Source organism: Uloborus diversus, chromosome 1, assembly GCF_026930045.1.
Source record: "Uloborus diversus isolate 005 chromosome 1, Udiv.v.3.1, whole genome shotgun sequence".
Classification (NCBI taxonomy): Eukaryota; Metazoa; Arthropoda; class Arachnida; order Araneae; family Uloboridae; genus Uloborus; species Uloborus diversus.
Genome location: NC_072731.1, coordinates 266116456 through 266260634, shown reverse-complemented (window position 1 = coordinate 266260634; position 144179 = coordinate 266116456). Strand labels below are relative to the sequence as shown.

The 144179-nt window shown below is 33.1% G+C and overlaps 2 protein-coding genes across 2 annotated transcripts in view; one reads left to right on the top strand and one right to left on the bottom strand.

The window, feature by feature from the left end:
- LOC129234266 (tubulin alpha-1C chain-like) overlaps positions 1 to 2536 on the bottom strand; it is a 24389-nt gene extending 21853 nt beyond the window's left edge. The window contains exon 1 of the mRNA XM_054868261.1: positions 2381 to 2536. Coding sequence (XP_054724236.1) covers positions 2381 to 2383 — 3 coding nt within the window. The 5' untranslated portion in view covers positions 2384 to 2536. The remainder of the gene's footprint in view (positions 1 to 2380) is intronic.
- Positions 2537 to 45654: 43118 nt separating this feature from the next.
- Positions 45655 to 138861, top strand: LOC129227458 (rab GTPase-activating protein 1-like). The gene is made up of 24 exons (XM_054862023.1): positions 45655 to 45900; positions 57320 to 57470; positions 59704 to 59905; positions 62653 to 62842; positions 67042 to 67209; positions 70475 to 70593; positions 70706 to 70772; positions 74805 to 74910; positions 75065 to 75231; positions 79909 to 80074; positions 86495 to 86739; positions 90111 to 90224; positions 91374 to 91448; positions 93147 to 93272; positions 93432 to 93575; positions 95526 to 95567; positions 95842 to 95970; positions 97184 to 97270; positions 98507 to 98617; positions 105632 to 105736; positions 109170 to 109253; positions 110509 to 110580; positions 120467 to 120664; positions 138456 to 138861. The coding sequence occupies exons 2-24, from the start codon at positions 57437 to 57439 to the stop codon at positions 138591 to 138593; spliced, it is 2889 nt and encodes a 962-aa protein (XP_054717998.1). The 5' UTR covers positions 45655 to 45900; positions 57320 to 57436; the 3' UTR covers positions 138594 to 138861.
- Positions 138862 to 144179: the final 5318 nt, after the last annotated feature.

The window sequence follows — 144179 nt, the reverse complement described above, 5'->3', positions numbered from 1 at the left end:
TCTTTCTTTGCTCTCTCATCTCCTCCGCTCTCAAACAGTTGCTAAAAACAAACTGTATTACTCTGTTTCTTTTCTTTATCTTTACTAATAATAAAGCTGAAAGTCTCTCTGTCAGGATCTCTGTGACGTGCATAGCGCCTAGACCGTTCGGCAGATTTTTATGAAATTCGTTACAAAATTAGTTTGTAGCATGGGGGTGTGAACCTCGAAGCGATGTTTCGGAAATTCAATTTTGTTCTTTTTTTTACCCCAATTTTAAGAAAATTTTACCGAGCAAATTATCACAACGTGGACGAATAAATTACGAAATTATCATAACGTGGAACCGTAACATGGACAAGCAAATGAATACAGCAAATTGGCGAGAAATTCATCATCCATTGTTTGTAAAAATACAGGGGAACCAAATGACCTTTTAATTTTCTACTACGGCCAAATCCGTGCGGGTACCACTAGTAACCAATAAGCCATTCTCCGTCTTTCATACAAAAAATACGCTAATTAAACCGTATTTACAGCCCATGCTGATTAGCATTTAATTTCTCCAAACCCACTGGGGTTTCCCACTCACTAATATAATGCCACTGATTGCGTGCAGATGGAAAGAATTGTGCTCCTTTGGAAGAAAGAAAATAAACGTTCATTCTTTTTGATTATATATGGCCAAGGACGCATTGCATCCGCCGGCACCTGACCACTCTTTGTCAAGAAACCATCAGAATCTTTTACTATCCAACAGATGATTTTTTTTTTATTCATTTCTACATATTTGTCACCAATCATCAAGATTCTTCTCTTTTTATCACTTCTTCTTTTCATCGTTACGATAGCGTCAAGTGTTTTAATCACTTGAGTATAGCTAAAATCGATTTTAGATTCATCAAGATTCATAATTTTTTTTTTAAATAATCATAGTTAAAATTTTTGTTGTGAACATAATATCATAATAATAGGAGGAAAAAGCAGTCATTCAGAAAACTTAGACTTTTAATTTATCAAAATTTCTGGGGTGCCGAACAAAGAGGGGGGGGGGAATGGTCAAAATATTTGTTGTAAACGTAATATCATAACAATAGGAGAAAAAAACAGTCAATCAGAAAACTTATACTTTTAATTTCTCAAAATTTCAGGGGTGCCGAACGAAGAGGGGAGGGGGGTGGATGTCATGAGGCTGGCTGCGCTATTGAAATTTTTACGGGGAGTGTTTTAGGAAGTGTTTTTTTCGTTTGGGGGTGCTCTTGGAGTTTCTTCGAGGTATTTGCGGGTTTCGCCATTGCTCTTGAGGGGAGGGGGGGATAGACTCCCTTGTATATTTAGCTGCCCCTCTCATATATTATTTGTATTATTGCATCTATTGGTTCAAAACTGAAGAAAACCTTCTTGACCATTGTAGAGTTATTCAAATTTATGAAATAATTGATATGAAAACCGTTTAAAGTCAATGATTGTTCTTGTTCGACGTGATCCTATGACGAAACGCCAATTTGAGCCACAGGAGAAATGTGATGTAAAATAAATTAGTTTAATAAACGTAGTGTAATAAATAAAACTTCTAAATGTCTAAAAACTCCTAATTTTTATTTCATAGCATTATGAGATTTCAATTATTTATTATGTTGCAATGAATCCTATATCGCGTACACCTTCTGATATCTTTTCTTTACTAATAATGAAGCTCTAAGTCTCTCTGTCTGGATCTCTGTGACGCGCATAGCGCCTAGACCGTTCAGCCGATTTTCATGAAATTTCGCACAAAGTTAGTTTGTAGCTAATGGATGTGCACCTCGAAGCGATTTTTCGAGAATTTGATTTTGTTCTTTTTCTATTCCAATTTTAAGAACATTTTCCCGAGCAAATATATCATAAGATCGACGAGTAAATTACCAAGTTATCGCAACGTGGAACCGTAATATGAGCAAGCAAATGAATGTAGCAAACTGTCAAGAAAATCATCATGCAATATTTGTAAATATAGAAGCGAACCAAATGACCTTTAATTTTCTACTACAGGCAAAGCCGTCCGGGCACCACTAGTTAATAAATAAGCATTAGCAGACATGCGTAGTATATGAAAAAATAAATTCAAGCAAAGGACAATGAGTACTATGGATGGAATAAAAATAAATGAATTAGATGCATAAAGGGAATAAGAATTGATAACTAAGCTTTCAATCTATTTACTTATTTGCTGGATATGAAAATTAAATATGTTTATCAAAGCGAAATTTTACTAAAAAATTATAGAGCTCAGCAATTTTTCAAACGTTAAAGGTAACAAACTCGTCCCAAAGTGCAACTTAAAGTAGAAATGTCGGCCAAGTGTAACAAAGAATAAATGATACTAATATTCATTAATTAATTAATTATGTGAAAAACTTACCATTTTGGAAAAATATTATTAAATATTTCGGAGCACGGAAGATAAGGAACGTCGAAGATTCGGAGCGTTCGCAAGCTGCGGAGAAGTTAGGACTCCAAGCACGAACTAGAAACTAAAGTGTTCTCTGGGCAGACGATTGTTTTATAGAGCACGTTTTGCTCCCCACGCTCTTTTAGAACACGGAGCCTACGCGTCGCCCCATTGGTTGTCCCGCCGCCCGATTGGATTTCTCTTTAAATGGAGAAACAGTCGTCGATTTTTTTGTACATGATGATACATTTTATTTCTCTCATCTTTTGTGTTCTATACGAGATTTGTTTTATCGTCGGTAGAGAAACCTTAAATTACGAATGGGTTCTTCTGTAATGTAGCTTTGATTATGGTAAAGAATGTATTTTAAAACTTGAAAAGAATTTGCAAATTGAATGTTTCTGAAAAAGAAAAGAAAAAAGAACAAGAAAGGAAAAGAAGTTTGAAAAAAAAAATTCTCATGTTTTTCCTTTTCATTTTTGAATATTAATTAATAGGGTTTTTTTTTTTTTTTTTTTTCGAAAGAACTATTAATCACCCCTGCACTTTCCCTTTTTTAACTCTGTGTAATCATTTAATGTGAAAATTACTTGAAATTGACTGTTTTTTACCCATAATTTGTTTTCTAACAAACAAATATCGTCAAACAAAGTAATGGGACCTAAGTTGAATCATCCCATATTCATTAAAAAAAAGAATCGTCAAAATCGGTTTTCTAGGTGAAACGCTGTGTGAGGACGAAAAAAAAAAAAGGTATGAACTGATAACCGTCTCTTTTTTGAAGTCGGTTAAAAAAGGAAAAAACTATGATGAAAATAAGTAGGGGAATTAAAGGCAAAGTAAAATACTTAAGATAACCCACCATTTTCGAAATGAATAAATTGGAAATTTGTTTCAAAAATTGCAGTACATAAGGAGAGACGATGTATTTCATAATAAAAGTTGCATTGGGACATTATTTTTCCTTTTTTAGTAGCAAATTTGGACTTTCAAAAAAAAGTAGAAAAAAATTATTTATTTATTTTCTTTTTTCACTGCGCTCAATGAAAAATAAAATTATTTTATTTTCTATTTGATTACTAAATATGTTTTTGATCGAATGAATGAGTAAATAATATAAATAATGGATGAATAATGACAAAATAAACCAGTAACAAAATTAATAAATGAAAAAAGATGAAGAAAAGAAAGAATAAAAATATTGAATAAAAGTGGGAATTGTGTGAAAATGACTTGTGTTATTATGTACCTTGACCTTGAAAGCTATTTATTTTTTGACTTGAATCTAGTATGGGAATACAGTTAAAATATTGCTACTGAGGGCGCTGCAAACTGAAAATAATTTACCATTGCACTTTACCCCATATTCTCCTACAATCACTCTTGCTCTTAACGTTGCAAAATAAATACAAAAGCAAAACAAATCATCATGAAAAATGCGTTTATAATTTTTTAATAAAAACTGTTTTAAATTTGCTCCAGTCTGACATTTCACTGTTGTAAAGCCTTGGAGACAGTTTGAGAATCCAAGGTGTCCATCATGGCGCAGATTTTTAGTGGGTGGGTGTTTTCAGGGGTATTTTTCTCTTCTTTGGGGAAGGGGGCTCCCGTTTTGGGAGATCTTTGTTGTATTTAAGGGGGGGGTGCGCCCTTGCTCTAGGGAGGGCGTTGGCGCCCCTGTGTAAAATAAACCAAGTTATAAACATTTAGAACTTGCTAATATATGGAAACTTAGCAGACTTGTTTTCAATAATTGAATTTATTTCAGTACTTCTCTTTCTTTTTTTTTTTTTTAATTCAGTTCAATTTTTAAGGCAGTTCAGAATTTTTCACCACGAATCAGCGCGGAATGTACGGGTTTTCCCAGCCGGACAAATCTTGAAACTGTCGCGATATCTTCCTTCAAGTCTTTCTATGGAGTTTCAACGAAAAACACAAAGAAACAGAGTAAATTTGCCACCTCCCAGAAGTTGTCTCCTGTAATCTGCATACTTTGTGCAATAAAATGTTGTTATTTTTAATTTTAATTTTCTGCACAAAGGTATTTATGTCACTCTTATACGAAATATCACTCCAAAATATTCCCTACACAATTGTTTCCCCTTCTCTGTATTTAAATAGGGTTTCATCATCAAAGCTAAACAATTCCTCATTGAATCTATCCTCGATTAATGCACCACCCTATAATAGCACCCCGTTTAATGGCTTGCATAGGACTCCACGCCTCAAATAAATGTAACGTTAAGAAAAGCGTCCTTGACAGATTTAGCTAAATTCTATTAAGTAAGTGGAGCCTTAAATGATCGTCGTGAAACTTAGGATCGAATTTAATCAAGTGAAGGGAAAATTTTTGATGTAGTCAATCAAGCAAATGCGAACTGTGTGAAATGAATGTACCCCCCCCCCCCCAAAGGTGATGGCCCACCCCCTCAAGTGCTATGAAGAACTCAACGAGATTCCTCTCAAATAAGATCAAAAAATCTTGGAAAATTACACCCCCTTACCATAAAAATCCTCAGTGTTTTTTTCCCCTGAAAATGCACGTTCATCCACAACTATATTATTGGTTTCATTTTTCATTTTCTTACATAAATCTCTATTTTTACTTTCTACTATATCTAATATATAGAAGAAAGTATTGGATTCATGCAAATTTTCGAATTTCGAATTTTGACGGATTCGAACGTTTTTAGGTGTGCTGAGTCCATTTCGACTATTTTTGGAAAATGTCTGTCTGTCTGTGCGTGTGTATGTGTGTGTGTCACGTCCTGTGTGTGACCAGTTTTTTGTGGCCGCTCTACAGCAAAAACTACCGCATGAAATCGAACGAAATTTGGTACACATATGTGCCCCTATGTGAACTTGAGCCCATTGGTTTTTGGCGCGAATTCTTCCAAGGGGGGTGGAGCAATGAGACGTTTTTTGAGTTACGCGTGATTGCTATTCCACAGGAAGTAACTGGCGGAATCAAACAAAATTTGGTCCATATGTTGCCAGTAACAGGAACAGGTGCTGATTCAATTTTGGTGTCAATAACTCAAACGGGGGTTGAGCTATAGAACTTTTTTGTCGTCAATTGTGACTGCTGTATCTCAAGAAATAATGAACGGAATGAAAGAAAAATTTATCGGCTAGTAGCCCTTAAAGGGTATAAAAGCTGATTTTATTTTGGTGTCAAGAGCTAACTAGTATGTTGTGGCCATCACGAAACTTTCTTCTATATTTTTCTTTTTTTTTTCTGATCCCTCCCCATGCTTGACGAGGAAGCAATATTCCCAACAAAAACAAAATTACACATGAAAAAACTTGACGACCATCCCAATGTCTGAATTATTGCAAAAGCAAAGCAAAGAGCGAAAATTGAAAGTTATTTTAAAAGCCTTGCTTGAATTAATTACAAATATTTTATTTGTTAACAAACATTAGTGGCAACAGTTAAAAATTTTAAATCATTGAGATAATATTTCCGATCATTTCCATACAATTAAAATCACGAGAAATACGAAGACGACAATCTATTACGATTTATCTTTCTTATTGTTGCATTAATAAAGCTATTTTTATTCGCTAAAAAATAATGATAATAAAAATAAATCAGCACCTCTTGGCGCGATTGGCGCCAAAATTGAACCAAAGCCTGTTTACATATGGATTCACATATATTCCAAATTTCAACCAGAACGTAGCACTACTTTTTGAGATAGGGCACTCACAATGGAAAAAAACAACGGGCGATTGCGCTACCCCCCTTTTTAGCTGTTGACACCAAAATAAAATCAGCTTTTATACCCACTAAGGGCTACTTGCCGATAAATTTTTCTTTCATTCCGTTCATTATTTCTTGAGATACAGCAGTCACAATTGACGACAAAAAAAACGTTCTATAGCTCAACCCCCGTTTGAGTTATTGACACCATTATTGAATCAGCACCTGTTCCTGTTACTGGCAACATATGGACCAAATTTTGTTTGATTCTTCCAGTTACTTCCTGAGGAATAGCAATCCCGCGTAACTCAAAAAACGTCCCATTGCTCCACCCCCCTTGGAGAAATTCGCGCCAAAAACCAATGGGCACAAGTTCACATAGGGGCACATATGTGTACCAAGTTTCGTTCGATTTCATGCGATTTTGTGGCCGCTCTACAGCAAAAATTGCTGTAGAGCGGCCACAAAAAACTGGTCACACACAGACGTGACACACATACACACACACATACACACACACACACACACACACACATACACACACACACATACACACACACACACACATACACACAGAAAGACAGACATTTTCCAAAAATAGTCGAAATGGACTCAGCACACCTCAAAACGTTCGAATCCGTCGAAATTCGAAAATTTGCACGAATCCAATACTTTCTTCTATATATTAGATATAGAAGAAAGTAAAAAGGGAGCAGCGCAATCGGTCCGTTCTTTTTTTCCATTGTGAGTGCCCTATCTCAAGAAGTAATGCTACGTTCTGGTTGAAATTTGGAATATATGTGAATCCATATGTAAACAGGCTTTGGTTTAATTTTGACACCAATCGCTCCAAGGTGCTGATTTATTTTTATTATCATTATTTTTTTTGCGAATAAAAATAGCTTTATTAATGCAACAATAAGAAAGATAAATCGTAATAGATTGTCGTCTGCGTATTTCTCGTGATTTTAATTGTATGGAAATGATCGGAAATATTATTACTATTACTATTCCAGGAGCCTCTGACCCCTTTCAGATAACGAAGGGCTGCGTGCCAGGCGCCTATCTCAATGATTTAAACTTTTTAACTGTTGCCATCTTATGTTTGTTAACAAATAAAATCTTTGTAATTAATTCAAGCAAGGCTTTTAAAATAACTTTCAGTTTTTGCATGTGTAATTTTGTTTTTGTTGGGAATATTGCTTCCTTGTCAAGCATGGGGAGGGATCAGAAAAAAAAAGAAAAATATAGAAGAAAGTTTCGTGATGGCCACAACATACTAGTTATGTATGGCTTATGCTAAAGCAGCTAGATAGGCCGACGCATCAGCTTAAGTTTAGCCATTTTGGATCGAATTTTTCATCGTTGCGCTGCTAGGGTCACCACAGCAAAGTTTCGGATGTCGCCAGATTTGTCGAAAGTAATATTTTATTTAATAAACAATTCACGTGTGTGCCGCTAATAATTGCTCCCTGTAAACAATCACCAAACGGGATAACTCGCTAGAAAAGACAGCCACTCAAACACGCGCTCCGATTCAAAATGGCTAATCTTAAGCTGATGCGCCGGCTCGTATAATTAGGGGCCTTAGCTTATGCGGGTTTAGTTTGGAACGTAACGACGGCAAAATATCGGTGTGTCGGTGCGTTTCTACGCCATTTTTCAACTTTCGCCTCTGTTTCCGCCACCAAAGGCTTCACAATGTTTCAACAATTCAGATTTGACCGGCATCACAAATTGTATCAGCCAATGAGAAACTTCAAAAATTACCATCGGTTTCCCCGATTTTACGTCCCCCGAATCTACGTTTTTTGCACCAGGTCCCAGTGTTTCGGCCAATGTTAATTTAACCCGAATTGTAAGTCTTGTTATTCATGAATTTCCCGCATTTTGCTTTTTCCGAGGGACGATGCGAGAAAATATCTGACAAAAATTTTTGTCGGATATTTTTCATCCACAAAGCTTCACTGAAAAGGAGTTCTCTTTAACCCCAAAACACGTGTTAGCATTTTTTTTTTTTTTGCAAATTTTCGCCCAATTTTGCTGTTTTATATTCTTTTAAAGAAGATATATTTCATGTTACAAAATTTGAAAAACCATTCTCAAGTGCGATTCAAGTCTTCGATTGTGTTTGATTTCTCTTTAAGAACAGAACTCGCTTCCAAAGATGGAGAAAAGTGCGCGTGACCTGGTGATGACTCAGCTGGATCAATGGGTAAACCCGACCTTCACGCATCAAAACCTGAAAAAGTGCCAAATTCAGCTCCGCTGTCGTTGTATTTTCAATAGAAAACATTTAGTGGGAGAAAACAGAGAAACAATGTAACTGAAAATATTAAAAGCAAGAGCGAAATTGTTGAGCATCAAAAATAATTGATGACTAAATGATGATAAAAATTCATCAGTTTGATGATCATCAATGTTTTGTTAGTCGTCAATTTTGATGAATAAGTATTTTTGTTTTTCCTTTTTTCGTTTTTCTGTAACACATTTTATAATCGTCAATGGGGTTGTTTCCTTCAGTCAAAAGTAGTACTTTTTGTCATAAAATTGATAGAAAAAGAAAAAAAAATAATAATAATAAAAAAAAATAATAATAATAACATGGACCCAGAAAATACTTTCATTTTCCCAACAGTTATTTTTTAATTAATTTTTTAAAATGTCCGATTTTTCAAACAAGGCGTGGTCTCGATGACGTCACAAATGATGCTCTTGGGCGCATCTTTCTACTGCGTTGCCACGTTATGATAATCAAGAAGCGAATTAAAATTGCGCTCTACGCTTGCTATCAACCCTATTGTTGCCATTACACTGAGTGAAGATGCGAATTAAATATTTTGCTCTGTGAATGGCAGCACTGAATGGCATTTCATCATTTGTGATGTCATCGGACAGAAGCGTGAACAATGAAAGCGCGGCTATTTAAGTAATTTTTTTTAAATATTAAAGTTAAACAAATTATTTTAAAAATGGTCATATCCTATGTTTTCAAGCATGCTTTTTCAGAAAAAAATACTTCAAAATTTTGGAAACGACCCCATTTTCATACTTCTGCTTCGTTTAATACGGTTAAAAACGCTTCTGTGTTTTTTCCCTCTTATTGTTATTTATCCAACCCACCCTTCCCATTTGATAAAAAAAAAAGAAAGAAAAGAAAAGGAAAATAAAACCTGTGTGACGCATGCTCAAACTTGCGAATCAGACAGTAAGTACTAAATCATCTTTTTTTTTATACATGTAATTATTTTGATAATTATGAAGTTTGACCAACAAGTCTATCAATATTTTTTACGTACTAGTTTATCAAACTTTTCTCAAAAATATTTTGATAATCATTAATTTTGATGATTAAATTTATCAATGTTTTCAAGGGGTCAGTTTTTCGAAATTTTCTTTCTCAAAATGTCTCGATCATCATCAATTTTGATAAAGAAATATATGAGGCAGTGAGAAGCAAAGGGATATGGTCATTTTCAAGTTTTGAGTGAAACAACTTGATAACGTCCTAAGTAGGCTTTCATTGATTTTTTTTTTTAAATCCTGCTATACAGCAGCACTTACCGGGGCTACTAGTCAGGGTTGCCAAAAACCCGGTTTTTTTTTTTAAAGCCCATGGATCGAGGGTTTTTTGGGTTTTTTAAATAAAACCCAAAAATACCCAACTAGAGCTGGGTTTTTTTTAAAAGAAATGTGTTTTTTTTTTTTTTTTTTGTCTTTTTTTAGGGAAAATGTAGAGTACTAGTAGCATATTGTAGCGTAAGTATATGGACAAAGCGCAAAAATTATCTTCGGGTAAAAAAAGCTGGAAAACTAGTTAAAATTCAGCCTTTTCTGAAGAAAAGAATAAAAGACGACAAAACCCAAGAATGGCGAAGTTTCAAATTTTTTAGTTTTCATTATTACCAACAGATAAGGCAAAGTTACTTCTCGAGGGATAAAATCTATTGTTCGTTTTTAGTTACTTTAATTTTTTTTTTTTCATTTTATTTTATTGTATTTCATTTTGTTATGCAAAACTATTGTAGAACCTCAAGTAGTTTAAATCCCTTTTAACTGAATTTTAGCTTAATCATAACATTTCTTTGAATGTTATGTTGCCTGTTTTTCTATTTCTGTGTACAGAATAAGAAATATTAAACTTTTTCGTAAGATAATGAAAATACTGTACATCCTGTTCTGTTTTCTGTCGACCGTTTGAAAAATCTGTTAATTTCTAAAAAATATACCTTGTTTATTCAAGATTTGTGATGTGTTGATTTGCAGAAAATAATTCACATGAAAGCCCTTTAGCTAGAATAGTTTCCTCTGTACAATCTACAAATATTGAGAAAATCAGATGCGACAGGACTTAGTCAAGATAATTTGAGTTATTTATTGACCAGTTAAAGAAAAAAGTTAAATATATTTATTTAAAATCTATGAAGTTTTATTTTTAATGCCGTTAAGAGTTAAGAAATACTATTAAAGTTCAAAAGTCATTTTTTGTGTCCATTGTCTGTGGTGAAGAACAAATAAAAAAGAAGTTTAAATTGAGAAAGTATTTAAATTAATTAATTTTTTAAAAAACTTCTCAAAAATTCTAAAAAAAAACCCAAAAGTGGGCTAAATAATGGGGTTTTTTACATGGGTTTTTCGAAAAAACCCATTGAGTCCAACCCAATTGGGTCCAATCCGGCCAACCCTGCTACTCGTACCATTTCAATTTTGCCACTTACATCCCTTTGCTTCTCCCTGCCTCATATCAGTATTTACAACAAAGCATTTTATCGTAAGTTTCTTCCAAGTGATCAACATTAATTTTGATGATTAAATTTATTATTTTCAACGCATCAATTTTTCAAAACATTCAAACAGTCGTCAATTTAGTTTGCCAACATTTTCAACAAACAAATTCATCAGAATCTAATAGCTGATTTTTGAAAAAATGTATCCAAATTTTACTAAATCAGCGATAGAAATTTAATGAAATCAAAACCAATAAATGCCGAAAGAGAGAGATCGCTAACAGATGGTTTGCTCAATGCTCTTAAAAAGAACGAATTCGACCCTAAGTTCTCTACATTTGAAGGTGAAGTTCAAACCTGTCTCTATGGGGTCCGAGAAAGAAAAAAAAAGAAAAAGAAAGAATGAGAACAAGGAAAAAAAGTTGCCTTCATTTCAGGTTGAGAGTCATAAAATCCGTGGGTGGCAGGACAGCGATGAATCTCTGTAGACGCTACCATATATGGGGAAATCTCGAATTGACAGTACTATCACGACATATGTGAATAAAATCGCGAATTAACAGTGCTAATTGCAATGACTGGAGGGGTTGATCCGTAAATTGGTCGGTGTATATGAAAGAAGTAAAATTTTATAGGAGTTTAAAATTTGAAACTGTTTCATTAATCTTTAGTACCTGGACGACCGAGCCTCGCTCGGCTTTAAAAGAATTATTTTTTTGTCAACTCGTGTTTTTTTAAGGTTTAATATTTTTCCAAATATACTTGAAAAGCTTCACGTTAACAAAATATTAAGCACTCGACCTTCTTATAACACTTAAGTATCAAACAAAGAAGATTTTGAATGTAATTAAATCAACATTTTGTTTTAAACTATCTGTTACATTTGTTTCCGCTATACAATTTTCTTGTCAGTAACTAAAATATTTTGACCTTGGAGCCAGTTTTGCTATGGTGAAATCGGTTTTTAACCGAATACTTCCTTTCATACTATGATGCGTTTTACGATTTTATCCCAATCGAGATTTTCTTTTTGAATAAGTACTTTTAGTGTAGTGTAGTTGGTCACTTTACGCCAGAAAATGCTACATACAACATGATATCCATCAAAACTTTTGATCCACAAACCTATTCCATCAAATGATAACAACTGTCTTAACAACACATAAAGTCTCTAGACATATGTTTTTTCGAAATAAAATATAGATGCGTGATTTAAAAAAAAAAAACATAAAACTATTTGATGTGTAATAAAGGATATAAGTAAATAAAATAAGACGGTCAAGCAACAGTTTTGCTTAAATTAAGAAAAAAAGCCTTACATCGATTTACATAGTGCTTTTGAATTTGTTTTTAGTCAAGTGTGATTGAAATGAGCCAAAGTGGCTAATATCAGCCAAGCCTGACAACCCTAAGCAAGTTTAAAATTTTAAAGCGAGAAGAGACAAATTTTCATTGTTATGGTTGCAAATCGTCTGCCTAATGCGTCAATTCACAGTTTACTTCAAGGCTTAACTTAATTAGACTTTATATTAAAAAAACTGTTTTTTGTAAAAAATCGCGTTTTTACAGAAAAAACACTGATGTAGATGAACTTAAAATGCTAAACTACAATTAAATCCAAAATTTCACCGAAATCGTTAGAGCCGTTTCCGAGATAAGAAATATATACATACCCACAAGAATTGCTCGTTTAAAGATGTAAGATACATAAATGCCTACTTCTGTATGTATGTATGCATGTATGTATGTATGTCCGAATTTAACCATTTTTTCACCATAGATAGCTACATTATCAGGGAGAAACTTAGGCTATAATTTATTCCTAAAAAACTTAGTTTAAAAACTTTATGAGGGAAACAGTCAATGTCATGTAATTTCCCCATTAAATGATTTAATATAAAACCCATTGTTACGAAAATTCGTTGCCATACAACAGCAATATTAAAAGTAATCATAATGAGAATTTTGAATCAAGGCTTCTTTATAGCAAGCATGACATTTATTGCTTTCTTAGGAATTGTATCCTCATCTTTATACATAAATGGCTACTTCTGTATGTATGTATGTATGTATGTATGTCCGGGGTAATCTTCAAAAATACTGGACCGATTTCAACCATTTTTTCACCATAGATAGCTACATTGTCAGGGAGCAACTTAGGCTATAATTTATTCCTAAAAAACTTAGTTTAAAAAATTATGATGGAGAACAATAAATGTCATGTAATTTCCCCATTAAATGATTAAATATATAACCCATTGTTACGAAAATTCGTTGCTTTACAACAGCAGTATTAAAAGTGATACTGCTGTTGTAAAGCATAATGAAAATTTTGAATCAAGGTTTCTCTGGAGCAAACATGAGTTTAAAGTCATTCGAATATTTGGAAACTCTACTTTTTGCACTCTAAGGGAAACATAGTAGAGAGCTTTTTTTTTTTTTCTTTTTTGTGTGTGTGTACTATTTAATTAAATAAAGCGCACGGTTTGTTTTAGTGATCTTTGTTTTTGTTAGTTCATATTTTGAAAAATTTTCAAATTTTTATATGCTTCTACTCGTGCTTTCGTTTCTAAATGAATACTCGTTCGTTCTTTATACTTATTGCTATTTTACTTTTATGGGTAACGAAGAAGCTCGATTTTTAATCACGTCAAAGCGGTGTGTTTTCAGTTCTTTCGGAAAACGAAAGAAAGTAGCGATTGGTTTCTCACAATTATTACTGACCCAGGCAACGCCAGGTATTTTTACTAGTTTTATCATGAACGTGGACCCATAGAAGACAGGTTTGGAATCGAGCATTACAAGTCTGTTTTGAGCTTATTATTTTGCCAAAAGTGCAAAACTGAATCTACTCGTACCAAAAAAAAAAAAAAAAATGAAACCTGAAATTTTGAATTCAAATTATGTTTTTCGCAATCACGACAGGACCCTACTCATTGGAGTTATTGTTTCTAGAACCCCCCCCCCCCCCCCCAAAAAAAAAAAACCTACCTCTCCTCCTGGGCGGTTACGTGCATATAGTTGTGTGTGCACGGGCACGTGCGTGCAAGTACAGGATTGTGTATGTGCGTAGACCTGTGTGTATGCACTTAGGCTTGTGTGTATGTGTGTAACGGCTTGTGTGTGAAAGTGTGTATGTGCGTAACGATGCGTGTGTGTTGCACCACCGCCCACCGGAGGAGCCGGTAGGCGGTGGTGTTGCTGAAAAAAGAACCACAACGCCAAGGACCGTCAAATGAAAACAATAAACAATCGTGATTGCTCAAAAAAAAAATTACAACTGTGATAATACATTTTAAAACGTAGGTATATTAGTCATCTCGGTCATGCTCTTTTTATTGCTTTCACTCAATCGAGGAGTTTCAAATATGTAAAGCAAAATACATTAATGTTTCGTCCATTTATTTATTTATTTTGTTCCTTAATTTAAATTAAATACAGTTTTTATCCTCCCTACATGCAAAGGAAGGGGGTTATAAGTTTGACGTGTCTGTGTATCTGTATGTCTGTCTGTGGCCTCTAGTGCCTAAACAGATGGACCGATTTTGCAAATAAAAATTTTTGTTCGAAAGGAGAGTTAATCGAGAGTGTTCTTAGCTAGGTTGCGTCTTCGGATGATATTCATTAGCGAAGATATTATTTAATAAAAAATTATTAAATAAAAACAAAAAACCCGAATGCGTAAAACCAGCTCAGTCACTTTCCTATGCCGGGCTGATGAGTGCTAATAAGCACGAAACTGCAGTCCTCGGTGGGAAATGACTGAGCTGGCGGTGTATTGCACAATGAATTTGTTTAAATTCCAACCCCCCCCCCCCCCTCCCCGTCTATAAACTCCTGAGCAACTAAGGAACACTGTGCCAAACTCTGTTTTAAGATTCGACGTAAACTGAATTTGTACAGGGAACACAAACACAAACCCAGATACAATCAAATATCGATAAATCGAAGCTTATAATAACGAATATTCCTTTATCTCGAAGTTTTCATTGGGTCCCAGAATCTTACGACTGTTGTGGAAACTTCCATAACCCGAACTATCAATAACTCGAACGTTTTATCTGGTCCCTTGGGACTTCGAGTTGTCGAGAGTTGACTGTACATTCATTTATGTCTCAGGAGTCCCATCCCCTAAGAGCAAGGGCCCCCTAAATATCACGATGACCAACCCAAAGCCCCCCCTTAAAATGGTGCAGTCTGTGCCGTGACCCCGTCCCCAGGTGTGCACCGCTGTATATCTACATAGGTTAATATTATTATAATTATTATTGTTCTTATTTTTTCCCCACAATGTAATTTTTCGAAACTGGCTAATAGATGGCAGTGGCAGTACATGCAGTAGGGTAAACACACCAGTAGTAGTCAGTGTTTCAGTAGTGGTCACTTCAAGGTTTATATTTGAAAAAATAGGACTTTAAGTCTCTCAATTGATTCAAAAGTGCATCAAGCGTGCAAGAAGTATTACGATATTTCTTCCTGCACGTTTGAATCCATTGGAAAACCTGGATTCCTATTGTTTCAAATATAAACCTTGAAGTGGCCACTACTGAAGCACTGGCCACTAGTGCTTCATTGCATCAAACGTGCAAGAGGTATTACAACACTTCTTGCACGTTTGAATCCATTTGGAAACCTGGATTCCAATTTTTTCAAATATAAACCCTGAAGTGGCCACTACCGAAGCACTATTAAGCACTGGCCACTACTAGTGTGTAATTTCAGACTATTTTGGACTTTTTAAAAGATTATTTGGATTTTTAATGCAGAGTTTTGGAGCGAGTTTTCAATTGAAATTTATTTTCCATTATTAACAAAAACGGACCACTTCACGAAAACCTAAAATCCTGAGATGTACTATAAATGAGGCAAACCTAACCTGGCAGCACTGTAATGCTATGATCAGGACATGCGTAGCCTTCACAATGGTGCCAGGTTCGGCTTGCCTCAACTTCAGTACTAAATTTTACAAACGGAAAATTTGTATTTTTTTTCTTGACTTAAGTTTTAGTTTTTTTCGTACTGAGATCAAACAGCGTGAAACGTGGCACAAAAAGTGTTGCTACAGCAAAATATAGTGAAGCGTGGAAAGGAACAATTTCTGGAACAAAAAATTTCCACTACACTTTTCCAGTAAATTTTCCGCATCAGAAAGTCAAGTATGCAGTAATTTGTTTTGTGAGACAGAATAAAAATTTTCATGTGTTTCTTTCATTTCTCAATTTTCAAGCAAAAATTACATGTTGTGATGCCAACTTTGCAGTAGATATGTATAAAATTAATTTTTTGTTTTACTCACGTTTTGCATACTACTGCATTTGCAAATGTAGTAATAAATAAAGTACGGATTATATGCAAATGCATACGTGCATTAGGGTGGTCCTAGAAAAGGAATTTTCGAAATTATTAAAGGGAACTCCCATTTTGGTTTATGCCCTAAAATACGACATCCATAAAAATTTCAGAAATTTCAGACTAAATAAATGTTTTTAGAGATCGCTACCAAGCTTCAAAGTTTTGAAAATTCAACATTTTTTTTTTTCAAATTTTTACAAACGTACTTCAAATTTATCATCTATGTAAATAAAACAGAATATATATATATCTGTATACATGTGTGTATGTATGTGTGTATGTATGTTTCGTATCAGAGGCGGATGCAGAAAAATCTTTTGGAGGGGGCATGGGAAATTGAATAGCACTCCCCCCCCCGCGCCGTCTTCGATTTTTCATGACAAAGTTTTGATGACTTTATTTTAAAAATGTGCAGTATTTTTAATTTTTTTTTCAGGATTCTTTTAGGTTGATGAATCTACTTCTAATTACATGAATATTATGCACTAATATACTTTGAATGTGGACGAAAAATATATTTAACTTTTCAAGCCATTTAAATACTAAACCTAATATAATGTCACCGAGATGCTAGACTATGAGCGGCTTTACAAAGGAACATTGTCATAATGATTATAACACGAGGGCAAGGTTATTAAATAAACCCATACCTCACTTGAGTTTTTTACTTCCTTTTACGAAGTAAAAAAGTATTGTATTAGCGAAAAAAATTTCACCCAAAAAACGGCCTTAATTTCCATTTTGCTCGCCCCCGAATACATACTGAGTTTTTCTTTTCAACCCGACCACACGCCTTAGAACGTATAGGCAACCAAAATATTCATTTTGACGATCCCCGAATTAATTACAACGAGTTTCCTCGTGACGTCTGTATGTAAGTATGTGCGTATGTGTGTATGTGCGTATGTATCTCGCATAACTTAAAAAACGGTATGTCCTAGAAAGTTCAAATTTGGTACGTAGACTCCTAGTGGGGTCTAGTTGTACACCTCATCTTTTAATTGCATTCGAATGTTCCAAAGGGGTCTTTTACACCTTTTTTTGGGGGGGGGGGGGAATCATTGTTAATTTCAATGCAAACTCAAGTGGTGTTGCATTGCAATGCAAACTCAAGTGGTGGCAAACATTTGGCGATATATCGCCAAGCTTTTAGTTGCCAAGTTTTTTCGCCAACTAATCGACATTTTTTTTGAGCAATCATGATTGCTTATTGCTTTCATTTGACTGTTTTGAGGTTCTATCATTTTATTTTCCCGCCAGCACCCTCTGCAGCATCACCGTTGACCGGTTCCTCACGATGCTACTCCTCTTGCGAAAACCGTCTCCAGGTTGCGTCAATATCCTACACTTACACGCATACATACACGCACGTACACACACACACACACACAGACACACAAACACATACACACACATACATACGCCTACATACATTCACAAACACATGCACACAAACACATACTCTCACAAACACATACACACACTCAAACACATTCACACACGCATACATACAGACACCTACACTTACACACACACCTACACACAATTACCCACACACTCATGCCTGCACACAGACACAAACACATATGCCTACACACACATACACATTCCCCCTACACAAACACACATACACACAACTACCCACACACACACACACACACACACAAGCACACGTGCCTACACACATACACATACCCCCAACACAAACACACATACACACAACTACCCACACACACACACAAACACACATGCCTACACACACATACCTCACTACACACAAACACACATACGCCCCATACACACATAAACACACACGCCTACATACATACACACACTCGTGATTGCGAAAAACATGATTTGAATTCAAGAGGTCAAAATTCAAATTATTATTATTATTATTTTAAATCTGGTTTCATTTTGGCCACTATTTGCGATATTTACAGAGTTAACCATTGAATCACATTAAAATGTCCAATATTGGGAAAATTAATCTGTGTAAAACATGTTTTTGCTTTAGTTCGCAGCAAACTTAGGGTAAAAATATTTAAAAAAATTTCTTTGCTTATTTCAAGGCGCTATTATCATTAAATTGGCGTAAAAGGAAGTCATGTGATGCACACATCAGCTCGTTTTAATTAAGTTATAAAGAAAATCATAACTTCATAACGTATAAATTTTACTGAAGAATTCAGAAACTATTTTTGTGTGAATTTCAAAACAGTTGCTGAATTGTTCTTAAAGCCATGATACAGTAGAGATAACATATTGATACTGCATGCCGTTTCCATTAAAAATCATGGTTTTTCCAAGAAACTACCACATGATTTCTTTCATTTTGTATTTTTTACAAGCTGAAAAAAAAATCTATTATTTCGCAAATAGGTTCTTGAATCAAAATGACTCTTTAAGGTGCGCCTACACATTTAAAAAAAAATTGAAAAAAAAGGTAATTATTGATTCTATCAAAGAAGAATTAGTGGACGAATCGTGATAATATGGTCCCTTGAATTCGAAAACCAGGGAGTTAAAAGTATTCTGCAGCTCTGTGCCTCTGACTCCAATAATACTCTTAATCAAACAAAAATGCTTTTATTCAAAATATACTGTGTGTGTTTTGTGTTCTTTTTAATTAACTACATAAAAAATGCAAAAGAAAGGTCAATTAAAAAGTGATAAATAAAATAGCGAAATTAATTCATCCTCTTGGGGGGGGGGGCACGGGCCCCCCTAAAATCCGCTACTGTTCCCTATACAAATCCGCAGTTTACATCGTATCTTGACCAAATTTGGCAGGGAGGTACTTGGGCGCACAGGAAGGAACGTGGGGAAAGGGGGGGGGGGGGGTTCGAACGCCAAAAAAAAGTACCAAACAGTTCGATTTTAATTTTAAGACCCGAAAATGACATTAAATGACTCTTTCTACCCGAAATAATTATCCGATTTTCTTCATTCAAGTCCCATTCGAAAGGCCTTCAAAATACCCTTATTGTTGATTTACTTCCTTCGAATTAAAAAAAAAAAAAAACAAGGCTGTAAAATCCCCGGGAAAAAGTTATAAGCATTTTCAAGACTTATGGAACAACAAAATCAAATCGGAAATTTATCGTTTGCTAATGAGCTCAATTTAAATTAACGTGAACTCGCCACTCCAATAAACTATAATGGGCACTGCAGCCGCTGTCTAATGGCGAATGAAAAAGGTAAAACAAACAAATGTCGTAACTTATAACTATATGCTTTGACGCTTTATGAATGACAGTAATTTTTCATCGTGTTTGTGGGAAGCTTTCTTTTTTATTCTTCTGAAATTACATTGCACCATAAACTTTCTGATGCCTGTAATTTACCCCAAAGAAAACAAGTGGAATGGAATGTTTTACCCTTTTCGGTAGTATTGTTAATCACCGCAAGGTAACGTATTCGGGCTCTGGAGTTACGAATAAGCAAATTAAAAAGAAAGATCTGTTTCTATTTTTTCCCTTGACTGTAAATAATTAAAATGCATGATTTTACTTTGAGGTAAAATTTTCTTCTTTTGATTATTCTGTGAGCATTTATCTTTTTTTTTTAAAGCACTTTTATTATACTTGGCCAGATGTCACGGAAAAATCCGAGGCCTGCTTTTGCTTATATCTGAGCAACTAGACCACTTACAGTCTTCGGGATTTCACTAAATGATTTGCTTAATCTTAAGGTACAACTTAAAGTTGAAAAAAATCAAAATTTTTATATAAAATTATTATTTCGGTTAGGATGGAAAATAGCAAATTTCATGTAATTTCCACATTAAATGCTTAAATATAAAACCCATTGTTACAAATTTTGTTGTCTTACAATATTATAGTATATTAATAGTAATCATAATAAAAATTTGGAATTAAGGCTTCTGTGGAGCAAGCATGAAATTTATCCACTATCATTGCTTTCTTAGGATTTTTATCTTCGTCTATGCCAATCGAAAATGGGGCTAAATAATGACACATATTAGGATCTTCATCACGAGTAACTTGTATGTTGTGAGATATGAATTAGGTTCAAAAACCTTTAATGTTTAAATGGTTCTAATTAAATTAGCACACAAACAATCCAGGGGAACAAGGATAAATTTTTAGCGCCAAATGCTTAAAGTTTTAGACAGGTAAATAGTTTTTTCTCTTTTAGTATGAAGGATTTATATGAAAAAAAGGGGTGGAATTTCGTGATTCATTATTATATTTCTGAAATACATTCACACTAAAAAGAATAAAATAACAGAATATTTTTTAAAAATACGAAGCACCTTTCATAATGCACTCAAAAGGACAAAATTATTTTTCTGGGTCAGCAAGGACAGCATTTAAGTATTCCAGTAGTTTTCAATTATTCCAAGAAAATGACTCCACAAATGCGGAAAAGTGCGGCCAAGACATTTTAAACCAAACTTTCCCAGAAAAATATGCATGTTTCACACTCAAATTTATGACAAAAGTTAGAACGATAAGAGATTCTCTACCTGACTTGAGCCGCGTTTTTCCTAGTTTGTGAAAAATTGAATTGCTATTTTTGCACTAAAGGAAAATAATTCTACGCAAATATGACTAAATTTGCAAGAAATTACTTACACGTGCTTCGGGGTTACAATGAATTTTTTTTTTTTTTTGGTGAAAAAGAAGTTAGCTTTTGGCATTTCTTTTGCAGCAATCGATTAATTGACCTTGCTACTATCTACCTTGGAAATAAGCTATACATTCAAAGATTCACTTTCTAACAAAATGAGGAAAATAATGTATCGTTTTCGTAGGACAAAAGTAAGTTCGACCATTCTGTGAAATTTTACTTTTTAATCTAAATGCCTGGAACAGTGTTAAAAAGTTTCTTCATTCCGTCACTTGAGGGCGCTCTGAAATTCTTCATGCAATCAAATAATATCAAAAATTTGCTGCCGCATTTTATTTCTTATCATTTTATTGACTCCATGAATAAAATAATGAATTTTCAGCGGAAGAATGTAATGTAATCAATTTGTGAACTTTATAAATATAAATTTTGTTTGTAATTTGGCAGCATTTTGCAAATGTTGATGTTTAGCCAGAAATTGTTTCAGGTCATGGTCGTCAGTCAGTCAGAGACACACATCAGTTTATTACTAGCAAATAGTGTGTAAGGACAATATTTGGATTCTCGTAACACCAATTGAATTCAAAATTTACGTGAGTATCGAATTCACATTCAAAGCTTTACTCATTCAAGTTCTAATATTGTTTTTTAAATGATTATACATCTGTTACTATGAGCAGAGTTTTAAGATGTGTCAAAGAGGCGTAAATTTAGATGGGTTAAAATTTTTAATAAACTTGCTGAAGAAAGAATAAGAATTTATTAATTAATGAATTTGTTTTATGACATTTTCTCCGATGCTTCTGTTTCATTTCTATTCCATTTGGTTTTATGATTAACATTTTCCCGATATCTTTTATCCGGGCCGGTGGTACTTTTTTTTTCAACCATGCATTTTTAATGAAAACAAGCTTTATTTCTTTTTTTTTTTTGTTATTTTATCTAGCGCTTTCAGCAATGTCAAATGTAAAAGAAATAACATAGTGAAGTTGCTACTGAACGACTGTACTATTTTATCTAATTTGACATTCTTTATCGCATTTTATCTTCGGCGTGTTTTTGTGTATTCTACTACTGTGTATGTGTTGAATCACAATTCATCCGGATACAGAATCTTTTGTTTTTTATTAATGAAGTGTAAAAGTTGTTTTGCATTTTAATTTTTTTTTTACAGCAGTTAAATATATCTCTCAAAGGCATATGGAAATATTGCTTGAAAATTTAGGCTGTTTTTCCGAATTTTTCTGATCTGCACGTTATACCCATTTTCGGCATTCTACCCATTAATTAGGTCTACCCATTTTAGGCATTAAAATAAGACTTATTGTTCAAAAATATCTCTTTTTTGCAAATTAATATTCGTATACTTCAGGGTTTCCGCTATGGTCGCATTTCTCGCAAAATGCGAAAATACTATCCAAATTGCGAAAATGGAACGAAGCATTTTTGCTTTTTTACTCCAATATAACAAGAAAAAGAAGGGGGGAGGTACAATCAGAGAGGGGAAGCGATATTGAACTTAATCGTATTTATAAATCATATCTAACACTGGTATTAAATTGAACCATATTTTGTTTTAAAGGACATTTTATCCCCCCAATAAATGCATTATTGGGGTTTTCCAAAAAAAAAAAAAAAAAGTTTGCTTCCTCAATACCAAGAACAATTCTGAATTTTTCATTTCAAATTTTTAAAAGATATTACCTATTGTGCATTTATTTCTTCAAAGATGTCAAGCCTGAATTTTAGCATTTTGCTAAAGACTTTTCCCCAATTTTAAATTTTTTGCTAAAGAATTTTTAAACTCGGCTTAAACACAGGTATACTTATAATAAAGAAGCTCAGTGATAGCACTTTGCTTCCTGCATCTGTGTCACAGACCCAGGTTCCATTCCCAGTTTGGGACTGCTCAACTCAGCTCTTCATCCTTTCAGTAACTGGATAAAATGCAGTGTTGCCAACCTTGGAGAAACAGTTTGAGGAGCATCTGTGGTGATTTTGAGGAGCATTTTGAAATTTTGTGGAGGAACTTGATATTTTGCATAAAATTCACTGCAAAAACTAAAACCACTTAAATCTAAAATTGTTTTTGAGCTTTGATAACCATTTTAAGCACTCTAGCATAAAAAAACAGCTTTAAATTTTTGTCATGCTTGAAAACGCTCGGCCGGGAAATGCGGAGCAAAACAACTTTTTTGCGGAGTTTTGCTATTTTTGAAGAGCAACTCCGCAAAATGCGGAGCATTTGGTAACCCTGAAAATGAGTAGACCGAGAACTAGGGATGGATTTACCCATCGGCTTAAAAAGCTTCAGCTTAGGGCCCCTGCTCTGTTGGGGACCCCACAACTCCCCAAAACTCGCATAATTTGTTCCCTAAATAATGAATACTACTTGAAAATTTAAATATAATTATCAGGTGCTTGTAAACCTTGTAAATTAGGGAAAATGTAGTTTTGAAAATTTTCCTTTTTTATACAGTTATATGCATTAGCATCAAGATAAGCTGAATACACAATTGCATATGCAAATGTAAATTTGCATAAAATATGGGCGATTTATACAATTCGCATTTAAGTTATTCTACTGAAAAAAAAAAATAGACGATAGGAAAGGGGGGGGGGGGGTGCGGAGCTTAAGGATTAAAAAAATTTTGAACTTTTCCTCCATAAGCTGTTTTTGAGCAATCACGAATTGCTTATCGGAGCTTTGGAGTTGGAGTCGGACTGATTTTGGGGTAAAGGAGTCAGAGTTGTTAGAAAATATGCCGACTCTGACTCCAAGCTTCTTTTTTTTGAGCAGTCACGATTCCTTATTGTTCTCACTTGACTGTTTCGATGTCCTTTGATTTTATTTTACCACCCTCCGCACCATGACCGTCGACTGGTTCATCACGATGCTGCTCCTATAGCGAAAGCCATCTCCAGGTTGCATCCATTTGCTACACACACGCGCATACATACACAACTACACACACACACACACGCACATACACACACATACACATACACACAAACACTTACACACATGCATACATACAGACACCCACACATACACACACAAAAACATACACACACACATACACAACTACCCACACATTCATGCATGCACACAGACACATACACATACCCCCCCACACACATACACATACCCCCCCACACACATACACATACCGCCCACACACACATACACCTACACACACATACACCTACACACATACACACATACAAACACTTACACACACGCATACATACAGACACCCACACATACACATACAAAAACATACACACACACATACACAACTACCCACACATTCTTGCATGCACACAGACACAAACACATATGCCTACACACACATACCCCCCCACACACACATACACCTACACACACATACACATATCCCCATACACTCCAGGTTGCATCCATGTCCTACACACATGCGCATACATACACAACTACACACACACACAACTACACACACGCATACATACAGACACCTACACATACAAAAACATACACACAACTACTCACACATTCATGCATACATAGAGACTCTTACACACACAAAAACATACACGCACACATACACACAACTACCCACACATTCATGCCTGCACACAGACACAAACACATATGCCCCTACACACATAAAAATACCCCCCCCCAAACACACATTCATACACACAACTACCCACACACTTAATGCTAGCACACAGACACTAACACACATGCCTTCATACACATACCCTCTACACACAAACACACACTCGTGATTTCAAAAAACATAATTTGAATTCAAGATGTCAAAGTTCAAATTAATTTTTTTTTAACTTTTGTCTTTAGTTTTCACTGGCTATCCTTGAATTTTTTTAAAACACTGACTACCAATTGGTTCGATTACATGTATAAAGGCCTACTAATAATAAAACAACTGTCATTGGCAACCAACTTGATTGTTTATTGAACTTTCTGTAATAGCTAGTTAGCTTGTTTTTCAACTCTCTTAAAATAACAGCAACTGTCAGTAAACAGTTTTGTTGCCTAACATTTTTCTAAGTGATCACTCTCAAATAAAAATATTTTATTTTTTACTTCGATCCCAGTTATAAAATAGTAAAAGTAATTGATCCCTTCAACAAGTCCAGACCCTTAGCTTAGGAGGAAACTTCTGAGGGTAAGTTCAAATAAGTATTGTCACAAAAGTGCAAATCCAAATGATCCGATAAAATATTTATGGTTTTGTAATCCAAAGAAGATATATGCATAAGCTTGGTTCTCACAAAAAGGTATGAGATAAAATAAAAATATGATTTCTAGGTTACAACACTCAATAATTGCAGTTAATTTTAAAATCTGAATTTTAAGGTTAGTTCTAGAGACGTACCGAGTACTCGGTAACTAATCGGTACTCGGCCTACTCGGCCAATATGCCGAGTACTCGGTACTCGGCCAAATTTTGATCAGATACTCGGCCAATACCGAGTAGTTGCAAAAAATTGAATATATTAAAATTTACAAAAAAGCTCAAGCATATATAATTTTTTGCAACTATTTACAATTCAAATTTAAATTTTGAGAATAATGAAGTTTGAAATACTTTAATGGAATAAATCTTGGTTCGAATGTCTCGAAAGTTAATAAAACTTTTTTGTTAAAAATTGTGCAAATATGGAATTTTTGCTACAAACTAAAATTAGTTATAAGATATATAAAAATACCTTAGCTTTAAAAATAAAAGGAAATAAAACAACGTTAGAAGCACAGTGCAGGATCACTGCAGACACGTGTTTTGGCGTTACGAGGAATTTCTTTTTCAATGCACAAAATGTGAGCTCGTTGATTTAAAGGCATCCGGCAAAAGTCGAATTTTTTGTCGTATGCCTTTACATTCTTTAGTTCACATGTTATGCACTGAAAAGACGATCCTTGTAACACAGGAAAACGTGTCTGCAGTGTTCCTGCATATTTGTTTTTTTGCTTTTAAAAATTATTTATGTTTAGCGAACTAGACCTATAATGAATAAATTTGTATAATTTGTTTTAATTCCAACTTGATAAGTCATACCTTTTATTTATTCATTTTTAATTTAAAAAATATTATTTTTGCAAAATTTTGTAGTTAAATTTCAGCAGGAATTTAGTTTAAAAACTATTATATGGACAAGGAGGTCTATACTACTATTTCAATAAGTTCAAAATTCATCGGTGTGTGTCGGTGGTCCTTCTTTCAACATAATTGGTACTGGGAAACTCGGCCAAGTAGTGAAAGGCCGAGTTACTTGATAACTCGGTACTCGGCCGAGTAGTAAAAGGCCGAGTACTCGGTACTCGGCCAAAGTGCTACTCGGTACGTCTCTAGTTAGTTCTAAAGCAGGCAATGAAATTAAAATTAAAAATTGAGCGAAGAAATATAGGTACAGTAAAAGCTAAATGCTGTATACCGCTACCTTTTGTGTAAAATTTGCTCCAGACGTACATGTATCCGTCTTTTCTCTGCAATATAGTGCCATATTTTCATTGAAATTTTATAGATGAAACTTAATTTAAGGTTTATTGGGAAAATTAAAGTATTTATATTTTTTATAAACTCTAAAATTAACTTAGGGTGTCAATCACCAGATGGGCGTCACTTGGGGTGGACCACCCCCTCTCAAGAAAGGTTTCTTGACTTAGCAAAAAAGCTTTTGCGCTTTACTGCGTTCAAAAGTTGAAAACACAGGATTTGATCAACATCTATTTGTTAAGCGTTAAAAGTTAGCAAATTAACCCTTCTGAATTTAAAAAAAGGGGGGGGGGTACACCCCTCAAATTAACCCATTTCAATTACAAAAAAGGGGGGGGTGATAAGAAATCTCACTTTTAAAATTGCAACTATTGGAAAATTTGATTTTCAAATTGAATTTCTGACGCTGTATGCATCTTAGGTTTACAATAAAGTACAATGCGAAAATTTGATAAAAAGAAATAAATATTTAAATCTCTGTTTAGGGGTTTTCCCCTTCCCACGAGGGAGAAAAATTGAAAATAAATCCTCATACAAATAATAACCGATGATCGAGTAACTTGCACGTTTCAACAAGGAAACTTGCGCCACGGCATGATACTTTGATAATATGTTTTGGTGATGTTTAACATGCAGGGGAAGGTTTTATTGTGACAAGGCTGAACTCAATCTGGCACAAGGCCGTAGCCAGGATATTTTTTTGGGGAGGGACATGGTCGAGGCAAAGGTGGTTCCAGGACATGTAATCAAGTGGGAAAATAGCATTTAAAAATTATGTTTATTATGTCGTTTGCAAAAATTAAACAACAATGTATTTAAAAAATTCGTATCAAATAATTATTTCAATTAATTACTTCATTAATACTTGACAACTAATTTATATTCCATCGGAATTATTTATTAGGGAGTTCACAAAATAAGAGGACTGCGTATGCTTTTACGGTCTATGACACTTGATACAGTGTTTATTACATGTTTGCAATTACAAATGCATGCGTCGGTGGCTTTTAGAATAAACTTTCACGCAAATTAGTGAAAATGGTCACAGTTGAAAAGTAATCTACATTCACCACCTCAAAGAATAAATTAATATTCTTAAAGGCTTACTTTATTAAAATCTACAAAATTAAGCATGTAATCAAAAGTATAATAGGATTAAAATGATGGTTTTGATCATGTAAATCTGTTATGTCTTTTGTTGAAGTGTATATCAAAGAATTTTTTTTAAAATTTTATCCTTAACAAGAGTCATTAGCAATCAGTAATGGACCAAGGTGTGAAAAAATTAGGACTTTTTGAAATTAAAAAAAAAATGTATTGTGGTGTGGAGGGGGGGGGGGGGGGGCGCGAAAAGTAGAAGAGGTCTGAATGAAAGAAGATTTGTATAACAAGTCCAAGTGATAGTGAAGGAGGAATCGAAGGAAGAGTTTTGATTATATATAATTGTCTTCGTTTCTTTATTTTTTGGGGATAATTTAAAGTCCCGACGGTCCCTGACCTGTCTACGGTCCTGATCTGGCAACTTAAGTTTTACTGGTAAGACTTTCATTTCATGGGAATGAAGAAACGAAAACAATGAACGCTACCTACTGGAGTTTAGGGTTAATCCACTGATGTTAAGGTTAAAATTTCAACTATCAAAAATATCACCAAACAGGCAATTGCTTCGTTCAAATGTAGAAGCAATTTTCACCCTCGTACCTTGACGGGGAATTTTCAAGTAAATAAAAAAATTAATTAAAAGTGCCAGAGTCAGAGTTGTAGTCGGGGGGGGGGGGGGAGTTGGACGTTTCAAAACCAAGTAGTCGGAGTCGGCCATTTTCCTTCCGACTCCTCAACCCTGTTGCTTATTACCCTCAGTTGACCAAAGTTGATGTTGCTCTGATTTTTCAGATTGCCATGAGGACGGTTTTTTTAAATGTTTATTTAGAGGGCGAAATTTTCATCGTCATTGTTACAAATCGTCATACGGTTTGATTTTATCCATATATTTTTTTCAGGGCTTGACTCAAGCAGACTTTGCATTAAAAAATGTTTTTTTTTTTGTGAAAAATTACGTTTTTTCAGGAAAAAAAAGTGATATAGATGAACTTAAACAGCAAACCTTCATCCAAATACAAAATTTCCAGGGGGGGGATACTAATTCTCAGCCTTCAAGATGGATAAAAAATAAAAATGCCATAACGTTATGAGTAAATAATCTTTATATAAGTGTAGAGGTGGACATCGGCCATAAAATCCTTATTAGCGCATCCTAGTAATCATTTCTTTTTTTAATGGATCTGCCTCGTCTTAAATATTCTAGAAAACCATCCGTCATAATATGACCAGTGCACGTTCTTTGGCCATTTCCATTTTATTCCATTTGTAGAAACAAGAAACCAAACAAGTAGGGTCCTATTGCAATTCATTATTGGGAAAAACATAATTTGAATTCAAGACGTCAAAATTCATAAAAATGCTGGATGCTAAATGTTTCTTGTTTTACTTTTTCTTTTCTTTTATTGAAAATTAAAACGTGAACCCTGAACCGGGTGTCAGCAGTTCTTGCTATGTGTAATGTTTTTTTATTTTATTTCCAATGGCTGGCAGCAAGAAAAAGTTACAAAGACAGGGTTCGTACGCTCCTTCAAAACTCCTCCAATACTCCTTCATTTAGGAAATTTTTTGAAGAGTCCTTCAAACTCCTTCATTTAGGAAATTTTTTGAAGAGTCCTTCAAACTCCTTCATTTAGGAAATTTTTTGAAGAGTCCTTCAAACTCCTTCATTTAGGAAATTTTTTGAAGAGTCCTTCAAACTCCTTCATTTAGGAAATTTTTTGAAGAGTCCTTCAAACTCCTTCATTTTGGTTTGAACTCCTTCAAACCTCCTTCTTTCTTAGTTCAAGACTACATAGTCTTCCTCTATGACAGTAACTTGAAATACTTCGATAGACAACTTAGCTTCATCACAAGGACGATTTTAATGAAGTAATTTCGTGTATGTATTTTATTTTTTCATAAAGATATGATTGACAAATTGATCATAGAAGTTATAAAAGTTGAAGGTGAAAATACTATTAGTTGACTAAGACATTTCATAAATGCAGTAAACCATGCTTAAATGGTGCTTGGCTATTTTTTCAAGTATTATGATTATTGCTTTTCCATCCACCCCACTCTCAGCTGCAACAGTCAGTTTGTCTAATTATTATTTAAATATTTAAAAATATATAAGCGGATGTACTATAAGTGATTGTGTTAAAAAACAATCGTTTAGCAAATCGCAGTTATGATATTGTCACCCACAAGTGATGTCATGACTTGAGGGGGAGACAAGTTCGTGAAATTGTGACAACGGGAAGAGAGAAGGTGACAAAAAATAACATCATCTAGTTATTATAACAATATGTTTATATAAAATATGACGTGACAAGAGGAGTAGTAAGATAAAGTGTGATACTTTGCGACAAAGGGGAAGAGGGTCAAACATGTTGAAAAAAAGTGCGACGTCATTTAAGGACAGCCCATTAGTACTCCTTCAAAATCTCATTTTACTCCTCCAAAACTCCTTCATTTTATTCCTGAAATTGAGTACGAACCCCGAAAGAACAAAATAGCAAAAACAATCACAATACACGGAACAAGGAACAATAAAATAGAATACAGTCGAGACCGCTTAATGGAATATCGGATAATAGAATATCTCACTTAATGTAATAAAATTCCCATGACATACCTGCCAACTCTACTGGATTTTCCGGGAGACTCCCGGATTTTTGACATTTCTCCCGGTCTCCCGATTTTTATTGAAAATCTCCCGGTTTTTATTAATCTCTAAAAAAAATCCCTCCATTTAGGGATTTTCTCGAAAATGAAAAAAATAAACCCCTTTAAAATAAATTTTTACATCGTTTTAGCGCTTTTACTCCATGGTTTGAAAGTTTCCTACTCAATTTCAAACTTTAGCACATTGGAATCTGGCAACATCAGTCCTCGTTTACGTTTGCGATCATGCGATCTCGCTTCGCGCACTCATCGCTAAGCCTATGTTGCTTAATTACAACATTTCTTCTTGTACATAAAACGACCGCTATTATCGGGCACTTTGGGCCGAAAAAAGTAAATTAAATCTTGTTGAAGACCTGAAAAAACTTGTCTATGATTAAATTTTTACAGATAATTGAAATTCTTTTTTTTCCCCTAAATAACTTTTCATTCAAAAAGTATTACTTTAACTTTTATTCTTCCATTTAATATTTTCATTAATTTAACTCTGTGTATATGACTCAAGGAACTTGCATATGATTGCACTTTAAGAGATAATAAAAAAATCCATATTTTCCCCTCAATAACATGGAAAAAAGCGATATTGCGCTACATTGAAAAAATCTACTGGATTTTTTTCTTTGAATGTTGGCAGGTATGCAATGAACTACACCGTTGATGTGAGTTATTTTTATCCCGCATAATGGAATATCTCGCTTATTAGAATAATTTTTCCAGCAAATTGTCTATTCCACTAAGCGGGCTCGACTGTATTTGCTGCCAATACTCTCTTGCCTCCCAAAAACCGTCGCACAGGCTACGCCTGGAAATCTGGGTGGAAGTGTGCAGGTAGCGAATGTCCATTTCTTGATTTGAGTCACAAAAAGGACAATAGGGAAGTTGCAACCTATTAAATGTTCATATTTTGGCTATTGGATATTGTTAATTGACCCTCAAAACTAAAAAATTCACCATCGCCGAATTTTAAAACACCGTGGTTGATTTTTAATGAATTTTTAAAAATCCACGCGCAAAAGTGCGCTCTTCTGAAACGTCACGAGCCTACGTCACAGGGCGCGAATGGGCAGCATTCCGCCGAAGATCCCTTGTTTTCGCTACGGACATTTTGAGCGCGCTGATATTTTTATTTTTTAGAAATTCAATAATCCTTTTGAACACATTATGGAGGTCGGATTCGTTAAAGCACAATCTAAATAATCTTCCTGAAGTAATACCGATGATGATATTCGAATATTTCCGAGAGGATGAGAGGTTTAATGTTCCAGAAACGCGAGGAGTTAAATGCGAGGAGATAAGCCTTTTACGTTTCGTCTTCGAAGTGGAAAGAAATTCTTCAATTTCTCCCATCACAGGGAACCGGTTCGCTAGCGTTTCTCTCCTATCGGAAAGCGCATGACGTCACTTCCTATGCCATTTGACGTCACAAGGGCTTGAACTTTAAAAATTAATTTAAAAAAAACTACTTATCGTATCGCAAAAATTTTTTCACCTATGATGTTCATACATGTTACTCTATCACATAAAAATAAAATTGAAAAATCGAAAACTTCCTTATTCGGACTCGCGACAATCTTCAAACGGTGAATATGCTTTGACAAACAGTCATAGCCAGTTAAAAGTCTACTGACTCTGCGCTTGGTGTTAATGGGATAAAATTACGGTTTATAAACCTAACTTTGTGGTTGCTTTTAGATTTTAAGCCTTTTGCCAGAAAACATCTCTTGATTTCTTCCTGATATGTAATTTTATTGCATAAATGAGACTGGCTCATTTGATATTTGAACAACAGCAGACCGCCTCTTTGCTACAGCATCAGCGAGCTCGTTTCCCTTAATCCCGCAGTGTGCTGGGATCCACTGCAACACCACTTTTATGCAACACCACTATCGCACGAAGGTTAACAGGTTAACACAAGAAGTCAATGCAGGGGCCAATCCAGGATTTTTTTCTCGCTACCTATTTTTGTGAAAGTATTGCATCATTCTATTTTTGTGAAAGTTTTTTTTATTTATTTATTTATTTATTTATTTATTTATTATTATTTTTTTTTTTTTTTGAAATTTTAGAGGCATCCTAATTTTTGTAAAAGAGAAGTAGAACAAGTGAAATTTTAGTTCGAAAAGTGTAAATGTCATCTAGTATTATTTTTAACAGGTTTCGTTTTTTGGGGAGGGGGAGCTAAAAATCTAAGAAATACGAAAAATATCATCGTAATTTCAGCTTAATGGGCTATGTACTGTGTACAATATCGGAAATCATGAGAAAAACGGTTTCCTAAACAGATGTTGAAAGATTGCGATAATATTGAATCAATACATTGGCGAGAAACAGTTAAAAATTAGTTAAAATACTACAAAAAGGTTTCTATTTAAGCGATTGTTCATATAAACCTGCTTAGAATTTTATTTTATGAGTAAATTTTGTTTTAAATAGAGAAACAAATTTTATATTTTAAAATGCGAATTTTTGTGAAATTTTCGATGTTTTTGTGAAACCACTGATTTTATAACTTGATTTTTGTGAAAGTACCGATTTCAAAACAAGATTTTTGTAAAGGTACCGAAAAACGGTAGCAAAATCAGCCTGTATTGGGCCCTGCAATGTGATCCTCCAAGGCATTTACTACTCGACTAATTTTGACTGATAATTTGAAAATTTTGTGGACATTATTGTAATTATTTTTTTGTCTGAAATTTTCTCATCAGATACAGGCAGGTAGGTTTGCACGTGCGATTTTTTTTTTTTTTTTTTTTCATTTATTTTTTTACTTTTGAAAATTTGAAGACTGTTGCAATTATTTTTATCTGAAATATTAATGATGCCAGTGGTGCAACCAGAGGGGGGAGTGTCCCCCCCCCCCAGAATGATGAGTTGAATGTTTTAAAAACTATTCTTTATTATTGATGAGAAGAAAAGAACACGTCTGATGAAAGCAAATTGATTTTGATAAGAAAATAATAAAAATGTTAGTTGAAAATCTCAATTATTTTAAAAAGAAATCCTTAAATTAAAAATATTCAACAGTTGCAGCTTACTGGTCAGCTCATTCCCCCTCTCAACCCCCGTCCTATTTCTTTCCTTTTTTTCTAGTTCGTCTGAAAATAAGAAAGTCTTCAAAATTTTGCTCCTTCAATGCCCCCGCCCCTCTCCTCACCGAATGCATTTTGGAGTATCTCAAATTTCGTTTTCAGAGATCTTCAATTTCCCGGGGGAAGTCCACAAATGCTCAACAACACTGAAAATCACTTAAAATATATTTTTTAGCTTTAATTTCGAAAAATTACTGACCCTAATCTTACAAAATATGGTCTTATAATCGCGTTTTTAAGACTTGAATTTCAGAAAATATTGGGGCAAGGGTCCCCATACCGCCTTTCTCTAATATCATAAGCGATTTGGTTTTTTAAACTACTCTTACAAAAAATTAAAGTGAAATAGCCTGAATATAAAACATTGCAGTTTTCAGGATCTTAATTTAAAAAAAAAAAAAAAATCTACTGAAGAGCTTCTAGAACGTCCTTCCCGTAAAATCTTCTAAGTCTGTCTAAAATTGCTTTTTCCAAACTTCAATTTTGAAAATTTTCAGTGAGAAGGAGGAATTGATTTGATTTATTTAAGAAAAAAAAATCGATTGGGGACAGTCTTTGAGCTCCATCTCTTTCTCTTTCCGCTGAGACCCCCCCCCCCCCTTCCCGACTATCAGCGAAGAAAGTCTGATGTTGCGTTTTATTAAACTACAAGTTTCAAAATCTTTTCGAGGGCGAAACCCCGGCCACCCCTCCCCCCTTCCCTATCAGATCAAAATTTTTCTTTCGTTTTGTTTTCAATGCCCCCCCCCCCAAAAAAAAATCAGATTGCTCCACTGAATGATATTTATTGTCTCTTCTCATCAGAGGTAGGTTTGTATACACCCACGCCTTTTTCTTTCCTTTTTTTCATCATCGCTAAATTTCAAAGTCTCATTTGGTCAATTGAGAATTTCCCCTCCCCCAAGAACTCAGGTTCGGCAGAGAGGCCACCCTCGGGCACGGCGCAGACAGCGCCATTAAAATTTTTAGGGGGTATTTTATGATGCACGATATTTTAAAAACTCGATTTTCAAATTCAAATCCTTTTATTGCCGATGAAATGCAGCTAATTATCGCACAAAAAAATGACAGGTGAAGGAACTCATCATATCCGTGGCGCAGTCGGAAAAAAAATTCCCTTTCTGCATTTTTCAGGTCCATCAAGTCGGACGCGGAATTTGACGGGAAACCCGTTCCTTTCCCTGTTGTAGTAGGCGTGCCTATTCATGCGAACTACTTTTTCTTTACAGAGTCATTGTTAAGGTCGTTTACTCATCCGTTGGCTGCGTTTAATCTTCTTTTTATTACCGGCTGCGCAGTTCGTTTTGTTTACATGTGTCGGGTTGCCTCCGCGGTGTGTTTTCACGTCTGGGTGTCAAAAATCCTGCTGTCGGTAATAAGATATAGTTCCGTATGTGAGATTCAGTGGCGTAGCAAAGGGGGTTGCAACCCCCATGAAGGAACAAAGTTTTTGACAATGCAACACCAAATTCAAAAAATTCTTTCAAAGAATAAAAATAATTTCTTCGCTAAGAAGAAGTAAATTACTGGCCTTGAGCCAGGACTAAGGCAGAACTACATGGACTTGAGGCACATCTGCCTTCCGCTCGGTTATTGACTATTTCAGACTGACGAGTCCCTAACAAGGACGAAATTGCAGTCTCTGGATGGCATAAACAGGCTCAAGGCCGTAGCCAGAGGGGGGGGGTGGGTCAAGGGGTCAGAACCCCTTTTGAAATTTTCAAAGTCGTGCATGCTATAAAAAAGCTGCCAAAAGAGGGTTTTAGCCCTTTTAACAAGACCAAAAGTTTTTAGGCTCTAATTTTAAAAAATTTTTGGATCAGAGTCCCCATTCCCGGCTGTCCTCCCTAATATCACTAAAGGTAACTTCAAATTGCATTTTCAGAAATTTGATTTCGAAAATTTACGGGAGGACAGCAGCTCCTTACCTTCCCCATATGCCGTCGTAGATAACATAATCAAAAATCAAATTTCTTGGACTTTTATTTCAAACAAATTTCCCTGGGGAACCTTTTTCCCTTGTCTAACGTTACCAAGGAATTTAAATTTCCATCTCCTTCCCGTAAACTCACCCAAAGAAAATTTGTAATGGCGTTTTTAAAGTCTTATTGTCAAAAGTTTGAGAGCCCCCACGAACCTCTCCCTGCGTCATCAATCGTAGACCTTATATCTTCGAAAAATTTCCGAGTTAGAGCAACCACCTGCTCCCCTAACATGTCAACATGTATCCCAACATTGCGTTTTTTAAAACTTCAATGAATGAATTTTCTGGGGTCAGCACCAAATGCGGCTTTAGGGCTTCAAAAAGTTCCTGGGGAACGTCCACAAACCAAACCCTTTTCCTTGAGTAACTACCAAATATAGCCTGAAATTGCATTTTTAAAACAATGTCTTTTGAAATTTCATCTAAAACGAGATACCGAACCCAGTGTCAGTTTGGCAGGTATTTCAAAATGTTGAAAATACTCCTAGGTCTGCTCCTCCCTTACAAACAATTATTTGGGCGCTCCTGACCTTTCAAAGCCCATGAGAAGTGATCGGTGATATAACTATTATATATATATATATATATATATATATATATATATATATATATATATATAACTATTATTTCATGTATATAATATTACATGAAATATATATAACTAATAATAGTTATATATATTTCATATATTTCATATAATATAACTTATATTATATGAAATGAAATATAACTATTATTTCATGTATATATATAACTAATGGTTGATAGGCATTTATGTTGAAAACATCTTTTAAATATTTTTTTCAGGTCATGTGTATGAGTTTTAGTTGAGGGTTTGTCCACAAATGTGACGCTTTGAGGAGGAGGGTAACAAGCATTTTTTTTGACAGCAACATGCTTACGAAAATCAGCCTAACTTGCGACAAAGAGAAGGGGCCAAGGTGAATTGTGACAAATATGGGTGGAAGGTCAAAAAGTGTGACTTCATTTATAGACATCCCCTAAAAAATGTCGCCTTTTTTTCGTTTCATTTTGAACTAGAAGTTTCTAATTTACTTGTTTTCCAAAGAATAATGAAAGCATTTTCCCCCGTTTAGCAAAATAATTTCTAACTTTATGTTGCCTTTGTAATTATTTCGCACGCAAATGAACAAACTGTATGTTGGGATAAAGCGTGTTTGAAGAGAATCATTTTCTTTTTTTTTCATATTTTTTCGAAATGAAACCATGACCTGGAATTGATTCATTGATGTCGCCATTGTACCTGCATGTGTCGTTTTGTGGAATGTCATGACCTCACGCGAGGGCCTATGTCGTCATCACCATAAAGGGAAAATTTGACTTTTATTTAATGACGAGTGCACTGTTGCGAATATTTTCTTTTATAGGAACGACTATAAAGTAATACAAGTTAAAATTTACTTCCTTCCAATGAAAAAATAAATTTAGTCGGTACCTGTCAAAAAAAAAAAAAAAGTTTTTACTTCCTTTTACCAAAAAGAAAGTTGTATTCGCAAAAAAAATTTCACTCAAAAATCGACCTTAATTTCCATTTTGCTCACCCCCGAATGAATGTTGAGTTTTTTTTTTTTTTTCGACTCGACCACACGTGGATAAGTGCCTAAAAACATATAAACACAAAATATCCATTATGACGATTCCCGAATTAATTACAACGAGTTTTCTCGTGACGTCTGTATGTACGTATGTATGTGCATATGTATGTCGCGTAACTCAAGAACGGTATGTCCTAGAAAGTTGAAATTTGGTACGTAGACTCCTAGTGGGGTCTAGTTGTGCGCCTCCCCTTTTGGTTGCATTCGGGTGTTTCTAAAGGGGTCTTTTGCCCCTTTTTGGGGGGAAATCATTGTTAATTTCGATGTAAACTCAAGTGATGTTATAACTTGGCGGACACTTGGTGATATATCGCCAGTCTTTCGGTCGCCAAGTTTTGTCGCCAACTTGGGGACAAATTTGGCGATTTTTTTATATATATATTTAAATCTGGTCTCAATTTGGCCACTATCGGTGATAGTTAGAGAGTAAACTATTGAATCACATTAAAATTGCCAATAATAGCGAAATGACATTAAATTGGAGTAAAAGGAAGTCATGTGATGCACACATCAGCTCGTTTTTTTTTTTTTTTTTTTTTTGTTTCTCTAAAGGGAGAGATGTTATTCACACAAGTTCCATTGCGTAGTTCAGTTTCCAAAGTTGTTCTATTGGACTTATTATTCCGCAGAACTCATTTCGAACGAACATCAATTTTACGAATATTATATAGATGTTGATTTTGCCTTCTCCGGTATTCTGGATTCAGCATTTTTATCTCTTAAGTATGTTACTTGTGAAGTAATTCGTTCCGGAAAAAAAATGTTCATTGCATAAAATGAGTTCATCAAGCAATTTTCCTTGTGCAAGAAATAACAAGGATTCAAGGATAAAAGACTTCATCAGACAACGTTCCTATGACAAATAGCTTACTAGATTTATATTGAAAAGAAAATGAAATGAAATTTTTCACAATAATTATACCGTCAACACGAAATGATTAATCGATTAAAAAAAAAAGTAAAAAAAAAGTAAACGGGCGTAGTTAATATACTAAATATTGTGTAGTTCTGAAAATGATAATTGGGTAGATTTTATCTAGCACTCCTCCCCCCCCCCCCCCCTGCTTCTTACTTGATGTTATTACTAGCTTTTACCCGCGGCTTCGCTCACGTTAATATAGATTATTTTAATCGATTCAGGTTAATAGTCAACACAGGCAGATGTCAAATCGTTACGAAAAAAAATGGTTTGTCCCCAGTTTCACCGACATTTAAAACTCCCTCCCCCCTTTAATATATCAAAGGATGATTAAAACTGAAAAACGGGGAGGGGGGCAAATGAAATGTCGACGAAACTGGAGAGACACCCAAAAAATCACGTAAATCAGGAAAACATATAAGAGTAGTGAGGAAGTTTGTACGGATAATTCTAAAAAATTCCAATTCGAGTGAGGATGAATAGTTAAGGCACGAAAGAATTACAAACAAACAAAGTCACTTTTCGCATTTATAATATATTTAAGGATTATTTTTTTCTTTTCTTTGAACATAGTCTAAAACCTTCTCTATATGGCTATTGAAGTACAAACTGATTTAAAAAAAAATGTATCCGCCAGTAACTGTGTGTTACTAATTTTCGTTGAAGAAATTTGTCGCCAAATATTGGGATACTTCTACTGACTATAAAACGATGCTACATATTTTCAGCCGAAATCTTTCCAAAATAAGTAGTAAAATTTAGCAATTGCTTGAAATGATGCAAAAAGACAAATTAATGGAAGTTTTTGTGCTGTTTATGGATTTGCTTAATTTAGTTGGCGGATGTACATGTTAATAAAGTATTTAAATATTCTTTTAACGGCGATATTTTGGTTACATGGAGAAAACCGAGAAACGGTATTGCATTGTTTTTAGCTTCAAAAACAGTGACGGTTGAAAAAATTGTCAGATGCCTTAGCTATTGAAGTCTTTGCACAAAAAACGTTTAGCGAGATTCCTGCTGGTCAATTGGATAATGAGTAAATGTCCAGAAAACCACAAATTAATTTTTTAAAAAAAGTATTTATTACATCAAAGTTGCATTAAAATGAAAAATTATCAGCCAAATCATTTTATTTTTTGCCAGTCTTGTGCAAAAATTCTAGTTGAGATTTGCCTTGAACAGTCAGACGAAAAGCAAAAATAGTCAACAATACAACAATTGTAGCTATAGCCACGGAGTTGAGATGTTGAACTAAATATTGTGTTGGGTTGAGGAAAGCCTTTGAACATGGAACTAAAAAGCTTATAACTCGTTTTTTATTCTGCTTAGAAATTTCGAACCGGTGCCATCTTCAGCAGAAAAATCAAAGCTTTCGGTGGACATATAATGTTAATATGTGCAAGGATTTTTTCACCCCCATATTAGAGAATTTGTATGAAAATTGTGCATTATTGCCCTCTATGGGGGGTTTTGCCCCCCATAACAGGACGAAACATACCCTTTGTGTTATTCGGATGCATAAGCTATATTATTGTAAAGTTTCATCAAAATCCATTCAGTAGTTTTTGCGTGAAAGAGTAACAAACATCCATACATCCATACAGACCAACTTTCGCATATATAATAGTAGTTAGATAATTGCGAATGTTATTGCAGTGCTCCACAATCCGTTCGAGTAGCACACATAAACCGTTTTTGGATTTCTGTAGCAAGCAAAAAGAAATGAAAAATAAATAAATATTTTGTAATAATCAAATATATTATGTAATAATAAAATAATTAAATTAAGGATGTTAATAACTATTTTGACTTCCTTAAGCTGTTCAAATGCCAAATAGTGCCACCACTTCTTCCAAAATTGGTTTACCCAGTTTCGCCGCCATTCAAAATCCCCCCTCCCCCCTTAATGTATCAAAAGGGACGATTGAAACTGTAAAATAGGGGGAGGGGACTTCTTGTCGGCGTAATGGGGGGGGGGCACACCGTAAAATTATAATGAGGTGAAAAAAAGTAGTTCATTTATTACTTAAGAGATGTTTTGTCAAACACAGGAGAGAACAAGCCTATCTTTTTTTTTTAAATCACATAAGAGGAAAAAAAAAATTTTGATGATGAAAATATCAATAATTGATTTTCGAACTTAAATTATGAACCTATTTTACTTCGTTGGATTATGTAGACTTTAAAACAACTAAAAAAGGCAATTCTAACATATATAAAGATTTCCCAGTATCAACAGTATTGCAATTGATTCCCCCCCCCCCCCCCCACTTTTTTTTCCATCCATTTTTACTGCTGCGCTTTTTATGTTTTATTTTTATTTATTACTTTAATGCAGATTAAAACAAATTTCACATGAAAACCCATCAATGAGAAACAGCGTTATTATATCACGAGTTTGGGGGGAATTGCTACCCTTTTCCCCAAACTCGTGAAATACGCAACTAAACGCGAATTATTGAGTATAAACTCGCGATATACTCAATAATTCGCGTGTAAACGTTCGCGCGCCAGAAGTTAAAGATAAATATTACTTATCCAACTATTGAATAACTTCATTTTGAGTCTCCCGTATTAACTGATTAACTTCATTTCTTCTCTTGTACTCGTACTATTTTTTTTTCTTATTTTTGTTTGCTACTACCTTTATCCCTGAAATATCCTTATCTCGTTTCGTATCGACTTATTTACCCCTACTATCTACCTTTTTTTGTCATGTTTGTCTGCTCTTGACTCCTTATCTCTTCTGTTGTTGGCACCTTCTGGAAATAAATCTAATTAAAAGATCGAATCAAATGTACGATGCGAAAAAATATGTTCGTTGATATCTTGAAGTGGGGAAAATTTCGTTAAACACATGAGTCAATTGTTGATCTTTGACTTTTGTTGTTTATATTTTCAGCATTGTAACTTTAATTTTTAACCATTGATCCGGAAGTCTTCCGAAGTTAGTTCGAATTTTCAGGTAATACATACGAGGGCCATCCGGAAAGTAGTACCCGTTTGTGGAATAAAGACACAGAAGTAAGTGTTAACAAATGTAAACATTTTTATTGAAAAGAGCATACTTTAAACTACTTCTCCACATTATCTCCAAGAAAATTTAAGCATTTGTCATAACGTGTGACGAGTTTTTGTATTCCAGCGTCATATTCCTCCGCCGCCGGCGATTGAAATACAGTCGAGTCCCGACTTACGCGAGGGATGCGTTCCAAGACTCCTCGCGTAAGTCGAAATTTCGCGTTGAGGAAAAATATATGCATTCAAATTTTTTAAAGCATACCAAATACTTTTAGACAGTTATAAACACCCCTCAAACTGCTCTAAAGCATTCCTTAACCATACACTACAGTTTCTTGCATAAAGAACTGAACTTTTACTGTATTTAAAAATAAAATATTATTCAACGTGAAATGCTTTTAGATGCACAAAATGAATGACCAATGGGAATGAAAGATAAAATAAAACAACACGATACGCACAGCATGTAGTAAAATTAAAATGATGCACTATAACAGTGCTGTACAGTAGATACAGTAACAATACTTAAGAGTTAAAAAATGAAGATAGTGATGCTCCATGATCATATTATTATTCTTATCTAATACATTTTTAAATACGATTGATTCGCCTTTTTTTTTAATAACGTTTCAATTTGTGGCAATATCTCCTCTTCCTAATCTCTTTATTAATCGACAATTAAAGAACAGCTTCCATTTTCATAATATTTACTTTGCCAGATTGCTCTGCAAGCTTCAATATTGAAACTAAGTTCTGAGCTTTTACGCATTTCTTTTTGTTTTGACTTTTAATTGTACGTATGGAAGATTCACTCATACTTATTGTCGCGCTACCGCCGACATTTTGTAGTTGTTCAAGCATATCAAGAATCTTAGCCGCATTATAGGGCCTCTTTATAGGTGCCATTATATTTCATCAACTTTTATATTTAGAATGAAAAAAATTAAGTCAATGAAAGATGCTGAGTTTTTATTTGATGTACTAGACCAGTATACTGTGGGAACTTTGGCTGTCAGTGATGCTTAAAGGAATATAATAGCATTCACGAAATCAATATTTAGTAGACAAAACGAAACTGATATTTCCTTCCAAAAAATCGTGTTGTAGGCGAAAAATTCGCGTTAGCTCTAAAACTCGTTACTCGTAAAAAAATTCGCGTTATAGCCATTTCGCGTAAGTCGAATCGCGTTGTAGCGGGAGTCGACTGTACATAGTCACGCCTTCTTTGAGTTCTTCATCGCTGTCAAATCTTTTTCCCGCCAAAAACTCTTTAAGTTTTGTAAAGAGATGAAAATCTGAAGGGGCCAAGTCCGGGCTATACGGTGGATGATCGAATATTTCCCAATTGAATTGCTGCAGAAGTTGTTGTGTTATCCCCGCTGCATGAGACCTGGCATTGTCATGGAGGAGAATAACACCATCAGACCTCTCCGTCGATTTTGTATTGCCCGCAATAATTTCTTTAATGTTTCACAACTGGCGGCGTTCTCAATTTTTTAAAACCAACAGAGAAGGCAAACAAGCCACTGAAGCGGTTTGACCTTGACCGGCGACTATTCGCGTCGTCAGCGCCTCATGCGGCGGAAACGGGTACTACTTTCCGGATGGCCCTCGTATTTCAGAGTGTGTGGCATACAAACAGTCAACTCTCGAGAACTCGAAGTCCCGAGGGACTACCTAACACCTTCGAGTTATTGGTAGTTCGGATTATAGGAAGATCCCTCCCCTTCTCAAAAGTTCGGGACCCAATTAAAACTTCGAAATAAAGGAATATTCGAGTCATAAAGCTTCGATTTATCGCGAGTTGGCTGTATTTGTTTCAATAACTCTTTCGACACTCTTCTCAAAACTGTAAAACAATAAAACCCGAGCTCTTTTAAAAGTTATTTTATCGCAAATTAATGCTTTTCATGTATTGCTAAAGATATAAAACCAGGTAATGTCTGCTCGTAACCGATAAAATATGATTCTCCAGGGTAATATTGAATTTCGCAGAATGCTGTACGTTGTGTGTAAATAATCTTGTAAGATTTTGAAGTTGAAAATTGCAAAATATTTTCTTCGCTGCAGAAACATAGCTGTGGTCAGTTGGGTAAGCGGAGCAACCAGCGGCGGATGGGGTCGTTTCCAAAATTTTAACAGTATTCTTTTTTTTTTCTGAAAGAACATGCTTGGAAACATAGGATCTGACCATTTTTAAAATAATTTGACTAAGTTAAATATTAAAAAAAAAAAAAAAATACTTAAATCGGTGCGCTTTTATTGTTTACGCTTCTGCCGATGACATCACAAATGATGAAATGCCGTTCACTATTTCCATTCGCAGAACGTAATACAGTAAAACCTGTAAAGTTGACCACCTTTCTATCTTGACCACCTGTCTATATTGACCACTAATGTACCCCAAATTTGGTTTGGAGTATTGTAAAAACCCTTTGTAAGTTGACCACTTGCTTTGTTTTTTACTTTCTTCTATATCTAATATATAGAAGAAAGTATTGGATTCGTGCAAATTTTCGAATTTCGAATTTTGACGGATTCGAACGTTTTGAGGTGTGCTGAGTCCATTTCGACCATTTTTGGAAAATGTCTGTCTGTCTGTGTGTGTGTGTGTGTGTGTGTGTGTGTGTATGTATGTGTGTCACGTCTGTGTGTGACCAGTTTTTTGTGGCCGCTCTACAACAAAAACTACCGCATGAAATCGAACGAAATTTAGTACACATATGTGCCCCTATGTGAACTTGTGCCCATTAGTTTTTGGCGCTAATTCCTCCAAGGGGGGTGCAGCAATGGGACGTTTTTCGAGTTACGCGTGCTTGCTATTCCTCAGGAAGTAACTGGCGGAATCAAACAAAATTTGGTCCATACGTTGGTATTAACAGGAACAGGTGCTGATTCAATTTTGGTGTCAATAACTCAAACGGGGGTTGAGCTATAGAACGTTTTTTGTCGTCAATTGTGACTGCTGTATCTCAAGAAATAATGAACCGAATGAAAGAAAAATTTATCGGCAAGTAGTCCTTAGTGGGTATAAGAGCTGATTTTATTTTGATGTCAACAGCTAAAAAGGGGGTAGCGCAATCGCCCGTTCTTTTTTTCCATTGTGAGTGCCCTATCTCAAGAAGTAATGCTACGTTCTGGTTGAAATTTGGAATATATGTGAATCCATATGTAAACAGGCTTTGGTTCAATTTTGACGCCAATCGCTGCAAGAGGTGTTGATTTTTTTTCGAATAAAAATAGCTTTATTAATGCAACAATAAGAAAGATAAATCGTAATAGATTGTCGTCTGCGTATTTCTCGTGATTTTAATTGAATGGAAATGATCGGAAATATTATCTCAATGATTTAAAATTTTTAACTGTTGCCATCTTATGTTTGTTAACAAATAAAATATTTGTAATTAATTCAAGCAAGGCTTTTAAAATAACTTTCAATTTTCGCTCTTTGCTTTGCTTTTGCAATAATTCAGACATTGGGATGGTAGTCAAGATTTTGCATGTGTCATTTTGTTTTTGTTAGGAATATTGCTTCCTCGTCAAGCATGGGGAGGGATCAGAAAAAGGAAAAATATAGAAGAAAGTTTCGTGATGGCCACAACATACTAGTTAAAACTTAATTTAGCAAATTATTTTATTTTATTATTATTTTTTTTAAGCTTTCCAAGAATATTTTTGATGCCAGACCAGCATTTTACCAACTAATGAAACAGCAGCATAACTAAACCTCCTTGTAAGTTTAACCCACATTGAAAACTACTAAGAACCCTTTTATTCTCCAAACTTGTTTTTCTTTTGTTGTTCTATTTGAGATTACCTTTTGTACTCTCTGTTCAATGAAAACATATGTCAGTAGAAAAGTACAAAGTATTTTTTTCCAAATGTAATATTTTGTATTAACACTGGAATTGTGCTAGAGTAAAAGTTACTTGCATTGTAGTATTTCTGGTGCAAGGGATTAAGAAATAGGACATTTTCATTTTCAACTGCCTCAAAGAAAGTTTTAGTTGAACTTGAGATTGATAAAAAGTATGAAATATTAAAATTAATTGAAAAGGGAAAAAACCAGAGAAAATTCGCTGACACATATGGAATTTCCAAAACTAGTGTCTAATAAGTGCGCCAAACTTCAATAAAAAGTTATTTTGTTGAAAAGTAGATCATCATGGTTATAAGTGTATTAAATGTATATGAGAAAAAAGAAATAAGTGAAAAATTTGTTATTTTTGATTAGCTATGAATTTTTAGGAACTATTAATGTATTAATACCAAATAACTTTTTATAAACAATGATTTATTTATTTATTTATTTTTTTGATCAATTTACTGAAATTTTAAATTTACGTGACACATTATACGTCATTCTGAGAAAATAATCTCGAAAAATATTTGAATAACATTTTAAATTATTGCTTCAAAGTAATGTTAAACAATGAAAGTGAGTTGAACGGAAAGAGTAAGTATCAATTAGTCAAAAAATGAATACATGGTGCAAGAAATGCCAAAAAAAAAAAACATTACCCCCTTTATAAGTTGACCACCAAAGTACCGCACCGCAAGTGGTCAACTTACACAGGTTTCACTGTATTTTAATTTGCTTATTTACTCACGTGTACTGGCAACGATAGGGTTGATAGCAATCGTAGAGCGCAATATTAAATTCGCTTCTTGATTATCATAACTTGGAATCGCGGCAGACAGATGCGCCAACGAGCATCATTTGTGACGTCATAAAGACCACGCATTGTTTGAAAAATAGGACATTTTAAAAAATGAATTAAACAATAACTGTTGGAAAAATGAAAGAATTTTCTGGGTCCATCTTATTTTTTTTTACTTATTCCTATCAATTTCAGTGACTAAAAGTACTACTTTTGACTGACGGAAACGACCCCATTCGAATGTTCGTATGCTCATCTTTTCTTCTGTCTTTTTTCTTTCCAGCTTCTCCCTCCGGCCTTGCCCATCGTGTCCGCGGCATGCGAGGTAAGCCGTGGCTCGCACCATGGACGATGACGTCAACCGGAGCTCGGATCTCCCTGCCGACGAGCGAAGAGTTCGAGCTAGTCGGGAGCGCGGCGGAGCCCGAGCTGCACATCGCCGGCGATGTGAGCGAGGAGCAGCTCCAGGAATCGCTGAAGGAGGTGCTGCAGGAGGGCGTCGAGTGCAGCAAAATGCTGGACGTTCTCGCCCGGTGCGGAGACGGAGGTGAGTGCTTGGCGGCATTTCTTCTGATGTGAGAAACTAAGAAATAATAATAGTTTAAAAAACTAAAAAAACACGCTTTAATAGCTAAATGAACTGAATAGTTAAAAATTATTTTTGGATGACAAGTATATAAAGTAATTGACCAAATACTTAATTTTACTGGAATAGAAAAAAAAGCGTGGGGGGCTTCTTATCAGTTGTCTTAAATTTCTTCCACTTGTTAACCATGCAAAAATGTAAATAGGCAGCCCCCCCCCCACGCTTGGCGACAAATTTGGCGATTTTTAAAAAAAAATCTGGTTTCAATTTGGCCACTGTTGGTGATATTTAGAGAGTTAACTATTGAATCATATTAAAACTGCCAATAATGAGAAAAATGACATTAAAATGGAGTAAAAGGAAGTCATGTGATGCACACATCAGCTCGTTATAAAAGAAAGTAAATAGGTTGGACACCAATGATAGTTATTACATTGCTATCGAGTGCATATTAAGCATAGCTGTCAACTCTCCCGATTCGTTCTGGAGTGTCGAATTTTCATCAAAACAACAAAATCCCCTAAAAAAGGAATTTTTCAGTGATAAAAATTTCCAAAAAAATCCCCGCAGTGAAACGATTACAACTTCAAAAATTTTCCAAAGTAAAAAAATAAAAATAATAATGATAACAGTAATTTTAGCGTCCGAATATCGGGTCCTGTCGGATTTTCGGACTCCGAATTTCGGGTCCGATACTGGTTGTGTTACCGTTACTAAATGCTTATTTTATCAAGGCGAAGTTTGTATCTGTTTTTCAGAAACCAATGTTTAAGTATGTCTCTCCAAATTTGAAAAAAAAAGTGACAAATCGTGTTTTTCGTTTTGTGAAATTGAACAAACCAACGGGCCAAACGGGCCATGTTTCTCAAGTCGGATATGGCCCGCGGGCTGTGGGTTGGGCCCGACTGTACTAACATAGCAATGTGTTCCGGGTCTCTAACGGATGAAGAATGCTAAAAATCACATAAAACATTTGAAAACTTTTTTTTCTAATTAATTTATCAAAAGCTCCATGCTGCACAGCGTCAGCAAAAAACAACCAAATTTTATGTTTCTGGGCCTTAACCGTTTTACCAGGAAGCGGGAAATGTGCCACACACACATCTAATTTTATTATGTGTTTCGATGTTTAAAGTTTTGCAATCTTTACTAATAATAAAGCTGAAAGTCTCTCTCCGTCAGGATCTCTGTAACGCGCATAGCACCTAGACCGTTCAGCCGATTTTCATGAAATTTTGTACAAAATTAGTTTGTAGCATGGGGGTGTGCACCTCCAAGCGATTTTTCGAAAATTCGATGCGGTTCTTTTTCTATTCCAAATTTAAGAAAAATTTTACCGATCAAATTATCACAACGAGGAAGAATAAATGACCAAATTATCATAACGTGGAACCGTAACATGGGCAAACATAGCAAATAGGAGAGAAATTCATCATCCTTTATTTGTAAATATGCAGGCGAACCAAATGACCTTTTAATTTTTCTACTACGGGCAAAGCCGTGTGGGTACCACTAGTTTAATAATAAAGAGGATTCAGAAAGTATTTGAATGGCTAATTTTTTCACCACCGCAATACACCCGAAAAACTGAATGTTGGGCGGATTTTAGTGGCTTCCATAGGATACGAGGAAATATTTTGAGAAGCATATGCAAAGGTAAGATTTAGAAAATATTTTCATTTCTGGATATCATTGTCAACATAGCAAACATATTCGCATGAGCTTTTTCAAAAGTTTCCATGATCCTTAGATAATTTAATAATTTACTTCACTTGAGAAATATTCAAGTAGAGTAATATAATCTTAGAGAATTTTTCATTCTGTTTAATATCTTAATACAGAATGCAAAATTCTCTAACATTATTGCTTGAACAACATCCAATGGGGTTGTTTCCTTCAGTCAAAAGTAGTACTTTTTGTCACTGAAATTGATAGAATAAGCAAAAAAAAAAAAATAAATAAATAAATAATAAATAAATAAAAAATAAATAAATAAATAAATAACATGAACCCAAAAAAATACTTTCATTTTCCCAACAGTTATTTTTTGATTAATTTTTTTAAATGTCCGTTTTTAGAAACAAGGCATGGTCTTGATGACGTCACAAATGATGCCCTTTGCCGCATCTTTCTACCGTGATTCTACGTTATGATAATCAAGAAGCGAATTAAAATTGCGCTCTACGCTTGCTATCAACCCTATCGTTGCCAATACACGTGAATAAAGATGTGAATAAAATATTTTGCTCTGTGAATGGCAACACAGAATGACATTTCATCATTTGTGACGTCATCGGACAGAAGTGTAAACAATGAAAGCGCACCGATTTAAGTAATTTTTTTTAAATATTAAACATAAATTATTTAAAAAATGATCAGATCCTATGTTTTTAAACATGCTCTTTCAGAAAAAAATACTTTTAAAATTTTGGAAACGACCCCATTCAACCCTTTGTAGTTGCGGCGTTTTTGTGTTCAATTTCCATTTCCGCTCAAACTCATTCCATTTAAGCTATTATTTCATTTTCTCTCCATTTTCATTTCTCAAAAAGTTATGCTGGAATGAGGAGTTTCCCTGGTATTAACTAAAAAGCTTGACCCCCCCCCCCCCTCCACCACCAGATGAGGATATCCCAGCGCTACGCTGTGCTGATGATTAAGATCATGAAATAAACACATTTTCTGCCTTTGGAATAAATCTCTCTGCTGTTACTAAGCGAAGATTCCCTTGTGAGTGAAGGAAATAATAATTATTTTTGATTGAGAACTTCCTTCTTCTTTTTCTTTTTTGTTTTAACAAAGAAACATTTATTGTAAGCTGAGTATGATCTTAAGGAAACAACATTACGTTGTTCATAATTTTATGAGCGATTTCATTATTTTAGCTTGAGCCAGGAGTGCCCGCAGGGGGAAATTATGGCGCAAGTTTGCGCCGTCAAAGTTTTTTTTTTTTGGGGGGGGGGGGGGGGGAGAGGATTTATATATATATATATATTTATTTAAATTTATTTATTGATTTATTTTTAATTTAAATTATTAATTTAATTATATTTTTTTCTGTTATTTCATTCATTTATTTAGTTTGTGTGTGTGCGTGTGTGTATGTATGTCATTAAAAGGCAGATTTTTTCTAATAAAATAATAATAATAATGATTATAAATAAATAAAAAATATTTAAAAAATAAATAAATAAAAAGAATTTAAAAATAAATAAAAAAGTACTTAAAAAATAAACAAATAAAATAAAATAAGTGAGCTAAAAATATTAAATAAAAAGGGAAAAGGAGTTGAGAACAGTTTGGGTGGAGGGGGGGGGGGCGATTTGCGCCATTGAACTAGAGGGGGAGGGCACCCCTGGCTTGAGTCCAGATTATATGCACTGATAAATCATTAAAATATGTATGCAAATATGAACTAAAATACTTTAAAAATACTAATATACTTAGAATATGCTCTAAAAATTAAAAAAAAAATGCAATTATAGTTGTTTTAACTCAATACAAAATCAAAACTATAAAGATAGTTGATGTTTTTTTCAATTTTTAATATATATTCCAATATTTCTTCTTTTCATTTTTTTATAATTTTTTTTACAACGTGAACATATTTTCGGATTCGAGCACAAACGAGTGAATCCAATTTTACCCCGAAGAAAGTCCCGAAGTCCACAAATTAAAAAGAGTTAACCAGAAAAAAAAAAAAGTTTTGGTGACTTTTTACATGTTGGGAGGAGTTAAGACACCCCTATGAGTCCCTCATCTTGCTACAAATAGTTTTTTTTTTTTTTTTTTTTGAACTTTTCAATCTCTTTCGCCTTTTGGAGGAATGTTAACGGGTAATTTAATGCTCTGCTCCCCCTCCCTCTAAATCAAAATAATGACAATGAAATTGTTGAAATCTAAAAAAAGTAGGGTGTGCCTTTTCCAGAAAATGGTGGGTATTGGATGAAATGATGGTCATATTTGGATTCAGTAGTTCATTTTACATAAGAACCAGCAAGAATAGTGTCAAGGAGCGTTTATTATTCCTTTCAATGGGGGGGGGGGGCTCAAAAATGTTGAAGCATTGAAGCAAAAAGGGTCTAAACAAAAACCACTTAGCAGATCAATCTGAACCTGAAGTAATTTCGTGATTCTAGTTTTGTTGTTAGATCAATAGATCAATATCAGATATGTCAGATACGAATTGTGCTATTGAATGAAAGTGAAATTGTAGCAATGAAATCATTTAAAACTTTGATCCGTCTTTGTCACTCTTCTATATGGATAACAAGTGTTTCAGAGTCTTTGAATTACGATAGTTAGGAACTTGATTACCTTTATTAGTGTAAAATTGTGTAAAATTTTGGCATCAGTGACTCGGAAGAATATTGTAAAGAGTTCGCGATACAACTTCAAACTTTCTTAAAAGGACGACACAGTTCTTGAGCAAAACACAAGAGCTTTATTTACAGCTATGTACAGGAAAGATCGTTAACAACTGCTAAATTAATCATCAGCAATTTAGCAAATATCAATTAACACCGTAAACTCAACGGTTACACACGTATTTACATCCAAATGCGCAAAAATACAGCTCAAAAAGCTTCACAAAACAGAGCTAATAATACATGCTCTCCAGCGTACCGCTGACACGAGTCAGAAGCAAAAACTAACTAGAGACTGACTTTTTATTCCTCGGCACGGCTATTTATAAAACCCTGAAGAGAGCTCTCAAATATTCCAGAAAATCGTAGACCGTTCTACCACTATCTTATTTCTTTTCATTCACAATTTTTATCATTCAGAAATGAGCGGACCGTATACTTCAGCCGAATGTACGGGGGCTGTATATTCATTACAAGAAACTATTTACAGGTCACGATACTAAGAAAATTTTAGATGAAAGATCATGGAATAATCGCCAAATTTTGCTAGATTACAACAAATTAATCACAAAAATATTACTATTTACAGAGTTTGTAACAATATTTTCCCTTTCCAAACAAAGGGAAAGGGATTACCTATTATTGCAGATGGTTACCACAATTAGCAACAAAATTACCAACATAACATTATTTATGCCAGTCAGTGCTCGGTATAAGCGAGTTCAACTTAATTCATTTCTTGTTAAAAAGAGAGAGTGGAAAGGGAAGGGGGGGTCCCTCCCCCCATCCAAAAGGGGGGATTCCCCCCCCCCCCCCCATCGAATTCACTGTTGCTGATTTCAACATTAGCTTGATTGTTGCTTCCCTGTTGGAGGTCAAGCTGAATGTTTTAGAAAAGACGAGAAATATTTTCAGAAACATTTTGCACCAAAGGAATCCTCCTAGGGTCCATTCATTAATTACGTAAGGATGATTTTGGCAATTTTTGCCCCCCCCTCCCTCCATGTAAGGGTACGTAAGATTTTTGAAACCCCTCCCCCCTATTCTTACGTAAGATTTCATTTCGTTTTTCAAAGTAATAAAATAACGAATCTTACATCATTGGAATCGAAATTAAATTCACTACTTTTTAAATTAAACCTTTTTGTGTAAGAAGATATTTACTAAACGAGCTGATGTGTGCATCACATGACTTCCTTTTACACCAATTTAATGTTATTTCTCCATTATTGCAATTTTAATGTGATTCAAGAGTTATCTCTCTAAAAATCACCAACAATGGCTACATTGAAACCAGATTTAAAAGGAAAAAAAATCGCCAAATTGGCGACAAAACTTGGCGACCAAAAGACTGGCGATATATTGCCAAGTGCCCGCCAAATTATAACACCACTTGAGTTTACATCGAAATTAACAATGATTCCCCCCCCCCCCAAAGGGGTGAGCAAAATGGAAATTAAGGCCGATTTTTGAGTGAAAATTTTTTCGCGAATACAACACGTCCTTTTTTGTAAAAGGAAATAAAAAGACTGAAGGATTTTTCGACATTTTTTTTGGATATGATGCGATACTAATAAAAAATAAAACATGCCATACATAGTGCAATTCTTTTAGTATATTTTAGACTGCTCATTCTTTGTAAAACAAATAAAAAACAGCTCATCCTGATCCGTGTATTACCTTCAAGATGTAAATGAAATATAATCCCTGTCAAACCACTTGACGAGCGATTTGAAACATAAAATATGGACTTGGGAAAATATTACGTAAGAATGGGTTTGACCCCCCCCCCCTCCAAGTAAGGGTATGTAGAGATTTTTCCAACACCCTCCCCCGATCGGGACCCTTACGTAATTAATGAATGGCCCCCTACCTCTTGGGCAGTTGGTATTTTATTGAAGTGGTCCCGTTTGCTGACGGGACAGTCTCGTTTTCAAGCATCCTGTCCAGTTGTCCCCGCTCCTCATTCGTCACGTATCTTATATCTTTAAACGAGTAATTCTTGTGGGTATGTATGTATTTCGTATCTCGAAAACGGTTCTAACGATTTGGATGAAATTTTGGATTTAATTGTAGTTTAGCATTCTAAGTTCATCCTACATCAGCGTTTTTTTTCTGTAAAAACGCGATTTTTTTACAAAAAAGAGTTTTTAATATAAAGTCTAATTGAGTTAAGCCTTAAAAAAATGGTGAATTGACACATAAGGCAGACGATTTGCAACCATAACAATGAAAATTTGTTTCTTCTAGATCAGAGGTTCCCAACCGGTGGTTCGCGAACCCCCAGGGGTTCGCGAGGTGCAAGAAGGGGGTTCGCGAAAATTTCGGTGCAATGGCGGATTTTTCCTAGTGTGATAAAAAATTATAAAATATTCAATTTGCAAACATAGTTACTAAATTTTTTTTTACTTGAAAACGCGCCAAACTCTTGTATTAAGCTAAAAAAAAAAAAATCTTTCAGCGGTTTTATAATCTTGGTTAAAAAGAAATTTTCTCATTTTTTTTTCGATAGACAACAAAAAGAGATATCCTTCCTTCTTTATTGCGAGGCGCCATGCAGAAACGTTGTATTAAGCTGTGGCGGGGATCACGATGACCTTAAAAAGGCGCCATCGCGTGGAGTCAATCAAACAATATACATATAATATACATATGTCGAAAAAAATAAAGAATTCTCAAACAATGCACATAGGGGTATTATTTCTAATCTGGTTGAAATATAACTCGGGAATTTCCGTCGAATTCAGTCATCGAATAGCAGACATGACAGCAAAAGGCTCCAAACTTAAAATTTATTACTGGATTTTATCCATCTGTTCGTTTTCAAAAATATATAACATCAGCATGCTCATAGTTCTGGGGAAATAGTTGTTAACAGACGTATTTAGAGATACTTTAGAGATGCTTTAAAACAAGTGATTTTGTTTGCAATTGGTTTTGCTACGTGAACTTGCTACTCTGTTTGTGAAGTTATAATCGTGTTGGTAATTTTTATGATTTAATAACTTTCTGCTGTTATGGATCGATGGTTGAAAACTGGTAGTTTGGTTGAGCGACAAATGGACAAGCAGTCAATCGATCAACCCTCAACATCAGCAGTAACTTTCGAATCAACACAGGATATTGAAATAGATAGCTGTAATGAACTGCCGCCTCCCCCGACTAAACAGAAAAGTGAACTAGGGGAGAAAAAAGGAAAAAAGCGAAAATATGACAGTGACTATTTACAAATGGGCTTTTATTTTACTGCAGAAGAGTCTGAACCTAGACCGCTTTGTCTTCTCTGCAACGAAGTTCTAGCGAACAGCAGTTTGAAACCGTCACTTCTAAGATACCTCGAAACAAAGCATCCGACACACAAGGACAAACCTATCGAATATTTTAAAAGAAAATTGGAATATTTAAAAAAGTGTAGCGTCTCTACGTTCCTGTTAGAATCCAACGAAGATAGTAAAATGGCCCTTGAAGCTTCATATCGAGTCAGTTATAGAATTGCAAGATCTGGACAGCCACATACAATTGCAGAAAATTTAATTGGACCGTGTGCTAAAGATATTGCTAAGTGTATGCTGGGAGAAAAGTCAGCAAAAAAAATTGACCTGGTTCCGCTATCAAACAACACAGTATCACGCAGAATTACTGATTTGGCAAGTAATGTGGAGAAAGAACTTGTGAATAGAATAAAAGAGAATAATTTTGCGATCCAGCTTGATGAGTCGACTGATGTAGCAAACGCTGCAATATTACTTGTCTATGTTAGGTATATTTTTAACGATACAATTATAGAAGATGTACTATTAGCAAAACCTTTGAAAACCAACACAACTGGAGAAGCAATTTTCGAACTGGTCAACAGTTACTTTGAAGAAAATGGAATAGATTGGTCTTTGTGTGTGGGTGTGTGCACGGATGGTGCAAAATCAATGACAGGAAAATTTGTTGGCTTTGTGGTGCGAGTAAAGAAGATCAACGAGAAAATTGAATGGACTCATTGCTGCATTCATAGACAAGCATTAGCATGTAAGCGTATTCCCGCAGAATTATCCGCTACTTTGAATGATGCGGTAAAAATTGTAAATTTCATAAAATCACGTGCCACAAACTGCCGTCTATTTCACGCGCTTTGTGAGGAATTGAGAAGCCTTCATGTTACTTTACTTCTTCACACAGAAGTTAGATGGCTTTCCCGTGGCAAAATTTTGACACGCTTATTTGAATTGAAGTCAGAAGTCCAAGCATTTTTTGTTGATCATCCAGTTCACTTGTCCACTTGCATATTCGATCCTCTTTGGATGCAAAGGCTTGCATATTTAGCTGACATCTTTTCAAAATTAAATGAATTAAATCTATCCTTGCAAGGTGCAGTTGTTAATATTTTCGTTGTATATGATAAAATTGAAGCTATGGTAAAAAAATTGAATTTCTGGAACCAATGCCTGGAAATGGGTGAGTTTTCTTGTTTCACTTCTCTTAGTAGTTTTTTATCAGAAAACTCAATGACACTTGATGAAAGCGTTAAAAGAAATGTATGTGAACATCTGCAACATCTTGAACTAACTTTTGACGAGTATTTTCCTAATAGGCGTAACGTCCCTCTCTCAAACAACTGGATACGCAATCCTTTTGAAGGAAATCCATGCTTAGAGAACACCCTGACATTACCTGAAAAGGAAATGCTCATCGAGTTATCCTGTGATAATTCATTGAAAACTACATTTAAAGAGCTCTCGTTAATTGACTTCTGGCTCAGTGTAAGAAATGACTATACCGTTTTGTCCAAAAAAGCAATTCGAATTTTATTACCATTTTGTACAACATATCTGTGCGAGAAAGGATTTTCCTCCTATACTTATCTCAAAGATAAATACCGAAGCAGATTGAATGCAGAGCCTGATTTAAGACTCAAACTGTCAGACATTGAACCAAACTTTCAGTTTCTTTGTTCCGTCAAACAGCCACAAATATCGCATTAAGGATTTTTTCCCGAATTTAAAGTATGCTTAAAAAAAATAGTTGGTTTATAAAACTTCTCGTTTATAATTTTTCTTGTAGATGTAGTTTTAACTTTTTATTAATGTTTGCACTTAATGATATTTTACAATTATATTTTTGTTTATTGCAATCAAATGCTGCAAAAAATGGAATGCAAACATGCTGTTTTTTTATTGTTTCTTACATGTTACTAATTTCAACATCAGGGGGTTCGCGAACTTTTTTGCCTGTTCCAAGGGGTTCGCAAAAAGAAAAAGGTTGGGAACCGCTGTTCTAGATGTAAAATTTTAAACTTGCTTAGGGTTTGCCAGGCTTGGCTGATATTAGCCACTTTGGCTCATTTCAATCACACTTGGCTAAAAACAAATTCAAACGCACTATGTAAGTCGATGCTTTTTTTTTAAAAACAATTCTTTTAAAGCCGAGCGAGGCTCGGTCGTCCAGGTACTTTTATTTACGAGTTTCATTCGGTTCATTCCGAATATCCACCCCCCCCCCCCCTCAATGTAGGTCCCGGGCCCCTAGCGCTGTACTCGTCATTTCTAGATTTCGCTTCTTTCTCTCGGAAATTCCTTTTTGCAACAAAATGCCGCGGTAATCTTAATAGATCTTTTAGAGACGTATTTTCATTGCTTAAGGACGTGTTATCGATAGAAACATAAGCTCCAAGATAAGTTCTTCCGCTGTTGGTCAGTTCGCTGTTGGATTTCCGACACGTCATGTGAACTTGTTTCTCTTCAGTGGAATCATGAGTTGAAAGGTAAATATAATTTTAAAAATAGAAAGTTTATTATTGCAACTGAAATTTTTCCGATGTAAGTAATGTAATGAGGATGAGATTCACAGATTTATCTACCGTTTAAGTAGTTCTTGAAACTCAGCGTTCCAATCAAACTATACGTATGAAGAGTTGGGTCTAACCTCTAGATTTAAATCGTCGGTTTTTACTTCCTTTTACAAAGAAGGAAATATTGTATTCGCGGAAAAAATTTCACTCAAAAATCGGCCTTAATTTCCATTTTGCTTACCCCCGAATGAATGTTGAGTTTTTTTTTTCGACCCGACCACACGAAGATATATGCCTAGGAACGTACAGACACCCGAAATACCCATTTTGACGATCCCCGAGTTAATTGCAACGAGTTTTCTCGTGACGTCCGTATGTACGTATGTGCCTCGCATAACTCGAGAACGATATGTCCTAGAAAGTTGAAATTTGGTACGTAGCCTCCTAGTGAAGTCTAGTTGTGCTTTTGGTTGCATTCAGATGTTCCTAAGCGAGTCTTTTACACCTTTTTGGGGGGGGGGGGAAATCATTGCTAATTTCAATGCTAAGTCAAGTGGTGTTATAATTTGTCAAACATTTGGCGATATACCGCCAAGCTTTTGGCCGCCTTTTGGCAATTTTTTTTTTTTCTTTTTTTCAATTTTTAAGTCTGGTTTCAATTCGGTCAATGTTGGTGATATTTAAAGAGTTAACCATTGAATCACATTGAAATTGCCAGCAATGGGGAAATAAATCTGTGTAAAACGTTTTTTTTTTGCTTCGGTTCGCAAGAAATTAGGTTTGAAATTCTTAAAATACACCGCCAGCTCAGTTATTCCACCCAAGGACTGCAGTTTCGTGCTTTTTAGCACTCATCAGCCCGGAATCACATGAGCATGGGAATCTTGGCTCCCTTAAGAGATTTTTCGCCTCCAACGAAACTGCAGTCCTCGGATGGAATAACTGAGCTGGCGGTGTATTTTAAGTATTTCTGCCGTAGCCCTGGCTTTAGGGCGGTAACTTACTACAAAATAGGTTTGAAATTATTTAGTGTTTCATTGGCGTAAAAGGAAGTCATGTGATTCACACATCAGCTCGTTTTTCTTCCACCAAGGTAAATGTGATGTGTGTTTCATATGTGCAAGTGTGTTTAACTCAGACAGTGGCGGATTTACACATTTGGGGTCCTTGTCTGATGTAAATTTTTCGTGTTCACATTAAAAATGTTAGGCAACATGCATTTTATATGTTTCAGGTTCACGGTTCAGAGTGTGGGGGAAATCAGAAGAATCATGTGAATAATGGCATTGATTTTAATGCCACTGAAAATATCATTCATTTTCGGGGGAGTTCCTTTGATTCAAAATTTGCAATGTACACTACATCACCTAGTCCTTTAGATGAAGGTATGTTTTTTTCTTCTCATTTTTTCTTTCTTTTTTGTTTGTTTGCTTGTTTTAACATTGAGTTTAATGTGAAGTTAAATGATTCAACTGGGAAAAAAAAGTGAAAGAAAAATCTGTATCAAACATTCATAGGAAACAAAGTACAGTCGGACCTCCGTATATCGAAGTAGCAAATTGCTGGAAAAAAATTCGATATATAGAAATTTCGATATATAGAAACAATCTTATTTTATCCTAAAAATCTCCTAAAACATTAAAATTAAAGCTAATTTTCGTGAATGAAACCCGATTTCTAAATTATACGAGCATCGAAATAAATAACAGTTAATCATTAAAAAAATAATAGAAATGACATTTTTGCGTCTTCATACATCTTCATTCTTCGGCAATTCAACTTGATCCGCAACATTAAGGGAATTTTCGTTTTGACAATGTAATCGGGAGAAAAGTGAAAAATCAATCTACTTAACTTGAATGATTTTTACTGCAGCTAAAAACACTAGGAATGATAATGTACAGACAAAAGGGATGACTTGAAACTGATTTTACAGTGTTACTGGTTACAACTAAGATTTGAAATAAACTTGAGGAAATTTAAGAACTCCAGAACGAAACAAAGACCTTTCTACACACCCCTCAACTCCAGATTCCTTATGAGTTTCGTAGCAACCTTTAGTGAACATAATTTTCTCCTCTAACCTTCATTTTTCATGAGACAAAGTCTAAAGTGGAAAAAAAAAAAAATCTACAAATGTCTCGAAAAAAAATTCGATATATAGAGATTTTTTCGATATATAGAAACACTTTTTCTATGTAATGAACATATAAATTTGGTGGGATTTCGATAGATAGAAAATTTTGATATGTGGAAGTTCGATATATGGAGGTTCGACTGTATTTAGATGAAAAGCATCAAATGATTTTGATAAATCACTCCTTCGTTTTCAATTGTTTAAAACTAAAGTAAAAAAAGTGCTGTGTTTTCAAGAATAGTAGATTCCAGTTTTAAGATCCTTTACTTTCTTTTCTTTTCTTTTTTTTTTGCTATCTAGAAAGTCATTTATTGTTCTTTGTATCACTCAAAATCCTTTAAAATATGTTTAATTTCGAATTTTAGGTTTTCTTTTATGCAATGAAAAGGTTACAATATCCCCAACCCCCCCCCCTTCCACTGGCTAAAGCACTGGGCTTAAAAGTTTCTTATCACCACAAAATTTTTTGTTAACCAGCATTGTTATTTCATCTTTTTTTTTATTTTTTTAATCCGTTTTTTACGCAGCTGTTCATTCATTAGTAGAGCATTAAAACTTTGGAAACTGCCCTTTTTTAACATAAAATATATGTTTTAGCATTGGCGGCTGGAGCACAAAAAGGGGGGGGGGGGCTCAAATGAAGTGTGGGGGTCAGGGGGCATGGCCCTTGAAGCTGATTTTTCTTTTGTAAAATTTGTCTACGTTACTGGCTTTTAATATGACTGATTTTTGTAACATAAAATATGTAGCATAAAATATAATATGATGATTCATAGTTATATGGATATTTTTAAATGGCACCAACTTCTAAAAATGTGGAATATGGCATGGAATAAAGTGAGAAAAATTTATTCATTTGAAATTTTAGTTTTTATGTTCGTGAAAAAATACAATCCACTCTATCCAAAAATCTTTTTTCAATCAATCATTAATTTTAAACTCTGAAAAGTGAGTGGGCAGGGCCCCTTTACTTTTTAAAGTGTGAGGGCAGTTGCCCCCCTGTACGAGCCACCTATATGTTATAGATACCTGATACAGTTTTTTAGTTTACTCACTTTGAAAAATATTAAATGTTGAAAATATTTTTATGATTTGCCATGCATCAGAAAATACATGTGTTTATTACTTTTTATATAAGTACAGTAAGCTCCCGATTATCGGCGGTCGGATTATCCGCGGCTTGGCTTATCCGCAGGTTTTTTCACAATTCATTTTATTAATTTTTTTAACAGTCATTAAATATTTTTTAAACTAATGATTGTGTTACTGTTCGTTTTTAGCTTTAAATATTTTTTTACATTCAATGTTAGTAGATGCAATGTTTTTAGCTATAACTTAATGTATGTTTGAATTTTATTCATATTTTTTAGCTATTGTATACAGTAGTATTGTTTTTACCCATTGTTCAGATTATCCGTGGTCTTCGCGCCACCCTATTCTGTGGTTTACTGTATTCTTATTATCCTTTTTTTCTCTCTCAGATCTAATGTCGATATCGGCAAGTTTAGCCGATGGAGAATACACAGTATTTGATCGTATTACGTACCTCGGAGGTGCTGTCATCAGTGATCCAAACAGTGTAATAGAAATAAAAAGAAATATGTCTGTTCTAAATAATCAATCATCTGCTTCAGCACTCCATATTTCCTTGTCCCTGCCATTGAATTCCGAAGGATGTGTTATGTGAGTATCCTTGACTTTTCAATGTTTTTTTTTTGCACGGTACTTGCTCTGTTATTTGGGTTAGTTGGTGGGCATGCTTTTTAATCAATGCCAAAGATAAAAATGAACACTAGCAATTTTTAATGAAGTTAACAAATGCATTTCAAAAAGCAAATTTGACCCCCTCCTCCCAGGTCAACAGGGCCAGATTTAGGGGAGGGCAGGCGGGGGCAACTGCCCCGAGGCCTCCACAACAAAGGGGCCCCCACAATAAAATTTTACAAAATATCCTAACTTTCACGGGTCGAAAATATCGGATACATATGTATATATCAAAATATTCGGATATATATCAAATTATCGAATATTTTCGAAAACATGATCTTTTCAAACCCTGATTAGGGGCCTTCACTCCTTCGTTGCCCCAGGGCTTCCACACTTCCAAATCTTGCCCTGCAGGTCAAAGTGTCACGCTTAGCCCCTTTTTGTCATGTGTCGGACTGTTTTTCATAAGGACATTTTCTCTTGGTTAATAATATGATGAGTTCACAGTCATATGAGGCAGTGAGAAGCAAAGGGATGCAAGTGGACATTTTCAAGTTTTGAGTAAAACATGTTTAAAGATAACATCCTAGGTAGGCTTTCATTGATTTTGTTTTTTTGAGCAATCACGATTGCTTATTGCTTTCATTTGACTGTTTTTGATGTCCTATCATTTTATTTTCCGTCTCCAGGTTGCATCCATGTCCTACACACACGCGCATACATACGCAACTACACACACACCATACACACACAACTACACACACATACACACATACACCTATACACACATACACCTACACACACATACACCTACACACACATACACCTACACACATACACCTACACGCACATACACATACACACACAAACACACACGCATACATACACACACATACAGACAACTACCAACACATTCATGCCTGCACACAGACACAAACACATATGCGGACATACACATACGCATACATACACACAACTACCCACACATTCCTGCCTGCACACAGACACAAACACATATGCCTACACACACATACACATACCCCCCCCCCACACACACATAGCCCCCCACACACTTATGCCAGCACACAGACACAAACACACATACCCCGTACACACAACCCCCCCACACACAAACACACATGCCTACATACACACACTCGTGATTGCGAAAAACATAATTTGAATTCAAGATGTCAAAATTCAAATTAATTTTTTTTTTTGTTTTTTTGCTAAATCATGCTGTATAGCATCAACTACCAGGGCTCCTAGTACTATCTCTTGCCCCAAGATAGAGGAGAGGGGGTACCACCATTTGTACTGGTTATCTCCAAATTTGTAATTTTGCCATTGACATCCCTTTCCCTTTGTTTCTCACTGCCTCATATGGATATTTTTCAAAGGCACTACTAGAGGATTTCTTTTCTTTTTTCCTCTAACTATTCGAGACAAAATCTCGTTGTGATAAACACACACGTCACAGCATCGCAAAAACAAGCCAGCTACTGACGCAGCAAAGTTTGATCCCCTTTTAGCAGAAGAAGGGATAGAAAGAGTGGGAAGCCGTCCCATTGGCAGTGGAGAACATTGCTACAAAACCTAAGATTTGATTTACCTTATGATCCGGAATTAAATTTTGTTAATGCATATTGACCATATGCTGAATGGTGCTACCTATTCTGGGACTTATTGAAGAAAACTGCAGGATGATTCTTCCGCACATATAAATGATAATAATTTTAAATTATGATAGCTGAACTATTTCTCCAAACATAAGCTTTTTATTTTGTTTAAATTTCCAGCTTCTGCATAGATAATACAACAAATTCTAGTCATTTCAAACATCTTGGAGTACTTGAAGCATCAGTCTGACATTGCTGCTGCCAAACTATACATGATTAAAGTGTTTACATGAAACAGTCCTCTAATTTTTTCAAAGTATTGTTCATAGTTGTAAAAAAAGTGTTATTTCAAGAATTTATTTTGCTAATTGCCTATATTATCTGAATTTTTGTTAGACTGGATATTCAAAGTTCTACTGTATTTCTTTTTGATTTTATTTCATTTTCCTACACATTAAAAGATTTTGTCGCATGCATGACTTATTTTGCATGGGAGTTCAGCTCCTGTGTTCCTTTCCATTTTGTCTCCTCTTCCTAAGCATTAAAAGATTTTTGTTGCATACAGGACTTATTGCATTAAAGCTCAGTTCTAGTTTTTTTTTTTTTTTTTGTCAATTTTATGTTGTAGGGCTCACACACTTCTTTCTATAGGATTCAAGCCCTAATGTGTTCTAATTTCCATGCGATCAATAATTGTACAGTACAGATAATACATTTTTCTTACTAATGGGCACCCATGTACAAAATTCTAAAAGGGGGGCTCAGATAATTTAACCATAGTTTAGCATGATATTTTCCCCATGGAAGCAGATTTCATGACAGATTAGTCATTAAAATTTGACATTTTAAATAACTTATTCATTAATGGCTGGAGAAGAAATATTTTTACATTTTTGCAAAGACAAAAGTATGAAAAGCAAGGAAGTCCTAATTTCTAAGGAGGGAGACTCCCCTTGCCCCCCTATATGTGCGCTCTTGTTCTTATTTTTTGTTTGCAGCATTTGCAGTTGTGTTTGTTTGGTATTGAGTATTTTTTGGTGAATTTTGATTTTTTTTTAGAGAAAACAAGACTTTTTTTAAGGTGATTTTTTTTTCATTTTCTAGTTTATATGAACCAAGTTCTTCAAATGAAATAGCAAGTTTTCCTATCATACAAATCAAGGCCCATATTGCGGGAGACGTTGATACCAAAGAAGCCAATTGTCTGACTCTAGTATGTAGCTGCAGCCAAGGCACCATTCCCGATTCGACCATCTTTCAGTGTCATGTGTTCCGCTGTGAAGTACCAGAAGCTGTAAGTGAAATTAAGTTTTTTTCCTGTGTTCATTAATTGTTTAAAGGGCAGTGGTCACCCCCTGAAGCCACCATTTTTTTTCTTTTTCTTTTGAATTTTTCAATTAAAATTACTTGAGTCCTTTTCTGTGCACTTTAGTGAACATCAATAGAAGGTAGCACTACAAAAATGTTAACTTAGTTTTCAAAATAATTTCTATTTTTTTCCCTTTCTTCAAAAAAAAAAGGAAAAAAGTAACTTTATACCTCAATTTTTATTTTCATGACTTATCTGCAAAATTTTGCCAAATTTATTGTTGCTGTTTGTTAATCTTCTAACAATGTGAGGATGAATAATTAGTTTTTCTTTTATTTTCCGCATTGTAGTTCACTAATTTTTAGATAGTTTTGTTTGGCTAATTTGAAACAAATAAAATACAATCCAAAAATTTTTATCTTTAGATTGCTAATATTCTATGTGTGTGTGTCTGTATGAAAATGACTAGAGGAAGCTTTATCATAATGGGAAAATAGAAGAAAAGTACAGATCAAAATAAACACTTATAATTTAGGACAAATGTTGGTACAGGTTTGCCTCAAAGATATTAGACTTTTTTTTTCTTCTATGTAATATAAAAGTAAGATACTCTACATAATCAACCAAGAAGTTTCCCTTCATAAAATTGTGAACTGAAATCAAACGTTTCCTTAAATTATTACTAATTTAGATTGGATTGCTGAATCTTAATGAACAAATTAAGAAGCATGATAAAAGTTCAGTAATAATTAATGTGACCAAATATTTCAAACCAAAAATTGACAGGTGGGGAGGCAGCAGTTTTTTTCTTTGTCTAGAAGTTAACTGCAACTACTGTCAAAATGTTAGCAGTTACAGTTAGAATGAGGGATGAGTTTGGTTTACAGTTCAGGTGAGTTTCTATTGAATAGGTGTTTTAAAAATTGCAACTTATTTTAAAGCTGTTAATTTTAAACCATAGTGAGTACTTAAGCTTTTATTTTCTCCATTTTATATTTGTTGCATTTTTAAAAATTCATTTGATTTGCTGGTTTGTGTGTTCTAATTTGTTTATTACACCCTGTTTAAAAATAAACCATCATGCATACTTCTTTATTCAACTAGAAAAAGGAAAAAGAATGATAAGAGTTTAGTTATGAGTGATGTTACCAAGTTTTTCAAACTAAAAATTGATTGAAAGGAGGACAGATTTTTTTTTTTTTTTGGTCTGGAAGTTAACTGTAACTGCTACCAACAATGTTGTAAACAGTGATAGAATGAGTGATTAGTTTGGTTTTCAATTTAGGCTTGTTTCTGTTTAAAAAATATATTAAAATATTCTTTTTATTTTAAAGCTGTTAATTTGTAACCATATTGAGTATTTCAGCATTTAAATTCATTGATGTTTTTATTTGCTGCATTTTAAAAATTTCATTTGATTTGCAGATTTGTAAGTTCTAATTTGTGTTTTTCACTGACCATTTAAAAATAAACCTATTTGTTTCTGTTTAAAAAGTTAGAAAGAGGACAGATTTTTTTTTTTGGTCTGGATATTAACTGTAACTGCTACCAACAATGTTGTAAACTGACAGAATGAGTGATTAGTTTAGTTTTCAGTTTAGGCTTGTTTCTGTTTAAAAAGTGTTTTAAAATATTCTTTTTATTTTAAAGCTGTTAATTTGTAACCATATTGAGTATTCCAGCATTTAAATTCATTGATGTTTTTATTTGTTGCATTTTAAAAATTTCATTTGAGTTGCATATTTGTTAGTTCTAATTTATGTTTTTCACTGACCGTTTAAAAATAAACCAGTTGCTTATTTGTTTCTGTTTAAAATGTTAGAAAAGAAGACAGATTTTTTTTTTTTTTGGTCTGGAAGTTAACTGTAACTGCTACCAACAATGTTGTAAACTGACAGAATGAGTGATTAGTTTGGTTTTCAGTTTAGGCTTGTTTCTGTTTGAAAAGTGTTTTAAAATATTCTTTTTATTTTAAAGCTGTTAATTTGTAACCATATTGAGTATTTCAGCATTTAAATTCATTGATGTTTTTATTTGTTGCATTTTAAAAATTTCATTTGAGTTGCAGATTTGTTAGTTCTAATTTACAGTGGCTCCCAAAAGTGTTCGTGCACTTCGAAATTTTTTAGTAAAATCGAAATAACGCAAAACTGAATTCGAATATGAAGTCCAATATTTTTTCACATCATTCCTACGTCATTCCTTATAAAACCCTGTAGTTTTTTCAAAATATTGACGGATCTTCTTTTTGAAATGGGTTAAAAAACGAAGAGACAGAGAAATAATACGCCACAAAAGTCTTCGTGCACCCAAATATTTTCCAATAAATTCATGATTAGAATTTATCATATGTCGTTTTTTTATTATTTTTGCATTGTGTTGACCCTTAAAAGTCATATGGCTTTAATTTTTTGTTTATTTATTTCTAATTATTGTGCTTATTACTTTAAAATGGCTGGTATTCGTAAAAAACCACAAACACCATTCGAAATTCGAATTTTTTTCTTCACAGTGTCGGTAAATTGGTTTGAAATATCTCTAACTTAGTTAATTTATTCCATTCTATAGTAAAATGCTTGATAAAATGCTTTGAAGAAAAGAATCGGACCGAAAACAAGGTAAGAAAAAGTCAACCGGCGGAGTTGACAAAGCGTGATCGAAGATTTACAGTTTAAAAAATTATGAAAAATACATATTTGATTGCTGTAAAGATTTCTGCAGAGTTAAATGAAAATATTTACACTTAATTTTCACCTAAAATTGTTCACCAAGTTCTCTGATTAGCTGGATTAAATGGGACCTCTTCCCGCAGAATTTTTTTTGACCCAGCGAAAAACAGAAAACTTTTGCTTTTCGTCACAAAATCAATCATAAATAAGCTCAAAACTTTTTGGAATTACGTCTTACTTACAGATAGAAATGAAGTTAAGATTTTTGGTTAAATTGTTGTTTAATTGTAAATAGAAGAAAAAATTAGGAACTTAATCTTAAGAACTTAGTTGGAGCAGTTAACCAGAGCGGTGAAGGTGTTCTTGTGTGAGGGTGCATATCAGCATTAAGACTTAATAGTTTGGAAATTTTTGATGAAATAATGAATTATGCTGTTCATTTAAATATTTTAAAAACGAATGTTAAACTTTTAACCGAAAATTTGGCTATCGGAAACAACTTTGTCTTTTATCAAGATAACGGTAAGAAGCACACGTTTGCGTCTAGTGTCTCAAAAATTGTCCTAAAGTTTAGAAAGTACCCCTTCAATCTCCTGATTTGAACTTAATGTAACATATTGAGAGATATATGGAGGTTAGATTACGAAAATACGGCTTTGAAACGAAAATAGAGCTAGAAACAGTAAGACTCGAAGTGTGGTTAAACACGTACTCAGAAATTACGCAAAAAAAAGAAAGAAAAAAGAATAAAATCTTTTCCCAGACGTTTAAAAGGTGTTGTTGATACTGCATGATATTCTACTAAACAATAACTTAATAAAAAGTTAGATTATTTAATAATATATAGACATTTTTTAAAGTGTACGAAGACTTTTGTGAGATAAAATTTCCGGCACTTTTTGGTTTTTGATTTTTAAAAAATTAAGTTTTAATATTTTTAAAAAAAATTTCATGTAGCTCTGTTAAAAATTGATCATAGATCTTATAATTAAATACCTATTCCAAAATATTAATTCTAACCAATGGATTGGGACCTATTTCGTTGAAAGTCGTAGGTGTACGAAGACTTTTGGGAGCCACTGTATGTTTTCACTGACCATTTGAAAATAAACCAGTATGCTTATTTGTTTCTGTTTAAAAAGTTAGAAAAGAGGACAGATTTTTTTTTTTTTTTGGTCTGGAAGTTAACTGTAACTGCTACCAACAATGTTTTAAACAGTGACAGAATGAGTGATTGATTAGTTTGGTTTTCAGATTAAGCTTGTTTCTGTTTAAAAAGTGTTTTAAAATATTATTCTTATTTTAAAGCTGTTAATTTGTAACCATATTGAGTATGTCAGCATTTAAATTCATTGATGTTTTTATTTTGCATTTAAAAAAATTTCATTTGATTTGCAGTTTTGTTAGTTCTAATTTATGTTTTTCACTGACCATTTAAAAATAAACAAGTATGCTTATTTGTTTATTAATATATTGTTCCATCAATGTTTAAAACTTCTGTTATATGTTCTATAGGTGTCAAAAATAATGCAGTGCTTCTCGGCTGCCCTGAAAAAAACTCCGAAATTACCTATTCCAAAGTCTGAATCTTTTGGCATTGATAAAAGCTCAACTGATTTGAAAAACAATCTGGTGAATTATGTGTTTGAAGGAACATTGGAATTCAAGGAAGATGATTCCAAGGTAAATTTTAATGCAAAATATAACACATGGGAATTGATTTTCCTCAATCTTTTTTGTAATGTAGCAATGCTTATATGACAAAAAATGCAAATCAACTTAAATAAAAACAAATCTTTGAAATAATTCCAAAAATAGATATTTTAGTGATACTGTCTCAAGCTCTTTGCTGCTGTGTATGAGTATTTTTGCACTGATCCCCAAAACAGAATGCTCTGTGATGTTTTGCAAAGCAAAACTATTTAACCAAAATTATTCTGTAAGATATATGTTCATACATTATAAAATTACTTTCAGAACATTATCAAGTATTCCACCCCCCCCCCTAATTGTGTGTATAATGGAATGTATTTTAGAATGTAATAAATTGTAATCATGTATGAAAACGAAACAAAATTAAATTAATAATTAAAGAACATATTTAAATATATATGTATATATAGCTATACTCTTTTTTACATGTTCATCAACTCTAGTATTCATTTTTTTCTATTAAATACAACTCTTATATATGCTAGCATACCACGGTAGTAAATTCTTTTGAAACTCAAAAAGCGGGAAAAATAAAAATGTGTGTAAGTTAACCGACAGTCATAATATAGACACATTGCAGCTAAACTGAAGTATTAAATAGTGTACATCATCCATACCTTAAGTGTTATGGTTTTTTTTATTTTTTAAATTATCAACTTTTTCTTTTTGAACGTAAAAAGGCTTTGAAAATTTTGTATTTTATATCTATTAGGAATACAGAGAAGAATTTAATTTTTTATTTGTTGATGATATTTACTAAATGCCTCAAATGAAATCTGGTCAATGTCTCTGAGGGGATACAACTAAATAATCAATTTTAAATAGGGGCACTGCTAATAAAATTCTAGATGAAAAAAGTTTTAGATAGTAAGCTTTTTAAAATTACTTTGCGGTGTGAAGAGTGCATAACTGCAGTCGTAATCATTTATTTTCAAAAAGAAGGATGACTTGTAAAAATTCCGAAAATATTATTCATGACATTGTAATAACTCTAAAAATTTGATCTTCTCATCAAATGTTAGATTTTTTCAAAGATTTGAAATGTTTTGACCATTCCCTGTTCGTTTGCATATATGAAAGCATGAATTACAAACAAACATCATTTTTTTGTAAGGAGTAGAGAGCAAATATAATGATTTGAAACCAAAAACGAGATTTTAAGGGCCCTTAGATTAAAAAAGTTAATTCAAGAGTTGATCCATACGACATAAAACGCCAAAAACTACATTTTTCATATATCGATTAAATTTGCTTACAATTATTATTATATTTTTTATTGTTAGTGCAGTACCTCAAATCGAACAGCACTAGCCTCTTGCACACAAGCTTAGCATGCTTTCGAATTTGGGGTTGATACAGAAAATTTCAACATAATAATGAATGTAAAAACATGCTACAATTGCCCTATAGTGGACCTTTTAGAAGATTAATCAACTGATATTGAATTAATTACTGAGTTTAAAACCCCCTCCTCCCCCCCAAAAAAATGTTCAACGTTAAAAGGATCAGTTTTTATGCTGAACAGAATCTCAAGAAATTTTTCTTGATCAATGTTGAAAAATAATAATCTTTTCCTCGGTTATTGTTCAACTTCTTTTAACTAAATGCTAAAAAAGTTATGCTAACACATTCTGATATGATTTATATTATCTCTCTGTTAATTTTAAACTAACTAATTCCAGTAAAAACTCAATAGCAGGAAATGCTGAATTCTTGATTTGAATACTTATGAGATGAAAATTACTTTGTTATTAGAAAAGAATGTAATTTAAGGCTACAAAATATTACAAAGCAAATTTTGTTGTTATTAATTCAAGTAAAAAGAACATAATTAACCAAAAAAGTAATTGTACATGTATAAACACAACATTTTTTTTTTCAAAAACCCTGATTCCGAAAGCAAAACTGTTTCATTCTGGAGAAATAACATTTTTATTTTGTCTTACCAAAAAGATGGCTACTCAAAGATGTTGAATGGAAATTTTTTACCTAATATAACAAATCATTTAGTGATTTGCCTTCTAGGGTGCTTGAAGGGCATAAAGCAGGGGTGAGCAAGGATGACATTTTCTGCTGAAATCTAGAACTGCTGAAAAAATACGCAGATTTTCTTCAAGTAACTTTCAACTAAAGATGTAATTTTGCAAAAATTCTGCCTAATATCTGGATTTTTTGAAGTTTGAAGTAAACCTAAGGTCCTCGAAATGGCTCTCATTTGGCGCAAAAACTCTATATTTTATGCCAGACCTCAGCTGAATAAGCATTTCTTACGGGAATTCTAAGACTTCTAATTTGAAGTAATCTGCAGAAATTGTGAGGAGATTTTCTAAATAGCTTACTATAAAATTACTTTTTTAGTTTGAAGATATCTGCTAAAATTTGTAGAATTTCTACAAAAAATCTGTCTGTGAGTTTTCCCCTCATATTTGAACAGAATAGTTCTGCGATGTAGGTGATAAATTTAGTAGTATCCTGCTTTTGGGGTTCTGATATAGTGGCTATTTACTGTATATTTACTTTATTTTATTTTAATTTAGTTTTTCTTCATTTATGCTTAAATTGATTATTCAGTTTATTTATAGTGTTGGGCTGAAAGTCTCGATTTTTCTTACATAGGAATGTTTAATTTTGCATTTTCAATAAATAAATTTGATGGTTATAACATGAGTTGCTGTTTTTATTTGTATGTATTTATTAATTTTGCTTGATTATAATGAAATTTTTCATTTTAATTTAAAAAAAAAAATTTTTTTGAGTATTTTATAAAATTAATAATTGTGTTGGGTTTGTAGGAAGAATTTGTCCAGAAATATTTCTCTTGCACTCATAATTTTTTGTCTACATTGTAGTTACTAACAATAATTTAGTGGAAAGTAGTTATTTTCATTAATACATTAAAACCTCAGTAACTTCACACCACAAGTGGATAGTCACTTTCTGAGGCTTCAAATTTAAATAACTAAAATGCTTGCTTGTTTTAGTATACAGCTTTGAAACTATTTTTGTTTGCTATTTTTTTTTATCATGTAGCAAGCATTTAATCCTTTTCTTCATTTTTTTTTTCTTGAATTTTTTATTTCTAGTTTAGATTTTAAGGATGAATTACCCACAAGATTGTAAGATACCAATCATGATAAATTTATGGATTGAATAATGTATTGAATGAATAATTATTGTAAGAATATACGTAATTGAATATATTTTCTCTGTGTTATGAAAAGTATCTTGCTCTTAGGGTGGATATGCTAACTGTCCTCGAGATAAAGATTACTTCAAACTAAGGTCAAAGTTAGAAAAAAGTGTGACTTTAACTGTTCAGCAAGTGTCAGACAATAGAGAACTTGTTATTGAAAGGTACGCAATTCTTTCTTTTCGTTTTCGCCTCAAATATTTTCTTTTTTTCACTTTCATCAAACTGTTAAAAAAAATCTTAATGTTATTTTTTTTCTTTCCTTATTTTGTTTAGATGCTTTGGGCTGCTTATATCTCCAGGCAGAAATGTTAGAAACAGTGATATGCAGCTAGTAGAAATGGTAAAAGACTCATTTTCTGAAACATCAAAGTTTTATTCTCAAAATTTAAGCAGAAAAAAAATAATAATTTCTTAAATCCCACACAATGTTTAGTTTGAGCAATTTCCTTTTATTGAAAATACTAACTTGTAAATCCGATAGCATTTATGACATTTTCTTTCTTTTATCTGTATTAATTTCCAAAACACAGTCTTTAAGAAAATACTCTGAAAAGAAATAGAAATATATCAAGCGTTATATCCCCACCACACTATGACAGACAGAATTTATCTTCTGGGGAGGGGTTGATCAATGCAGTTCTGTTAAATACATAAATGACCACGCTAGGATTGACAATGTATGTTAAAAAACAAGGGTTCTGTGGGTTGGTCCTCAATCCCCTTCCCTCACTTTTCTGCTGTCCTAATTTAAAAACTTAATAAGCTATTTCAAGCTAGCTCTATTTAATTAAAAATTATAACAATTATGATTCTATACTTTCAAATGTAATAAAGTGTGGCGTCTCACTGCAACCACGATAATTTATATATATTACTTTTTGTTTTCATATTGAGTGGCAACTGTTATGATATTCGAATCGCTAGTGCTGGCGTCCATGTTTGAAAATAAAGTTGTTCTCTCTCGCTAATGAATGTCGTTCAGTTACTTTCGTTGACATATACAGTGGCTCCCAAAAGTGTTCGTACACCTTGAAATTTTGTAGCAAAACCAAAATAACGCAAAACTGAATTCGAATATGAAGTCCAATTTTTTTTCACACCATTCCTATGCTATTCTGAATAAAACCCAGTAGTTTTTTTAGAACATTGCCAGATTTTATTTTTGAAATTTGTCAAAAACCGAAGAGACAGAGAAAAAATACGCCACAAAAGTCATCGTACACTGAAATAGTTTCGAATAAATTCATAATTAAAATGATCATATGTGGTTTTTTTTTATTATTTTTGCATTGTAATGATACTGTGAAGTCATTTGCCTTTAATTTTTTGCGTATTTATTCCCTAATATTCTGCTTATTATTTTAAAATGGCAGGTATGCGTAAAAAACAACAAACACGATTCGAAATCTGGTTTTTTCCCTCACAGTAGCCATAAATTGGTTTGAAATGTCTCTAAATTGGTTAATTTATACCATTCTATAGTGAAGTGCTTGATAAAATGCTTTAAAAACAAGAATCGGATCGAAAACAAGGTAAGAAAAGGTCAACTGGCAAAGTTAACAAAGCGTGATCGGAGGTTTACAGTTAAAAAAAATATGAAAATTACACATTTCAGAACTGAAAAAGTTTCTGCAAAATTGAATGAAACATTTTACGTTTAATTTTTACCTAAAATTGTTCGCCAAGTTCTTATGATTAGCTAGATTAAATGGGACCTCTTCCCGCAGAAATTTTCTTGTTCGTGCGAAAAACAGTAAGCTTACATTTTCCGTCGTAAAATTATTGATAAATAAGCTCAAAACGTTTTGAAACAACGTCTTACTTATAGACGAAAATAAATTCAACATTTTGGGTTAAATTGTTGTATAATTGTAAATGAAAGAAAAAAAATTAGGAACTTAATCTTAAGAACTTAGTTGGATTAGTTAATCACGACGGTGGAGGTGTTCTATCGTGAGGGTGCATATCAGCATCAGGACTTGGAAATTTGGAATTTTTTGATGAAATAATGAATTATGCTGTTCATTTAAATATTTTAAAAAGCAATTTAAAACTATTACCCCAAAATTTGGTAATCGGAAACAACTTTGTTTTTTATCAAGATAACGATAAGAAGCACACGTTCGCGTTTGGTGCCTCAAAATTTGACCTTAAGCTTAGAAATATCTCCTCAATCGCTGGATTTAATCTTAATGGAACATATTTGGAGATATCTGGAGGCTAGATTACGAAAATACACCATTGAAACGAAAAGCGAACTAGAAACAGTAAGACTCGTAGTGCGGCTGAACACTTACTCAGAAATTGCACAAAAAAAGAAAGAAAAACAATGAAATCTATTCCCACACGTTTAAAAGCTGTTGTTGTTACTGCATGATATCCTACTAAATAATAACTTAGTAAAAAGTTAGATTATTTACTAATTTTTTGACATTTTTTCAAAGTGTAAGAAGACTTTTGTGAGAAAATTTCCGGCACTTTTTGGTTTTTGATTTTTAAAAAAATAAGTTTTAATGTTTTATTTAAAAGTTTCATGTAGTTTTGTTAAAAATAGATCATAGATCTTATAATAAAATACCTATTCCGAAATATTAATTCTAACTAATGGATAAGGGCCTATTTCATTGAAAGTCGTAGGTGTACGAACACTTTTGGGAGCCACTGTATGTGGCGAGATCACCATAGAGTGCCCCACAAAAGCTTGTAGGATGGATCTATAAATGATCCATTCTTTTGAGACCGAGAGGATTCAGATTCACAAAACAGTACAGGGTCATAAATGCTTTCATCTTGCTGTAGGGGGCGCTGTACAGGGGTTTGAAAGAACAAAAGTTTTTCCTATTAGGTACTGAAAGCCTAAAATTAGCTTATTTTTAATACATTCATAGTTTGCGTAACATAACAAATATTAAGATACAAGCCTCTTCGGTGTAAAATAACAAACTGCCATTTTTGGGGCTTCTTTTTGGCATCACAATCTAAAGTTTTATTTTTTCCTTTCTGAAAACGTAGCTTCTTGCAGCCCCAAATATGAGTATGCTTTTATTTATTTTTTACATATGCTTCAATGCTGTTGATTAGAAACGTACAGAGTACTCGGTAACTACTCGGTACTCAGCCAATTTGCCGAGTACTCTGTACTCGGCCAAATTTTGATCAGATACTCGGCCAATACCGAGTAGTTGCAAAAAATTGAATATTGTCCAAGACAGATATTAAAATTTATAAAAAAGCACAAGCATATAAAACATTCTGCAATCATTTACAAGTCAAATTTAAATTTTGAGAATAATAAATTTTGTAATGCTTCAATGGAATAAATCTTTATTTTAATGTCCCCAAAGTTAATAAAACTTATTTATTAAAAATTGTACGAAAAATGTAAGTATAAAAAACATGGAATTTTTACATTAAAATTGGATTTTTGCTACAAGCAAAAATTAGTTATAAGAAATATAAAAATACCTTTGCTGAAAAAATAAAAGGAAATAAAACAACATTAAAAGCACAGTGCAGACACGTGTTTTAGCATTACAAGGAATTCCTTTTTCAATGCACAAAATGTGAGCTCGTCGTTTTAAAGGCATCCGACAAAAGTCGGATTTTTTTGTCGAATGTCTTTACATCCTTTAGCTCACATTTTATGCACTGAAAAAGAGGTTCCTTGTAACACAGAAATGCGTGTCTGCAGTGTTCCTGCACATTTGTTTTATTTGCTTTTAAAAATTATTTAAGTTTGACCAACTAGAACTATAATAGATTGGTATAATTTGTTTTAATTCCAACTTGATTAATTATACCTTTTATTTATTTATTTTTAATTTTAAAAATATTCTTTTTGTAAAATTTTTGACATAAACAAAATTTTTAAATAATGCATAGTTAAATTTCAGCAGGAATTTAGTTTTAAAAACTATTATATGGACAAGGAGGTCTATATTACTATTCCAATAAGATCAAAATTCATCACATGTGTGTCTGTGGTCCTTTTCAAAACATAATTGGTACTTGGTAACTCGGCCGAGTACTGAGTACTCGACCGAGTACTCGGCTACTCGGCCAAAGTGATACTCGGTACGTCTCTAATGTTGATTTTGTTATCTAAAATTAATTTTTCCATTGCTTGTATTTCCCTAGAAAAAACTTTTGTACTCTTAAACTACCACAGCATGCCTGTCCTACTCAAAGTATTTCTGACCTTTCAGTGCTGTGGGATTCTGTAAAAACCAGACCAGCTCAAAAATACCTTAAATGACTGTACCTAAAAAAGAAAGAACAGATCATTTTTGTGAATACTCTTACTGTGTATAATATGTAAAGTTGAAATGTATTCAATATTTTCTAACTGCCGCTATCCTTTGAACTATTTTAGGTATCGTTTGTGAGAACACCCGGGGAAAAAGATGTATATACAGTCACTGGTTTGTGGGATCCCAATGAAGAAGTGTTTGAAGTATTGAATACTGAGACTCCAAAAGGTAATTTAAAAAAAGAAAAAATAACAAGCGATACAGTTTTTTTTTTAATTGAAAATTTAGCCTTTACGTAACTTATTGGCTCTTTAACTATTTCAAAGCATTTTTTTTTTCATTATTGTATTTATCCAAATGTTCTGTATTTTATTATTTGCAGACACTAGGGTGTATATGACCATAGCCGCTGACCTTGTCATAGCAGGAATACAGGAGCCGGTGAGGTTCGTTATCGAAACAAAGGCAAAAATATTTCCTCCGACGGAACGCTTTTGGTACTTCTCGAAGAAAACTTTGTTGGAGAACTTTTATTTAAGAGTAAAAGAAGTAAGTTACTGGAAAAATAAAATCATTATTAAATTGGTTGCCCTCACTTAAACGGGAAGAAAAAAACCTCAGAAAATTTAAAAATTATGATAATGTAAATTCAGTGTGTTGAGACGGTGAGAAACAAAGGGATCTAAGTGAACTTTTTAAAATTATGAGTAAAACACGTTTACAGTTCTGATCCCACGTTTGCTTTCATTGAAAATTTGAATCATGCTGTATATCAGCTTCTACGAGAACTACATTACCATATCCTGTTCTGCTACCATTTGTACTGGCTATCTCAATTTTTTTTCAACTTTGGCACTTACTTTCCTATGTCTCTTACTGCCTCAGTTGTTTTAAACCCCTAACACACATACCGTATTACCCCGCATTATCCGGCATGCCGGAAAAAAGCAAGGTTAACCAGCATACCGGAAAATTCGAATTTTCCGGCATGTCGGCCAATTTGAGGTTTATGTTGCAAGAAAACGAAAGTTAATTTCCCCACTCAGTTCCATTCAGAAAGCAAACCACTGTTTAAAAAAAATAATAATAAATCCCAAAAGTAACCTTCTTTCAAAAAGAAAAAAAAAAATGTGTATTGCTTATAATATGTGCTTGTTATTTATAGTAGGTCATTATTAATGGATTTAATGATATGTCAATAAAGTAATTAATTTAGAAGCAATCATCGTTACTGCAATTTGTTCATAAGTTTTGCAAATAAATTATTTTATGTTCCTTTTAGGGAGGTAAGTTTAATTTTTATTTATTGAATAGCTATGGTCTATTCTTTAGCACTGGTTTAGGGGTGGTAACTTATTGCTTAAATTAATTTTTATAAAATTATTCGTCATTAAACAATATTTTTCTTGTTAAAATAACAAATGACATTGTTAGTAAATGTTTTCACAAAATTAAACTATTTATTAATACTAATAAGATATGTATAGAACTTATATTTTTTAAGCAGAACACATATTTTTTTGTACTATTTTTTCCGCCTAACCTCAATCTTTCCGGCTTGCCGGAAAGGACTGAAAGTGTTACTGAAAATCCAGGGACCCCCAAATTTCGCAACATACCGGATAATGTGGGGTAATGTCGTAGGAAGGGGGGTTATAAGTTTGACGTGTGTGTGTCTGTCTGTGGCACTCTAGCACCTAACGGATGGACCAATTTTGATTTAAAAAAAAAATTAAAAGGTGAGTTGATCGAGAGTGTTCTTAGCTAGCTTGCGTCTTTGGATGACATTAATTAATGAAGATATTCATTAAAAACCTTTAAAAGGTTTTTCGGGATTTTTGCCGTGAAAACATTTTTAAAACTGGAGTACCAAAATAAAAAGTAATTTTTTCTGTGTCTGATAGAATGTGTTTGGAACTTCCATCAAATAATCACGGTTTTTATAGCAGATTTTAAATACGGCTAAGCCTTTATTAATGTGATTGGTAACCAAATTCATTGTTGGCCGACAAGTAAAGAAAACGCAATGAGTTAAAATTTTTATCTGTTGCCAGTTTCTATTTGTTAACAAATAAAATACTTGTAATTGATTTTTATGTAAGGCTTTTAAAAGGATTTTCAATTTTCCTTCTTAATGATACAGTTACGATTCAGTCGTTTTTTTATTATTTATTTTTAATTTTAGTTTCTTTATTTGTTAATTTGTTAAATATGGAGTTCAGTCTTTGGTAGAGGCTGCCAGTCTTTAAATATTCCTTTTGCCACACAAAAGGTGTAAATTTGTACTCTAAGTGCACATAATAAATTATAATTTTTAAAGCTATTTTTTGCTATGAGAATTGTTGAAAATTAATAACTTTACACTAGTTCTGAAGTTGCACAGTTTTCAAAAATGATGTCTGCCTTTTTTGCATCATATCCGACCCTCCCCCCTCCCCCTCCCTTGTTACATGTTACATTATATTACCTAGTCATATTATTTTTAAAAATACATGATGTCGCTTGTTCCCTTCCCCCTTGTCAGAATATCACAAACCTCTCTCCCCTCCTCAAAATTTGACATCATTTGAGGCAGTGAGAAGCAAAGGGATGTAAGTGACAAAATTTAAAATTTGGAGATAACCAGTACACATGGTAGGTGAAGCCCTCTCTGTCTTAAGGGAAAGAGATGGTACTAGTAGCCCTGGTGGGTGCTGCTATACGATATCTATATATATAAAAATGGAGTTTGGTAAATTTGTTCCCTAAGATCTCGGAAACTACCCGGCAGATTTGGCTGAAACTTTCACCGTTTGTTCTTTTTGGTACTGGGAAGGTTTGTAGACCAGTTCGATAAAAATCCGATTGATAGTTCCTTTTTTATTCTAATCTGCCCAAATTTTTGCATAAATGCCCCAATATGACGGTTAAAAAATATGTGCACATATTAAAATTATGTGTCCATCGAAAGCACTTATTTTTCTGCTGAAGATGGCATCTGTTAGAAAGTTCTAAGTTGTATGAAAAACGAGTTGTGAGCCTTTTTTTTCCGTGTTCGAAGGCTTTCCTCAACCCAATTGATTATTTAGTGTGTCATCTCAACTCCCAGTTCATAGTTAGAATTGTTGAATGGTTTGTGTTTCGTCTGACTGTTTGAGGCTTTTCTCAAGTCAAATCTTAAAGTAACATTTTTTCCCCAAGATTGGCTAATAATAACTAGATTTGGTTGATTATTTTCCATTTAAACGGAACTTTAGTGTAATTAATGGATTTTTTAAAATTATTTGTGCTGATTGGATTTTTTAATCATTATCCAATCTAACAGCAGAAACCTCGCCAAAATTTATGCAGAAAGATTTCCGTAGCTGACGCATTTGGCAGTTTTTTCAACTGTCGCGGTTTTTGAAGTCAAAGACTACGTAATAATATTTGTCAGCTTTCACCATGTAAACAAAATATCGTCAATCAAAGAATCTTTAAAAACTTTTTTACTGTAAAATAATCCAGCAACTAAATTAGGCAAATCCATAAACAGCACAAAAACTTCCATTTACGTGATTTTGTGCACAAATTCAAACCATCGCCAAATTTTACTACTTATTTTGGAAACATTTCGGATGAAATTGTTTAGCGCCATTTTATGGTGACTAAAAGTATCTTAGCATATGGCGAAAATATCTCTTTAACAAAAATTAGTAACATACGGTTTTACAAAGTAAGGAGGGGAAGCATTATCCAAGGTATCCCAAAACGATTCCCGAAAATTCGGTAACATTTTAAATCGCACCAAGAACCCACAATAATTAAAATTTTCCGAAATAACTAAAGCAAGTTTAAGGGGATCAGGTGCGCGTGGCTACATTTTTTTAAACAGTTCGTTCTTCAATATACATACAGAGAAGGTAAGACTCCATGTAAAAAAAAAAATAATAAGTATTAACTGATAAATCTTTTTAAACATGTGAAGTTTAATTTCATATTTCGGAAATTTTTCAAATTTGTATACGCTTATATTTTGTGTTTTCGTTTCTAAATGAGTACTATTTTGCTCTTTTTACTTACTGCTACTTTAGTTTTATGAGTAAGGAATAAGCTAGATTTTAAATCACGTCAAAAAGGTGTGTTTTAAGTTCTTTGACCTAAAACAGAAAACAAATGCAAGTAACGATTGTTTCTCATAATTATTGCTAACCCAGGCAACGCTGGGTATTTTTGCTAGTAATTTATAAAAACATTTCAATGAAAGCCTACCTAAGACTGGAAATTCAAGCGAGTTTTACTCAAGACTTTAAAATGTCCACTTGCATCCTTTTGCTTCTCCCTCAGGGCTCGTACGCTCCTTCAAAACTCCTCCAATACTCCTTCATTTAGAAAAATTTTTTGAAGGGCCCTTCAAACTCCTTCATTTTGGTTTAAACTCCTTCTTTTCTTTTTGAGTTCAAGACAACACTGTCTTCCTCTATGACAGTAACTTAAAATACTTCGATTTGCAACTTAACTTTGTTGCAAGGGAGACTGTATACGGGCAATTTTAATGTGGTAATTTCGAAAATTTATTTTTACATAAAGATGTGATTTGCAAATTGAGCATAGAAGTCGTAAAAGTTGAATGTGAAAATATTATTAGTTGACTAAGACATTTCTTAAGTGAAGTAAACCATGCTCAAATGGTGTTTGGCTATTTTTTCCAAGTTTTATGATTATTGCTTTTCCCTCCACCACACTCTCGGCTGCAAAAGTCAGTTTGTCTAATTATTATTTAAAGATTTAAAAATACATAAGCAGATGTAGTTAAGTAGTTGTGTTTAAAAAAAAAACAATTGTTTAGCAAATCGCAGTTATGATATTGTAAAATGGGTCATCCACAAGCAATGTCATGCCTTGCGGAGGAGACGGGCTCATGATATTGTGACAAGGAGAAGAGAGAGGGTGACAAAATGTAACATCACACGGTTATTATAACAATATGTTTAGAAAAAATATGACATGTGACAAGAGGAGGAGTAAGACAAAGTGTGACACTTTGACAAAGTTGGGGAAGGAGGTCAAACATGTTGGAAAAAAAGTGCAACATCATTTAAGGATTGCCCATTAGTACTCCTTCAAAATTCCTCTAAAACTCCTTCATTTTATTTCTGAAGTTGAGTACCAACCCTGTCCCTACCTCGTTTGTGGACTACCCCTTACCTAGTTGTAATACTCAGCGAGGATGTATTACATTTAGATTGTAATATGTTTTCTCTTCAGATGGAGCTGGATTCTGGCGATCATGCAATGCAAGTTGTAAGTGTAACTAGCACCACCAAACTGCAAAACAAGAAGGCATCTCTCAGTTTGAACATAACAAAAGCCGATTCCAAAGCCACAAATGTGCCAACGCCATCCAGTCCGGAAGACGTCGACTCCCCATCTGGTAAGATTTTTTAAAACTTTGTTTTCAAATGTGTTTGAAGAAAGGTAGAAAAGCATGAAGAATGTTATGTGCTGTTTTTTTTTTTTTTTTTTTTTTTTTTTTTGAAAGAGGAAAGAGAAACTAAGCTTTGCATGCGGGACAAGACTGTTGATGCTTAGAAAACAGAACATAATTTCAGTTTATGCTTAACATTATGAAGTAAAATTAATTAATTTCAAAGCTTCTAATTCAGAATGCGCTGATAAGCAGATTGGCCAGGGTTCAAACGGGTCATGGAAATCCTGGAAAGTCATGGGAAAAAAAATAAGCAAATTTCAGATCTGGAAAAGTCATGGAAAATTGAAATTTTCAGTCTAAGTCATGGAAATTTATTTTCAGTCATGGAAAAATGTTCTGGAAAAAAGTAACAGTAGATAAAAAGAGCATTAGAAATCTTGAGTGATTTAGTATTGCACCATGAAAACTATTTAAACTAGAAAATTGAACGATCTCAAAAAACATTGCATCCAAGTTCGTTTCCATCACTCCAAAATCTTTATTTTTAAATTTATCAGAGTTTATCTCAATTTGTTGAATGTTTTGGACAATCTTTAGTCATGCGATAGAATACAGAAATAGGGGAATTCTAATGCTCAAAAACAGTAGTGCCCAATATACGGCCCGCAAAATTCATCCATGAGACCCACTGGTACCTTCAGTGTCATTATTCAAACATGTTCTGGAATTTCTGAAGCTATTAATTTATATGCATTTGAAAATGTACAAATAAGTAAACAAGTACATTTAAATCAAAAGATTTATTTACTATGAAATATTTTTATTTTTACTTTTTTAAAATAAATATCTGGTTTAGAAACATGAATTAATAAAGATTGTGGCTTTATTTTCAAGAACCAAAAAACTGTCAAGTTGACACTAAAAGGCAACTTTTGAAGCAAATTTATTGAAACTTAGTAATGTTTCATTCAACCTTTTCCCCAATCATTATCATTCTGCCTGTTTATAAAAAAAAATAGTCGACATTTAAGCATCATTCACTGTAGTTTTACTTAACTTAAACTTATATGAAGAAAACAGGTAAGAATTATTCAGTTATTTTTTCAATTCAGTGGCATTCACATAGAAGTTTTGCTAATGCTCATTTCCAAAAAAAAAAAAAAAGGCAATTTTGATATTAAATAGTACTATTCTCTTCATATAACAAGGTCATGAAAAAGTCCTGGAAAAGTCATGGAATTTTTTCATCCAAATAGAGTATGAACCCTGATTAGCTGATTACTGATTGATAATCTAATGATTATTTTAAACACTACAAATTTTCCATTTTTTTTTCTCTTATAATTTCGACTTTAAAAATGGTTAATAATTTATTTCTGAGAGACGATTTATTTTTATCCACATTCGTAATTTTCCGAAACCAGTTTAAAAATTTCATCCAGTTTCTTAGGTCTAATTTTCATATTATTGTTGATACAATTATATTACATTAAGAAGACATGAAAAATTAAAAATATTAGGGGGTACTGTGATCCACAGGCAAATTTAGGAGCAGTTTTAATTTAAATGTAGTTTTTTAATCATTAGTAGCCACTTAATCCGAGACTTTTATTCTTTATAATAATTATAAGGTTATCTGAAAGTACTTTGATAAAGGAGAAAGATTTTGACACATGAAAAAAAACAATAATGCAACATTGCATACATGTGTATATTTATTCAAAATGGAAAAAATAAATTTGAAAAAAAAAAAAAAACACATTACTTCAAGCATCAGTTGATAAAAAATAACAATGATGAAGTATGCACATATTTTTTTTTTTTTGTTAAACGGTATTCAATAATTAATTTTTTGTTGGGGAATCAAAAATCAAGAATTTAAAGAGTAAGTTGGGAAATGTATGATGTAATCAAGTGTATAGTTACAAGGAACGTTATTTTCAGCACAAACCAACTAAGTGAGCTTGCTCAACACAGCTATGGTACAGTTGACAACAAAAATGCAAAAAAGAAAAGAAAAACCCCTTTAATTTTCTATGGCACTACTTTCAGATTTAGATTATAATATTAGACTTGGCTTAATACTTTTAGTCTTGAGTTAAGAGAGTCGGAGGGTACATGATTCAGTTTTTTAAATTCATCGAAATGAAGGATATACTGATGTGATAATTTTTTGCACAGAACACAGAACCAGAGGTCATTATTTTTAAGCTATTCAAATATCAGGCTAATCTTTAAATTAGGGGGAAATAATACATCAGTAAGATTGTAGGCACTTGGAACAGCTTACCGGAAGCGGCTGTTATGAGCAGGGGGGAAGATATTTTTAAGAGGGTCATTGATCTTTGCTGATCACTAATAACTTGACTAGGATCAGCTTAGCTTGACCCGGAGTCTGTTTCTGATCATCACTTTTGGGTTTATTTACCATATTACCCTGCATTATCCGGCGTGCTGGGACAAAGCAAGGCTGACCAGCATGGCGGGAAATTTGAATTTTCCGGCATGCCGGATAATTGAGGTTTATTTTGCAGCAAAACAAAAGTAAATTTCCCCATTCAGTTCCAATTAGAAAGCAAACCTTTGTAAGGAAAAAGTAAATAAATCCCGAAAGTAACCTTCTTTCAAAAAAATGTGTATTGCATATAATATGTGCTTGTAATTTATGATAGGTCATTATGAATGGATTTAATTATATGTTACTGCAAACGTTACTGTGATTTGTTCATAATTTTTTTAAATAAATTATTTTAGGTTCCTTTTAAATAAGCAAGTTTAATTTTTTATTTATTGAATAGCTATTAAAATCAGGGTTGGCAAAGTGGACCCAGCTCAGAAAAACCCGCCCGGGTTTTTCTGGGCGGGTCCACCAACAAAAACCCACCCGGGTTTTTGTGAAAAGTGGGTTTTTGTTAAAGATAATTTCTGAGTTAGTAAAACATATACATTTCAAAAGTTATATATTTTATCCAAATTATCTATAAATCACTAGTAAATGAAAATATGAAATCAGGTGTATTTGAAGTAATTTATCTCCTGAATATTTATTAATTTATTGAATCAGTTTCATTATTAAAAATTTCTTGTCAATATAATAACCAATGCTTTTTGTCAAATGCAGAGTCTTGACCCTTCTCAATAACCATTTTTTTCCACTTTGAAGGAATCACAAATGTTATTAACTAATTTTAATTACTTGTATTACTTAATAATTCTTTGAATGTAGAATTGTATAATTACATACAATTAGTACTTTCACATTTAAAAATTCAGGAGAAAAAAAATCTTAAATTTTCAATTTTGAAATCATTATTCAGAAAACTTTTCTATTTATGCTACTACTTATTGTTACTAATACTTAATTATTTATTTTTTGATAGCAAATTTCAAATTGTAAAACAAATTTTAAAAATGAACCATTGATTAACTTCTTGTTAATGAAAAAAAATGCTAAATTAATGCTTGGTGATAGTTTTGATTAAACTCAGAAGTCAAATGATGACAAAATAAAAATATTGAATGCAAAATATATTTCAAATAATTTACAGAGTAATACATTTAAAATAATTGTAACTAATTGTTACAGTTTACCAATCAAAATCAATTTCACTTTTATTTTTGTGATAATATTTGTAAATCTTAACTAATTTTTCACATTGTTCTGAGCTTAGTCTGTTCCGCAACTTAGACCATACAAATCCAAATGTAGAGAAGATCCTTTCAATGGAAGCAGAGCTAGATGGAACAGAGTGGAGGGATTGGAAAAAATGTAAAAAATCAGAATCTACCTTGTTGTTCTTTTGTACTTTATGTTTCAGAATTTCCCACCATTTTGCAGCTGAAAACTGTGACACAATATTTTCTGAGAAAAGTGATTTAGGAAAATAGTCTGTGTCTTTAATTTTAAAAGCCATTATTGCAGGTAACCACTCTGCATGGTACTGCATTACCCATGCTTCAGCTTCTTCCTCTTCCTCTGAATCAAGTCTTTCCCCTCTATACTTTGCATCCATTATATTGGCCAAAAAGTGCTCAGGGCCAGTTATCTGTTTGTACCGTTTTTTTATAACTTCTTTGTGCGGTTTTAAATCATCCGACTCCATCAAATTTTTCCAAATTTCCACAGAACGTGACAGTGTAGTCGAGTCTTTTTGGAGTTCATCAAGAGCTGAGGATATGGCCGTGAGCTGCTTGTCTAAATTTAAGCACTCCTTGTAAATTACAACATTATCCAATATTTTTGAAATTCGTTTCTCAAAGTCATTTTGGTGCTCAGATGCAATTGTCACATATTTATGATAGTTTTTCAAAAAGCTTGAAATGCACTCTTTGTGTGAATTCCAGCGAGTAGTATTAGGTATTTGAGGCATCAAACAATCATAATCTTTGAGCCATCCATGCGGTTGATGATGATTACGGAAATATTTTTGTACCTCAATGACTTGGTTCAAACTGTTTGTAGGTGAAATTTCTTTCGCCACTAAGTTTAAAAAATTTGAAGAGCAACCAAACGTGAGTACATTAGGATGGTGTTCCTTAACAATATCTCTCATTTTTTCCATTTTTGATTCATTGTCTGTGCACACAGCAAAAACATCTTTTCCAAATTTTGACTTGCATTCTTCGATGGACTTCAAAGCAATTTCTGCACAACATTCAGCAGTTTTTTTTTTAGATCCCGCGTCTACAATATTTAAAAGATAGGTATTCTTACCTGTATGTAAGCTCGAACCAATGATAGGATCATTTTTTATGCTTGACCATCCATCTTGTATAACAGTGATAGAAGCTCCAGCCATTTCTTCCTTCATCTTTTGTTCGATTTTTTCTGATGCTTCATTAAGCAAAGTCCCTCCTAACTGTTTATGGTTAGGCAAAGAGTACCCTGGTCTTAATGCAGCTACCATGTCAATGAATTCGGGACTTTCAACCACACTAAAGGGAACATTGGCAGAGTAGAAAAATGCAGCAACTTTTCTATCAATAATGCATTGTTCTTCTTTTGAAGTTTTCAGTACAAAGTTGGTCATTGAACCTTGAATACGTGGTTTTTTCTGAATGGGATTCAAAAATTCAGCAGAAACAATACAATCAGCATCAGAAGAATCAGGAGCAGATCCATTTTGATCATCAATAGAGCTAATATCTGCATTATGTGCTCCATGTTGCTGCCTTTCTCTGGCCATGCACTTTTTCAAGTGATTTCTCACCCTTTCAACTTTCCTGGATATCTTTTCTTTGCAATATTTGCACATTACTCTTGTGTCATTCTCTAAATTTAAAACTTCAGACCATTCAGTAGCTACTTTCCTACCTCCACCATTATTTGACATTTTGAATAACTTAACTTAAAGCATGAAATTTAAGACAAGAGGAAAAAAGGGAATACTAACCTAACTTTTGATTTAAAACCATGTGCTACTGCTATTGTGTACATTCAACCAAGAAATGGCTAAAGATTATTTTCATTGGTCAGCCTCAGCAATAATCTCTGATTGGATGACCAGTGTCTTGTTCTTGACCTTTCCACTAGAAACAGTCATGCCATCTAGTGCTTTGATCAAGAACTAAACATTTTTTTAATTAGGCAAGTTCTGGTTCTGGATCTAATTTATTTTGCATTACTGCTTTAAAAATGGTTTTAATTATTATTGTAACTACAAAAACTATTTATTATGGCTACTAAAACATATTCTAAAATGTTTGCAGTAACAAAAAATTAGTTTAACTTTAGAATTAATTTTAATAATTGAAATCATTAATATTATTGTTAATGTATGTAATAATTAAAATTATTGATAATATTAATAAGTAATACATTGATACTAATCAAATGTGATTCAGAAATTTAACTAGATGAATATATTTTTTCAGTAATGAATACAAATACCATGTAACAGTACCTGTATAGAGAAATAAAACTTAAAACCACAAAAGCCCACAAAAACCCACAAAAACCCGGGTGGGTTGGGTTTTTGTAGAAAAACCCTGGTTTTTGCCAACCCTGATTAAAATTCTTTAGCACTGGTTTAGGGGTGGTAATTTACTACTTAATTGTTTGCTTATTTAGCTTTAATTGATTTTTTATAAAATTATTCATTATTAAACAATATTTTTCTTGTTAAAATAACAAATGACATTGTTTGTAAATGTTTTTACGAAATCAAACTGTTTATTAATACTAATGAGATGTGTATAGAGCTTATATTCATTTTTAAACCGAACATATGTTTTTTTAAAGTATTTATTATTTTTTCACAACCTCGATTTTTCCGGCATGCCGGAAAGGACCTGGCAAGTATTATTGAAAATCTGGTGACCCCGGAATTTTGCGGCATGCCGGATAATGCGGGGTAATATGGTACATTGTATGACTCTATTGTGAATTATTAAAACTTTACCCCCCCCCCCTGTATTTATTAGATAATGATGAGCCTTTATTGAGCGGTACTGGAGAAGTGAGCAAAGACTGTACGGAAACTGAACTGGAAGGCTGGTCCGAAGCATTATTGAAGTGGAGGCAGAATTTATCCCAACGACCCAAAAACTTGAGGAATCTCGTGAGGCGGGGCATCCCGGAAGCATTGAGGGGTGAAGTTTGGCAGCTGCTTGCTGGATGTCACGATCACAAGCAAATCGTTGATACTTACAAGTCTCTTAGCAACAAGGTATGTTTTAGTCTGAGCAAAACTTACTTATTTTTAAGACATATTTTAAAAAAATACAGTCGGACCTCCATATATCGAAGTAGCAAATTTCCAGTAAAAAATTCAAGATATAGAAATTTTGATATATGGAAACAATCTTATTTTATCATAAAAATATCCTAAAACATTGAAATAAAAGCTAATTTTCGTGTATGAAACTCAATTTATAATTTATACGAGCATCGGATTAAATGGAAGTCAATGATTAAAAAATTAATAAAAATTACATTTTTACGCCAACATACATCTTCATATTTTTCGGCAATTTAACTTGATCGAGACATTAGGGGATTTTTGTTTTAACAATGTGATCGAAAGAAAAGTAAAAAATCAATCTACTTAACTTGAATGATTTTTACTGAAGCTAAGAAGACTAGGAATGATAATCAATAGAAAAAAGGGATAACTTTAAAATGATTTTACAGTGGTTACAACTAAAATTTAAAATAAACTTGAGGGAATTTAAGAACTTCAAAACAGAACAATGACTTAACTACACACCCTTCAACCCCAAATTCCTTATGAGTTCCGTAGCAACCTTTAGTGAACATAATTTTCTCCTCTAACCTTCATTTTTCATAAGACAAACAGTCTAAAGTGGAAGAAAAATCTACGATTATCTCGAAAAAAATTCGATATATAGAGATTTTTTTCGAAATATAGAAACAATTTTTCTATGCAATGAACATAGAAATTTGCTGGGATTTCGACATATAGAAAATTTTAATATGTGGAAGTTCGATATATGGAGGTTCAACGGTTTATATAGTAGAACCTCGTTTTACGCGGGGGTTATATTCCTTGGAAATGCCCCGTAAATCAAAACCACGTAAATTATGACTTAATATTATTGTTAAAATTGGAGTTAGGTTCCATAGATTTAAAAAAACACTTTATTCTATTGATAACTAATTGTATAATAAGTTTAATGTGTTCTTATCGATTTGTTTGCACAACATGCATAAAGAAAACAAATTAATTTTGTGTCCTGTTTCTAAAGAGGAGCTGGCCATGATAGTCTTTTGGCAGTCATTAAGAACTTTTCTCTGTAGTTCTTTGTAGAGCATTAACGCATCCCTGATCACTTGCGTCATTTCCATGATAGAATCTTCCTTCGCTAACAAATCAGAAAGATCATTTCTATTGTCTAGGGATGGCTCAAAATTTTCAATGTGATCGTTTTTGGTTGTGCTTCACCGACTTCGGTATCCTCGTTGGTTTTGGCCTCCTTTGTCACTCCTAAAAGCGCTTCTTCCATTGAGTTCCGAAATGTGTGACTCTAATAACTTTACTTCTGGAAAGAGCTCTGGAACCCATCGCATAAAATGTCTCCAGTGGCCCAAGCTCCATTATTGGCACGCCAAAATGCAATCTATTACGTGTAATCTGCAATGTTTAGGAGTTTGGATTTTGAAAGAGGGGAAAATTGTATCTGTTTGCATTGCCGCATCCGCGTGAAAACGAAACACATCCGCGTAAAATAAAATAAAAGTGTCCAATCTTAAACTGCATATAATTGAAACCTCGTAAAATAAACCTACATTAAAGGAGGGTCTATTGCACAAGCAAAATTATGACTAGAAAGAGTTTTTTTTTTGTAATGCTGCATAATAGTAGATACATGATTTTTATTACTTTTAATTAATTTTTATCTGATGACAGTATGATAGAAGTAGTGTATTCAAGGACATTTTTTCCCCTTCCAAGTTGTCTGTCTGATCATCGTGATTTGATAGAAGTGCATAAAAGGATCGTATTGCTTAGCATACAGTAACACAAATGTGTCTCATGCCATGTAAAGATTGTTAAATGATTGCACTATTTTGTTAACTGAACCTAATGCAGTAGTTTGTTGTGGTAAATAAAGTTGAGACTCCTCTGTGATAAGGGAATTTGCGCAAAGTTGGATTCTCTATGTTTCTTTCAAATGTTTTTGTCATAAGAGCTTTGAAAACCTGTCTACGACCATTTAAATACATTTTTTTAACCTTATTAGACCTCTTTAGGCATGTTACAGCTCCCTTTGGTGTTTGATCATTTACTACACCCCCTAATTAACTAATCTATGTAAACAAAACAGAATATTTTTGTGTGTATGTATGTTCTATATACAAATACAGTTTACTCTCAATCTTGACCAAATTTGGCAGGGTAGGTACTTGGGCACCCCTAAAGGAACGTAGACGGTTTTACTAAATTTAGTTTTAGGACCCAAAAATGGAAATAAATGGCTCTTTCTACCAGAAAATAAGTATCTGAACAGTTCAATTTTAATGTCATTCAAAACCCCCCCAAAAAATACCCATTTGGAAGATTTTTTTCTTCTGGAATTGAGACCACAAAGTCCCTAAAATCACCAACATAAAAGTTATAAGCATTTTTAAGTAAAGAAAAATTAATTTTAAGTCAGAAATTTATAGTCTGCCATTAACTCAGTTTTAATTATCATGAATGAAATTGAGAAAAAAAAATCTGCTACCATTTTTTTCTTGAGTGTGAACAAATAAAATTCTTGCTTTTACTTATTCTTGCTTATTTGGGAGATTTGAAGTTTTTCCCCCTTTTGATTATTTTTCCGTGATCTGTTGGAAAACTTTACATTTTTTTTCAAAGCCTGACTGTTGAACACGTTTCACTTGCCATGCATTTTATTTTCAAGGTAGACAAATTTGAGCAACACAGCTAGTAAGTTATATAAATAGACTTAGATAAAATGAAAAGCTTTCTGCGAATACAAATCCTAACTGGAAAATTTTCTTCAAACAATTATTTTGCCTAGCTCACCCGTGAATAAAGAATTAAATTTATATTCAAATATGAGAGAGACAAGAAAAAAAAGTACTTTAAATCTTTTATTTATTTATTTATTTGCAATAAAAAATTGCACAATTTTTTGTGCTTATTTTTTACTAACTGAAGAAAACTTGCAATACCATTATTTTTTTCACACATGTGCTTTAAAAGGCTTTTGGAGAAAGGCTTTAATTAGCTTCTTATTTAGTCATTTCATATTGTTGGAACTAAAGTTTGATACATACTGGCCAGTGCCTGATCAAGTAATAAAAAAATTTTGTAACTAGAATAATTTAATCTAATAAGAATGAGATTATCTTATCACAATGGTACAGTTCAATCCTGGTATGTGATTAGATGAAGTAGTAATGTGATTTTGTTTACATTTATGGTGTACAGTCAGTGCATATTGTTCAGCACGAATGTAATAAGATTACAAGTCGAACCCAGTGACTTTAGTACCTGATGGATTATGTCTGCACTGTTATAGTACTTAATTATTGATTGTTACAACTGTTTTTTCATACTTTGTTCTTTAGGATTCTTCCTTTGAAAATATAATAATGCGAGACATCAATAGAACATTCCCTGCTCATGAACTTTTCAATGAAAAGAATGGAACAGGTCAAGAGTCATTACTGAAAATTTGCAAAGTATGTACTTTATACACTTATGTTTATTTCTACTTTAAAAAATATCTTGCTTATTGATACTTTTATGCAAAAAGATTGCTTCTGTGTTAAAAAAAATACGAAGGGCAATTCCGTTTCATAGATTTTGCTTTTGTTGCACAAAACGTCCTACAAATGCTCCAAATATGTTACATTCTGGATTCATTGCATGAACTTTATGAAGAACATAGACCCTGCTTTTACAGAATGCAATTAATGTTAAAGACTTCAAGAAACATTATTTAAATAATATAGATATATACCTTACTGAGCAAAAACAAATATTTCAATAGAAATAGAAATCTTCAAATCTCAACTGCATTTTGTAAGAGTCAAGTCCATGCTCTTTACAAAGTTCATGTAATGAAACAAGAATCTAACATATCTTCAGTATTTGTAGATTGTTTTGTGTAGCAATTGATGTGTCTGTTACCGTGGAAACAAGCTGAAGTATTTTGACTTGTTTTGTAAACTTCTTATTTGTTTGCCTTCACAAGATTGCTTTCCAGGGTTCCCCCAATCAATAATTTGCACGCTAAAGGCTTATTTCTAGTGTGCAAAATTAGTCGGCATAGTGGTGATACGTTGACATTGTATGCCTTTGGTCCCCGGGTCCAAGTAGCAAGTCTGTGGATTTTTGAGATCTAAAAAATTGGCGATGCCCATGTGGTGTAATTATGCAGCATGTAAAAGTTCCTTTGAATATTTGTTTGGCTTTGAATATCCTTGACAAAATTTAATTCTCTAGCACTGTTTTGCATCAGAGGGAGCTCCGGTCCCTCCATCTGGTGGGAAAACTTGGCTTCAAAATTCTTTGTGCTGCTGACAGCTGGCCTTAATGGTGGCGACATGAAAGTCTGGATGTCATATTGGGAGTCACTTAGCTTGTATAAGGCTAAAACATCTAAAAATAGTAGGCCCATTAGAAAGAAAGAGAGGGAAAAAAGTGTGCAAAATCATTAGAAATCGGTAGATTTGAAGAAAGCCTAGTTAAGGATCAAAATTTATTTTTCTACTAATTTGCTATTAGCTTTCATCATTTGTATTTTTTTTTTTTTTTTAATCAGAGAGAGGTTTCTTATTTTCTAGTGTATTTTCATTGACAATGTGTAACAAATATTATTCTTACAGGCATATTCAATATATGATCCAGAAGTTGGTTATTGTCAAGGGCTGTCTTTTCTTATCGCAGCTTTGTTATTGCATGTAAGTCAATTTTACTTATAATCATCATCAAACATTGCATAGTTTAGAAAAGACATTAAGTATCTTTGTAAAACCAGAGTTATCTACTTATTTAGTTTCTGAAAAATGTTACATTAATGAATATAAAAGAAAACAACTAAGGTCTTCCAAAATAAGAATCTGTCTTAAGACCATCAAATTTGAATTAATATATTGTTACTTCTTGCCAAATGTTTGCTGTCTTATCCTAAGTTTATCTTCAACTCTGAAATTTTAAAACTAGAATGTATGTATATAAGGTACACTCACGGCTTAACTACTAAGAAAATATACAAAAGTTTCAGAATTTATAGTCATATGTAAATTGTTTAAATGCTGTCCAGTAAGAAAAGAGAATTTAGCTCCCTTACTCCCATACAAATTGAGCCTTTTTTACAGCAGAAAGACAAAGTTAGGTCACTTATGAAAAGAGCAAATACGACAGCAACCATCCAGACTTTGAAGTGAAAAGGGGGGGGGGGCGCTTGAAACTAGCTTGAGCGCTGAGGCCTCAGGTCTATTGTAGTATCAACTGTCCAGACTTTAGTCATTGGCCATTGCATGTACACAGAATCAAAACACTGGGTATTCAGTCCCAATGCCAGTTTTCATCACCATGCAGAATACCTTCAAAAAAATGATCAGATGTTCAAGATATTATGAAACTTTTCTAGTTTTAAATAATTTAAACTGTTCTGCATATGTTTGATAAAATGCTTAGATAGATGAAAGAACTGGCAAAATAAAAAAGTCACTATTCAAATCTAAAAATAAAAAAGAAACAATAAAAAACAAAACTATTCACTCCCTATCCTTCCTTTAAAAATATTCTAACAGAAGGGATGGCTTTATCTTGTAGGTTTTTTTTCTTAGTTTGTATAGTTGTTCCTTTTTAACTTGTATAAACTACTTTTGATTAAGAAACATATATAATTAATTTGCTTTATTCAAGGTTTGCTGCCTTTTCACAGGTTAAAAATTAAATTTTTGTCCTTTTAATTTCATTGTTCTCTAAAACTTAGATGTATGTTATCTTTTCCAATAAAACTGAAGTAAAACTAACTCTCAAGCAGCATTGTGTTGATACTGGTAAATAAAATGCTACATAGGTGTTAACTTTGAAAAGGAAAGAAAAAAGGTATAGATATATAAGGAATAAAATGACAATTTTATTGGATGTTGAAATGAATTTATAGTAGAACCTGTATTTGCAGGAGTTATGAGAGAAAATAAGTGAAAAAACCTTAAATACCTCAGTCAAAAAAAAAAAAAAAAGCACTGTTGAAAATGCATTTAATTGATTAAAGTTATAGGCAGCAAAACTTATTTTAGATACTATTTGACAAAATGGTATTATACTTACAAATTTAGTTTAATTTTGAATTAGTTAGAATATCGTGTTTGGGTTTGAAAAAAAAAAGTTCAAGTACTAACGTTAGTGAAGCAAAAAGAGGCCAGTAAAAAAATTTTAAAGACTGGAAAGTATTAAATATTGTGACATTAAATGGGAGTTCTACCCTATGAGTGTAAATAGGATCCTCTGCTACTCTGAACAAAACTAGCTGTGTCTGTTTTGAACTTTAGAGCTAATTATTATAATTAATGAACAATCACAAATGCTTTATTTGTGTACTGGATGTTATTATTGTTATTATTTTAATTTTTGTGCTTCTTTCTCAGATGCCAGAAGAACAAGCCTTTGGTGTGTTCATGAAAATTATGTTTGACTATTCTACTAGGGACATGTTTAGAAATGGGTTCGAGCAGCTGCATCTTAAATTTTTTCAGCTTCAAAAATTAATGGAGGTATTTTCAATTTCGTGTTATTGTTTCACGTTTTCATTTTATAATGCAAATATTTGAATTTTATTTTAATGTACCAACTTTCATTTCCTCATCATGCAGAATGCTGTAAATATTGTTATACCTTCAACTCAATGTCTGGTTATATTTATGTATTTCTAGGACCAGTTACCAGAGTTGGCTTCTCACTTTGAAGATCTTGGGATTGAAGTTCACATGTTTGCTTCTCAGTGGTTTTTAACTCTTTTTACGGCAAAGTTTCCTCTAAATCTCGTGTTTTTCATCATTGACTTATTCTTATTGGAAGTAAGTATTGTATGAATATTTATATGTTCATGTTTAATTATAGTATTTGTTTTTCTAGTGTAGAATAAATTTGTTTTCCAACTATTTCTCTGAATTGATAGAAAACCTAAATTCCTTAATCTATCATTGTTAATACAATTTGATGTGTGTGATTTCTTGTGAAATTTGGCTCAAAAAATTAATCCCCAGAAACAGTGCCAACCATGATAATATCTCTTCAATTTCTCACCAAGCTAGTAGAAGAAAAACAATACACTCTCACAGCTTCAAAAAAAGATGTAATTTAGAGCAAAAGATGAACAGGATATATGCCAAATTTAACAAGATTATGCCAAAACAGAAGCGTAAAAATAAAATATATTTACAAAATTTGCTACAGTTTGTTTTTCTCTTTTATGTATTCTGCTAAATAAATATTTTTTCATTGAAATGCACCATAGTCTAGTGCTAGCAAATAATGAATGTAAGTGAATTACAGCTGAAGTGTTTGATTGAAAACCCACTACCTAGCATTTCCAATTGGGTAGTCAATTGAAAAATGACTACTCAGCATTGTATAGTGTCTGTCTCTTCCCTCATTTGCTTGCTTTTATGATTAAATGGAAACTTTAATTAATAACAACACAAAGAGTCTGCAAAGTTGCATAAGTTGTAAAATTTAATGGGTGTATGAAACAGGGTTCATACGCTCCTTCATAACTCCTTCAATACGCCTTCATTTAGGAAATTTTTTTGACGGACTTTCAAACTCCGTCATTTTGCTTTTAACTCCTTCAAAACTCCTTCTTTCTTAGTTCAAGACTGCATAATCTCCCTCTATGACTAACTTATAATACTTTGATCGACAATTAACTTCGTCACAACGGCGATTTTAATGTAGTAATTTCACGCTTTTATTTTTTTCATAAAGATGTGATTTACAAATTGATCATTGTTAAGTCATAAAAACTGAAAGTGAAAATTTTATTAGAAGACGAAAACATTTCGTAAGTGAAGTAAAACATGCTTAAATGGTGCTTGGTTATTTGATTGTTTTTCCCTCCACCACACTCTCAGCAGCAAAAGTCAGGTTGTCTAATTATTATTCAAATATTTAAAACTATATAAGTAGATGTACTATTATAGTATATTAAGTGATTGTGTTAAAAAAGAACAATGTTTTAGTAAATCGCGGGTATGATATTGTAAAAAGGGTCATCCACAAGTGATGTCATGCCTTAAGGAGGAGACGAGCTCATGAAATTGTGACAAAGGGAAGAGAGAGGGTGACATCACAGTTATTGTAACAATATGTTTATAAAAAATATGACATGTGACAAGAGGATGAGTTGGGAAGTGTGACACTTTTTGATAAAGGGGGAAGGGGGTCAAATATGTTGAAAAAAAGTATGACATCGTTTAATGACAGACCATTAGTACTCCTTCAAAACTCCTTCATTTTATTTCTGAAATTGAGTACCAACCCTGAAAATAGTGGTTTTGCTGTGCCACATTGGAAAATTTGAACAAAGCTGTTTTAAAAAATTGTTATTAATTAGCAATAAACTGGTGTGAAAATAAAACGTAATTTCACTGTGTCGCCCTTAGATAATTTGAGCAACTCTTTTAAAAAAAATTCATTAATTTACAAAAAACTAGTATGCAATTGTGATTTTGATATTAGTTGTGGAAGATGTACCATTAGTCCGAGTAGTATGAGTTTCGAAATAATTGATTTACTTGAAACAACCTGTAATGGTTATTCCTTCTTAATAAACCTCTTTTTGGTTACCAATTACACAAAGTAAGTTCGCCATGGGTAGGGAAAACTAGACCTGTGAGGAACTAAAATTTTTAAATGTATTTTTGAGTATTATACAGAAACTTTAGGGAATTTTAGAGATTGTAGTGTTTTTTTTTTTTTTTTAGTGATTGTCCTTTTTAAAAATATTTTTCTTTTGTTTATCGTAGGGAATAGATGTTATTTTTCAAGTTGCTGTTGCTCTGCTTATGGTAAGTTATTTGAAGGAATTGCACATTGTAGGATATTGTGTCCTTTTTAAAAGAAATTTATTAGAAAATTACTGAATTTTTAAAATAAAACTTAAATTTGTTTGTTCATTGAACTCATTATTTATATTGCTATTATATTTATATATTGCTATTATTTTTATTGCAATTTACTGCAGTTAATGAATTAACAAAATTAATTTGCAACACAACTAATTGTATTTTGAAACTGTAGAATAGTTCCTGTTTTTTTTAAATAGAATTTTGTTTCTTTCAGTTGTCACAAAAGGAACTTTTAGCACTAGATTTTGAAGGAGTACTAAAACATTTTAGAGTATCATTACCAAAGAAATACAGGTCTGAAGATTTTGCGAAACTACTTATCCGAAATGCCTTAAAAGTCAAAGTAAGTATTCCTTTTTTTTTCTTCATAGTTCCTATATACCAAAATAAAGAAAGAATAGAGTCAGGGTGCTCCTTTTTTTTTTTAAACTAATGATGTGAAAATAGATGACAAATAAACTTCTGCAATTAGAGATTAAAATGTGATAGAATTATACACTCAAACTAGTTTGTTTTAGATTACTCGTAAAACTAAATAAGTTTTCTCCAAATGTCATTCTAGTATGTTTTTTTACATAGTTTTTTTTCTATTAGAAATGATTATTTTTACTGCACCTATTTACAAACCGTTTTTTATTTTACATATGCCATTAATTTAAAAAATGCCTTATAGCATATCATATCTCTGCTCCGGTGGAACATTGACTTAACTACAAAATTAATTGAAAATTAGGTTATTGTTGTCACTGGGTCCAAATGTGATCAACCTATATGGCGGAATTGTGGCAGTTTTATTTGTTTTTCAACTTTTAGCCACCAGGGCAGTAACTCAATTATGTTTAATTGTATAAGGATAATGTTGTTTCACGTATATTTGATTCTACTGTAAAAATATACTTTTTGCAGTTGCGTCAGTGTTCCACCTGAACAGCGATATGCTCGATACTGAAACGATTTTATGTACTATTAATTACTTTAATTTTCAAATTATTACACTTTCCTTAATGCAAACATTACACTTATTGTAAACTTCATTCATTGATCTCAAAGTCAAAATGTGAGTTATAATTAGGTGAAAAAATTATTATTTGGCTGCCTGCCACATCGGTAAATCAAGATCAATGTAAGATTAAGAAAAAGGTTTTACTTAAAGTTGTTAGTACGTACATATTTCGAAATTGCATTAAGTAATATATTCAAAGGGGGTTATAAATACCATCAAAGGATTTCGTTATGTCTTGCTGAGATCAAGGATCAATGGCATCAGATCAGCTTCCACAGTGCACCAGCAGGAGTTGTTTTAGCATTGTTTTTTATCGTCACCTATAATTTTATAAGTTTCTACATTGGCAGTGACGACTATATGTTGTGTTGGGTTTTAAAACCAGTGGTCATTGTAATCTCCAAACATAGTCTAAAAATACAGGTCAGAGCATCTTCTATTAACTCATGCTATGCAATTCATATATACTTTATTATTATAAGGCCATAGTTATTTTATGTTTTAATCTTGCATTGGTTGAAAAATGTTCTAACTGTTTTCTTTTTCTTCTTAGGTTAAAAGGTTAAAGAAATACGAACGAGATTATGCACTATTTTTAAATCAAGAAAAAACGCAAGAAGATCCTATCAAAGTGTTACAGGTGATGTGCAAAATTCAAATTTTTGAAAACCAAATTTTAATTTCCTACCTTGCTTGCATAAGTCTAACCTTTTATTTAATTTACTACTTTTATTATCAATTAACGATATAATTGCTATTATAAATCTTCATTTTTTTGGCAACGGTTAATAAGCTTGTAAAATTTCAAAAGTTCGTTGCACATACTTGCCAACTCTACTGTTTTTAACGGGAGACTCCCGTTTTTTGCTTCAGTCTCCCGATTTCCCGTCTTTTACGATTTTCTCCCGTTTTTGTAGTTTTATCAGTCAATCATCAAAAAGTTTCACTTTCTTCTCAATAGATGGGGCCCTTCTCTAGTCTACCAATGACAGGGAATGAAATGTTTCCAACTTATTTAGTAAAAATTTATTTTTTGGAAGCTTTCCACATGGCATGTTCAACGAAGCACGTGCTTTGCCGAAAATTGCAACAGATTTCAATCCTTTTGCATTTTGAAAATAATTCAATCATTTTTGAAAGTTTGAAGTTATTTTAACATGTGCTACCCTATACCTACTTATTTTATATTTTATTTTCATTATATATTGATTTTGTTTTTCTTTTTTCGGATTTTAGTAATTAAATTTTTGTAGTTACCTTTTTTTTTTTCAGAGACTAAAGAATGTACGAAACTTTAAGCCAATTCACTCCTTATTCTTTAGTTTTTACTTTGCAGTATATTCTTCTTGGTGGTACTAATTAGCTTACATCTGCGAAAAATCCCCATTTCACTTTAAATTTAGTATTCATGTTATTTAAAAGCATAACTTAATAATTCTATTCTGAAGATATGTTGCTGGTGAATCACCTATATACCTCCCTCTAGTCGAATCTCCTGTTTTTTTTTTCTTCGAAGGTTGGCAAGTATGATTGCATGACAATTCTATGCTTGCTTGAACTTAATTTGTTTATTTTATTCACAAAACTAACTTTATGTTTACTATTATTCTTTTGGGTTTTTGGCTGCAATTGAAAAACTTTCACCCACCAATCAATGACAGAGCAATCTTTTTAATAACATTCTTTAAATGATGTATATCAAACTGTAGTTTGGTCTAACCTAACCTGGCAACACAGTAAATTAGTCTCAGATCTTAATCTCAGCTTTAGGGCACTGCCAGACTAGATTTGCCCCAACTATTGGTTGATAAAAAAAAAAAAAAAATCATGCTTCCAACTGCTGGGGGAAAACATTTATTTTGTTTATTTATTATAGAGAGAAAATAAACGATTGTTGGATGCTAACCTCCACCTTGATAGAGAAAACGACGATCTCGCTCACGAGCTCATTAACATTAAATTGCAATTACGAAGTGATCTAGTCAAGGTAATGATTTTGATTTACACATTTATTGTGTTTCATGTTCCGTCTTAAATTTTTAAGCTTTGATTACTCACTGCGTTTTTTAAAGTTTTAATTTGTATATCCTTTTAAAGTTAAATTAGTTTTCTTTACACTCACTAATTAAACTCTTTCTTCACTAATTTTTTTCTGCTCTTAGTGTTTTTGAATGCAGCATTTTAAATTTAAAAAAAAAAAATTGCCGAATATTTTTAACAGTTTTAACAGCATAAATGGTATAAGAATATTATTTTCATGTTTATTTTTTAAAATATGGTACAGTGATAAAATTGATGCTTTAGTAGTCACAGCATTTTTACCTTCTATTCAATATTTCCATGTTCTTTCTCTGTATGTTCTTTTTATTTTTTTCATTTTAAATTTTTAAATAATGTCAATGGTGTATTTATTTGTGGTTTATTTAACCATTGTCTTGAAGTATTTTCATTAACTACAAGTTCAGAACTTCTCTAAAAGCTTTTATATATCTTGATGACATGTTTGTAATCTGTTTAAATCCTTTTAAAAGCCAATGTTCCCAAATGAAAGCATTAAATTAAAAAAAAAAAAAAAATGTTTTAAAATGTTTCGCTTGTGAAGATTTATTTGTATTCATTTACTTATTTATTCATTTTCATTATGGAAAGTAAACTTGATATTTTGAAAGAAAAACTATTTCCTCATTACAATTACTGTTGCCTACAAAGATTCGCAAAAATGGCAGTTTTTGTTGATTTTTTTATATAAAAAGACAGTTAAAAAGTCAAAAAAAAAAAAAAGAAAGGTTAATGTTAAGGAAATTTCAAAATAACAATAGATAGAGATCATGTTTGATGAGCAAACATGATAGATAATTTTGTAATTTTGTTACACCATCAAACTTATATTTTCCTATTTGGGAACATTTGCGTAGTTCACTATACAAGATCAGGCAGTTTATGCTACTTTATTAATTTTGTAATATACAAAGTGAGTGTCAGAACTGCTGCGAAGCACTGTTGGCAATAAGTAAAAGTAAATCAATGACATTTCAACACTTTGAGACAGAAGTCATTAAAAAAACCACTTAGTATTTATAAACAAAGGTGTTTACTACTCGTCTAAACTACCCTGCTTTCAAGTCGTGAACAGTTCCTCTTCTTATCCCCAATATTGATGTGAATTTAAATTAAAGTTTTAGAAGAACAAAATTAATTATTAGTTTGGTAGTTTGCCTTTTATATAGCAATGACTTTTAGTAGTCTGTCAACTATGTTATAGTATGTATTTACTCACACTTTTATAACTTTGTGCTATGTTGTGTGTGGCATCTCATTCTAACTCATTCAGTGTTTGTCATGTGCTCTCTCCCTGATTTTTTTGCCTGGTAAAGCCTTTATGAAAGGAGTGAGTGTTCTTGTATAAAATGCAGGTTACAGTTCTCTCCTTTTTGTCCTGCTTTAACATTTTAAAAGAGGGGAGGGGGAGGCATTTTTTTTTTTGTAATTTCAGAAGTATTGCAAACATTTAGCTTATCTTTTACAACAATGTGCAGAGAAAAACATTATACATTAAAGTTGATGGGAATTAATGCAAAAAGAGAGTTTAGAGCAAATACATACAATATTTTCTCTTTAAACTTGTTTCAAACTTGAAACAAAAAAGTATTTCTTTTACACCAGTAGTATTTCAGGCTAGGTATTCTTCGTAGTTTTCAATCATCATCCTGAGATGTAAAAATACTAACAAAATCCCCTGGGGAAGACTTTACTTTGGAACATTTTGTCTATAGTATAGTTTGCATTTCATGGGCGGATATTTCCTACAAAATGAAATGAAAATATTTAGTAATGTGTGGTTGCTTGGTAAAAATGCCGTCAAGGGGGCAAAAAAAGAAAAAGCCGATCACACTCACTTTATTGAGTGAGAAGAAGTTGATCAGATGCATTTGTCTTTATATTTTTTCTCATTCATTACCCTATCTAGTTATATTCTTGTAACTGTATCAACTTGAATGTTTAGTTATTTTTAGAAAGCAAATTTTGTCTTTGAAGTCAGTTTTAATTTTTTGCTGCATATTTGCTTTATTCACCTCGAACCCTTTATTTTTCCCTTTGCCATGGCACAAATATGCCCCCTCCACCAGTTCAAAATGTATTTTTTAGGTTACTGAATAAAAATAATTTTTAAATTATATTTTGTCCTGTTATTGAGACAAGAAAAAATAAATAATAAGTAAAAATGACATTAATTTTATGTTGAAAACATACAAATGAAATACCTCTACATTCATATTTTTACTTAAGTACATATCTTGAAAATTACTTTTTAATGGGTCTAAGGACCTTTAACCTTCAAAATTTTTGACTTTCTGGGAAAAATATATGCTATGCATAATTTAATCCTGAATAATTTGATACCTTGTTTATTACCATACGCAAAAAACTTTTCAAGTTATCGTAAAAATGCGTTAACTTTCCCCATAGAGATTTATGTTAACAGCAGCTGTTTAAGCCTATTTTTCTCAAGCGCCGTTTTTTTGTTTTGCGTGCATGATATTTCAGAAAGGTTTTTATATATTTCCGTAAAACTTTTCATGCATGTTTGGTTTATTTTTATGATCTGAACCTAAATTTATATATTTATTTTTAATTATTTATTTATTTATTTATTTATTTATTTTTGAAATTTTTATAAGTTAATATCAAAATTTTCCAAAATTTTGAGTGAAAATATTTTTTTAAAAATATTAACTTTCATTTTTAGTTAAAATTTAGATTCAGATCATAATAATGAATCAGATGAACATGCATGAAAAGTTTGACGGAAATACATAAGAAACTTTCTGAGATATCACGCACACAAAAAGAGAAACCGGCACCTGAGAAAAAGAGGCTTAAACAGCTGCTGTAAGCATAAAACTCTATGGGGAAAGTTAACGCATTTTTACAATAACTTGAAAAGTTTTTTGTGTATGGTAATAAACAAGGTATCAAATTGTTCAGAATTAAATTATGCATAGCATATATTGTTCCCAGAAAGTCGTAAATTTTGAAAGTTAAAGGTCCTTAGATCCCTTAATGTAAGAATTATTGAAGGTAATGATATTAACTATTGAAATATTTCTGAGTTGAATAATAAATGAATAAAACTTTGTAAAATAGTCCTAACTTTGCATCTCTAATGAACTGTAAAGACACATATCTCCCATCCATTGACACAAAATCTACTGAACCAATTTGCCACTAAAATTAACTTAGCAGTTTTTTACTTTGCCACTTAATAGTTTTGTGCATGAAAAACTCTACTACAAAGCTTGTTGTCAAAGGTTTGTGAGTATTGTTTCAAATTTCATCATATTATGCTTTATTAATAGCTGATGTTGAGTGTTTCTGCGCTAACATTTTTCAAAACGAAAAATGCATAAAAATAATTATTTTGTTCAATTGTGCAAAGTTACCAAGTGTTTGCAAAACTTTTGCCCTGAAATAGAAACCCTATTGTGATAGAAGAAAGCGTCTGATTTTCCGTGCGGCCTTGAGCAGGATCATGTTTGCCCGACAGAATCGGCCGGTTGTCGTTATTAAGGTACTCGTAGACTTCTGCAAATATGCATCCAACACTTCTCCTGTTTTCTTTTCCGTTCTCTTCTTACTTCTTAATGTCTTTTTCATCATCCGAGCTGGGATGGTGTTTGGGGAACCATTTGGTGGATGTTCTTACCATTTTACTCTTCTTGAAGCAAAAGTTGATAAGCTCAGAGCTACCGTATTGCCCCGCATTATCTAGCATGCTGGGAAATTCGAATTTTCCGGTATGCTGGAAAATTCAAGGTTTATTTTGCAAAAAAAAAAAAAACGAAGCAGATTTTCCCATTCAGTTCCAATCAGAAAGCAAACCACTGTAAGGAAAAAAATTAATAATTCCCGAAAGTAACGTTCTTTAAAAAAACTGTGTATTGCATATAATGTGTACTTGTTATTTATTATAGGACATTATTAATGGATTTAGTTATATCCCAATTAAATAATCAATTCAAGAAGCAATCATCGTTGCTGCGATTTGTTCATTTTTTTTTTAATCAATTAGTTTAGGTTCCTTTTAGAGAGGTAAGTTTAATTTTTATTTATTGAATAGCTATGGTAAATTCTTTAGCACTGGTTTAGGGGCGGTAACTTACTGCTTAAATGTTTGCTTACTTAGTTTTAATTTATTTTTTATAAAATTATTCGTTATTAAACAATATTTTTCTTGTTAAAATAAATGACATTAATGGTAAATACCTTTACAAAATCAAACTGTTTATTAAGACTAATGAGACATGTATAGAACTTATATTCATTTTTAAACTGAACATATGTTTTTTAAAGTATTAATTATCTTTTCTAACCTTGATTTTTCCGGCATGTCGGAAAAGACGAGACAAGTGTTATTGAAAATCTGGTGACCCCCGAATTTTGCAGCATGCAGGATAATGCAGGGTAATATGGTACATAGCAATAGGGTCCATGGGCTCTCTGAAGGGAAAATGGGCAAAGAGGATCCAGCCCCTCTTTAGACATTAGCACAGCCAGTTTTCTGATAAATTTCAAGTATGAATGTCATATTATTTCAAAGTAGGTCAATAGTGATTGACTTTTAAAAAATTTCTTAACTTCAAAATTTTACAAATTTTTATCTGCACTGATACTTTTCAAAATGTTACCGTGCGTTTTATTTTAAATAATGAAATTCCATACTATTATCAAAATTGTCCATCGTTATAGTAAGGACAGCAGTTGTAAAAACTCCGCTTAATTATAAAAGCAGTAAAAGCCGCCTCAAATCCAAAACTGAAAATCTTTCTGAATGTATACTTTTTAATACATTCTGTGAACAGAAGTTTAAAGTGAAATCTTTAATAATGCCTCAAAACCTAAGAAATTTCTAATGCCCCCTCAAAATTGACGCACTGGCGCCCATGCATTCATCATATTCATAATTTACTTACTTATAAATTTGAAACGATTCATCAGCAAAAAAATCAGCATGATTAACAAATTACTTACATTTAATAAAAACATTGATTTTTGTTAAAACTACCGAGTCAAAGATTTCTGCAACTAACTTAAAATTCAAAATGTGTTGTCTCAAGTTTAAGCCAATGTTTAGCAGTTTTTGCCCTGCCGTATCTTTAAAGGGACAGAAAATTACAAATGAACAAATACAAAAGTGGCAACCAGCAATGGCTTCTGTACCCAACTAGGCTGATATTTGTCAATATATCAATCCCCAACAAGGATCAAGAGCTCTTTTAAATTTATTCTTTCCATTGCAAGTAACGGATGCAGTCGGTAAACTTTTCCATATGTCTACAACCCTTCAGAAGTAGTCATTTTTCCTGATTTCTGGACAAAATACTTAAAACAATGATCTGAGATTTTGCCATCTGCGCAAAAATGTAGACCCTCAACTTCCTTTACTTTAATAAATAACTTTAATAATACTTTAGTAAATACTAAGACTTAAATAACTGGATCATGTCCCCTTTTTCTCTTTACTCAAGATTACACCGTTAGAGCATTCTGAACCTGGAATCTTAATCTAAATTTGAACTTCCAATTCATTAATCTAGTAGCCCTCCTTTGAATCCTTTTCAATAATTTAATATTTCTCTTCGGATAAGAGGACCAAAATGCACTAGATACTCCAAACGAGATCTTCAAAATTTGTCACTCCCCTGGATTCTTTCTTTTTTTTTAACACTAGGGGACTCTGCTCGCTACTGCTCACGGACCTCCCAAGATTGCTTCGCAATCTTATTTGATTCGCAAAGATTTAAATTGTCAATTAGAAAGGAACAGATTAAAAATGTATTATAAGCTCCCTTTGGAACAAAAAGCACCCCTTCCCTGGGTTTTAAAATAATTTGTACCAACTTGCAGAGCGATAAGGGCTAGGAGGCTCCTGAGCATTGCAAAAGTGCAGTTGTGTACGTTTGAAAAGTTGCTTTCATACTCGTGGTCTCTAGTAATATATTTTTCTCTTTAGCTCAGAGCTTGAATCTAGTTAAGCCTAAGATTTTCGTTAAAATCAAAACCCTTAAAATTTGTGAATAAGAAAGACGTAACTATAGCAACACCAAATAAAACATCAATAATTTCAATGGAAATGAGATTTTTCGAACTTGATTAAAACGGCTTGTGACTTTTTTTTCCTTTGGAAATAGAAGCAAATTTTTTCAACCATAGGTGGAGTTAGATCTGGAGTAAAAAAAAGCCGCTCTTTCCAGTGGTTTCAAAAGAAAAGTGTAGGACAATTCTTTCACTTTTTACTGAAAGATTTAATGAAGGAAGTAGTGCCTAAATTTTACCTAAGCCTAAAAACGTTCGACCTAAAAACACATAACTCTAGCGGTATTTAAGTTAGAGCATTGAAACAAATTGCGTAGAACGCGGAAAATTCTACCCTTTCCAATGATATATAATATTAGTACGTGCAAGTATTTTTTCAATAATAGGCAATATATGCGAAATTTGAGCTTAAAAAATTAATTACAAAAAAACTAAAAAATAAAACCCCAGGTGCACACCCCGGGGTTTGAAGTAAATTTGTACAAAATTTCAAGGCTGTAGGTGCGATGAGGTTTCTTGGACACAAGTCTGCCACATACTTCCTTCCAGAATTTCTTTGAAATCTTACTTTTATTTACTACAAAGAGATAATAGTTGCCTAATTTTTATCTTGTTCTAAGCTTGGATGTTTTTAGTTATTTGGTTAAAATGGGATTCCCATGTGTTTAGTCTTTTTTTTTTTAAAGCTTGCTTTTATGAACTGTTGGTGTTGGGCTCCTGAAATGTCTTTCTCTTAATCCAAACTGTTTTCTTAGTTCTGTTTGCAATCTTTTGTGGCGTAATTTAGGTGGTGGTGTTTTTGTTATTCAGTAAAGTGCAAATGTGCCAAAATGTTTTATATTCACTCAGGGTTTTATAAGAGAAACTACTCATGGCAGTAATTTATTTTTCATTGTCATATCTTTAGTCTGAAGATAAAGTGGAAACTCTTACAAAAGAGCTGCAGGCAGCTTCTATTACAATCATGGAGTTGGAAGAAGAAAAGAAACGACTTACTCTTGAAGTTGCCCAGGTAAGCTAATGTGAATTTGCCCCAGCGAGTAAAATTGTTCTCAAAAACAAATGTTCTCTCATTCACTTTAGTAACTTGTTGTGAAGTGCCATGATTTTTTCCCCTTTTCATCTTAAAAAGTAGTTAATGTGCAGTAGAATTGTAAATTATTGTCCTCTGTATGAATTTATCGAAGACCAGAAATGTATGACTGCTATTTTGTTATGGAAAATATATTGACATGTTTTATGATACACTGTATCTAGGGATTGCAATACCGGACCAAAAGTTCAATACCCGTATTCGGAATTTTTTTAAACGTGATACCGGTATTTGAAATTTCTCAGAAAATGCTTGGAAACAAATTGTGAACAAGTGAAGGAACAAATGTCACAATAAAAAATAAATAATAGTAAAAAACTTAATTCGTTTCTTGAATTGTCTCTGAGCCAGGAACTCATTTTCGTCCTTAACTTTCCTACAGTTGAAAATACTCTTTCATAATTCACGCAGATCGGTGGTACTGTTAACAATGCACGATAACCTCCTCTAATTGTCTAGAAGTCATTCATCTTTAAAACATTTGGTATTTTGCGTGTTAATTCGGTCCTTTTGTGTGTGTGTTAGTGTGTTTTGTCTGTATTGTGTGTATTTAGTTTTTTTACTTCATATGAGGCCCCTAGTTTCAAAACAGGATACTTGCAAAAAATTCCATTTTTTTTTTTTTGTTAATCTTGTAGAGAATCATAAGGCCTATTTGCCTGCTCAATATTAGGTTCAAAAACTGCTTCTTTCCCCCTTGAAATGGGGCGGGAAGGTCTGCCTCAGTTTCAAAACCGGACTTTTTACAAGTTGAGCGTTTGTCCGCTCCTACAAGTATCCGGTTTTGAAACTAGGGGCCTCATATATAGTTGTAGTTTCTTTCCTAGAGACGATACTTTTCCAATATTAATATAATTTTCTCTTGAGCAGAAGTTTGTGTTCTCTTTTTATTAGCCCTTTGATTTGAAATTTACGATCAAGTTGACTAATTTTGATCTTTTAGTTTCTCTTATTCGTTTTTGCTTCCTTTTCAAAATTCTTTACAATTATAATTTGTAAATATCTGAAAATATGTTTCAATTGAATATGCTTTACCTTTGTGCCAATTTTCAAGGCACTGTATAATTTCTAAATGTTACCTTGCCAAGGGCTTAAAGCCGAAGAGCAAGACAAAACAACAAACCAGTACTGGTGACAACAAATTACCATTTGTTATGCTAACAAGAAAAAGGTTTTGTCAAAATTTCGTGATGTTGAAACAGAAATAATTTAAAAAGAAATCAAAGTATTACTTCTATTGATGGTTGGAATAAATTGTTCATAGGACAAATGCATTCAAAATTACACTTGAAATTTACTTTCACAAAAGGGAAAGTGAGTGATCAAGGAAATGGAAAAAATAAAACATGGTGCACAAAAGCGAACAAAAAATACGATTCATCTCAAAATTTTACATCAATAGATTGACTTTGGTTCTGCATAATGGGAAAAGAAATGTACATTTAAAATTAAGTAGATATTTAATAAATAAAATTGAAAACTCTTTAATTGAAACTATTTATTATTTTCAGCTAATACGGAAAGCTATACGGTATTTTACCTCAGCAAATACCGGTATTACGAAATTACAAAATTGCTTGAAATGCCAGTATTCTGTATACCGGTATTGCAATCACTAACTGTATCTCAAAAAATAAGCAACAATATTTTTAAAAAATAGGCCTAACTTGTGGACAATCACAGTAACGAAGTTTGCACATTTACTTTGCAGTAAAATGTTTAAGCAGTTCTAAAATAAAATATTAAAATACACATGTGCTATGTAATAAGGTAGACATGAGGCTGATTTCAGCAGTTTTCTTTGCATTTGGATGTTTTGATTATTTGGTGCTTTCTCTCTTTGTTCTAAATTTCTCAAAGCGAGACTGCAGCTCCAGCAGAGGTGGTCACACATCCCACTGGTAAATAGTTTACAATTACAGTAGAACCTCTCAATAAGGGACACTAAGGGACCAGACATTTTGTCCCTTAAGTAGAGGTGTCCCTCATTCGGAGGTGGATGAATTGATGCATGCCGTGTACTTAGTAGTATATCACAATAAACATTTATTATTAACACTTATGATTAAATACTGAAAATGTTTCATACATGCTAAATAAAATTCAATTACTCAAATTTCTAAATTTATATTATTTTATTAATTAAAATTTAATTAAAAATTTCTTAATGGCAAAGTTTTGTTGCACACAGAAATAACTTTGAAGCAATTCATTAAATATATTTGCTTTATGTTGTGCAATTTACTATGTAATACTATGTGAATTACAATAAATGTTAAAATTTTAAGTGTTATATACAAAGCTAATTAGTTGCTGTGCACTCTCCGTCGACCCTCAACCTACTTGAATAAATTTTTAAGAGGGCAAATCATGCATGCTAATTCCAGCAAGTTTTTTTTTTTTTTTTTTTTTTTTACAATACATTACTTGTTTCCTTCACATATGTTTATGTCAAACTTACCTCAATTAATATTTAGAGGAAATGTGAAACTTGAATTCCAGTAAATTCACCTTTTCTTATGCTCTTATACATTATTTCATGCATTTTTTTTTTTTTGCTTTGTAGCTGTCCCTTAAACAGAGTGTCCTTAATTAGAGGTAAATACATGGGAGTCTTTATTCAAAGGAACTGGGACCAGAAAAAATGTCTTTTAAATAGAGGTGCCCCTTATTCGGAGGTGTCCCTTAATAGAGGTTCTACTGTATGTATTTTTAGAGCAAGTTACGGGCATTATTGTTTACACTGCTTATTTAAAAACTATTTGTTTTTTCATTTATTTTGTTTTCCTCTTCTGTTCAGTAACCTGTGAAATCCTCATAGTGTTAACTAAATTGTTTTCATTTTATTATCATTTTTCTGTTTGTTGCTTATTTTCTGAGATAGATTATATTTTCGTAGCAGGCAATTAACAAGGTGCGTAGAAATGCTTAATCTTTAAATAATACAGCTTTATTGGAGGGGGGGGGAGAAAGAAACATATTTCTTTCTACTGGATGTATGGCTTCTAAAGAATTTCTTCTATAGTTGTTTCCTGTTATTTTACTCTGTCCACACTCCATTTTTCTAACGCTTAAAAAATTGGAGTTCGTGCTGCACCTGTTTTATTTCTTTATTTGATATTTTAACTATTAATCGTCAAGTAATGTAAAATGATTTTTTTAAAAACTTTCAGTTAAAAAATTCTTAAAATGCGAATGTACTAATGAAATATAAAGTTCTACATTTGTACATGTACTCTGAAATGAGCATTTGAAGTGTTAGAAGTCAAATGCATAGATATTCTTGCAAATATAAATAGATTCCCAATTCGAAATATTAATAGCTGATTTAAAAATATTTAAAAATTCGCAGCTAAAAGAAATGTGCCGGAGAGAACTCCAAAGAGCCGAGACCGAAAGTGTGCGTAATGCAGCCATCATTTCTGATTACAAACAAGTGAGTCCTTAACCTTTGATTTCTGTTCATTAATATTGTATTACTAATTCCAATATTTTTTCTTTATTTTAAAGTAGGTTTGTTTAAAAGAAATATTGTGTACATAACAAAAGTCAGTGCTACATGAGGTTGTCTTTCGGTTTTCGCATGTCTGTGTTAAGCAATTTTAATTAAAGTCACATAGCAACAAATTTAATTATTCATTTATTAAAAAAGATAAAGTAAAATCCTGATTATTTGATCTAGGACACAGGGGTTTCCAAACTTTTTGATTTGTGGCACACTTTGAAGAATGGCACGTTGGTTCATTTCTATTGTATTCATATATATTGATATAATAGACTTTTCACGGGCCCCTGGGTGTGGCACCCACTTCGAGAAACCCTGCTCTTGAAGGTTGAAGTTATTTTGGAAAGCAAAAGAAATTAAGTTTCTAATGTGTGTGTGTGAACAAATATTCTGATAACTTACAATGTTTAAACGGAAAGCCGAAAGGCTAAGTTCCATAAGTCAGTCAACAATATTGCTTGCTTATACAAGCAGAGATGATACCACGCAGTAGAAGATACAGAATTATTGTCAATGTGAAGAAATTAACATTGGAAACTTCTTTAAAAGCTAACCAAAAATTTATTGGTTAATCGAAACCAAAATATATAAACACACAAAATAAATTACTAAAAATAAACCCCGGTCATAAGCGGAGGCAGAGTTCACAACTCCCCTACACCCCTCGGACCTAACACCTAAGAGGCTGATAAAAGAAGAAAGAACAATTGGAATCATTCACTATTTATACTTGCCTCGTTTGCATATGATTGGGCATCAAAAGATGCCAACCTAAAACTGAAACTTTACACATGCCAAAAGAGTTGAGAAGTTAATCTAATTTGAATAAAGATGATTTTACATCACATTACATTAGGAATGAGAACGTGGTTGAATATCGTTTATGGATGTTTATTATATTCATTAAAAATAAATGGGCAATTTGATTTATTGGAAGAAACATACTCTGCTTGGAATAAAGATATTTGTGTCATACAATAAATTCTTGTAGCAGAGCGCATTGAAAATATTATTTAGAGTTTTCAAGAGTTGATAAATTTTCATTTTGCTTTCCACTATCTTATGAGGAACAACAGACAAATGAAAACATTTTTTTATAAAATCAAGGAATAAGTTTGGGTTTTTTAAACCAAAGCTTGTGTTTTCGGTTCTTATGTTCATATTTTTTTATCTTTCTGTGTTTTAGATTTGCAGTCAGTTAAGCACCAGACTTGAAAAAGAACAAACTGCAGCCAAACAACATATAGAGATTGTAAAGGTAATTCTCATTCAATTGCTGTATTAGTAATTAAATCGATTCTTTTGAAGTATGCACTGAACTAGTAAAATCGTTTTTTTGTTCCTATTTCTTATACAAACGAATGCAATACTAACAATATTAATGATAACGACAATAATCTACAAATATACCTTAGGGAGGGATTTTAGAGAAATGAGAAAAATTGATCAAAAGAGAGGCTCATAAAATGATGCAAAATATTTGATAAAAAATAAATACCAATTAAACCTCTATCAATCCTCAGTAACAGCAACTTTTCCCGATTGATTTGGAAGACTCCCAAATTTTGATGCCGTCTCCCTAACTCCCTAATGAAGTAAATATTTCCTGAATTTTCATCAAAACAATGAAATTCCCTAAAAAAGGGATTTTTTAAGTGATTACAGGGGTCTGGCCAGAGGATATTTGGGTCCGTTAACGGACCCTTCACAAAAATCTGATCAACCAAAACGGACCTTTCACAAAATTCCGATCAAACAAAACGGACCTTTCACAAAATCCCGATCAAACAAAACGGACCCTTCACAAAATTCTGATAAACAAGATCGGATCTGTCAAATTGTTTATTGAAAGAGCAAATCTGAAAGCAAAATAACGCATATTTCTGTGTATAAACCGATAATTTTTGGAACCTTTTTTTAAGTCAAAGTAGAGGGATCAGCTTACACAAAATCGGCTAATTTTGGAAAAAAAAAAAAATATCGGCACTCTTGGAATGCTGCAAGCGATAAAAAATGGCTACTGCCAAATAAATATAATGGTTGTTTGTTTTATCACAGCTAATTAGCAGCGGTGTTTTTGTAAACTTTTCGGAAAAAGCATTGGTAAGCACTTTTCTCCGCTCATGATTTAATAAACAATAATAATATATATCTGCGAAATGAACTTAGAACTGCAAAGGGATAGTAAGGGTGAGGAAAAAATATGATCGCTTCAGATAGTGTTACCAACTTCAAAATTATCACAACTTAGCGTCTGGCCACAGCCATCTTAACACAAGGCCTGCGCGCTCATTCAACATGGCCGCCCGTGAAGGCGGTTTGTTTACATCTCATAATAGCTCTACCGTGAATAAAAATTTAGATTTTTTTATAATCCATTAAAAAAAAAACAGTTAATTTTTACATGAAATACTCCGATACATCTCTAAATTAAAAATTTATATCGTTCGAGTTTTAATATCGACACAAATAGTTCTTAAATAGTAAACTAAAGTAAAATTCATGCATGACACAATTAAATATTATATTCGCAATAAATATATAGATAATGAATAAAAATGAAAATTTTAATGTGAAAAAAGAAAATGCACTTCAACTTCAAATCATAATGCAAAAGAAAGTACGAAATAAATTTTGCTTACTGTAAATTATAAAATGATTAAGACAGACGGGGAAGATAAACGGGAAGTGATATTTCTTATTCATAAACTAATAAATATTTTGCATTTTTCACACGAATGATTTACAGTAGTATTGATTTCCTTTGATAAAAATACAGACAAATAAAAAAAAAATAAGATGGAATAAAATAAACCAATATTTAGCCATATTTCTAACTGTTACAAACAAAAGAAACAACATACATTTTTGACAAAAAAACCACTCCAATACCCAATAATAATTACAAAATATCTGAACAATTGAAACAAACTAAACAATTGGTATAAAAGGACAATACTGATGCATATATTTCAGAGTAAATAATATAATTAGATTTATCATGAGTTATCTGTGAGTTTTTTTTTTTTTTTTTTTTTTTTTTGGAGAAGTTATTCAACAGTATGTCATAAATCGTTTGCATAATATTTCTCAAAATCAAGAAAATGATGTGAGAGCTAAGCTTGTAATGGTCATGTACCACATTTCTAATGCATTGCTCGCTAATAGTTGTTAAAAGCTTTAATTCATTTTCATTTGCTCTGAATTCCTCAAAAAAAAAAAAAAAAAATCCACAACATTTAAAAAATACATTTATACAAATAGAAGCTGGGTTTAAAAGAAAAAGTTGGTGTTTTTCAAAAGTCACGTTTTCATGTATCTATTAAACTGCACTCTTCAGAGAATTCATATAAAAAAGCTCCTTGGAATTTTAGTTACAAAAAATAATCATTTAACAAAGTGAGGGCAAAAAGCTTCGTCATTAAAATCGAAAGTAATAAATGTGTATTACATGAAAAAAACATAAATAAAAATGTGTACCTTTCAATAATAGAGTACAGTACCTTACAGAAATAGAAACTGCTTTAAAAGTTAAAACAGTTGCTCTTTTTAATGAACCGCGATGTAATGTATATATTAAACAGCACTCTTCAGCCAATTCATGTTAAAAAAGTTCCTTGAAACAATAGTTACAAAAAATAATCATAACACAAATTGAGGCAAAAAAGCTTCGTCATTAAAATCCAAAGTGATAAAAATATGTAGCATGAAAAAACATACATAAAAATTCGTCCCTTACAAGTAAAAAATCCTTAAAATATTATTTAACAAGTACAGTAAAACTCCTCTAATACGGACACTAACAAGACAAAATTTTTTGTTCGCAATAGAGGGGTGTCCGCATGACAGAGGTTTAATACCTTTTAATTTTACCTTATAATCGAGGAATTAAATACTGTGCACATAGGAGGGGTATCCGTTAGGAGGGATTTTACTGTATTTATTTTTATTATCAATTCTGCTTAAAAACAACCATTGGTAACCACACTTACCTTCTTAACATTTTTTAATCCAACAATAGTAGCTTCAAACATATTTGGAGATGTTAAACATTTGATACGTTAAATTTTCACCACCAAAGTATCTCAACGGCTTATAATGTAAACTTGACGAAACGTAACGATTTAACACAGTCAAATACAAAGAACAAAAGAGAAAACATCATTTCAAGTCTCCATAAAGACAGTTGATAACGTATTCACACATTTGGAATAAATATTACTTTGCTATTTGATACTAAAGTTGTGAGATGAAATACAATATTGCATCCGCAACGAGCAGCTACTACGGTCCACAACACTGTTTGAACTAAAGGGATTTTCCCGCTCAACGCCTGCTTGAGGTCACGTGACATCGATTGCGCAATACAGCGCGTAGGCCTGATATATAGAAGGCTGTGGTCTGGCGTTGAACCTTTATAATGACTTGATTAGAAAATATTCTCATCATTTTGCCAGCTTGTCAATATTTGCGTTTTTACGGTGCGGTGCGATGTTTAATTGTTATTTTGGGAGAAATTTATATGGGTTTTGATTTTTCGATGCTAACAAGGATGATTAACTTTAAATAAACTCTTTTAATTACCGTTTTTTTTCTTCAGATGTCTACATTTTGAAAAATGCAATCTTTTAACATCCGATATGAGAATCACATTTTGTTCTTTTTTCAAGCTAACTTCGCTTTATTAGGATTCAAATAAATGAAAAGTCTCTTTATTTCTGTTAGAACTCTCATTTCAAGTTTTTAAAGCAAAATTCCATTTTCTGTTATGAGTCAAAACTTAAAATGCTAAATAGATGGTTTATTTTATTTTATTTTTTGGGTCAACTGTGTCCACAGATATTAATGATATGTTTATTATAGGACTCTAAAATGCAATTTTAAAATAATTTTATCAAAAATATTTCTTTTACAAGCTGTTTTTATACTTTTGATGCCTTCACTTTGAGAATTGCGATCTCTTTGCATCCGCTATGGGAATCCGATTTTTCGAATTTTTAATGATTATTACGCTTTGTTAAGAGGTAAACGATTGAAATATTTTTTTATTTTTGTTAAAATCACGGAATTTAGAAGTTTTAAACCAAATTCTGTGCTTTTTAAGAGTGTCTTGGGTCAAAAAGTTGAATGCTGAACCCTATTTTGAATTTTATTTTATTTATTTATATTTTTGTTACAATTATTTTAAGTACTGTACAGAAATATATCTAGTATAATTTAACATGATGTAGAATGGTAGATAAATATTGATACTTGAAAGAGCGATGCCCCCCCCCCCCCCCCCCGCCAAATATCAGAAAAAAATCCAGAACGATTTTCTCAACGTAGAAGAGGAAAACACTCAACTTTAAGTTGAATTGATGCAGTTTGTGCCATCTCTAAATTCTAAAATTTCGTTTTAACAAAAAAAAAAAAAAAATTTTTTTTTTTTTTTTTTTTTTTTTGGTTTTGGTTTTTCGCGAAATTTTTTGTTTCTCACAAAATTAATTCATTTTTAACAAAATTATTTGATTTTTCACAAAAAAAGGACCCTGTGAAAAATCCTGGACAGACCCCTGGATTAGAATTTCGGGGAAAAAACTCCCACAGTAAAACATTTATAATTGCAAAATTAAAACCTTCTCACACACAAGTACAAAAATGTCTTTTTTGATACTTTTTCCAATAAAAAATTATTAACAGTCAAGGCTTATTCCTTTCTGATTCAAAGAACCCCGTAAAATTTGAATGGTTCCCCGACGGTTGATCCTTGTATTCTGCTTTTGAATTTATGATTTGTCTTATCTGTGTACGGTTATAAAACTATTTCAACAGTGTAGTAATTCAGTAGTACTTAATAACATTCTAAACTACTGGGCTTATACATTTTTCTTTTTAGTTTTTTTGGTTTTTACGCAGTTGGGGGTTTTTCTTTTTAATAATTTTTTATTTTACACTTTTTAGTTAATTTTCATTGGCTTAGTTATTATCAGACCCCGAAGAGTTCCTATTTTTCCTACTTTTTCCTACTTTTTAGAGCTCTCTCCTTATTTTCCTACTTTTTTCCTTTTTTTTCCTACTTTTTTCTTTCTTTAGTATAGCACTTCTAATTGTGCATTGATTCTTAGTTTTACAATGGCACACCGATAATTTTCTGCATGTTTCAATTTTCAAAAGCAAAAGAAACAAGCGACTCCTGAACTTTTCTTTGATTGACTACAATAATTTCTGGAAGGAACGCCGCGGCGTTTACGTGTTTAAAAGTGAAATATTCGTAAGTGACTTTTTTGCTGTTGCGGCGTTTAGATCGACTTTTCTTTATATCGCCCTGACTTCAGTCCTACTGTTTTAACGATACAATAAAGAAATAGATGCTGGCACATTCTGATGCAATTATATATCATTTACCCGTCAATTAGAAGCTTTAATTAAAGTAAACGGCCGACTGCTCAAAAAGTACCGGAAAAGCCGAAAATATTTCCTATTCCCCAATTTTTTGTACAGTTGATTACAAGTGAAATAGAGCTGTGTTTAAACAGAAAGGCAATGTAAAACCTTGAAAGGAATGTAAGAAAGAAAAAAATGAAAAACCTGTACACTGTTACATATTTTATTGATGTTAATACAAAATAAAAGCGACAGAAATTCGTAAAAACGGACCACTTCAAAAATTATCGCGGAAACTAACTTTTTTCATACAGAAATATGATTATTGTTCATTCAAAATCGTAAACGTGATTTTAAAATTTAAAAGAAATTATTTTCTTTCCTTGCAAAGAGTATTTGCAGGAAAAAAAACCTAGATGGGCAAAACGTTCCCGATTTTTGGAGAAAAATCGGAAATTAATTTAAATGCAAGATTCCATTTTTATTTCTTCAAATTTTAAAAGTTAGGAGATAGAACCACAAGCATAAATGTATTGTATTTTTTTAATGGATATTTAGTATTTTCTACTCTGATGTATCATCAATATCGTTGGAGTTGCTCATCAATTTTATGTGCTGCGTTTAAGGCAATTCGGCATTTCTGAAACATTGAAATTTTTTTTGACAGACTCTTACTCTTTCCGGGGTGCGGAAATTGTACCGATTCGGTGTATCTACTGCAAGTTATTGTACTAAAGGCGCCTGATCAGGGGGGGGGGGGGAGAAAAAAATATATGCAGGCATTTGATGCCAGGTGCTCCCCCTCACTCTCAATTTCGTGAACAATTTCCGAATGAATATTTTTGTTGTATGGTGAGGATTGAGAGAAACTATATGCCTTCCTTTTTATGCACAGAGAAACATTAGTAACTGATCTTTGTCTTTGATAAAAATGTTAGGTTTACCATGCATGAGTTTTTCCTTTTTTTCTTCCGTGGCAAAAATTTTGGAACAAGGAGGTAAAAAAAAATCATTAAACCAAGAAAACAATATTCGTTTTTATTGCTTGATTAAAATTAAAAAAGGCCCGTCATCGAAGGATGTATACTGAATGCAAATTTTATCTGAAAACAACAAACACCGCACAAACTTGTCTAGTTAAGCATTAATTTTCCAAAGCCAGGGACGGGAAAAATAGACCACACTGACCCCCATAAATGATGTGCTTGAAACAAAAATTAATGTTGAATGCTAAAAATACATAACATGATACAAACCCTTTAGTTTGCGTATTTCGTTATTTATTTAGTTTAATATAAATTTTATGTTCCATATTTAACAACAACTTTATTTTAATTCTGCATTTTCAGTTCTTTTTCCTTTTTTTTTTCTTTTTGAGCAATCACGATTGCTTATTGTTCTCACTTGACTGTTTTGATGTGCTATCATTTTATTTTCCCGCCAGCACCCTCTGCAGCCTCACTGTCGACCGGTTCCTCACGATGCTGCTCCTCTAGCGAAAACCGTCTCCAGGTTGCGTCAATATCCTACATTTACACGCATACATACACGCACGTACACACACAAACACACACATACGCCTACACACACAAACATACAGACACATACACATACACACACACACACCTGCACACAACTACCCACACACACACTCAAACACATACACACACACACACGCGTACATACAGACACCTACACATACATACAGACACCTACATATACACACACAACTACCCACACACTCATGCCTGCACACAGACACAAACACATATGCCTACACACACATACACATTCCCTACCACTCACAAACACTCATACACACAACTACCCACACACTCATACTTGCACAAAGACACAAAAACACATGCCTACACACACATACACATACCCCTACACACAAACACACATACCCCCCACACACACAAACACACATACCCCCCCCCCCACACACATAAACACACATGCCTATATACACACACACACTCGTGATGGCGAAAAACATAATTTGAATTCTAGAGGTCAAAATTCAAATTTTTTTCTATTTTTTTTTTTCAAATTCAAACATCTGCTCCTGTTTATGCAAGAATTCATGTCAGCTGCTGATTATTTTTAACTAAAACTAATTTAATATTTGCTTTGCTTTTCGTATCATAGTTTATGACAACAGGAGCTGAAAGTGTTAGTATTTTGAAATGATAAATGGATGCTCTCGAAGGAATGTTTTCGTTTTTGACAAAACAAATCTTCAACAAAAATGGTTTTATTGCACAAAAATATGAGTTTTATTAAAATTATTATTATTATTGTTTTTTTTTCCTATCGCACTCTTTATCATTTTATTCTGTCACACTTAAAAATTTTATTACTGTGTTGTTGAAAGGTGTTTCTTTGTTTGGATTTTATTTTCATATTTTTGTAATTAATATCTCTGTTTTCAACAATTTTTTTTTTCATACTGATGATTTTCTGCTTATTTCGTTTTGTTTTTGCAACTCTGTCTTTCATTAAATTCTTTTAATACTTCAAAAGTACTGTTGGTTTTTTTTTTTTTTTTTTTTTTTTTGAGACAGTTTTAAATCAGTAATACTGTTAGTTTATTTTACATTAGAAATAAAATTTAGGCTGAATTTGTTTCCTCTTGACGTGAGTGTCGTCCTATCTCTTCCTATTTTTTCCTACTTTTTAAAGTGATTTTTTTCCTACTTTTCCTACGTTTTTAATTTTTGATTCCTTATTTCCTACTTTTTCCCCCAAAAAAACCACTTCGGGGTCTGTATTATGATTATAAGACAGTTTTTTTCACAGCCTTGTCATTTCGTTGGGAGAGTTCGTTTGTATCGTGAGGTTTATTAAGTAAATTGCGGTGGTCTAAACTACTGATAATTAGTCCCTCTAGGGACCTAACTCGGCTTAAAGCTACCAGTGCTTGACCTTCGGCAAAAATGAGCGAACTTAAGTCAACCACAGCACAGCTATATAAACAGCCTGTATAACTCATGATGACGCGAAATCAGAAATGTCGTCAGTCAACACTTTCTCACAAAACTAAAATAGCCTCTCAAGAAAGTACATGTTGCGAAACTCAGTCCCTTGAATCAAGGCAAAAACAAATGCAACATGTTCGAGTAAAATCGAATTAGTCGACTCTTTTTTTTTGTGCTTATTGCACTGGTTTATTTTGATGAGGACTACAATCTGAGTGCCTTGCCTTCGTTACGCATAATATATTTTTTATTACAGTAATTACATATAAAGAACACATGAGAGAATATACATCAGAAAGAGGGGAAAGTACATCCGGAGCGAGGGTGTCTTGACCCACCGCCTCAAGTGGGAGAAGCAATCGCTTAGACCATTTGGCCACTGAGACCCCAATAAGTAGACTTAGTAAACAAAAAATTCAGGCACCTGCATTTGTCGCACTCAGGTAGCGTGCGACACAGTGTGCAACACCCAATGTGCACCGATCGCCAACTGACAAAATATGATAACTGGGTGTTGATATGGTAAATTTTGATTACTGTCATGTGTTTAGGGACACTCCCAAGGTTGGAACAAATTGATTGACGTAAGAATTACCAAAATTAGCCAAGGCGTTTAGCCCCTAGAACGCCACATAGGAACGGACATATATACATAGACTGTTAAACACATTACCCTCCTTTGCGTCGCGCACGCACAGTCAGGTAAAAAGTGCTGTAAATGTTCCTAATTTTTCTCTGAATTTTCTAAATTCTTACTAGCTTGGATATTATTACTAATGAGAGGATACAAACTCATGCCTCTTTTAAAATATCTTTAAACCTAAAAGTTGTAGTTTTTTTTTATTTTTTTAACTTCAATAAAGTAATAACAACCGAAATCCCTACTTATATTTTAAAAATCCCTTTTGCACTCAAATTTTCATTGTTTAGTTTTTACTCATGCAAAGAGTCCCGAATTTTTACAAATAAGTCTCCCTAATTTTCAGCTTTCAATGTTGGCAGCTATGATATAGCATCAGGGTTCATAAATCTCAAAAATATCCAATATTTTGATGTATATCAGATATTTTGATATATATCCGATATTTTCAATCAACCCAAACTAATGTCTTTAACATAGTAAATGCATCTTCAAATCACAACTCTGTATTTCCTTACATTATAATTACAATATGTAGACTTAAAATTAAGGTTTCTGTCATTATTTATATTGAATATTTCATTTTACATTTTAGTCCATTTTAATGAAATTAATTTAGCAGTAGCTGTTTTACTCATGTTTCTTCTGTTAGCTACTTTTACACAGTTATATTATTCAAACATAAAAAATATGCATCATTTGGTGCACAGTCATAAGACATTTTCTTTTTTGTACCAATGTTTAATATTTAACTAGGTACTTTCAATATGATTTAAAATTCTTACAATACTAATAATAAAAATGAATATAAAATAAAAAAGAAATATTAAATTATTTTGCTGTATTAATACATCATAAAAACATGGTGCATAACTTTTTGGTTATTTTTAATTATTAATGAAGAATATTACAATGATTAGTATAATTTTTATATTGAAAATAACGTAGTTGAAAAAATAAATGTCGAAAATATTATGATATTTTCAAAATTAATGATTGGATATTTATCGTGATATATATCATGATATATATCGACTGATATATATCGGCGAACCCTGTATAGCATTCAACGAAAATGTTCTTTTCAACTTTTTTATTTTTCTACAAATGAGGCATTTTAATTTATGTTCAGTAACCCCACGATATGATTTTAGGACAAAATTGAAAATTGCATCGAGTGTTCAAAGTATCTGGACCTAATAGCTCCCACCACATCATCAAAGAATGCGTTCAAGGAATCTCAACTCAACAAGGAGAACCAGACCCACGAGATCGAGAACCAAGCCAGGGAATTGGAGCTGGAGCTTGCGAGAACCAAATTGGCCTTGGTTGAAGCCGAGTGCAAGAACCAGGTATGTTTCAGGTTCGGTTTGCAGAATTTGTACTTGTTGGAATGTTTCACTCCATGGAATTTTTGATGAAGTCGAGTTTCAAACTCGGAACCATAAGCAATTTAATCAATATACAGTTGTCTCTCTGTTTAACGACTTTCAAGGGACCACAAAAAATCGTCCTTATGTAGAAATCGTCCTTAAATAAAATGCTTGCAAAGCTAAAGTGAACCATCTGCATACCTGCCAACTCTACTGGATTTTCTGAGAGACTCCCGGATTTTTGACATTTCTCCCGGTCTCCCGATTTTTATTGAAAATCTCCCGGTTTTTATTAATCTCTAAAAAAAATCCTTCCATCTAGGGATTTTCTTGAAAATGAAAAAAATAAACCCCTTTAAAATAAAATTTTACATCGTTTTAGCGCTTTTACTCCATTGTTTGAAAGTTTCCTACTCAATTTCAAACTTTAGCACATTGGAATCTGGCAACATCAGTTCTTGTTTACGTTTGCGATCTCTTTAGTGCACTCATCACTAAGCCTATGTTGCACAACATTTCTTCTTGTACACAAAACGACCGCTATTGTCGGGCACTTTGCGACCGGAAAAAGTAGATTAAATCTTGTTGAAGACCTGAAAAAACTTGTCTATGATTGAATTTTTACAGATAATTGAAATTTTTTTTTCTCCCTAAATAACTTTTCATTGAAAAAGTATGACTTTAACTTTTATTCTTCCATTTAATATTTTCATCAATTAAACTCTGTGTATATGACTCAAGGAACTTGCATATGATTGTACTTTAAGAGATAATAAAAAATCCCTATTTTCCCCTCAATAACATGGAAAAAAGCGATATTGCGCTACATTGAAAAAATCTACTGGATTTTTTTCTTTGAATGTTGGCAGGTATGCATCTGGGACCAAAGAAAAGCTGCCATTAAATAGAGAAAGTCGTTAAATAGAGCGTCGTTAAACAGAGAGCCAACTGTATTCTAAATGTGAGCAAGGGGGAGAAAATACACTGTGATAAATGCGAACACAAAAATTGAAGCGACTGAAATACTTTTTTGAATATAGCATAAAAACATTCCAACAGCATTTTATTATTTATTTCAAATTTTATTTATTGCATCAAACCTCTCAATTTTTACAGTTTCAGTTAATGTATACAGTCTCGCCAGTTAATAGCAAATTTATGGCTGAAAGTTCCACGAATACTGACATATTGAAAGCACTGATTTTTTTTGCAACAGTCAATGTAAAATATACACTATGCAGCAGAACGTTTCCTCTGGATAATTGCTTGTTCTAAGCTGATTTTAATTTTGTGATGAAACGTAGGTAGTTTAATGTTTATAGTTTTAGTGTAACGAAGTTAAACAACAAAGTTATGCCTTTGTATATTAGTCAATTTAGTGTAACAAAGTTAAACAACAAACATTTCTTCTTCGATGCCTTTGTGTACGCCTGGAAGGTTTGTGGATTAAAGAAGATCAAGAAAACTTGTTACCATCGAGCATAGTTACAGGGTTCGTACGCTCCTTCAAAACTCCTCCAATACTCCTTCATTTAGGTAATTCAGGGTGGCGACAGATCAGGGAAATCAGGGAGATCAGGGAAAAGTCAGGGAACTTTATTAATCAGGCAGAAATCAGGGAAATATCTGGGAATTTCGAAAAAATAACAAAAAATCAGGGAAAATTGATTTTATGAAGAAAAAAAAATTTTCCACTTTACAAAATTAAATACTCTAATTCCCTACGCATTTTCCACCAATTATCTGTTCAAAAAAAAAAAAAAAAAAAGGTAAAATTAATGAGGTGTGTTTATACACTACCGCATATTTGTGCATCTTTTTTCCTCAACATCAAAGTATTGAATCTTACTTATTAACCACAGGATGAACTTCCTAAGATTGCTTCTATGTCTGTTAGGTAGTTTATTTTACCTAGCTTGAAATTTCCTTTTACGCTTTCAATGCTACGTAAAATAAACAACCCTACTGGCAAAGAGGAAGCCTTCATTAATGCCTTAGCTCCTTTGCCTTTTTTCATTGTTTCGAAGTAATTAAGTACTGTAACGATTTCAAGAAGAAATCTTTGGTTGGACTTAAGTAATTCTTTAATTTTATAACCAAGTTGTATTCTTCTTTTATATATTTTGAAATGAACTAATTGCTTTTTTTTTTCCTTGTATTTCAAAGTTGTTTGTTACAAAAGCAATCTAAGATTTTTTTTCGTTACATACTGAAATCATTTGAAATAGAGTTAACTTGTGTACTTAAGAAAATATCTTTATTTTTTTATTGTTAAAATGCTGTATTCATTCATTAAAACCTATGTTCTTGATCAGAGAAAAGCTCCCTGTGAATGGATGTCAAATGGTTTCATCTGTTTTGCATAAATATGTCAATTAGTTATATAAGAATACTATTACTTGTTATTCTTGCAACAATTATTATACTGTTTAAAAACTTAGTTCAAAATAATTTCAATTACTTTTTAGTTCTGTCATAAGGACACATATGATTTTAAAAGTCATTTTAATAGCTTCTAAAAATTCTTATGCTAAGTGGTTTCTGGAAGTGAAGTATTTTTTTTTAATTTTCTATAATCTTTCCTTGTGTAAAAATTTAATATACTGTTTTGTAGGTCCCCCCCCCCCCCCCAAAAAATGTCTTTTTTTTTAAACCATTTTATTAAAAAAGTAGCATCTTTTTAAGATATATCTTTAGTTCAACAACTTTACACAACTTAAAACGTTTAAAATACTGCATTTTATACAAACATACAACGGACTTCAAGTAGAGCAAAGAAAGAAAACTATTATCATTGGTAACGTAAATCAGGGAAATTTGGTGAACTTAATCAGGGAAATCAGGGAAAAGTCAGGGAACTTTTTTTCACAGTTCCTGTCGCCACCCTGTAATTTTTTTTGAAGGGCCCTTCAAACTCCTTCATTTTAGTTTTAACTCCTTCAAAACTCCTTCTTTTCCAGTTCAAGACTACATTATCTTCCTCTATGACGGTAACTTATAATATTTTGATCGACAACTAACTTTGTCACAAGGGCGATTTTAATGTAGTAACTTCGTGCATTTATTTTTTTTTTCATAAAGATGTCATTTACTAATTGATCATAGTTAAGTCTTATAGGTTGGAGGTGAAAATTGTGTTAGAAGTCTAGACTAGAACATTTCATAAGTGAAGTAAAGCATGCTTCAATGGTGCTTGGCTATTTTATGGTTATTGTTTTTCCTTCGACCACACTCTAAGCAGCAAAACTCAGGTTGTCTAATTAATTATTATTTAAATATTTAAAACTACATAAATAGATGTACTATATTAAGTTATTGTGCATGGGCGGATTTATGGGGGGTCAGAGGGGTGCAATGCCCCCCCCCCCAGTTTTGGGAAGAGTTTATATAGTAACAACTTATCTTCCAAAATCTTACAAAAAAAAAAAAAAATCATGATTTTTTTCTTTTTTGAATAGGAAATTAAAGTTTATTTTTTCTTTTAAACTTAAAATAGCCGTTTCTTACAAAGATTGAACACTACTGTACAAGTGTATAATCTACTACTCAATTTCAGAGGCTGGAAAGTGCAAATTATTGATAGGTTCTAAAATCCCTGAAACGAATTGCCGCAATATAACCTGCCAGGGCTCTTGAGCCAAAAACCCAATCTAACCAACCAAACCTTGAAAATAATTAGACAAGTCTTTGAAACTCCTAAGCAAAGTGTGCTTCAATTTTATTTCTTATCAAGTGTATAAATTAAGAATTGTTCAAATGGGTAGTATGTTACTCTCTTGGTACCTATTCTCAAAATCTGGGCACCATTTCTTTTAAAGTATTAACTTGCATCACAAAGCACTTTTAAAGCGTATATCTTAAAAAAAAATTATTTGCCTATTATTTCCAATTAACCCTTATAAGACTTCAAAATGCAGAATTTTATATCCATTTTAGATAATTTCCTCCGGGGGAGTAACCCCCGGGCCCCCTAAAACTGAAGATATTCTATATCCCACTTAAAAGGGAGCACTGCGTTACTCTCTTAATACCAGCCCCCTTTCTTTTAAGGTCAATTTAAAAATGACAGCATGATTACACACAGTAATGAAAACGACCCATAAAAAGTAAAGAATGGCCTTACGCATCGCAAAAAACAGTCAAAAACATGGGGGGGGGGGAATTAAAGATGTTCCTCCAAAAAAAAAAAAAAATCCTGCCCCCCCAGGAACTCAGTCCTAAATCCGCCTATGTTATTGTGTTAAAAAACAATTGTTTAGTAAATCGCAGTTATGATATTGTAAAAAGGGTCATCCACAAGTGATGTCATGCCTTGAGAAGGAGATGGGCTCATGAAATTGTGACAAGGGAAAGAGAGAGGGTGACAAAAAGTGACATCATACAGTTATTGTAACCATATGTTTATAAAAAAATATGACATTTGACAAAAGGAGGAGTTAGGTGAAGTGTGACGCTTTGTGATAAAAAGGGAAGGGGATCAAATATGTTGAAAAAAAAGTGACATCATTTAATGACAGCCCATTAGTACTCCTTCAAAACCTCATTTTACTCCTCCAAAACTCCTTCATTTTATTTCTGAAATTGAGTACGAACCCTGAATTATTAAAAACAGTGGTGATTGTGGTCCGGTATTTTACCGAATTTCCGGTATTTTCGGACGTATTTTCATGTCTGAAAATACCGGAATTATGTATGTTCTTTTTTCGTTATGCTTTTATCTCCCTACCTCCGTAATTTATTTTAAATTATATAATACTCATCAAATATACCTGCAAGAGCCTTAAGATGGACAACTATCCCTTAAGATGGACAAATGTCAAGATAATTTGTATAACACCAGCTCAAAAGTAACTTTGTAACCCATTAAAAATTTAACCAAATGTACACACAATATTTTGACTCAGAACTATTTAATACATTTAATACTACGGCAAAAGTGCACTTAAGTAATAGGGGCCAAAGATTACCCCCCCCCCCCCCCCCGTTCTCGCTTTAAAGCTTTCAGGTATTTTTTGATGAACTCACAATCACCCCTGTACAAGGAGAAGAGAGAGGGTGACAAAAAGTGACATCATATAGTTATTGTAACCATATGTTTATAAAAAAAATGTGACATGTGACAAGAGGAGGAGTTAGGTGAAGTGTGACATCATTTAATGACAGCCCATTAGTACTCCTTCAAAACCTCATTTTACTCCTCCAAAACTCCTTCATTTTATTTCTGAAATTGAGTACGAACCCTGAATTATTAAAAACAGTGGTGATTGTGGTCCGGTATTTTACCGAATTTCCGGTATTTTCGGACGTATTTTCATGTCTGAAAATACCGGAATTATGTATGTTCTTTTTTCGTTATGCTTTTATCTCCCTACCTCCGTAATTTATTTTAAATTATATAATACTCATCAAATATACCTGCAAGAGCCTTAAGATGGACAACTATCCCTTAAGATGGACAAATGTCAAGATAATTTGTATAACACCAGCTCAAAAGTAACTTTGTAACCCATTAAAAATTTAACCAAATGTACACACAATATTTTGACTCAGAACTATTTAATACATTTAATACTACGGCAAAAGTGCACTTAAGTAATAGGGGCCAAAGATTACCCCCCCCCCCCCCCCGTTCTCGCTTTAAAGCTTTCAGGTATTTTTTGATGAACTCACAATCACCCCTGTACAAGGAGAAGAGAGAGGGTGACAAAAAGTGACATCATATAGTTATTGTAACCATATGTTTATAAAAAAAATGTGACATGTGACAAGAGGAGGAGTTAGGTGAAGTGTGACATCATTTAATGACAGCCCATTAGTACTCCTTCAAAACCTCATTTTACTCCTCCAAAACTCCTTCATTTTATTTCTGAAATTGAGTACGAACCCTGAATTATTAAAAACAGTGGTGATTGTGGTCCGGTATTTTACCGAATTTCCGGTATTTTCGGACGTATTTTCATGTCTGAAAATACCGGAATTATGTATGTTCTTTTTTCGTTATGCTTTTATCTCCCTACCTCCGTAATTTATTTTAAATTATATAATACTCATCAAATATACCTGCAAGAGCCTTAAGATGGACAACTATCCCTTAAGATGGACAAATGTCAAGATAATTTGTATAACACCAGCTCAAAAGTAACTTTGTAACCCATTAAAAATTTAACCAAATGTACACACAATATTTTGACTCAGAACTATTTAATACATTTAATACTACGGCAAAAGTGCACTTAAGTAATAGGGGCCAAAGATTACCCCCCCCCCCCCCCCCGTTCTCGCTTTAAAGCTTTCAGGTATTTTTTGATGAACTCACAATCACCCCTGTACAAGGAGAAGAGAGAGGGTGACAAAAAGTGACATCATATAGTTATTGTAACCATATGTTTATAAAAAAAATGTGACATGTGACAAGAGGAGGAGTTAGGTGAAGTGTGACATCATTTAATGACAGCCCATTAGTACTCCTTCAAAACCTCATTTTACTCCTCCAAAACTCCTTCATTTTATTTCTGAAATTGAGTACGAACCCTGAATTATTAAAAACAGTGGTGATTGTGGTCCGGTATTTTACCGAATTTCCGGTATTTTCGGACGTATTTTCATGTCTGAAAATACCGGAATTATGTATGTTCTTTTTTCGTTATGCTTTTATCTCCCTACCTCCGTAATTTATTTTAAATTATATAATACTCATCAAATATACCTGCAAGAGCCTTAAGATGGACAACTATCCCTTAAGATGGACAAATGTCAAGATAATTTGTATAACACCAGCTCAAAAGTAACTTTGTAACCCATTAAAAATTTAACCAAATGTACACACAATATTTTGACTCAGAACTATTTAATACATTTAATACTACGGCAAAAGTGCACTTAAGTAATAGGGGCCAAAGATTACCCCCCCCCCCCCCGTTCTCGCTTTAAAGCTTTCAGGTATTTTTTGATGAACTCACAATCACCCCTGTACAAGGAGAAGAGAGAGGGTGACAAAAAGTGACATCATATAGTTATTGTAACCATATGTTTATAAAAAAAATGTGACATGTGACAAGAGGAGGAGTTAGGTGAAGTGTGACATCATTTAATGACAGCCCATTAGTACTCCTTCAAAACCTCATTTTACTCCTCCAAAACTCCTTCATTTTATTTCTGAAATTGAGTACGAACCCTGAATTATTAAAAACAGTGGTGATTGTGGTCCGGTATTTTACCGAATTTCCGGTATTTTCGGACGTATTTTCATGTCTGAAAATACCGGAATTATGTATGTTCTTTTTTCGTTATGCTTTTATCTCCCTACCTCCGTAATTTATTTTAAATTATATAATACTCATCAAATATACCTGCAAGAGCCTTAAGATGGACAACTATCCCTTAAGATGGACAAATGTCAAGATAATTTGTATAACACCAGCTCAAAAGTAACTTTGTAACCCATTAAAAATTTAACCAAATGTACACACAATATTTTGACTCAGAACTATTTAATACATTTAATACTACGGCAAAAGTGCACTTAAGTAATAGGGGCCAAAGATTACCCCCCCCCCCCCGTTCTCGCTTTAAAGCTTTCAGGTATTTTTTGATGAACTCACAATCACCCCTGTACAAGGAGAAGAGAGAGGGTGACAAAAAGTGACATCATATAGTTATTGTAACCATATGTTTATAAAAAAAAATGTGACATGTGACAAGAGGAGGAGTTAGGTGAAGTGTGACATCATTTAATGACAGCCCATTAGTACTCCTTCAAAACCTCATTTTACTCCTCCAAAACTCCTTCATTTTATTTCTGAAATTGAGTACGAACCCTGAATTATTAAAAACAGTGGTGATTGTGGTCCGGTATTTTACCGAATTTCCGGTATTTTCGGACGTATTTTCATGTCTGAAAATACCGGAATTATGTATGTTCTTTTTTCGTTATGCTTTTATCTCCCTACCTCCGTAATTTATTTTAAATTATATAATACTCATCAAATATACCTGCAAGAGCCTTAAGATGGACAACTATCCCTTAAGATGGACAAATGTCAAGATAATTTGTATAACACCAGCTCAAAAGTAACTTTGTAACCCATTAAAAATTTAACCAAATGTACACACAATATTTTGACTCAGAACTATTTAATACATTTAATACTACGGCAAAAGTGCACTTAAGTAATAGGGGCCAAAGATTACCCCCCCCCCCCCCGTTCTCGCTTTAAAGCTTTCAGGTATTTTTTGATGAACTCACAATCACCCCTGTACAAGGAGAAGAGAGAGGGTGACAAAAAGTGACATCATATAGTTATTGTAACCATATGTTTATAAAAAAAATGTGACATGTGACAAGAGGAGGAGTTAGGTGAAGTGTGACATCATTTAATGACAGCCCATTAGTACTCCTTCAAAACCTCATTTTACTCCTCCAAAACTCCTTCATTTTATTTCTGAAATTGAGTACGAACCCTGAATTATTAAAAACAGTGGTGATTGTGGTCCGGTATTTTACCGAATTTCCGGTATTTTCGGACGTATTTTCATGTCTGAAAATACCGGAATTATGTATGTTCTTTTTTCGTTATGCTTTTATCTCCCTACCTCCGTAATTTATTTTAAATTATATAATACTCATCAAATATACCTGCAAGAGCCTTAAGATGGACAACTATCCCTTAAGATGGACAAATGTCAAGATAATTTGTATAACACCAGCTCAAAAGTAACTTTGTAACCCATTAAAAATTTAACCAAATGTACACACAATATTTTGACTCAGAACTATTTAATACATTTAATACTACGGCAAAAGTGCACTTAAGTAATAGGGGCCAAAGATTACCCCCCCCCCCCCCGTTCTCGCTTTAAAGCTTTCAGGTATTTTTTGATGAACTCACAATCACCCCTGTACAAGGAGAAGAGAGAGGGTGACAAAAAGTGACATCATATAGTTATTGTAACCATATGTTTATAAAAAAAATGTGACATGTGACAAGAGGAGGAGTTAGGTGAAGTGTGACATCATTTAATGACAGCCCATTAGTACTCCTTCAAAACCTCATTTTACTCCTCCAAAACTCCTTCATTTTATTTCTGAAATTGAGTACGAACCCTGAATTATTAAAAACAGTGGTGATTGTGGTCCGGTATTTTACCGAATTTCCGGTATTTTCGGACGTATTTTCATGTCTGAAAATACCGGAATTATGTATGTTCTTTTTTCGTTATGCTTTTATCTCCCTACCTCCGTAATTTATTTTAAATTATATAATACTCATCAAATATACCTGCAAGAGCCTTAAGATGGACAACTATCCCTTAAGATGGACAAATGTCAAGATAATTTGTATAACACCAGCTCAAAAGTAACTTTGTAACCCATTAAAAATTTAACCAAATGTACACACAATATTTTGACTCAGAACTATTTAATACATTTAATACTACGGCAAAAGTGCACTTAAGTAATAGGGGCCAAAGATTACCCCCCCCCCCCCCCCCGTTCTCGCTTTAAAGCTTTCAGGTATTTTTTGATGAACTCACAATCACCCCTGTACAAGGAGAAGAGAGAGGGTGACAAAAAGTGACATCATATAGTTATTGTAACCATATGTTTATAAAAAAAAATGTGACATGTGACAAGAGGAGGAGTTAGGTGAAGTGTGACATCATTTAATGACAGCCCATTAGTACTCCTTCAAAACCTCATTTTACTCCTCCAAAACTCCTTCATTTTATTTCTGAAATTGAGTACGAACCCTGAATTATTAAAAACAGTGGTGATTGTGGTCCGGTATTTTACCGAATTTCCGGTATTTTCGGACGTATTTTCATGTCTGAAAATACCGGAATTATGTATGTTCTTTTTTCGTTATGCTTTTATCTCCCTACCTCCGTAATTTATTTTAAATTATATAATACTCATCAAATATACCTGCAAGAGCCTTAAGATGGACAACTATCCCTTAAGATGGACAAATGTCAAGATAATTTGTATAACACCAGCTCAAAAGTAACTTTGTAACCCATTAAAAATTTAACCAAATGTACACACAATATTTTGACTCAGAACTATTTAATACATTTAATACTACGGCAAAAGTGCACTTAAGTAATAGGGGCCAAAGATTACCCCCCCCCCCCCCGTTCTCGCTTTAAAGCTTTCAGGTATTTTTTGATGAACTCACAATCACCCCTGTACAAGGAGAAGAGAGAGGGTGACAAAAAGTGACATCATATAGTTATTGTAACCATATGTTTATAAAAAAAATGTGACATGTGACAAGAGGAGGAGTTAGGTGAAGTGTGACATCATTTAATGACAGCCCATTAGTACTCCTTCAAAACCTCATTTTACTCCTCCAAAACTCCTTCATTTTATTTCTGAAATTGAGTACGAACCCTGAATTATTAAAAACAGTGGTGATTGTGGTCCGGTATTTTACCGAATTTCCGGTATTTTCGGACGTATTTTCATGTCTGAAAATACCGGAATTATGTATGTTCTTTTTTCGTTATGCTTTTATCTCCCTACCTCCGTAATTTATTTTAAATTATATAATACTCATCAAATATACCTGCAAGAGCCTTAAGATGGACAACTATCCCTTAAGATGGACAAATGTCAAGATAATTTGTATAACACCAGCTCAAAAGTAACTTTGTAACCCATTAAAAATTTAACCAAATGTACACACAATATTTTGACTCAGAACTATTTAATACATTTAATACTACGGCAAAAGTGCACTTAAGTAATAGGGGCCAAAGATTACCCCCCCCCCCCCGTTCTCGCTTTAAAGCTTTCAGGTATTTTTTGATGAACTCACAATCATCCCTGTGACAAGGAGAAGAGAGAGGGTGACAAAAAGTGACATCATACAGTTATTGTAACCATATGTTTATAAAAAAAATGTGACATGTGACAAGAGGAGGAGTTAGGTGAAGTGTGACATCATTTAATGGCAGCCCATTAGTACTCCTTCAAAACCTCATTTGACTCCTCCAAAACTCCTTCATTTTGTTTCTGAAATTGAGTACGAACCCTGAATTATTAAAGACAGGGGTGATTGTGGTCCGGTATTTTACCGAATTTCCGGTATTTTCGGACGTATTTTCATGTCTGAAAATACCGGAATTATGTATGTTCTTTTTTCGTTATGCTTTTATCTCCCTACCTCCGTAATTTATTTTAAATTATATAATACTCATCAAATATACCTGCAAGAGCCTTAAGATGGACAACTATCCCTTAAGATGGACAAATGTCAAGATAATTTGTATAACACCAGCTCAAAAGTAACTTTGTAACCCATTAAAAATTTAACCAAATGTACACACAATATTTTGACTCAGAACTATTTAATACATTTAATACTACGGCAAAAGTGCACTTAAGTAATAGGGGCCAAAGATTACCCCCCCCCCCCCGTTCTCGCTTTAAAGCTTTCAGGTATTTTTTGATGAACTCACAATCATCCCTGTGACAAGGAGAAGAGAGAGGGTGACAAAAAGTGACATCATACAGTTATTGTAACCATATGTTTATAAAAAAAATGTGACATGTGACAAGAGGAGGAGTTAGGTGAAGTGTGACATCATTTAATGACAGCCCATTAGTACTCCTTCAAAACCTCATTTTACTCCTCCAAAACTCCTTCATTTTATTTCTGAAATTGAGTACGAACCCTGAATTATTAAAGACAGGGGTGATTGTGGTCCGGTATTTTACCGAATTTCCGGTATTTTCGGACGTATTTTCATGTCTGAAAATACCGGAATTATGTATGTTCTTTTTTCGTTATGCTTTTATCTCCCTACCTCCGTAATTTATTTTAAATTATATAATACTCATCAAATATACCTGCAAGAGCCTTAAGATGGACAACTATCCCTTAAGATGGACAAATGTCAAGATAATTTGTATAACACCAGCTCAAAAGTAACTTTGTAACCCATTAAAAATTTAACCAAATGTACACACAATATTTTGACTCAGAACTATTTAATACATTTAATACTACGGCAAAAGTGCACTTAAGTAATAGGGGCCAAAGATTACCCCCCCCCCCCCCGTTCTCGCTTTAAAGCTTTCAGGTATTTTTTGATGAACTCACAATCACCCCTGTGACAAGGAGAAGAGAGAGGGTGACAAAAAGTGACATCATATAGTTATTGTAACCATATGTTTATAAAAAAAATGTGACATGTGACAAGAGGAGGAGTTAGGTGAAGTGTGACATCATTTAATGACAGCCCATTAGTACTCCTTCAAAACCTCATTTTACTCCTCCAAAACTCCTTCATTTTATTTCTGAAATTGAGTACGAACCCTGAATTATTAAAAACAGTGGTGATTGTGGTCCGGTATTTTACCGAATTTCCGGTATTTTCGGACGTATTTTCATGTCTGAAAATACCGGAATTATGTATGTTCTTTTTTCGTTATGCTTTTATCTCCCTACCTCCGTAATTTATTTTAAATTATATAATACTCATCAAATATACCTGCAAGAGCCTTAAGATGGACAACTATCCCTTAAGATGGACAAATGTCAAGATAATTTGTATAACACCAGCTCAAAAGTAACTTTGTAACCCATTAAAAATTTAACCAAATGTACACACAATATTTTGACTCAGAACTATTTAATACATTTAATACTACGGCAAAAGTGCACTTAAGTAATAGGGGCCAAAGATTACCCCCCCCCCCCCCGTTCTCGCTTTAAAGCTTTCAGGTATTTTTTGATGAACTCACAATCACCCCTGTGACAAGGAGAAGAGAGAGGGTGACAAAAAGTGACATCATATAGTTATTGTAACCATATGTTTATAAAAAAAATGTGACATGTGACAAGAGGAGGAGTTAGGTGAAGTGTGACATCATTTAATGACAGCCCATTAGTACTCCTTCAAAACCTCATTTTACTCCTCCAAAACTCCTTCATTTTATTTCTGAAATTGAGTACGAACCCTGAATTATTAAAAACAGTGGTGATTGTGGTCCGGTATTTTACCGAATTTCCGGTATTTTCGGACGTATTTTCATGTCTGAAAATACCGGAATTATGTATGTTCTTTTTTCGTTATGCTTTTATCTCCCTACCTCCGTAATTTATTTTAAATTATATAATACTCATCAAATATACCTGCAAGAGCCTTAAGATGGACAACTATCCCTTAAGATGGACAAATGTCAAGATAATTTGTATAACACCAGCTCAAAAGTAACTTTGTAACCCATTAAAAATTTAACCAAATGTACACACAATATTTTGACTCAGAACTATTTAATACATTTAATACTACGGCAAAAGTGCACTTAAGTAATAGGGGCCAAAGATTACCCCCCCCCCCCCCCGTTCTCGCTTTAAAGCTTTCAGGTATTTTTTGATGAACTCACAATCATCCCTGTGACAAGGAGAAGAGAGAGGGTGACAAAAAGTGACATCATACAGTTATTGTAACCATATGTTTATAAAAAAAATGTGACATGTGACAAGAGGAGGAGTTAGGTGAAGTGTGACATCATTTAATGGCAGCCCATTAGTACTCCTTCAAAACCTCATTTTACTCCTCCAAAACTCCTTCATTTTGTTTCTGAAATTGAGTACGAACCCTGAATTATTAAAGACAGGGGTGATTGTGGTCCGGTATTTTACCGAATTTCCGGTATTTTCGGACGTATTTTCATGTCTGAAAATACCGGAATTATGTATGTTCTTTTTTCGTTATGCTTTTATCTCCCTACCTCCGTAATTTATTTTAAATTATATAATACTCATCAAATATACCTGCAAGAGCCTTACGATGGACAACTATCCCTTAAGATGGACAAATGTCAAGATAATTTGTATAACACCAGCTCAAAAGTAACTTTGTAACCCATTAAAAATTTAACCAAATGTACACACAATATTTTGACTCAGAACTATTTAATACATTTAATACTACGGCAAAAGTGCACTTAAGTAATAGGGGCCAAAGATTACCCCCCCCCCCCCCCCGTTCTCGCTTTAAAGCTTTCAGGTATTTTTTGATGAACTCACAATCACCCCTGTGACAAGGAGAAGAGAGAGGGTGACAAAAAGTGACATCATATAGTTATTGTAACCATATGTTTATAAAAAAAATGTGACATGTGACAAGAGGAGGAGTTAGGTGAAGTGTGACATCATTTAATGACAGCCCATTAGTACTCCTTCAAAACCTCATTTTACTCCTCCAAAACTCCTTCATTTTATTTCTGAAATTGAGTACGAACCCTGAATTATTAAAAACAGTGGTGATTGTGGTCCGGTATTTTACCGAATTTCCGGTATTTTCGGACGTATTTTCATGTCTGAAAATACCGGAATTATGTATGTTCTTTTTTCGTTATGCTTTTATCTCCCTACCTCCGTAATTTATTTTAAATTATATAATACTCATCAAATATACCTGCAAGAGCCTTAAGATGGACAACTATCCCTTAAGATGGACAAATGTCAAGATAATTTGTATAACACCAGCTCAAAAGTAACTTTGTAATCCATTAAAAATTTAATCAAATGTGCACGCAATATTTTGACTCAGAACTATTTAAAACTATGGCAAAGGTGCACTTAAGTAATAGGGGCCAAAGATTCCCCCCCCCCCCCCCCCCGTTCTCGCTTTGAAACTTTCAGGTATTTTTTGATGAACTCACAATCACCCCTGTAAAAAGTACATGAACATCGTTTAGTATAGCGATAAAATGCGAAAAGAACACAGAATCAACTCCTTCAAAGTTTCTGTAATAAAGTTCGTTGAAAGCTGTGATCTATTCAACGTTAACACTAAAAGCCCGCACTTTAATACGGTCAGGGCGTCTGCGCATATGGAAAGTCATGGATTTCGAACATGATCGAAATTGGTCATGGAAAGTCATGGATTTCAGTGTAAAATGTCCAAAAGTCATGGAAACTGACTGTTGGTCATCATGACCAACAGTCAGTTTTTTTTTTAAATAATTTTCTTGAAGGGGAAATTTTATCTATTTGATCCTTATTGCCTTGTAGGCGTTGCTATAAACTGAAACTATTTCATCTAAATTGAAGGTTCCTGCTGACTTCTCATTAATTAATTTTTTTTTTTTTTAAATAAATCAGAAACCTATTTTAACTTAAATTTTCCATGTGCAAAAAAAGTATTGAATATCTCTCTTTAAATCCTATTCATCATCTTTTTTTTTTAGGGAAGTTGTAAAAACTGCCTCCCCCACTCCAGTTTGTATTTCAAAACTTAATGACATTGGTGGCCACTGAGTTTTTGGAGTCGAGTGCCACTGGCCACTTTCAAAATTTCAGAGTCTTGACCTTGACCTTTACTATGAAGTTGCTTTACTTCCAAGTATAAGAAATAATTGTTTTTTTTTAAATCTTCAATATGTTCTTATGCATGTAGGATATGTATAAAAGCATATTTTTAAAAAGGATTGCAGTTTTTTAAAATCAAACAGTAATCATGTTTTTTTAAAACTTTTCAATATGTATCTATGTAATGTTGCTTTTTTAATGTAAAATAATTTTGTTTTAAACTTGGTTGTAGTTTTGTTGAAAATCTAACATGAAAATTTAGAAAAGCATTTTATAAGTGCTTAGAATTTATGGAAACTTATGGTACAGAAGGAAGGTTTAGCGCAGGCCACGATTTCATGCTCCTATTTTAGCCCTCAGTGCTCCTATTTTTTCCCTTAAGTGCTCCTATTTTTTGTATCTTGAGGTTGGCAGCTATGGTCATGGATTTTGCGCTCAGGACTATCGTATGTTTTCAATATCGTATGTTTTCCCATTCCAGAGACTGGGGATTTTTTTTTTCGTATCATAGCTTTTCTACAATGTTTAAAAAAACACACATAAACAGTAGAAATAGTAGTTTGAAGTTTCTATATTTAATTGTAAGCTTGCTTTTGTACATTACAATTGAATAATTATACCGATCGTATTCAGATTTGATACTAACTTATCTTTTGGAATAATGACTCTGGAATTGAGTATTTTGAAGTTTTTTTCTGTTTAATGTATGAATGCATTTACTAAATTTGTATTTTACAATTTCACACTGCACTTTGGGGGAGATAATGGGTTATTTTAGATTTTAAATGTTCTTAAATTCTCGTACTTATTTTTTGTCTCAATAAATTGTTGCATCATTTATTTCTCATATACATATTCAGTTGAATATTTTTTGCTGCATTTGTTTAAATTTGTTTACATAGCTGAGATAAGAAGGATATTTTCCTAAAACAAAGTTATACTGCTTTATAGTCTCTATTTATATTTAAACGCAATTTTGATGTCATTGTCAAATGAAGTAACTTGCGTAAGTCATGGAAAGTCATGGATTTGAAGAACGTGAGTCATGGAAAGCTACAGGCAGAAGTAGTGATGTGGATCGGGTAAATACCCAGTGGGTAGGTAAATTTTTTTTTGGGGGTATTTACCCAAGGCCTGGATAAATACCCAAAAACTGGGTATTTTACAAAAAAAAAATGCAAAAAGTGAAAGGGATATTTTTTTTAATCTAAATATAAAATAATTGGTAAAGCTGATACATGCATATGTATTACACAGTTTATAATATTTTTTATTGGAAGACTTGATGAAATTATGGAAGAAAGATATCGTGAACCAAAGAATCTTTCTTTTCAATGTCATAATTGGACAAGTATAAGCAATTCAATGATGAACTTCAGGATTTCAAAATCACAATCTAGGTTAGTCATATCCAAAATGAAAAAAAAAGGAAGCATGAGGGATGCTTGGAAGAATTTACTGAGAAGTTATTAAGACTATGATGTTATTTATTTATTTCTGTTTAAGTGGTAATGTGGCAAATATAGAAACAGTTTTCACATTAATAAGCAGAAAAAAAAATATATTGTTTTCTGTTGCCTTGCTCATTTGCATTTGCTCCCCAGTACTTCATGATGAAAATTTATTCAAACTGTTTTTAATACACGCAATTAGTGATGTCGGGTGGGAAGGTTAATAGTTTTTTGGGTATTCATCCGAAGGCAGGGTAAATCCCCTAGTAATTGCGCATTTTGCAAAAAATTTTTGGGTGGTATCAAAAGGTGAGGATTTTCTTTTTTAAACATAAATCGTAAAATGAGAGATTAAAATATAAAAATTTATGTATTATAATTTTTTTAATTAAAGGTTGATGAAATCTTATCACTAAAAAAAAGAAAAACTGTCAGAATTTAGAATGAACTACTATTCTAAAACTTAAATGGGATGTTTGCTTTTTTTTTGTAACAAGTTAGAGCTTTTTACTTTTTGTAGAATGACTTTTTATATCTGAAATTTGACTATCAACATTGAGTAGGCATATCCAACACATTTAATGTTAATATCATATTAGATTGCTAAGTTTTTTCACACAATAATTCTTTAAATATGTGATCAAAATACATTTTTTTGGCAAAAATTTATTGTTTTGTATATGGTTGGTTAGATATACATAGTGGAATACATACAGAAAAGTATTTTAGTGGAATATAAATTTTTGAAATAAATACCCGGGTAAATACCCATTTTGGGTATTTACCCAGGTATATACCCTGAGTATTTACCCCTAAAAATAAATACCCGGGTATTTTACATCACTAGGCAGAAGTCATGGAAAGTCAGGGAAAGTCATGGATTTCAAAACTCAAAAAGTAGCAGATACCCTGTACGGTGCTCCAAAATTTGAACATTGGGGGATGGTGCTTTCTTATAATAATAATTGTCTCTTTTAACTCATTTCATAGGACTTAACGCATCAGTTAAACACAGCTATAAATGAGTTGCAGACATCAAAGAACACTTGGCTCCAAAAAACATTCTCGAGCATCAGGGACGTGGCCAAGAAAGACAGCATTGCCGCGAAGGAAAAGGACAATAGCTAATTTAGTCTTTTTATTTTTGCTTAGGGACCAGAGCAATACTGCTAAGCTAATTGTGTTGTCTGAAATTATTTCAGTTATGTGATTGCGATCGTGATATCTGTTCAAAGTGTACAGCTTGAAGATTTTCCTTTTTTTATATTTGTATTTATGTATGTACATTATGTAAATCTTGTGTGTATCATATTTTAATTGAAGATAGTGCAATTTGTAAATTGCCCGGTAATTGTAGATTTTTGTATTATCATGAAAATAAAATGTGATTCGTGTATTTTGGAGCCTTTTTTAACATTTATGCAAGTTGGTTGAAAAGGGTTGTACACGCTGCTGCAATTAGGGAAAAAATATTTCGGGGAATGCACCCTTTTTTGAGGGGGGGGGTAAATGTCACGATATTTTGTTAGGCCAAAATAGGTCAGTTCTGTTTACTTAAGCCAATTTTAACTTTAAAGTGATTTTATTTTAAGTGCTTTGTTACCAATTTGCATTAAATTCGCTTTTTTTTAAAAAAATTATAATGGACCAAATATTTTGGGAAATGGCATTCCCCTTCAACTACAGCACTGGTTGTACATAAAAGTACCTGCCCTAAAATAACCATTTTTGGAGGAGAGAAAAAAATCGTTTTTTTTTTTCATCTATATATATATTTTTAAACAGATTTGTTTACACCGAAAAATGTTTTATTTTTATTTGTACGATGATTAGAAATGAAGTTCCATTTAAGTATACAGGAAGTGATATCGTAAGAACCAGAATTTAAACTTAAAGATCCCAAAGAATCTCTATAGGTCAGGGGAAAAAAAAGCTTTGAAAAAAAAAAACATATCAACATGTATAATTGTAGAATGTTTAAACCACTAACGTGGAAAATGTTAGCTCCAAAAATTGTCTAAACAATTAATATAGGAGAAATAATATGCTTTCTGATTTTTTCAAAGCTGTGTTTTGAAGTATAATCTAAGCCAGCGGTTCCCAACCTTTTCCCCTTTGCGAACTCCTTTCAAACTCCGAAAAAGAAATGAGTAACAAGCAAAATATAAAAAACACACACACACAGACAATAAAATTTGGGAGATTTTTTTTTTTTTAAATTTTAGTTTGATGTGCTGCTCCATAGTTTATAACGAGCAAAACATAGAATTACAAATATTACTAGGAACTAAAATGATCGCTAAAAATTGAATGCAAGACAAATTCACCAAAAAATAAACACAGTGATTGTTCTGCGTTGCTGTTAAAAGCACTCATTTCCTTCTAAGTTAATGGTTTTTTTTTTTTTTTTTGTGACAGAGTGTATTTTAACTTCTGAACACAGTTCAGTTTGCACGACTTAATCACGCCCAATGATTCTGTTTTTGAGCTGAAAATTTTAAGTTTAAGCCCCAAGCATTAGAAAAAACCTAATGAGATTCAAAAATAGCTGTTCATTACTCCTAAGTCTAAAGCGCCCTCTATCGGCAATTTTTAAACTACAAAAAAAAAAAAAAATTCTTTCAAGAAAATACTGATAAAAAGGATATTTTCAGCAAAAACTGCAAACAAATCGACCAATTTTTCCTTTTTTTTATGATCATTTGAAATTTTGGACCCTAAACTTCAATGGCGCCTATCTCCTTCAGAAGACGTATGGGACCCTTATTTTTGCCGTTATATTATTTGTCCTGTAGTATCATTCCTTAAAGTTTTGTCCAAGAGTTCAGAAACACCCTGTATAAGTAAATTTGCACTGAAAGTTAGGCATTTTATAACTCTAAAGATGCCATAGTGCACCAAACAGATTTTACTCCTTTGTTCTTACTTATTACTAATTTATATGAAATAATAATAATAATACAAGATCATCGAAGATGGAAAAACTATCTACGCCAGGGTTCAGATTGACACCGTGTTGATTTCTTATTTTATGTATTTTCTCCTGATTTGAGTTTTGTGCAATAATTATTATGAAAAGAGTGAATAAAAATTAAGCTTTTCTCTTAAGCTCTTCTCTATTTAAAATTTCTAGTCGGCAGTAAATTCTGTCAAATTGGGCTATGTATAATAGCTTAAAAAATTCAACATCAAAAGAGCCCTCTCACTGTTGCGTAAATTTCACATTCGTGCCATTATATTTCCATATTTTTGCTTTGTCTTAGAACGCTTAGGGTAAAATTTAACCGTCTTATTTACTCTTCTGGATCAATGGAGTTTGATTATCAGTGTCTGAATAGGTTTGGAATGATCCCTAAAAATGGGGTCCACGAGAAATGAGCGAACTCGGCAACGGGACCGTGGAACTAGAAAGTCCGGGAACCCCTAATTTAGGAGCTACTATGTTGAAACATGCAGATATGTCAAACTTATAACCCCCTTTCCTTGTTGCCAGGGGTGGACTGGAAAAGTCGGCTAGTCGTGGACTCCCAACTGGACCATTTCCAGCAATTTTTTAATGAGCTTAATACATTTAAATTCACAGCTGACATTTTTTAATCTGACGCGGCCTGAAAAAGGGCCAGATTAAAAAAAAAAAAAGAGGATTAAAAACTTATATTTGTACATCTCAGGGTCGGATTTGGAAGTGTGTAGGCCCCGGGGCAACGAAGGAGTGGAGGCCCCTAATCAAGGTTCGAAAAGTTAATCATATTTTCGAAAATATCCGATACTTTGACATATATATCCGAATATTATGATATATATGTATATATCCGATATTTTTGATCAGCACTTTAATAGTAAATACATCCTGAAGTTACTGCTATTTTTTTAATATTATTATTACTATAATTTATAGGGGAGAAAAAACATAAAATTTGCTGACCCGTGATAGTTAGGATATTTTGTTAAAATTTTATTGTGGGGGCCCCTTTGTTGTGGAGGCCCCGGGACAGTAGCCCCGCTTGCCCTCCCCTAAATCTGGCCCTGGTACATCTATTAACAAAATTTGAAGGGACCTGCACCATTAGACAACAGCCCTGGCATAAATGCGAGGGCCATGCTTTGGGGTGTCGATACAAACATGAGCAGGGGCAGGCACGGGGGGGGAGAGAGAAGGGACACCTGTTGGCCTGGTTCCGAGCAGGAAGGGGGCTCGAGATTTTTTAAATGAGGGGTGAAATATATGTAGGGGTAAACAAGATGGAGGGGGCCCGTAAAAGTCATTTGTAACGGGAGCCAAAATTTCTGCGCACGCCCCTGGTATTCACTGGTTGTGACGTGGCAAGAGATTTCATTAGTCTGTAGTATACTTTCATCTCAGAATCGCATACAGGAAAGCAAGTCTGGACTACGATAAACTGAATCTGAAACAGGACAAAATTTCTACTTAGAAGGGAGAGCTCCTGAATATAGGCGGAATTAGGAGTGAGTTCCGGGGGGGGGGGGGGCAAGGTTTTTTTTTTTTTCATAAACAACATTACTTGTAATCAGGGCCTGATTTAGACTTAGCAGGGTCCCTAAGGCATTTTAGGTCTGAGTCCCTTTCCAGTCCTAAAGTCACCAACGAATCTTAAGTCTACAATTGAGAGCTATAATACAAGAACCAGTTACGTCCAAGCTTTCTCCTTTTTCCTTAATTATTCATTTTTGCGTTCGAATAATATAGATGTTCCGATTGGTGCAACAACGAGACTCAAATATAAGATCAGACCTCTGCTTTGTAGAGGGGAGAACATTATGTTCATTAAAGGTTGCTACGAAACTCATAAGGAATCTGAGGTTGAGGGGTGTGTAGATAGGTCGTTTTTCCTTTCTGGACTTCTTAAATTCCCTCAAGTTTATTTCAAATCTTCGTTGTAACCGGTAACACTGTAAAATCAATTTCAAGTTATCCCTTTTGTCTCTTGATTTTCATTCCTAGTCTTTTTAGCTTCAGTAAAAATCATTCAAGTTAAGTAGATTGATTTTTTACTTGTCTCTCGATTACATTCTCAAAACGAAAATCCCCTCATTTTGCGAATCAAGTTGAACTGCCGAAGAATGTAGATATATGAAGGCACAAAAATGTAATTTCTGGTAATTTTTCAGTTATTAACTTTCGTTTAATCCGATGTTCGTATGAATTAGAAATTTGGTTTCATGCATGAAAATTAGCTTTAATTTTAATGTTTAAGGAGATTTTCATGAAAAAATAAAATCGTTTCTATCTATCGAAATTTCTATGTATCGAATTTTTTTTCTGGCAATTTGCTACCTCAATATATAGAGGTCCGACTACTTTATTTCAAATAAAGTCGAAGAAATTGTTTTGTAATTTCACAGCCCTCAAACATCTTTTAAAAAAATCTTTGATTCTTCATATCCGTGTTCGAAAAACAATAAAACAAAATTAGTTTTTGCTTATATACAGTTATAGAAGATAACATACGAGTAAACACAAGTAATGCTTGGCAGACGATAAATAAACGTGTGGCAACAGAACGATTTTGTTCCATTTGTTTTGTTCTGTCGCAGACGATATTTTTCACAATTTTTAATCTGCTGCACTTTTAGTAGTTCGATGAGAGCCTTTGTTAACACACGAAGCATTTCTTTCGCCTGAATTTTCATGGAGATTTATTGCTTTATTGCAAAGTGCGGAACATTAAGCGATTTGTCGTAGTTTTAAAAATGACTAAAGAATCTTCTAGTTGCCAAGTGACAACGCAGGAACATAAAAGAGTTTTCGACAATGCCGTAAGCGATCAAAATATACGGTTTGTCGACTATTTGTTGTCAGTATTTGAATTTTGAGTAAATGAATTTGATTTTCACGATTTTGAACATGTGGCCTCCTCCAACAACAATAAAATGACTGTCATCAGCATGACTACATATGACTTCCTGCAGGACAATCTCAGTGGAAACTGAACTAAATGTCAAGACCGTACATAGAGGACATCGTCAAAGTTGAGTTTCGCCGAGGTTTCCGGAATCTCTTTTATACAAAGTGGATCATGAAGGTAACAGTTCAAAGAATTTGATTTCCTAAAAAATAATTTTCAGCGGAAGACTTCTATGTCTGCCCCCTCCCCCCCCCCCCCCTTCGTCCACGACTTTGAGGAATTCTAATTTAAAAGAAACATGACAGAAGATTTAGAATAAAATATGCTTCTCCAGGGTAAAATTGAATTTCGCAGAATGCTTTTCGTTGCGTGTAAGTAATGCAAGCTTAATAATCTTGTGAGATTTTGAAGTTGAAATTTGCAAAATGTTTTCTTTACTGCAGAAATATAGCTGTGGTCAGTTGGGTAAGCGGAAGCAACCAGCGGCGGATTTATCGTGCTGCAATGGGGTCGTATCCAAAATTTTAAAGGTATTTTTTCTGAAAGAGCACGATTTAAAACGTATAGGATCTGACCATTTTTTAACAAAATTACTTTAATCGGTGCACTTTCATTGTTTAACGCTTCCGCCGATGACATCACAAATGATGAAATGCCATTCACTGTTGCCATTAAGAAGAACGCAATATTTAATTCGCATCTTTACTCACGTGTATTGGCAACGGTAGGGTTGATAGCAAGCGTAGAGCGCAATGTTTAGTCGCTTCTTGATTATCATAACGTGTAATCGCGATAGAAAGATGCGCCGAGTACATCATTTGTGACGTCATCAAGACCACGCCTTGTT

Coding starts and splice junctions, on each gene's coding strand:
- LOC129227458 (XM_054862023.1), top strand. CDS start 57,437: ATGTACACTACATCACCTAGTCCTTTAGATGAAG. Junction 70,594..70,705: donor AGAGAACTTGTTATTGAAAG/GTACGCAATTCT, acceptor TATTTTGTTTAG/ATGCTTTGGGCTGCTTATAT. Junction 80,075..86,494: donor AGACGTCGACTCCCCATCTG/GTAAGATTTTTT, acceptor TGTATTTATTAG/ATAATGATGAGCCTTTATTG.